Here is a 144,179-nt window from a genome sequence, read left to right as displayed (position 1 = left end):
AGGATATAAACTTATTATGTTTGCTAATCTTAAGTTGTACTGGAACTTATTTTTATTATATTGGAATTTGACAAATCTTTAAAAAAATATTTTAATTTTGAAATTATATTATATTTATGGTTCCAATTTACTTGTTTTAGTGATATTCTTGTTATTTCACATTGCATGTTGTTCATTTTTTAGTTAGAATTCCACTACTAGAAATCCGAAAAAAAGCGACCACAAAAAGCGACCAACTTTGGTCGCTTATAGGTCAAAAAGCGACCAAAAAACGACCAAACATGCCTGGTCGATATTAAGCTGGTCCCTTTACCTTAGGGACCAAAGTTGGTCGCTAATTAGCGACCAACTTTGGTCTCTAAAGTAAAAGGACCAAATATTCCGGGTAAAGAAAATAGCGACCAACTTTGGTCGCTTTAGTATTTTAATAATATAATTTTGGCGACCAAAGTTGGTCTCCACATGTAAATTACATTTTTTTTTAATTTATTATTAATCATAAAAAAGCGACCAACTTTGGTCTGTAAAGAAAATATTATATTTTAAAATCTGGAAAACAGAGACCAAAGTTGGTCGCTTTTATTATTAATTTTTTAATTTTTTTTAAAAATAAGCGACCACAGTTGGTCGCTAACTTCAAGAATTAAACTTTTTTTTAATAATAAGCGACCAACTTTGGTCGCTATATTTCCTTTATTTTTTAAATAGAATAGCGACCAAAGTTGGTCGCTTTTTGAGAAATCTGGGTTAGTTTGCGACCAAGGTTGGTCGCTATTGCCCAGAAAATTGTTTTTTTAAGGGAAAAGCGACCAACTAGCGATTAAAGTTGGTCGCTTTTCTTGGTATATTTTTGGCAGAAACTGCCTGTTTTGGCAGCTGCACCACCTGCCAGCTTACCGAAATTCCTAAACAGGCATTTTATGCCAACAACAACAACAACAATAAACAACAACAACAACAACAACAATAAAAAGCAACAACAACAACAACAATAAACAACAACAACAACAACATTAAAACCAACAAACTATAAAGTTCAATAGAACTAACACATTAAGCTAACCAAACATAGTGTATTACGAGCCCATTCGAAAACCGATTGTATTTGTCTAGTTGAAAGTGTATAAAAGTCAAGGATTATTTTGTACATCATTATCATCACCGTCTGATGAACTTTCATCACCGAGAAGGTATCCAGAAGGGTGTACTTGTCGAGGACGGGAAGAATGATCACGGGGAGGACGGGAGGAACGAGTACGGGGAAGACGAGCCTCTGGCGATGACTCACGAGACCGGGGAATCGAAAAACTGCCAGAAGCTAGGAGAGATTTGATCTGCTCTTGCATGACAATGTACTGAGCATCTCTAAGCTTTTCTCTTTCCTTGCCGCCTTCTAGCTCGGATGTGAGCTTTGTCACAGTCTCCCGCATAGAGGAGAGGCTCTCCCCATCAAGTTGCTCGGCTTGCGAGGAAGTCCCTATTCCTTGCATTCCACACTTATAGCGATGGAATTTCTAAGTAGGAAGCCCGTATACCTTCCCCATTTTGGACCGCCAGCAGCTTGCATCCACATTCTTTCAGCATCCTCGTCCGAAGGTTGGATTGGCTAGCTCGACTCATTAGGTGGCCGACTGCGTATGAATTCCTCCACTTCAGCTGTGAAGCGACCCTATAAGAAAAATTACATTGAATTAGTATTTTAAAATTTATATAAAAGTAAATCAAAATACTTAATGAAAAGTGAAAACTTACATGTACAGTCGAGGCTCGGCCCTCGACCCACCTTTCTTGATCCATCTCTTTCTTCTTCTTTATAATATGAGTCTCCTTGAATAGCTCATCTTGGTTCATCGGACGCCCCAACTTCTTTTAGTGAAAACTCATAAATTTTAGTTAATAAACAGAATAGATATACTTTGAAAATTAAAATAAATTAAGCAATTACGTACCATTCTTATCTTTATTGTCCCTAGGCTGATCGCACCTCCAGTGTGCAAGGATCCTCCCTTCTTAGATGCACTAGCTTTCTTTCCTTTTTTGCTCTTCTCTAAGAACTCTGTGGTAAGCCATTGCCTTTGCAAATCCTCCCATAAATTCTGAAGCAACCAGCCAGGCTTCTGGTTCAACTTTCTAGCTTTGGAGAAACAATGCGACAACCGCTTCCGAGCTTTGAGATGAAAATTTGCAGCCACATCCGCGCTATAGCGGTGTTCCCATACACACTTGCTTTGTATTTCAAAAGTTAAGTATTATATGGAAATATCATAAAAGGTATATTCGATATATAATACTTAGCTTTTATTAGCTAATAATTATTCAAAAGTTAAGTGCATTAGCTGCTTATAATATAGTATATAGTATATTAGTGCATTAGCTTATATATATATATATCTATATATATATATATATATATATATATATATATACACACACACACACACACACACACACACACTATGCACTAAGTATTAGTGCATTAGCTAATATTATATCGAATATAATATTAGCTAATAAAAGCTAAGTATTAATGCACTTAACATTTGAATAATTATGTATTAATGCATTAAGCTTTTATCGAATATATATAAAGGCTATATTCGATATATATAAGTTATATTCGATATAATATTAGCTAACGCGCTAATACTTAGTGCATAGTATAGTGTAAGTATATATATATATATAAGCTATATTCGATATAATATTAGCTAATTCACTAATACTTAATGCATAGTATAGTGTAAGTATATATCTATATCTATATCTATATCTATATCTATATCTATATATATATATATATATATATATATATATATATATATATATATATATTCTATAATACATATTTAGATGGAAATATCATAAATTTAAATAATTGTACTGCTTAAAAGAACATTTATATCTTAAATTGATTGAAAATTTGTTCCTTCAGCGAGAATGGGAATTCACTCCAAGTCGCATAAGGGCCATCATAAAGCTTTCTGGTAGCTTTGGTGATTATCCTTGTAGTAATATTACTAGGGATGAACCTGCAATTTAATAAAAAAATACATTAATATCTTAGTAAAACTGTACAAAACAATAAACGTAAAAATAACAAATAACTCTTATCCATCACCCTCAGGGACTACGATGATCCTGCCATATTGATCATAATGTACCTCCTCGTCATCATCAGCATCACCGTCCGAACCATCTATATCAGAGGCATGTGTGGAAGGTGTAGGGGGTCAGAGCTAGTATCTCGCAGGCGAAGGCCTGAAATAGATGGAGTCCCAGATGAAGATGGTTGCGAGCCCTGTGACTGCGACATAGCTGTATAGGCCACAAGTGGATGTGACACTGATAGCTGTGACCTGAGTGGTTGTGACCCGAGTGGCTGTGACACTGATGGCTGTGATCCATGTGGATGTGACATGGATCGATGCGATCCATGGAATGAAGATGGCTGCGATCCACGTGGTCGTGCGGCAGCTGGACTATATGTCGGACGTACAGTCCTATGGCCCTGTGACGAAAGACCTGGTGTCTGCACGAAGGTGTAGGGCTGGTGATGCTGTGGCAGCTCAGAATAGCCCTGGGTGGAGGCAAAGACATAGGCATAGGCATAGGCATCTCTGAAGAGGCAGGAAAAGATTGAGCATTATCTTCTACCCTCCTCTTTGGTTTCCTAGCCTTTTCTCGACCCCGAGAACCAGTAGGATCATTGTTACCTCGACCCTTGCCTGTCATCTGCATAATATAATACATATTTAGATTGAAACATATAAAGGAACTAGCTATAAACGAGAGTTATTAAAGAAACCAACTTTTTACAGCTCATCGACGTATAGTTCCTCGTCCGAGAATTCTTCTTCCTCACTAGTTTGAGCTTCATCAGTTGATACTTCTACCTCGTTTTCTATAATTCTTACTTCATTTATATCAACTTCTTCCAATATGTGTTCAGGATGTTCCAAATCATTTTCTAAAACTTCCTCCACTATTTGGTGAACACTGGAGATATCGTTTTGATATGCAACATCTAACACATTCTCGACTTCCACCCTACCCACAGGCTTAGTTTTTATTACAACCCACCAATCGGACTTATTCCGCCGCAATAGATAAGGAGTTGTCACGACCCGGATTTCCCACACTCAGGAGTCGTGATGGCGCCTACTAATGGGAGCTAGGCAAGCCAAATTTAATTACTTTTTCATTAATAACATAATTCCTTTTAACAATTATCGACAATAATACAAAAGCAACGAAATTAAATAATAAGCGGAAGTCTCAATATTATAGAAAACTGAATAGAATTGCGGAAAAATTTCAACCAAGGCCTCTACCCAAGACTGGTGTCACAGTTTCACAGACGGTCTAAGAATACTACACATAAAGGTCTGAAAGAAATAAACTCGACACTGTCTCCAGAATTACATGAAAGAAACAGGAATATAGATGAAGGGAGACGCCAGGGCCTGCGAACGCCTGCAAGGCTACCTCGGGTCTCCCTGGACTGGAAGCCTGCTCCCACTCTATTGCTGCTACTGTCTGAAGCCTGGGATCTGTGCAAAATAGCACAGAGTGTAGTATCAGCACAACTGACCCCATGTGCTGGTAAGTGCCTAGACTAAACCCGGCGAAGTAAGGACGAGGCTAGGACCAGACCACCAAATAAACCTGTGCAGATATATATACAAGTACAACGGAAAAGTAACAAGAAAATAACAATTTAAGCTGGGGAAGGGAGCATGCTTCAGGGGCAACAGTTAGAAATAGAATTTCAGGAATAATAAAGCGTATATCTACAATTTAACTTCTAGCAGTAAATGAAGAGATAAGGCAACTTTCATATTCAACTCATCTTGTTGCAGGCGTGCAACCCGATCCCAATTCTCAATATCTTGTGGTAGGTGTACCACCCGCTCCCATTTCAATATCACTCGTGGTAGGCGTACCACCCGCTCCCATTTCAATAAATCAACAGTTACTCTAAAAGAAAATTTACTCTAACAAACGCAACAATTAATACGAGTTCATAAGACAACAAGTACACAAAATTTATGATTTACTAAGAAAAACAAATAATGACAAATAGCAATTAATTATGGATTATAAGGGGGCAATTAGGCCATTTAGTAATTTATATGTTGAATGTCACGTAGCAATTAGGTCACATAATCATGTAGCAATTAAGGCATAAATTCAAGACACAACGCTGCGCAACGACACCTTGGTTCAATAATAACAAGTAACACGATAAAGGGAAATGTCAACGTAGAGAATCACAGAAATAATGGAATAAGACAAGTAATGCACTTGAACTGATAACAACAAGAAAATCAATAAATAGAAGTAAAGGACAACATAACTCAATTATCAGCAAAGAAATCAGGAAAATCAAAGACAAATGCACGGCATCACCCTTCGTGCTTTTACTCTCATCCTCACCAAGCAATTAGAATAACAAAATGTGCACGACATCACCCTTCATGCTTTTACTCTCTTTCCTCACATATAATCAATAGAATTGGCACGGAATGGTACATCGTGCGGCACGACATCACCCTTCGTGCTTTACACTCTTTCCTCACAATAGCAAACAATGCACGACATCACCCTTCGTGCTTTACACTCTTTCCTCACAATAAACAAACAATGCACGACATCACCCTTCGTGCTTTACTCTCTTCCTCACCCAAACAACAATCACAAACAAGGGCAAGGGAATAAACAAAATAATAATAGAAATCCCGGCAAGGGAACACAATAAAACAATTAAATCCCGGCAAGGGTACAATATCAATAATGTCAACGTCCCGGCAAGGGAAAATATTCAATAATCAACAACGTCCCGGCAAGGGAATAGATCAATAACTCTTTCTCTTTCTTTCACTTTTATCACATAGTTCACATTATCACTCGAGCCAATGCTCCAAAGATTTACTTATCTCATATACCTTCACAATTTGTATTTCAACTCGAACCAACGCTCCACGAAGTTCAAAGATCACAATATCTTTCACAAGATCTTTACAATATGTAGAAGTCATCAATTAAACATGGAAAATATAACAAAATCCCAACTATTCGCAAAATAAGGACTCACGGTCATGCTAGACACCAATGTATAGATACTCGTCACCATGCCTATACATCGTACCCGACAATTAGCAAGTAGCAAATAAGACTCAACTCCTACTCCCTCAAGCTAAGGTTAAACCAAACACTTACCTCGATGCTTTGAACTCAACTCAAGCCCTAACTATAGCTTTACCCCGTGATTCCACCTCCAATCCGCTCGAATCTAGTCACAAGTCACTTATAAATTACTTTAATAAACACTAAATGAATCAATTTGAATGCATAAAAATGAATTTCCCAAAGTTTTTCCCAAAAAATCCAAAAATTGCGAACTATATCTCGCATTTGCGACCATAAGTGGAAAAAGGGGAGGTTCGCATTTGCGAGCAAAAGAGTCGCATTTGCGACCTGCTCGACTTCACATTTGCGGACCATTTGGTCGCATTTGCGACCCCAGGTGCTGACTCCCTCTTCTCGCATTTGCGATGCTAGGCTCGCATTTGCGAGTTCACATTTGCGAAACCTGCTTCGCAAATGCGAAAGTTGCAGAACTGAAAACACCAGATTTTTCAAAAATGCAAAAATGCAATCCGACACCTATCCAAAACTCACCCGAGCCCTCGGGGCTCCATACCAAATATGCGCACAATCTCAAAAACATCCTACGGACTTATCTGTGCGATCAAATCGCCAAAATAACATCAAAATAATGAATCAAACCTCAAAATCACTAGTTTTTCTTCAAATTTCATCAACTTTCAAATTTAGAGTTTTAAGTCCGAAACACGTCAAACGACGTCCGTTTTCAACCAAACTTTACAGAAAGTGCTTAAACCACATATAAGACCTGTGCTGGGCGCCGGAACCAAAATACGGGCCCGATACCATAGTCTTTTAATCAAATTTCATTTCCAATTTCCTTAATTATTTCCAGAAAACAATTTCACACAAAAATTCATTTCTCAGGCTTGGGACCTCGGAATTCGATTCCGGGCATACGCCCAAGTCCCATATTTTCCTACGAACCCTCCGGGACCGTCAAATCATGGGTTCGGGTCCGTTTACCCAAAATGTTGACCGAAGGCAAATTTATTCATATTAATATCAAAAATTAGCATTTTTCACACAGAATTCATATTTAAGCTTTCCGGCTACGCGCTCGGACTGCGCACGCGAATCGAGGCAATCCTAAATGAGGTTTTCAAGGCCTCGGAAGTACAGAATGGGTAAGGAAACAGGTGATGACCCTTTGGGTCGTCACATTAACAACCGTTCGTCCTCGAACGGACAGAAGAAAGAAGTACCTGAGTCGGGGAAAAGATGAGGATAGCGACTCCGCATATCAGACTCGGACTCCCAGGTCGATCCCTCAGGGGGCTGACCTCTCCACTGAACACGCACAGAAGGAAAACTCTTGGATCTCAACTAACGAACCTGCCAGTCCAAAATAGCTACCGGCTCCTCCTCGTATGACAAGTCCTTGTCCAGCTGGACAGTGCTGAAGTCTAACATGTGGGCTGGATCGCCGTGATACCTCCGAAGCATGGATACATGAAAAACTGGATGCACGGCTGATAAGCTGGGCGGCAATGCAAGATTATAAGCCACCTCTCCCACTCGGTCGAGAATCTCAAATGGACCAATGAACCTTGGGCTAAGCTTGCCCTTCTTCCCAAACCTCATCACGCCCTTCATAGGCGACACTCGGAGCAATACCCGCTCGCCAACCATAAATGCCACATCTCGAACCTTGTGGTCTGCATAACTCTTTTGCCTAGACTGAGCTGAACGAAGCCTATCCTGAATGATCTTGACCTTGTCCAAGGCCTCCTGAACCAAATCTGTACCCAACAACCGAGCCTCTCCCGGCTCAAACCATCCAACCGGAGACCGACACCGTCTACCATATAAAGCCTCATAAGGAGCCATCTGGATGCTCGACTGGTAGCTGTTGTTGTAGGCAAACTCCGCCAAAGGCAAAAACTGATCCCACGAACCTCCAAAGTCAATAACACAAGCTCGAAGCATATCCTCCAAAATCTGAATAGTCCGCTCGGACTGCCCGTCCATCTGGAGATGAAATGCTATGCTCAACTCAACCCGTGTGCCCAACTGTCGCTGAAATGCTCTCCAAAAGTGCGAGGTAAACTGCGTACCCCGGTCCGAAATGATAGATACCGGCACACCATGAAGGCGAACAATCTCCCGGATATAGATCTCAGCTAACCTCTCGGATGAATAGGAGACTGCCACCGGAATGAAATGCGCTGACTTGGTCAGCCTATCAACAATAACCCATATCGAGTCGAACTTCTTCCGAGTCAACGGAAGTCCAGTAACAAAATCCATGGTAATCCTCTCCCACTTCCACTCGGGAAGCTCAATCCTCTGAAACAAACCACCAGGCCTCTGATGCTCATACTTAACCTGCTGACAGTTCAAACATCGAGCCACATATGCAACAATATCTTTCTTCATCCTACGCCACCAATAATGTTGCCGCAAGTCCTGATACATCTTCACGGCGCCCGGGTGAATAGAATACCGAGAACTATGGGCCTCCGCTAAGATCAACTCTCGAATCCCATCGACATTGGGCACACAAACTCGCCCTTGCAATCTCAGAACACCATCATCATCTAAGGTCACCTTCGTGGCACCTCCACGCTGCACCGTGTCTCTCAGGACACACAAATGGGGATCATCAAACTGCCGATCATGGATACGCTCCAATAATGAAGGGCGAGCGACCGTGCAAGCTAACACTCCGCTAGGCTCAGTAATATCCAACCTCGCAAATCGATTGGCCAAGGCCTGAATATCCAAAGCAAGCGGTCTCTGGCTGACCGGAATATAAGCAAGACTACCCATGCTGGCGGACTTTCTACTCAATGCATCGGCCACCACATTGGCTCTCCCCGGGTGATACAAAATAGTAACATCATAATCTTTCAATAACTCCAACCATCTCCTCTGCCGCAAGTTCAACTCCTTCTACTTGAACTAGTACTGAAGACTCTTGTGATCAGTGTACACCTCACATGCCACGCCATCCAAATAGTGCCTCCAAATCTTCAAAGCATGAACGATGGATGCCAACTCTAGATCATGAACCGGATAATTCTTCTTGTGGATCTTCAACTGCCTCGAAGCATAAGCTATGACTTGCCATCCTGCATCAATACTGCACCAAGCCCAATACGGGAAGCATCACTATAGACTGTATAAAGCCCTGAACTTGTGGGCAAAACCAATACCGGTGCCGTAGTTAGAGCTGCCTTGAGCTTCTAAAAGCTCGCCTCACACTCATCTGACCATCTGAACTGCACACCCTTCTGGGTCAATCTGGTCATCGGGGCTGCAATAGATGAAAGCCCCTCCATGAACCGACGATAGTAGCCCGCTAACCCCAAGAAACTCCGAATCTCTGTAGCTGATGCTGGTCGAGGCCAGTTCTTGACCGCCTCTATCTTCTTCGGGTCCACCTGAATACCCTCTGCTGATATAACGTGACCTAGAAATGCAACCGAACTCAACCAGAACTCACACTTGGAGAACTTAGCATATAACTGACTATCCCTCAGAGTCTGAAAAACCACTCTAAGGTGCTGCTCGTGCTCCTCCTGGCTGCGGGAGTACACCAAAATATCATCAATAAAGACTATCACGAACATGTCCAAATATGGCCTGAACACTCGGTTCATCAACTCCATAAATGCTGTTGGGGCATTGGTCAACCCAAATGACATGACCAAAAACTCATAATGCCCATAACGAGTGCAGAATGCCGTCTTAGGGACATCGGATTCCCTAATCCTCAGCTGGTGGTAGCCAGATCTCAAGTCTATCTTTGAAAATACTTTTGCACCCTGAAGTTGGTCAAACAAATCATCAATCCTCGGCAGTGGATACTTGTTCTTTATCGTCACTTTGTTCAATTGCCGGTAATCAATGCACATCCTCATCGATCCATCCTTTTACTTCACAAATAACACCGGCGCACCCCAAGGAGAAATACTAGGCCTGATAAAACCCTTCTCTAGCAAATCTTGTAACTGGTCCTTTAACTCCTTCAACTCTGGCGAGGCCATGCGATACGGCGGAATAGAAATGGGTTGTGTGCCTGGGGCCAGATCAATACAAAAATCAATATCCCTGTCGGGCGGCATACCCGACAGGTCTGAAGGGAAAACCTCGGGGAACTCCCGAACAATAGGAACATAATCGATAGAAGGGACCTCTGCGCTGGAATCGCGAACATACGCCAGATAAGCTAAATACCCCTTCTCGACCATACGTCGAGCTTTCACATATGAAATAACACTGCGGGTGGCATGACCTGGGGTCCCTCGCCACTCCAAACAGGGCAAATCTGGTAAAGCCAAGGTCACGGTCTTGGCATGGCAATCCAAGATAGCATGATACGGGGACGACCAATCCATCCCTAATATAACATAAAAATCCACCATGTCTAAGAGCAATAAATCCACACGGGTCTCAAAACCCTCAAATACTACCACACAGGAACGATGAACTCGGTCGACCACTATGGAATTACCCACCGGTGTAGATACATAAACAGGGACACCCAAAGCATCACTAGGCATAGCCAGGTAGGGTGCAAAATAGGACGACACATATGAATACGTAGACCCAGGGTCAAATAGCACTGAAGCATCCCTATCACAGACAAGAATAGTACCTGTAATAACAGCATCTGAAGACTCAGCCTCTGGCCTGGCTGGCAAAGCATAACACCGGGGCTGGGGCCCACCTCCCTGAACCATGTCTCTGGGACGATCGGCTACTGGCTGACCCCTACCTCTGTCGGTCCGAGCTCCACCTCTACGGTCTCTACCTCCACCTCTATGATCCCTACCCCTGCCTCTAGCTGGTTGGGCAAGCTGTGGATCGCCTGGTGCCTGAATCATGAGGCAAGGACCCTGCTGCTGAGAACTACCCGAGGCTCGAGGACAAAATCTGACAATGTGACTCGGGTCACCACAACCATAACAAGCCCTCGGCTGCTGAGACTGCTGGCCCTGTCGACCTGGATGTCCTCCCCGGAAGCTCTGAAGTGGCAGTGCACTGATGGGTTTCTGATCAGAATAATGCTGCTGAGCACCACCACCGCCTGGAGTACCATGAGAGACCTGAAGTGCTGACTGAAAGGGTCTCGGTGAATGGCCTCTACCATAAGAATCCCTACCTCCAGACGAGGTACCACTGAACCTACCCGAATGACGAGGCCTCTTATTCGACACATGACCACCTCCCCGTGCAAGGGCCATCTCAACTCTGCGGGCCGCATTGGCCGCCTCCTGAAAAGAAATCTCACTACTGGCTCCCATAGCCATCTGGAGACGGATCGGCTGAATCAATCCATCAATAAACCTCCGCACCCTCTCTCGCTCTGTAGGAAGTATAACAATAGCATGGCGTGCCAAATCAATGAACCGAGTCTCATACTGCGTAACTGTCATAGAGCCCTGCTGGAGGCGCTCGAACTGCCTGCGAAGTGCCTCTCGCTGGGTAAGTGGGAGAAACTTCTCCAAAAACGACTCTGCAAACTGATCCCATGTCAATGATGGTGACCCTGCTGGTCTGGATAAACAATAGTCCCTCCACCAAGTCTTGGCGGATCCTGCAAGTCGAAAGGTGGCGAAGTCGACCCCATTGGTCTCCACAATACCCATAGTCCGAAGGATCTCATGGCAGCTGAATAAGAAATCGTGTGGATCCTCTGAAGAAGCACCGCTGAATGTGGTGGTGAAGAGCTTGGAGAACCTATCAAGTCTCCACAAAGCATCCGAAGACATAGCCGCTCCATCGCCGGCCTGGGTCACAATACCTGGCTGTGCTGCCACAGCTGGGTGAACCACTGGAACATGAGCCTGGGGAGCTACCTGCTCCGGAGTACGTGTAGTAGGAGTCTGAACTCCTCCTCCAGCCTGAGAAGTGGCTGGTGCTACTGGAAGCAAACCCGCTCTAGTGACGCTCTCCACAAAGCCTACCAATCTGACCAGAGCGTCTTGAAGAACTGGGGTGGCTATGAACCCCTCTGGGACCTGAGCTGGGCCCACCGGAGCTGCTGGGACTGGAGCCTCCTCATCATAATCAACATGAGGCTCCACCTCTGGGACTGCTGCTCGGGGCTGAGCTCTGCCCCGGCCTCGGCCTCTGGCAAGGCCTCGGCCTCGCCCTCTGCCCCTCGTAGGAGCTGCTGCTGGGGGCTCGGGCTGCTGTGCGGTAGAAGAGGAAGCACGTGTTCTCGCCATCTACGAAAGAACAAAGTAGAACGACAATCAGTATTTGAGAAACAGAATCGCACGGCAAGAAAGAACAAAAGTGAAGTTTTCCTAACTCCGTAGCCTCTGGGGGATAAATACAGACGTCTCCGTACCGATCCCTCAGACTCTACTAAGTTTGTCCGTGAGTAGCGAGACCTATGTAACCTAGTGCTCTGATACCAACTTGTCACGACCCGAATATCCCACCATCGGGGGTCGTGATGGCGCCTACTATCGGAGCTAGGCAAGCCAAGCATTTCAACATTTTCTGATAACATCCCAACAATAATAATAATAATACGAGTCATTTAAATGAAAGCGGAAGTCTTTAAAATATGGATAACTGAAAACCCAAAATGCGGAAGTTTAACATTTCTCTACCCAAGACTGGTGTCGCTAACTCACGAACTACTAAAGAGTGCTAAAAACAAGTCTGAAATGAAGTACATCAATGTTTGTCTCGGTACAAGGAAAACCAACTATCACATAGAAGGGACTCCGGCCTGCGGACGTCAGCTAGGATACCTCGAAAGTCCCTGGACTGAAGTCAGCTCCCGATCAATAACCTACTGCTGTGGCCCAAAAGTTGCTCCGGTACCGTGATCTGTGCAAAAGAGCACAGAAGTGTAGCATCAGCACAACCGACCCCATGTGCTGGTAAGTGCCTGGCCTAACCCCGGCGAAGTAGTGACGAGGCTAGACAGGACTACCAAATCAACCTGTGCAGTTCAAGGTATATATATGCAATAAAAGGAAAGAATACAGAAATTAAACAGTTAAGAGGGAGGGGAGCATACTATGGGGGAGGTACAGTCCGGATATAAGGTCAACAATTTAAGTAAGAAACAGGGCAATAACAATAATTAATGAGAGCAGGAAAATTAACAGTTGCACGGCATCAACCTTCGTGCTTTAACTCTCATTCTCACCAAAAGCAATCAAATAGAGTGCACGGCATCAACTTTCGTGCTTTCCCTCACATAACTCTCATATCATGGCACGGAATGATCCTTCGTGCAATTGTAATCAAATCAGAGCACGGAATGTTCCTTCGTGCATAAATCATCAAAATATGGCACGGAATGACCCTTCATGCAAATATAATCAAACATGGCATGGATTGACCCTTCGTGCAAATATAATCAAACATGGCACTGATACCAACTTGTCACGACCCCAGTTCACCCTCCATGAAACATGTCGTGATGGCACCTAGTTCCTACAACTAGGTAAGCCTAACAGTGCGGAATAACAAATTAACATTTGCGGAATAATAAATTAAAACTGAACATATGGAAATAACAACTGTATATAAGGCCACTCAGCCTATACAACTCAAAATATGCGAAGTCTGCAACTAAATCCCAAAACCCGGAAACTCACGGGGAACACAGGCTAATAGAATGTATTACACTGCTCTACACCAGAATGTCTAAACAACATGAAAGGAAAGAAAGGGAACTATCTGCTAAAGCCGGAATAGAGTAGAGACTCCTGGTCTGCGAACGTAGCAGATATACCTCAAGTCTCAGCTAGGACTCTCCACCACGAGGATGATACGTCTGGGAGGAAGTACCTGGATCTGCACATGAAAAACATGCGTAGGAAGGGCATGAGTGCACCACAGCGGTACTCAGTAAGTGCCAAGCCTAACCTCGGTTGGGTAGTGACGAGGAAGGTCAGGGCCCTACTGAGGTAACATAATAAATAATGAGATAACAGAAATAGTTTAAATAAAGTCTACAAAGAGAATCTAAACCAGGTAAATAAGGAAGAACAGTAATAGAAAGCAAAGGTAACAATACACGGAAAACTGCCCTCACAAGGAATAGTAGCCGGGGGATCTCTTGGTATCTCGAGGATCTCTTGGTATCCTCATCGTCAACACTGGGGATCTCTCGGTATCCCGAGGATCTCTTAGTATCCTCAATAAGTAAGTCGGGGATCTCTTAGTATCCCGAGGATCTCTTGGTATCCTCAATAAGTAAACCGGGGATCTCTTGGTATCCCAATATATATATAGAAACACATGTGCCAGGGATCTCTTAGTATCCCGCACCCTCAGTCCAGAATATCTCAAGTACAGAGGGATCTCCCGGGAAGCCGTCCCGTAGTCCCAAATTAAACACACAACAACAACGATTCCTAAATCTCGGAACAATGCTAAAAAAATCAGGACACGAAGTAATAAATTATAGCCTAACATGCTTCACAGAGTACAAATAGCACAGTTAAAGCAAATAAGCAGGTAAGCCAGCTAAACATGAGTCTCTAAGCTAGCACAGGTACAAACTTACAGTTAAAATGAACAAGTAAACAAGAAAGCTCAATTTAAATACTCCAAGTAGAAACGGATTTACAATAATTAGCTCAAGTACGCGCTCGTCACCTCACGTACGGGGCATTCAAATATTCAAGATCATATCCTAAGGGAAAAGGTCCCCCACACAAAGTTAGACAAGCGACTTACCTCGAACCGGCTCAGTATCAACTAGAAATCACGCTCTTGCCACGAGTATCCGACTCCAAATGGCTCAAATCTATTCAATTCAATTACACATCGTAAATAACATCGCAAGCACCTGGTTTTGCTAATAAATTCAAAGCTACGACGTAAAATTAGGTGAAATGACCAAAATGCCCTCCAGTCCGACGCCCCGGAATCGAATAATTTTCACATTTTTAGAACCCTCGTACTCTCACGAGTCTAACCATATAGAAATCTCCCAAATCGGAGGTCAAATGCTCACTCAAAACTCCATAATTTAGCCAATGAAGTTTTACCCCAAATTATCCAATTTTGATCCTAAATTCGAATTCCAATGATAAACTATATAATGATGAAATATAACTAGAAGGGATTAAGGAAACGTTACCCAATAGTCTTCTTTTCAAAACCCACTCAAAATTGCCCTTACCCGAGTTCTCAATTGATTTTTGTAACTTATGAACTCAAACCCTCGAAATTTCTATTTCTGCCCAGGGATTTCCGCTTCTGCGGACAAGGGAACGCTTTTGCGGTCCCGCGTATGCGGAAAAACAACCACTTCTGCGGTTTTCACTTAATGGACCAGAGTCCGCTTCTGCGGACACATAACGCTCCTGCGGTTCCGCTCCTGCGGTTCCGCTTCTGCGGAATGGCGACCGCTTCTGCGGTTCCTGAGAGGGAGGGCTAATCTCGCTTCTGCGACGACCAAGGCCGCTTCTGCGGTTCCCAAGCCGCAGAAGCGGAAAGATACCAGAAGCAGCAGTGCTGCTATTTCTCAACTTCCAAAACTCTTTCGTTAACCACCTGAAATCATCCCGAGGCCCCGGGGACCTCAACCAAAAGTACCAATACCACCTAATACCTTATTCAAACTTGTACCAATCTTGAAAACACCTAAACAACGCCGGAAACCCGAATTAATCAAAGATTCAAGCCTAAGAACTTCAAATTCCAACCAAACACGCTTTCGATCAAAAACCTACCCGAACCTCGTCCGAATGACCTGAAATTTTGCACACACATCCGAAATGACATGACGGAACTACTGCAACTTCCGGAATTCCAATACGACCCTCGGATCAAAAACTCACTATCGGACCGGAAACTTCAAAAATTCAAACTTCGGCATTTCAAGCCTAAATGAGCTACGAGCCTCCAAAATACATTACGAACATGCTCCCAACCCCAAAATCACCTAACGGAGCAAACGGAACCATCAGATTTCCATTCCGAGGTCGTCTTCACACTGTTCTGATTACGGACCATTTTTCAACTCTTAAGCTCTCATTTAGGGACTAAGTGTCCCAAAACTCTCCAAAACTTAACACCGAACGTCCCGGCATACCAAAATAGCAGAAATGAACTTAGGGGAAGCAGTTAATGGGGGATCGGGGCGTAAATTGCAAAAACAACCGGCCGGGTCGTTACAGGTGATCTTTCATCCGCCGTAGATATTCAGAGTCGGCAAGGCAGTTGCATGGTGATCGCAACCTTGCTCTTCTCCCTCTTATCTTCCTTAGATTATATTTGTGCTTTCCGGACTGTAATAGTCTTAGTTGTTATCAGATAGTCCTTAGTAGATGCTCGTGACTTGTGACACCCCGATGTCGGGCCTTTGTTCTTTCCGCACTTATTATTTAGACTTATGCTGTGAAATTTTATTAATTAATAGCTTAAAACATCTTTACTATGAAATATCGATTTGTTTTGGGATTGTGTCTGGTGGCCTAATTTCATGATAGGCGCCATCACGGTCGGGTTGGTTTTTGGGTCGTGACAGTATCGTGTGCCCTAATATAGTGCTCGTATTTGTAATGCAGTGCCCTTTTAGCGTTGTAAAACATAGTGTCCTTTAGCGTAGTATCCTTGTAGTTATGAAAATTAATCATTTAAGTATCTCTTATACCCAAAAGTACGTCAAAAAGCTGACAGTTCAAACACAAACTATCTCCAATTCTAGTCAACAAACGTAAGAAAATAACATGAGAAAACAACAATATTTGTCGAACTAAGTATTGTTATATGAATATTTAATAATTAAATCTTGTATAGTTATGAAAATTAATTATTTTATTTTATTATAGTAAAAAATAAGTGAGTAATAAACAAGCATTTAAAATATTAAAACTAACATAAAATAATAAGACTAACATATAACGTAATAAACTAACATATACAATAATAAACTGACATATAAAATAACAGACCTGTTGAATGATAAATCGGGAAAATTTTCTCATCATGAACATAAGTGTTAGTTTGTATGAGTCAACCAAATAGTAGAGTACCTGGTCCTCTACGTTATTCTGCTGAGAGTGTTAATAAAACTGTAAGTAAATGACACAAGGGATTTTTTACGTGGAAAGTTCCCACACAAGGGAACAAAAACCACGGCCTACACCTGTAGGCTTTCAACTTTACTAACTTGTAAAATACCTATTACAAGCCACTTTGTAATGACTCCATTACAAAGAATTCAACTCAACTAACTTGTGGTACTCTTACCACACCACTTTGTGACTCCCTAGTTACAAAGACTTTCACTAACTTGTGATGCTCTCACCACAAGCCACTTTGTCACTCTACAGTTACAAAGGCTTTTGCTTATGACTAAACCTAGTCACAACATAAACTCAAAAGAGTTTACGGATTTTACAAAAGGATTCCTAATCAACGCTTCTAGCTAAGCAATTTAGGAGATACAATAAGTTAAGGGTGTTAAACGGGCCGGGTCAGCCCGGTTCCGGACCGGCCCAGATCGGTTAAAACCGGAACCGGCCCCGACCGGTTAAAGGGGGCTGGGTTGGGCTGGGTTAGGGGGGTCGCGCGGGTTGCTCCGTTTAAGTTTGAAATACCGGTTACCCGGACCGGTCCAACCCATTAAGTGAACAGTGATCGTGACCGGTTAACCGGCCCGGACCGGTATAACGGTAAAAAAAAAATTTAATTTTTTTTATATGGGCCAGAACTAACGGCTTGACGTATATAGGAGATTGAAGCAAACAACAAAAATATTTATATTCAAGTAGATAACTGGATGCCCTTTAACGCCCTTTCTCCTCCTCAAAATTTGGTAGGAACATGATAGTTAATAGATTTAAGGAACAAAAGATTTATATATGCTATTCTTTTTCTTGTATTTGGTTACCACAAAAAATTTTCAAGAACAAAAATGCTTTTCTCACTTATGAACGGAAATAATTTTCCTTACGGCTCTCCTAATTTTTTTAACTTTATATGTATTAATCATTAAGATTATCACTCGGATATATTTATTAATCTGTAGTACTAAAAAAATTCATTAAAATACTCTCCTGTTTCGTTAATATTATTATCTATTTTTAGTATATAGATTTTTCTCATACTTGTCATTCACCAATCAAATAATTTTTTTTATAAAAATAATTTTTATCATACCAAACAAACACGAATAAAGGGCAGCCGGTGCGGCAGTAGTGCAAATGTAAGTGCCAATACTTTGTATTAATATAACTTACAATAGTTATACAAAATATAAAAAATAATTAAAAAATACACTAAACCCGGCCCGGCCTGGCCCCCTCAACCCGTAACCCGTACGGTTTAATTTTTACCCGGATGAACCCGAACCCATTAAACCCGGTAAGCCCCAACCCGTAACCGGCCCGGACCATAACCCGTACGGGTCCCAAAAATCCCAACCCAGCCGGGCCTGGCCCACCCGTTTAACACCCTTACAGTAAGTACAATCACAAAGTTACAATACAACTAAGGACAACAAAATACTGACTTTAGGAACTGGTCCGTAGTAGCGTTCAACTTTGTTCTTCAAGCTCGTGAGAATTGATTTCTCTGTTTTTGCAAAGGCTTGAATGAGGGACTGAAACATTCAAGTGATGTTTCAATATAAACTCATTGTTGGTACACCTTGATCACATCAGTTGAAATGATGTGAGCACTTTAGTTGGTCAAGGAATGAGTGGGCGCTGCAAACAGTGCAGTGCGGCAGAAACAGTGCAGGCGGTCACTTCATTTCCAGCTGTGTCCAATTGACTTTGTACTGCTATGAGGGAACAACAGGGGTATCAGGTCCTTGTTTGAATTCCTAGCTCCTGAAGCTGTAGCAGTTCACATTTAGCTAGGATCTGTTANAATTTAGTAACATTGATAACATGGATTTAGAGCAAAGAGAACCAGATTAAGTAACAGTAGAACACAAGAGTTCCCCCTGACTTTATGCCCGGTCTTGTTTACCATTACCATTGCCATTTTCTCCCTTTTGGCATCATTAAAAAGACACAAACAGATGAATAGCACAAAGATGTCTAGCCAAGCTCACTCATGTCATATATGTGCATACAAACATGATGGAGAGTAGAGACATAGAATAGAAGCAATGATATAATGAAAGAGAATAGAAGTTATATTGATAAAACTTTAATATGCCTTTGCTTAAAAAGTAGAAGGCAACATTGGACTGTTAAAACAGGAGAAGTAGTGTTTCATCCCAACCACATAAAAAAAAAGAAAACAAAACATCTGCCAAAACAAAAAAAACTTAAAGAACATTTCCAGAAATGTCACTAAAGCGGTACTTAGGGGGCACTAGAAGTAGAAGGCTTGGAAGTTGCAGCGAGTGTTTGGAGAACAAGGTCTATTCTGGCATTGGCCGACTTTTGCTCATTGAGCAGTTCTGCTTTCAGGGTCTCTACTTGCGCCCTGAAATCAGCATTCTCCTTTGGCGAACGAGCTACTTCATCATTTGACGCCGGAACCCCTTGGGCTTGCTGACCTTCCAGGATAGCATCCTAGCCTTTAATCGACGAATCTCCTCAATTGCAATATTCTGAGTATTAATCAGCTGTGAGACAGCCGATGTACTTCCCACTCCCCCATTCTTCTCTAGGCACTCGCATTCTTCCAATGTCGTCTGTGAGAAGGTTTGCTTCTTTGTCCCCACCTTGCCTTGCCCCAATGGCACTTCAAAGAATTTGAACACTCTTGTAAGCAGAACCCCGTAGGGAAGGCCATGATTTCCATCTTTGAAGGTGGCTACCTTTTGCATGTGCTTAATCATAATAGCAAGCATGCTTACAGGTTTAAAGCTATCCAGTTGCTCCATCAAGAACAGGTCTGACTTAGAGGTTACGGACCTCTTCTCAGCTCGAGGCAATAGAACTTTGTTGACCAATTCAAAAAGTAGCTGATAGACAGGGAGTAACGCCTTCTTATGGATCTGGTCCCCCTTCTAATTTGCGTTGTCCTTTACTACGGCATTTCTATAATTGAACTGACAAACATCCCTTACACTGGACACACCGGCTGTAGGAACTTTAAGAATCTCACCAAGAAACTTTACATCAAACACGATATCAACTCCATTTACCAACGAACAGATGTGGTCAGTCTCAACGGGAAAAAGGCTAGCAAAGAAGCTTTGCACCTCATCCTTATAAGCTTTAGGGCCATCTATTTGAAATAGATGCCCCCACCGTTGAAACTCAACCATTTCAAGAATTTGGCGCATACCAGCCATCTCAGAGATTGCGGGGTCAAACATACGACCCAACAGAACCTTTTGGTGCCTCAAGCGTCCTGAGCCAAGACTGACTTTGCTCTTATCCTCTTCACAGAACCAGGGTCCTGAATAATTTCAGACTTGCGTTTTCCAGACTTTTCACCACTTAATTTCCCTTTTCCCTTGGATTTGACTAGCACATCCTCATTAGACATCGAGAACTCACTCACAACCGCCTTCAATTTGGAGCTAGAGGTTAACCCCTTTTCTATTGAAGCAGACTGCTTCTTTTTCTGAGACCGTCTAACCAGTGAACCAGGTTTATCTGGTGTTTGTTCTTCCACCTCTACCACAGGGATCGCCTTATCACTTACGGGTACACTGTCTTTCACCAACTTCCTCCTTTTCTTCTTACTGCTTTTCCTGCTCTTCTGAAGGGCAGAGTCATAGGCCACCTTAGCTTGCAGCCTGGTAGTAGGTCGTTTGGTTGAAGATTCAGGAGTGGACACAACCCTCCGCTTAACTATGAACCCATCAAGAGCTATGTTATCTTGATCCTCCTCATCACTGGACTTCATCTCAGGGGCTTGAATGTCCAGAGGCACAACATTGAATGCAGGGATAGAACTGTCCTGGGAGTGAGAGCCCTAATCTGGGTCCTCCGGAGAGGGATCAAGTTCCTCATGTGAAAGCCCAGTCGTCTCTGCCAGTGCAGCGTTCTCAACTGTCACTATAGCTCTCTTTTCCCCCCATACCCTGTATCTCGTTTTCCTGAGTAATTATCTCTTGAAGAACACCGTCAACAGAATACAAGAAGATAAATACAACATTTTCTTTCTCAATCGGCACTACTGCCACCACGGAATCTGTAGTAACAATGGCGGAGCCCTCTGCACACTCATGACTTTGTTCTTCACTTATTCCTTGATTAGTAGGCATCTCAGAGGATAGAAAGGATGAATCAGCACTTTTAGGGATTTCTGAAATGGAAAGAGACGGAGAAATTGGGTGAGGTGTGATTTCAGTAGGGAGAGTAGGAGTGGTTATACAAGACTCAGAAGGAACGGAGGACTCCATAGACTTTTCAGTGACAGGTACGACCGAGGTAGGGTGGTCGGAGGTTGTATCAGCCATGGAAAGATAAAGCGAAGGTACTTTGGGAGATTTTGAGGAAGGACTTATGGTTTGTGGAGAACAGAGGGGATTTATTTAAGAGCGAATAATTATGAAGAGAGAGATAGGGACCGATTCTGATACGGCGGTTGAGCGTGGAGAAGTGCAACGTTTCAGAGGGAGATGGAATGATTTGAAGTGAAGAGACATGACAGCAGAGTCTAAAAAGTTGGATGACATGGCAGTTGTGTTTTGTACCCTTTTTAAGACGTGTATTAAAGGATGCACAGAACTACTAACCTTTGGTACAAGAACCAGGTTCTTGACCTTTTATTTGAAAGTATCAATCCTCTTTTATCATTCATGCACTGCATCTACACCTTCCATACTCATTATGTGTGTTTACCTGCAACGGTATTAAAGTGAGTTAGACATGGCCAGAAAACACTTTTAGCCAGTTATTTCTTGAAGGTGATTTTCATAGCCAGATAAAGAGGAATCAGGTTCTCAATTGGGCTTAAAAAGCCCCAACTTCACTCTGTTTCTTTCAAATTGTTCCCTACTTAATGCCTTGGTGAATATGTCTGTAACTTGGTCTTCTGTGCTGCAGAACTTCATACATATCAGCCCTTTCTCCACATTGTCCCTTAGAAAGTGATGCCTCACATCAATATGCTTTGTCCTTTTGTGTTGAACTGGATTCTTTGCCATGTTGAGTGCACTGGTGTTACCACATAGAAGAGGCACACTCTCAGTGAGTACCCCAAAGTCCTCCAGTTGCTGCTTAATCCATAAAAGTTGAGCACAGTAGGATGTTGCGGCTACATATTCTGCTTCAGCTGTTGAAAGAGCCACTAAGTTTTGCTTCCTTGTGCCCCAAGAGATAAGACATGAACCTAGGAAGTGAGCCATTCCAGAAGTGTTTTTCCTGTCCACACGATAACCTGCATAGTCTGCATCTATATAGCCAATGAGATCAAAATTGTCACCTGAGGGATAATACAGAACCAGGTTCTGTGTTCCTTTAAGATATCTCAGTATTCTTTTGGCAGCCTTGAAATGAGATTCCTTGGGATTTGATTGAAACCTTGCACATAGACCCACACTAAAGACAATATCAGGTCTGCTGGCAGTGAGATAGAGAAGAGACCCAATAATGCCTCTATACATGGTTTGATTCACAGGAGACCCAGTTTCATCTTCACCTGGATTTTCTTCACAAAGGCCACAAACACCTCAATGGTTTCATCTTTAGTTCTAAGAAACAGAGTGCATGTGAATCTAGAGTAATCATCCACTATCACAAAAATGTATCTTTTTCCTCATCTACTTTGCACTCTCACAGGGCCACATAGATCCATATGCAGAAGCTCTAGTGGCTTTGAGGTGCTCACATTTCTTTTAGACTTAAAGGAGGACTTCACATGTTTTCCTCTAGCACAGGCATCACAGACCTTTTGCACCTTGAATTTTGACATGGGCAGACCATGGACCAGGTCCTTCTGAATTAGTTTGTTTAGAAGAGAAAACTTGCGTGGCCCAGTCTTCTGTGCCATAGTTCAGCATCATCATCAACAGCTTTCAGACAACTTAGATCACCACTTTGTAATGACTCGAAATCAGCAACATAGATGTTCTTGTATCTTTTGGCCACAAATATAACTTACCCAGTTACCAGATCAGTGACTGTACATACTTTGGACAAGAATTCCACCTTGTTTCCTTTATCACAGATTTGAGAGACACTCAAGAGACTGTACTTAAGGCCATTGACATAGTACACATTTTCAATAGAATGAGTGAGTGACTTCCCGACTTTTCCAACTCCAAGAATGTACCCTTTTTCCCATTCCCAAAGGATACACTCCCTCGTTGCAGGGCTTTTAGTGAAAGAAAGTCCAGGGTGTTCCCAGTCATGTGCTTTGAACACCCACTATCCATGAAGCATTGTTGACCGCTTCCTTTCACTGTTCCCTGGACAAAGAGATTAGGAGTTAGTTTTAGGAACCCAAGCAAGTTTGGGTCCCTTGTAGTAGGCAAGAGGATGAATAAGAGCTCTCTTAGTCCATGCAGGTAATGTGCGTTTTTTGGGAGTAGAACCTGGTCCCCTTTTGGGAGTAGAACCTGGTCCCCTTTTTGTAGTCACTTTTTTAGCAAACACTTTGTTTTTCTGAACAGATTGATCCCTAGCCTGGCAATTTTCTTTGAAGTGCCCATTGTTCCCACATTGGGTACAAAGCCAGTTATCAGAGACAGTGACGTACTTGCTGTGAGGGTTGTAAGGAGTTTTCTCCCTTTGGAACCCTATTCCCTGCCTGTTGCCATCATTATTAGTGTGCATGGCAGTGATAGCTTCTGAGGACCAAGTCCACTTTAGGGACTTTTCAAGATCATTCTTTACTCTTTCCAGATCAGTTTGAAGGTGCTTGTTTTTCTCAATTTCAACACACATCCTAGTTCACATAGCTTTCACTTCATTTTCAAGCCTAATGTGTTCCTCACTGGCTATCTCCTTTCCCTTTCCAGAATTTTCAAGTTTTGACTTAGTCCCTGGTCTCGCTATTGTTACCCTTAGGTCTGCAATTACTGCCAAAAGATCATTTTTTTTCTTTTATGAAGATTTCAATGGTTTCCTTATGGTCAATAACTACAGCCACTAAGTCGTCTCTAATTTGTTCAGATTCTCCTAATTCTAAGGTCAAGGAATCCCCATCCTCCACAAGACTATGATAGGCATCAATTAATATATTAGCTAAATATATGAGTTTTTTTGGAGAATAGGATTTCAGATTTCTCTAAACATCCCTGAAATTTACCTCTTTGTTGCTATCGTCTTCATCATCATCTGATTGGGCCATCAAAGCAAAAGTTGAGTCATACTCAATTTCCTCGCCTTCTACTGCCATCATGGAACTATCACCCGCATCAGGTTCATCTTCAGACTCACTAGAGGATTTCCCCCATGCTGCAAGAGCTTGTTACACCATATTATCACCAGATCTTTTTCTTTTGAAGTCCTTTAAAGGAACCGGGTTCCTCTTAGCTGCTTTCTCATGATAGTTCTCGGAGAATTCTCGCTTCAAGAGAGGGCAGTCTTTCATGAAGTGTCCAGGCTTCCCACACTTATGACAAAGATTATAGTTTTTGGTTTGTTAGAGCTGCCCCTTTTTAGTATTTCTCCATTTCTTCTGACCATCTTCTGAAATCTTTTGGTTAAGTAAGCCATGTCACTAGCTTCCTCACTTGAGTCATTGTTAACAACTTTAAGTACCAGGTTCTTTTCCTTCTTTGGTTCTCTTCTTTCACTATCTATCTTGCTCTTCATCTCGTAGGTCTTCAAATTTTCGACCAGCTCTTCTATGGTCAGCTCCTGTAAGTCTTTTGATTCAGTGATAGCATTCACCTTGCTTTCCCAAGGGCTAGGCAGAATGCTGAGGATCTTCCTCACTAGCTTGTTTCTAGGAATAGTTTCACCAAGTGAGTGTAACTCATTTATGATGGAAGTGAATCTTGTGTGCATTTCTTGAATGGATCCATCGTCCTTCATTTTGAAGAGTTCATACTCGGTAGTGAGCATATCGATCATAGATTGTTTTACTTGTGTGGTTCCCTCATGAGCTGTTTGCAAATCTTCCCATATCTCCTTGGCAATGTCGCGGGTGGAGATTATATTATATTCTTCAGGTCCTATTCCACATACTAGAATCTTCTTGGCACAAAAATTCTTCTCCACAGCTTTCTTGTCTACGTCAGTGTATTCTTTACTGGTTTTTGTCATTGAAAATGGAAGTTCTTCCAGTACCTTTGTTGGAACATAAGGATCATCGCATATGATATCCCACAACTCAGAATCCTCAGCCATGATAAAATCATGCATTCTTATTTTCCACCACCCATAGTATTGTCCATTGAACCTGGGTGGTCGGTATGTAGATTGACCTTCTTCATAATTTGGTGGAGCAGCCATAAGGATCCTTCCTAGGTGTTAGCCTGATAGGAGGAACCCGCTCTGATACCAATTGTTAGTTTGTATGAGTCCACCAAACAGTAGAGTGCCTGGTCCTTTACGTTATTCTGCTGAGAGTGTTAATAAAACTGTAAGTAAATGACACAAGGGATTTTTTACGTGGAAAAATCCCACACAAGGGGACAAAAATCACGACCTACACCTGTAGGCTTTCAACTTCACTAACTTGTAAAATACCTATTACAAGCCACTTTGTAATGACTCCATTACAAGGAATTCAACTCAACTAACTTGTGGTACTCTTACCACAAGCCACTTTGTGACTCCCTAGTTACAAAGACTTTCACTAACTTGTGATGCTCTCACCGCAAGCCACTTTGTCACTCTATAGTTACAAAGGCTTTTGCTTATGACTAAACCTAGTCACAACATAAACTCAAAAGAGTTTACGGATTTTACAAGAGGATTCCTAATCAACGCTTCTAGCTAAGCAATTTAGGAGATACAATAAGTACAATCACAAAGTTACAACTCAACTAAGGACAACAAAATACTGACTTTAGGAACTGGTCCGTAGTAGCGTTCAACTTTGTTCTTCAAGCTCGTGAGAATTGATTTATCTGTTTTTGCAAAGGCTTGAATGAGAAACTGAAACATTCAAGTGATGTTTCAATATAAACTCATTATTGGTACACCTTGATCACATCACTTGAAATGATGTGAGCACTTTAGTTGGTCAAGGAATGAGTGGGCGCTGCAAACAGTGCAGTGCGGCAGAAACAGTGCAGGCGGTCACTTCGTTTTCAGCTGTGTCCAATTGACTTTGTACTGCTATGAGGGAACCACAAGGGTATCAGGTCCTTGTTTGATTTCCTAGCTCCTGAAGCTGTAGCAGTTCACATTTAGCTGGAATCTGTTAAATGCAGTGTAGTCTAAGTGAGTCAGGTTCCCTATTTAGTCCTTGACATTAAGTTTGTTAGATCATCAAAACATAAGGCAAAGACATTTGAGAACCTATCAATAAGAATTTAGGATACCTTGGTGCTACTGGGCCTCAAATATCGTGTCCCGAACCAAAATGTGAATATTGAATAATTAAATCTTGTATAATTTTAAAAATTAATTATTAATTTTATTATAGTCGAAAATAGGTGAGTAACAAACAAACATATAAAATAATAAAACTAACATATTAAAGTAACATATAAAATATAAAATTATAATATTGAAAATGTATCAACCTAATTAACAATATAGTAAAAATATCGAATAAAATTTAATATTAAAGGTATTGCAATATATTTAAGCAATGAAAAAGAAAAATAATGTAATTAATATTGTCCAATTTACAGTAGTCGTCATGGAGGTTCCGCCTTTGCATCTCTGACCTGCCTCGCTAGAGCTATTATTGCTACAGGCCGAGCATAGGTCTTCCTACATATGGGAGGGGCAGTTATTGGCCCAGACATTCCGCGCCAGAAGAGTAGACGATATGTGAGACTTTCTTAGGGGCCCCATCTCCATCCCCTTATATTCAGGCGCCTCCAAGGTACGGGTTTTTATAGGAGATCGGCCGGCTGCAGCTGGATTTGTCGTTGATCACGGCTTTGATTGAGCGATGGCGATCGGAGACGCACATATTCCATTTGCCCATTGGTGAGGCCACTATCATGCTGCAGGACGTGGAGGTTCTGTATGGGCTGTCAGTTGATGGATATCCCATTGCTTTGCCGCATGCCATGAGAAAGTATACGGGAGATCAGTACCTGGAGATGTTGCAGCGGCTCACCGGTTTCCTGCCAGCGGATGAGGGTGCATTGATGTTTCCTCATTTTTATCATCTTCAATTGGATGGGAGAAGGCACTGATTCCTGTAATTGCTGTTTGCTGGTTTCTTTGAACTTGCTGCTTCAAAGGCTCACAGGGAGATTGGCTGCTTTGAGCATGTTCATTTCCCGTTCTTCAGAGAAATGCCAACATTTCTTCGCACTACTCAAAAAGAACAACAACTTTGAATAGACCTCGGAATGCCAGCAAGCTTTGAGGGATGTGAAAAGGTACTTGTCAAGCCCTCCATTACTATCAAAGCCGGAGGAAGATGAAAAATTGTTAATCTATCTAGCAGTCTCGGCATTAGCGGTAAGCGTCATTTTAGTTTGTGAGGACGAATGTACGCAATCTCCCACTTATTATGTTAGCAGAATATTAACGGGTAGAAACTCGCTACTCGCATTTGGAGAAGCTAGCCTTAGCTCTCGTAGTTGCCGCTCGAAAGCTAAGGCCTTACTTCCAATGCCACCCAATAGCTATTGTGACCATATTTCCCCTGAGGAATATCCTTCATAAGCCCGAACTCTCGGGTAGGATGGAAAAATGGGACTGTCAAAATGACTGAATTTGACATAGAATATTAACCTAGGACTACGATTAAGTCACAAGTTTCAGCCGACTTTGTGGCCGATTTCAGTCTAGGATTGCTGCCTCTGGCAACCAAAGAAGTAGTGATGGTGTCAGAATCGACATCAGGAGTTTGGACCCTATTTACGGACGGTGCCTCCAACGTAAAAGTGTTCGGGCTTGGCATAGAATTAATCATGCCTTTGGTAGAAACCTTAAGGCAGGCCATAAGAATGGTTCATTTAACTAACAATGAAGCAGAGTATGAAGCATTAATAGCAGGACTTGAATTGGCCCGCGGATTAGACTCCAAGGTCATAGAAATCAAATGTGACTCTTAGCTGGTGGTGAATTAGGTCTACGGGATCTTCGAAGCCAAAGAGGAACGTATGCAAAAATACGTATCGAAGGTTCAGGCTCTGCTTGCTCAGTTCCGGGAGTGGTCGATTACACATATCCCAAGGGAGGAAAATGAAAAGGCAGACGCATTAGCTAACCTTGCCTCTTCAACGGGAATGAAAGGATCGGATCTGGTACGATCATACATCTTATGCACTCGGTTCTGGACGAAGAGAACTATTACAAGGTAACCCGACTAATTTGTTCTGAGACTAGAGGAATGAGATCATTGATTACACCGAGCACGGAATTTTGCCTGAAGATCCTAAGGCATCGCGGGCGCAGTGCACCAAAGAGGCTTCAAAGGAGGCCAATTGTACAGGAAATCTTTCCAAGGCCTGCTGGACTGATGCTTGGGAGCCTCCGAAGCAATCTATGTTATGCGAGAAGTCCACGAAGGAATCTGTGGAAATCATTCGGACGCAGATTCCTTGGTCTAACATTGGCAAGGGCAGGATATTACGGTCCTTAAATGGAGCAAGACGTTAAAGCTTTTGCTAAAAAATGAGATAAGTGTCAACGCTACGCACCATTGGTACATCAACCAGGAAAACCATTACAGTCGATTTTGTCTCCATGGCCAATCATGAAGTGGGGAATGGATATTGTCAGACCACTACCACCTACCCCTAGAAATGTAAGGTTTCTTTTGATTTTAACTGACTATTTTTCTAAGTGGTTGACGCAGGTCCTTATCAGAAGATCGGTGAACGTGAAGTGGTGGATTATTGTGGGAGAACATAATTTGCAGATTTGGGATACCAAAAGAGATAGCCTACAACATCGAGCCACAATTTATAGGCGCAAAAATCACGAAGTTCCTTGAAGAAATCAAAAGGATCATATCTTCGCCCTATCATCCTAGAGCAAATGGTCAAGCGGAGTCAACGAACAAAGTGATTACAAAATCTAAAGAAGATATTAGAAGCAGCTAAAGGCAGGTAGCCCGAAAAACTGCCCGGAGTACTATGGGCGTACCGAACAACAACCAAATCGAGCACAGGAGAGACTCCTTTTTCCCTTGTGTATGGAGCGAAAGCCCTGATCCCCAAAGAAGTTGGGGAACCTACCCTGATATACTTTCAGGCGAATGAAGAAGCAAACAACGGAGCGATGTTGGTCAATTTGGAACTGCTCGATGAACGCAGAGACTTGGCGCATGGAAGCTAGGTCCAACATGGGAAGGCCTCTACTGGGTTTCAGCTGCCACCGGGAAAGGTTCATACGAGTTGGAGAATCAGGATGGAGAAAAGTTGTCAAGCAACTGGAACGTGGTGCATCTAAGAGATACTATTGCTGATGAACATCACATATACTGAAAGTATATGCTGCACTCTTTTTCCCTTCGTCCAGTTTTTGTCCCAATTGGGTTTTTCTGGAAAAGTTTTTAACGAGGCAGCAACGGAAAGCATACCACGGAGAAAGTTCCAATAGCATCAATAAGACCTTTTAATAGCAAGGCACACAAGCAAAGAACCACTCTGGAGCGATTAGATAATCTTTTACTTGGTAGCAAAGTTCCCACCGGGAAATTATGTTTGCTACCAAACAAAGGTTACCTGACCGTTCACGAGTGCAAGCTGTTAGGGAATTGTTAGATAGTCTTTGGCTCGATAGCATAAATTCCTAAGGGGAAGAGAAGTTTGTTACCGCACTGAAGATTATCTAGCAATTCATTAGTGGAATCCTCGAAGGTGCAAAACTTCCAGTGTTCAAATTCATATTCTTCGCATTCGAACACTGGGGGAATGATATAAGGATATGGCAACAACGACTGCCACTTCGGCCGAAATACGAAAACAGGAAACACAGTTGTATCATCGGGACCGAGGACCCGGCCAACCCCGTAGAAACAAGTTGCATTAGCTACAAGAAATAATAATATCTTTTTAGCATAACGAATGTTTACGTACTTTTTGAAAATGGAAGGAATAAAGTAAAGTCCTTTTATTTCTATCTTTTTCTTGTCTGAACGATGAATTGATTTTGTCATTTGAAAGTTAAACAAGTACTTCAAATGCTAGTGTCGTAATGAATAGGAGACGTCCTCTTTAAGAGCAATGTAAACATAAGAGGGCCCTCTCTTATAAAAACTCTCATGATAAAGGGTTGATTTTGGCAAAACTTGTGCCCAAAATCCAAATGTTTTCGAGGGAAAATACACCCAAAGCCTTGCATAATGAGACGCAAACGGTAAAACTTCTACTAAACACTTAAGCAATAAAGAAGGCAAAGACTAAACTTGCATAAATGTTCAAACAAAAGAACGAAGAAAGACTCATGCAATACTTGAGCAAAAGGTGTTTTATTTTCAACAAGTGTGCCAAAATGGCACAAGTACAAAAGTTGGGAAAATAAGTGAAAAGTTAAGTTGCTGCTTCTCCGGAACCCGGAGGAAGAGAAACATCTGCGCCCCCAGGGGAAGGTGGTAGATCTGCCACCGGCTCGACATCTTGGCCTTCATCATTTTGGCCTTCAATATCTTCGCCTTCCCATTCCTCTTCAGTTCCCGAGGATTCTAAACCGGAACCAGAGGAACTAGGAGCATTAGGCCTGGCCGGAAGACCCCTTTTAGCAGCTTATTCCAGCTCATGGGCTTTAGCAATTTCGACATCAAAGTCAAGGACACCCCCTTTAACCTCTTCCAAGGTTTTTCTCCTCATGATATACATAACATATGTTTTTTAAACAATGAGGTAAGCCGCTCGGTGCTGAAGTTCTCCTTTAAGCTGAGTTATCTTATCAGAGAGGTCGTCTCGCACGAATCTCATGGATTGGAGGTTGGCTTCAAAATCTCGGATAGTGGAGCCATAAATCTTATCACGCTCTAAGGCTTTCATATATTTCTCTTCCAAACGGGCAAGCTTTTCCTCGACAACAGCAAGTTCTTTAGCCTTAGAGCTTAAGGCTACATCCAATTTTGCAATCTTTCAGCAGAGCCAGCCTCACGATCGGATGCAGAAAGGGCAACATTATAAACTTCAACCCATTTGGCCTTAGTTTCTTCATATTGCGCCCTTAATGGAACAACCTCTTGGCTAAGAGTCATTGTTTCCTGTTCACTTTGCTACAACCAAGCCTCCAATTCAAAAACCTCAGCAGCTCGAGTTTCCAGTTCTGAGAGGCGAGCAACAATTTGGCCCCTCTCGGCCGAGAGTTGATCCCGCCCGGAGGTAAGTTCCTCCTTATCATGAATCAACCTTTGAAGACCCTTGAAAGCAAGGAAATTAGCCTCCAAAACAAGAAAGGCAAACTCAATATACTACTAAATCAAAGATAGAAGAAATGACAAAGGAAATAAAGAATATACTGCTGCGGCATTGTGCATAGCATTGTTCAACAAGCACTCTCCCGAGAGAGCCTATATCTTTTCCCAATCTTTTTGTGAAGCCAAAGGCTTTAGATAGTTAGCAAGTTCCACTGGCCAGGACAACAAATTGCACTTGGTAGAGACTTAGAGAGAAACACTCCTCCTCCTTTGTGGATATTCTGATGGGGGGCGTAGTTTGCCCCAAATTCCCATGAATTGGGACTGGGGGAGGGAAACATCCTCTTCTCGAACAGATGTGGCGCGGCGGAGATGGTGTAGCAGTTGCTGGTGGAAGAGTTGGTGAAGAAGGAGATGAAGCTGATGGCGTTGAAGGGTGAGAAGCAGCTATAGCAAACACAGTGCTGGTTGGTGGTTGCTTGTCAACCGAAGATGGTAGGGAACCGATACTTAGCATCACAGCACCGGGCGCCGTGACTGGGATCCGAAAATGGGAGTTGGCATTTTCCACCATCTCAAACTAACCCTAGAGCACGAGGCATCATCCTCATTTGGTGTAACGAACTCAACAGATTGTGCAGTCTGTTGAGCTTAGGAAGATCGTCATCTTCTGTGTAGGGAAGCCCCTTCCTTGCTGGCTTTTTCATCATTATCAATTATCACGGTATCTATGGCCGGCCCGAGCGGGAGGCTCGTTACCACAACTTTCAGAGACGACTCAGGGGCAGCGTTCTTCGCCCTCTTATTCTTCCCCCCTCCCCGGGCCGCGGAGGAACGCATTCTTTTTGGTTGCTTATTCTCCGGCTGGGGACTCCGGGAAGGAGCACTCACACCAGAAGCAGGACCGGAGACGCCTGTCTATGTAAAAGCCTTCTGTAGCAACCTCGACGCATCAGCAGAACCAGCCAAAATGTCTTCCTCGGGGACAACAACCGAGCCCTGGGGTAGACCTGAATTCAGCAAAGAGAGAAAGGATTAATCATTTCCTCACACATAAAGCATAGATAAGATGAGTCTATGTTACCATGATTTTTGGCCTTTAACCTGTATTTAAGGGCCAACTCATTCCACGTGTGGATTTCGGGCGTAATGACGTCCAAGATTTTTTGGACCCACCGGTCCAAGCCTTCAACCCTAGGTGGTACCCATCGAATTGCTGAAATAGGCGAAAGAAGGAGGGTCAATAATGATATGAGATTATCTCTAATGAAAGAAAGATTAAACAAGGAACTTATGAGTGCGGTTCCATGATTCCGGAAATGATGAAGCCGCTGCCGGAATGATATCATTGGTGGCACTGCAACGAACCGTTCCATCTACCCATGGTCGTTATCATCATCCATGCTAGATTGTAGAGCATAATGGCCACATTTGCTGAAATTTACCATTCCCCCGCGGAAGATCTTGGGGGAATAGAGGTTCCTCACATGAGCTAGGGATAGATCTTCTCCTGTTTCTTGGCACAAGCATCGAAGACAAGCTATCGTCCTCCACACGGAAGGACTTACTTGTGCCAAACACACCTAGTAGTGGAGGAAGAACTCCATAATGATGGAGTCAAGCTCTCCACTCAGAGAAAACGCCCCCAAAGTAAAGGGATATGTATAAAAATACGTAAAACCCTTGTTGGGTAAGGTAACCCGCTCCGCCAGATCAGGAGCGATAATTTCTAAATCTTGGTAATTGTAATCTTTCTTCACAGTAGGAATCCTGGAAGCACGAATGGAAGAAGGGTATAATCCAATGGTCCATGTACGAGGGTTAGCAGAAGGAAACTTCTCTTCGAAATCTTTGGTGGTAATCAGGTTCTTTTGGACGATGGTACCCACTCTATGGGGAGCAGCAACATCAGCTTTGCCTTTATTCTTTGAAGAACTAGGTTTTCTTGATGAATAGACCATTTTTTATTAGAAGAAGGGATTTTTCTCTCAAAGAAGGAAGCTAAAGAAAGGTTAAAGTCGAAGGATGAGTTGAGTAAAGAAAGTCATAGAAATATTAGAGTATTATGAAGTGTAAATGAGGGAAGTTGATGCGTATAAGTGAAGGTATAGGCGGCTAAACTCGTGGCCATAATTACCTCGGTAACTGCCAAAAGTTATGCTAAATCGTGGGATGACACGTGTTCGGGGCATTAAATACGAAGAGACATGCGTCTAATCAACCATCAGAAACTTTTCAAAGGGAGTCGGTAAATTTCCCGCCAAAATGAATGTTTCTACCAACTCCCTGGTGACAAAAAGTTATGCCACCAGAAAGCAGGAGGACTATCTGTATGGGGAAAAATACATTATATTAAATGATCGCATGAGAAAGTGACACGTGGAGTCGAAGATAGAGGATGGCTGAAACCAAAGACAACTATTTTATCCGTTACCGGAAAGAATGATACTCATAAAAGGTGAAATAAATGCATGTCGCCCGGTAACACTTAATGAAGAATATTCTACAATATTTAGTACATTGCCCATTACAAAAGAATATGACATTCATGCCCGCTGTTACACATTCTTCAATGGCTCTCATAATTGACATTAATGAAGGGCTTGATCCTAGGACCTCGTTCCATAGATGCAGCTATAAATAGTGATCTCTATTATCACTGTAAGGGACACAAATTTTCTGAAAAGCATACGCTACACTCTATTCAAAGCTTAATATAATCTTATCTTCTTGCTTTTTGATTTCATTAGCCTTGTGCGCGGAAGCCCTGCTTCAGGAACTATTATTTCTGCTATTTCGTCTCCATCTCAAGACTATGTATCACATATTTATATAATTCATCTATTATTTCAGGATCAAATTAATTCACTTGTCTAGAAATCACGTATAAATTCAACTAACCGTATTACGATAAACAAGAAGGTAGTTTCTTCTCTCCATTAAAATTAAAAAATTATGACTCCACAAGTCATGTGGGAAATAGCAAGGATCTCGAATATCCCTATGCTAAGGAAAGAAAGCCCCTCAAACCCCTTTCATTGGTCGAGTCCGGAACGAAAATGTGGTTCTTTTGCACTCAAAGAACCGAAATGTGTGGAAAAACCATGGTGACCATTTTATATATAACGCCATTTTAAAGGGCGCTATACCTTAATGGACGTTTTCCCAGTTAAGTATAACGCCCTTTTAAAAGGCGCTATATAATATATATATATATATATATATATATATATATATAAAACTCTCTTCCTTACCACGCTATACCTATTTTGTGGGCCCACCAATAGTTGTTCTGGGCTTAACTAACATAACAATAATTCAAATGGGTATAACACCCTTATTTAAGGTGCTATACCTCAAAAAAATCGACCCTCCAGATTGGTTTTTGCCTTATTTAAAGACGTTAAGGATTTTGTAAAAATCCATTCAGAAATATTCTCAAGTCTTGTTAAGTTGTTTTGCATTTTGTCATAATGTCTGAAGAGTGAAGAATTAGGGTTTCACTATATTGGGGGGGGGAGGTAAGGTTGTGGTGGCGAATAACTCAGTAAGCTATAGTTTATCTCCAAAGTGTCATGTTAAGTTTCCACTTACAATGGAGTACAAAACATTGGTATCGTTGTTATGTAAAAAAATGAGTGTGAGCAATTGTTCGGTGAATATTAAAGTAACCGGAAGATATCCGTATTCTGTGACTCCGCAAGGGGTCGCTTGTTATGTGAGTTTAACATGAATACCGAGAATTTATTATGATAAAATTGTTTGAAATGTACATCAAAGATGAAGACGTTCGCAATAATGAGGTTGCGCAACGTAGGGATATCCCTCAATCATCGGTTTGAGCAGTTTTAGCCGAACAGGTTCCGGCTGAAATAGTTTGGCCTGATCTAAACTTATCTCCACGGGCGAATGAGGAGCGAGGAAATAATTTCTCCCCTAGTTTATATAATCCACAAGCCGAGTGGTAAACTTCAATTTTCCTTTGTGTTACGATGTATATTTTTGCGTATTGAATTTGTATTAACACTCATATATTCCATAAGGGGTACCGACCAGATATGAATTTTACAAGTTATGAACCAACGACCAGTTGGAATATGCCTAGTTTTGGTATGTTGGATCATGGAGTGAAAACGAGCATCATGGGATATCAACACATTATGATTTGTAAGTGAATATATAAAGTTATATGTAAAGTTTGGACCAATTTGAGTAACTCGTTATTTTGTTGGTTGTGCAGTGAAAACGAGCAACTTGATGGTCCTATCCTTACTCAATTTCCCAAAGACGATATATTTAATCAGGATCTGGCAGATGCGCAGAGTCAGGAAGAGAATAGTGATTATGACAACAATGCTGATGAGTCTGGAGATGGCACACCCTTACCTGACGAGGGTGATGAGGAGGAGGAAGAGAATGTTGAACCTGATTTGACGAGGGAGCCATGCTCTACCTCCAGTTAGACCAAGAGCGTACGAGTCCTATGTGCCGTTTAATTCAAGGGAAATTCCCTACCTTGATCATTTTCCAAGTATGCCGGATGCGGATGACCTCACAAGGTATATTGACAAAATTTGGACAACAAAGTGGGATGAATCTAGGCCAACAGTGTTGTCAAAGGGCATGCTTTTTCCTTATAAAGCGCGCCTAAGCAGGGCGGTGAAAATGTACAGCATAAAAGAGTGTCGTGAGATGGTGGTATGGGAGTCATCTCTGGATGTATACAAGGTTATTTGTCGTAGATGGTTTACGGGTTGTAATTGGATGCTTCGTGCGAGGAAGAAGAAAACAAATATGTGGGTTGTGGGTAAATACATTGGCACCCACAATTGTGAAATGGACATATTCAGTGGGAATCACCTTAACTTGGAAGTTAACTTGATTTCTCTTGTCATGATTCCACATATTGAAGCGTCCATAAGGTACAAGATCAAAGAGTGTATTACATATGTCCACCAGGAATATGGGTGTACCATTACCAAAAGAAAGGCATTTCTCGGGCGCAAATGTGCGTTTGAAATATTTTATGGTAACTGGGATAAGTCATTTGCATCTCTACCCAGGTACTTGGCCGCATTGCAACACTTTAACCCCAGGACTGTTGTTGAATGGAAGCTTGAGCGGAGTCCGGGAAAACCAAAATATATATTTAGATATGTGTTCTGGGCATTTAAACCAGCAATTGCTGATTTTGTGCATTGCCGGACGGTGATATCCATACATGGCACTCATGTTTATGGTAAGTATGATATTAAATTGTTGATCGTCATCGCAGTAGATGCTAATGGAAGTCTACTTCCCCTAGCCTTTGCTATTAGTGCCAATGAAAAACAAGAGACGTGGACGCTATTTTTTAACCACTTGAAGGAGCACATTGTCAGACAACTTTCAGGTATTTGTCTAATATCTAATCGGTTTGAGGGTATTTTTTGTTCTGTACAGCATTTGTCTGCATGGCAGGAACCGTATGCATACCACCGTTTCTCTGTGAGGCACCTGAAGGCCAATTTCCAGAAGGCATATCCCAACAAGGACTTTCATGATTTAATGTGGATGGCTATAACAAATCACCAAGAGTGCAAATTCAGGAGGCGCATGAAATTGATCAGGCGGGAAGACGAAGGAGCCTATTGTTGGTTGATGCGACATGAGCTTGACAAGTGGACATTGAATGCGGATGGTGGCAGATGATGGGTGTTACACCCCGTGTTTTCGTACGTAAGAGTACATCATAAGTCAATTAATGTAAGCTCAGAAAGGGAATCATCTTTTAAAAGCTTACAAAGTTAGTTCATCATATTAACGTGGAGGTTACAAATATTTAAGATCATTAGTACCAAGTAGCAAGAGGGTTTGAAGGCTTAGAAGCTAAACGAATTGAAGAAAATAAGTTTCGTCGAAAGTCGACAAGTTGGAATATTTTACCATGTACTTTTGGGGTGATACTAGGTTTATTAACATTATAAGGAGATTATATTATGAGTTATTTTAGTCGTACGATAGTTGGTGTTATGTTTTGAAGTCAAGCGAGTTGTGGAACAAAAGTTGGAAAAGGTCATCACAAGTTCCATTTATAATATGCTGAAATTTAGGTCAAATGTAGATGCACTTTTCTCCCAATATACTTGGAATCAATGGATGATCTACATATCAAATTGAAGATCTACGAGTCTAGTTTCCAACGCATTAAACCGTTCGTCGATACGATATTGGAGTAGAGAGATATTTGCATTTTCGCGAGACAGCGCAGACTGGTAGGTGACAAGTAGGTGCATCACCTACTTGCCAAAATGAGAGGACTTAATTAAAAGCCCCAAAGTCGGCCAAGAGGGGTCTTTTAAGGGAATACAAACTGAGTTATTTCACCTGTATTTCAGACCAAGAAAACCTAATTGAACCCCTGCAACTCCTCCCCCAAAATCCCACACAAACCCTAGGGTATTCCGGGTGTTACGACGCGATTCTAGTGCTGAAAAGTCCGGACAGCATGCTAGTTTCTCTTTCTCCTTCTTGTATCCGTGTTGAGGAACTTATTTTTGATGAAAAAGGACCAGGTTTCGTGGGTGATACTCAGTACAAGGTAAGTTTATGCTTCTCCTTCCATTATCTATGCGTTTGCGAGTTGTAACTCGATCGTAAAGAATAGACCTAGCTAGTTTCGGAAGAATGGTATGTTGTTTGATCTTGTGCAATGGTTGGCTGGTTGTGAACTTATTTTTAAGTTAAATTCATGGCTGGTTTATTGTATAAGAGGTGTAATGATGTACTTTTGGTTGTATTTCTCAATTTGAAAGAAAAGACAAGTCGAAACGTGTTTAAGTAAACCGAAAAATTATGTTTGAGTTGATGAACTTGTGGGACTGTTTTTGGGCTGTTTCGTGTTGGTATTGGGTTGTCTCTTTTACTACTGTTTTTATGGAATTGAGAGGAGGAAGGGTGTGGAGAAACACCACATAATGGCAAGGTTGTTTGTTGGTCGTTCATCGTAACATTTCGGATTGTTTGACACTATTATGGTTGTCGTGTTGTGTATGAAGTGATAGGGGTATGTTGGGCTGTTTGTGATTGTTTTGACTAGTGTGAAGTCATATATATGGGGGAGGTGCTGTCCATTTCATTGTAAAATATATTGTGGTTGATACATAATAGTTACGACGCTTAACGATAACGAGAGTGTCATTTCTCTTATTATAGACTAAGGAGCCGTGAAATTGCATAGCTTGAGGTTGGGAAGAATATACAAGGTATGTTAAGGCTCTTCCTTCATTCTTTTGGCATGATCTAAAGTGAAACGAACATAAACGATACGCTATTTCATAATGAATCTACTCCTAGCAAGTAAGGTTGTCCATGTTATTCTTTCCTTACAAAGTTATTCCAAGAAAGTGTATATGATCCTTAAGTCCTAGTGAAGTTCATATTGATGGTATGATGTCCATAATGTTAATCGATGGTGCAATGACCTTATGTCACTCCAAAAGGTTTAGAACGTGACTCCATGAGTCCAGCATACATTATATATGTATCTATTTTACTCTACCGAGCCGCGCTATAGTCAGCCGGGTATGGCACCTATTGTGCAACCACTGATCAGTTGGGTTTACCGAGCTCCACGTGGCCGGGTACGTTTTTACCGAGTCCTCTTTGAGGCCGGGTATGATATGATGATGATGATGCCCACAGAGGCGTATGTTTTTAAAAGTTTATGTATATATATGTATTATGCATTTCATGTCAGTAGCTCCCAGAGGCACTCAGATGTTACAGGTTGTATCTCCTCTATCTCTCTTTACGTTACTGATCTTTATGCTTTCCTGCCTTACATACTCGGTACTTTATTCGTACTGACGTCCCTTTTGCCTGGGGACGCTGCGTTTCATGCCCGCAGGTCCCGATAGACAGGTTGACATTCCTCCTAATAGGCTATCAGCTCAGCGAAGGTGTTGGTGTACTCCACTTGCTCCGGAGTTGCCTATTTGGTCAGTATGCTTTGGATATGTATTGATTGGTATGGCGGGGCCCTGTCCCGACCTTTATGATTTTATGTACTCTTAGAGGCTTGTAGACAGATGTCAGGTGTATGGATACTTGTATGGCCTTGTCGGCCTATGTCTTGAGTTTACAAATGGTCATGTCGGCCTTATAGGCCCGTATGTCACATGTATAAGTTTGCATATCATGGTGGGTCGTCATATGTTGAGTATTCTCCTACGTTTCATTCTTGTTATCTCGTGACGAGTTTTCTAGCTCATTTACCATGATAGTATGATAAGAAAGATATGTTATGTTGGTACTCGGTTGAGTAAGGCACCGGGTGCTCGTCGCGGCCCATCCGGTTTGGGTCGTGACAATGGGGAATTCTGACAACAAAGGTGTCAAAGCCTTTCAATGGGTTATTCAAGTCTGCACGTGGATTGCCTGTCACTGCCATGGTGTGGATGTCATTCAAATAGATAGTGAAGAGGTTTGTTGAAAGGGCTAGAGGTGCATCGTCGTTGATGGAGAGGGGTCTTGAATTTATGCCAATACCAATAAAATTTTTTGAGAAATACAGTAGGCGAGCACATTGGCATTCATATTTAAAGTATTTCAGCGAGCGAAATATTTCTGAAGTTTGCACCGCTATCCATCAAAACCAGGGGAATATTACACACACCATAAAGGAAGCCAGAAGGTTATGCTCTTGTGGGAAATGGTCCATCTACCACATGCCGTGCTCGCATGCCATGAAGTGCTTTCGACATACAAGTTTCGCGGCAACCAGCTACGTTGATAAGGAATATAGTGTTGCTACTTACTTAAACACCTATAGTGGACAGTTGCAGCCAGTGGGTGCTGATCATTATTGGCCGCCGGAACCATTTAAAATGGTGTGTAACAAGGAGTATTTGCGTCAGCAATAAGTGCAAAAAAGAACGCGTATACGGAACCAAATGGATGTTGGTGATACCGTTTATGCGCGTAAATGTGGCATATGCTCGCAAATAGGACACAACCGTCGTAAATGTCCTGCAGCGAGTTTGGTTAGCGGTGGTAATTCAACTCTCGGTGGAAGTTCATCCAATGTGCCCAATTATCAAGGATACCCATAGTGTTTTTTTCCAGTAATTTGTTATAATGAGTGTATTTACATGTTCATCTTGCAGAATGTATGAAATAAAATTATATTCCCATTGGTGTTAAGTCTTGTTGATATTTATCATTAATGCTTCAGCACAACAATTTAACATACACCCCAAGAAAAAAAAAACAATTGTCATTCTCCATTATCGTCGCTGTCTAGCACTATTTCATTGTCACTGTCTTCAACTTCTTCGTCAAGATTGTGTATGTACCCTTCGGGCCCGACGGCATCGTAATCTAGGCCTCAGTTGACACACATTTCTTGCATTTCATCGCTATCATAAAAAAGACCACTTGCTTGATTTCTACAACAATATGGGGCACCTACGTCCAATGTTTGTGGTAGAAACTTAGGTAGTCCCTCCCACTCGACAACTGTTAGAAAAATAGGATAATCATAGTCTCTATGCAATTTACCATTTTCTAATAAATTCCAGTACTGATCATCTGTTCCTCCCAAGAAGTTAAGATCATCCATTGCATGATGAACAGCTAGTGCCTTTTCCATCTCTAGAATCTCCTTCATCAGATGCCTAATCACTTCTGGTTCATCTTTGTGTGTGATTGTTTGGAAGGCTGCAGACAATGTTTGTGGCACAACAATCCCATGCCAGCTACATAGTACTTCGTAATCACTCCGTTTTGAGTAAAGGGGAACCCATTGTAGTTTTTCACCCCAAATTTGCATACCTTCTGGATTTGTAGAATGCGCTTCGCCCTCAATAATGTGCCCTGCAACTTTGAGATCAGTGTGTATATTGATAGGCTGATTTTCCAAGGTACGCAGAACACCATACCTCTTGTCATCACTCAAGTCAGTGTAGCAACCTAGCACATTTTTTTCAAGGTAGGGATGGATAGTGTTAAGACGTGATACATGGGTATCTGTTGAACTACCTTCACCCTTTTGCCTCTTTTTGAACCACTTGTTAAATGTTAGTGGCATATTTTTAGTGGATGGTGTAATATTTATTGAAAAGTTCTTTGAAATACATATGACTTGGTTCAGTTTAAGAAGCTTTCTTATACCCGAACGAATCATTATCACGCAAAGCATAGCACGGTGAAATACCACGTTTTGTGTATTGTCCAGTTGACCTGAAAAAGCTGTCGTTCTGGAAAAGCTGTCTTCTGGAAAATCTGTATTGTACCCTAAAGAATCATTAGCACGCGAAGCATAGCGCGGTAAAATACCACGTTATGTGTATTATCTTGTCGACCTTAAAAAGCTGCCATTCTAGAAAAGTTGTATTTTACCCTAAAAGATCCTTGTCACGCGAAGCATAGCGCGATGTAATACCGCATTATGTGTTTTTTCTGGCCTATAAAAGAAGAGTGCATTTAGTTATTATTTGCATCAAGTAGAAAAAACTTTCCATTAATTTAGCATTTGTCTTGCATTAAGAAATGTCTGGACGCAATGACGTACGTATTTGTTATTGTGGCAAACTTGCAATTTTGAAGCCATGTTAGTCAAATGGTAATGTGGGGTGCAGACGCTGGATATGTCAACAACCTGTAAGTTATTGTTTTGCAAAAATATTTGTTAATACTTTTTATATAGCATGTTAATTAATATTGTTGTGTTATAATTCCGATTTGTAGGACGAAAATCAATGTAGGTTTGAAGAATGGTATGATGAACCAATTTAGCAGAAATACTACAAACATTATTTGCAATACGTTTGGAATATGGCCGGTGAATACGAACTCTAGATCATTAAGATGCAATGACAACTTGCGGTAGTGGAAATTTAAGTGTTGAAGCAGAGAATAATGGGCGATAGTGACTAAACAAACACATGTATGTGTTGAGTGTAGTATTTTATCTTTATGTTTTCCGTATCATGTATTTTCATTAGTTGTACCGAATTTAAATTATGTTAAGTTGCTATGTTTTATTTTTGTGTTGTAGTATCACAATAACAAAGAACCCGAGAAATAAAAACATAAAGCGCATATAATGTAAACCATAAATAATGTTGCTATTGTTTACTGAATGTCATATGTACATAAAATAAAAATAAAATCAATGTGTCCCACACCCTTTATGCTTTAAAGCAGCCGCTGGCCTGAGGCGCATCCCATCCTACCCGGCTACACTATCAGGATCATCCTCATCACGTCGCCTCTTATCGGAGGATGCGCTGCAGCATGATCATTAGTTAGGCTGGCAGGCTCGGTAGAAGGGGTCGTCGGTCCAGCAGTAACCTACAGAATAATAAGATATTTTAGTATATGAAATATATATTAGTAATGTACGTGTTAGCAAAAAAAATTAAAATATCTTACCATGGTCTCAACGGGCTCCTGAATGTAATCATCCGTCTCAAGCATGTCAGTGTCGCACAAAGTGGCATCCGTGACGGGCGAGGCTGATGGCTTCAAAAAAAAATAGGCTTTAGATATTTATGACTAATCAATGAGATAAACACAAATATAAATAATAACAATACAAACTAACCAAATCCTATGAAAGATCCTCAGGATCCCTCCCTGATGAGCCATAACTCAGTCGGCGCCCACTATCTACATCTCGTACCGGCCGATCATCAGCAATCGTTGATGCCTCTGGAGGGTCAGGAAAATACTCATCCCAGTCATGTGAGGTAATGGTCGTGCCCGCGATCAACAATGGAGCTGACGGGGTCACCTGCGAAGTCCTTGGAGTAAGCCCCGGGCTAAATGAGGGCATATCACTAGGAGCATGGTCTGGCTCAGGGTGGTCAACCGTTTGATCAACTCCAACATCCTCAACAGGTGCCTCAACACCCCCTTGTTGGGGACCACCTCCTTGCCAACCCCCACGACCTCGTGGGACACCTCTACCTCTCTAGGCATGCTTGCCACGTCGAACACGTTCAGGCTGCACTATTGGCCCACGATGGTACTTTTCTAGCGCTATATAATCAGCCTCGTATCCGAAGCGCTCATCATCTCGGGCTCGCTGGAATGTCCGGGCAGCCAGATCTATAACCTGCCGGCCATACTCGTGCAAAGCGGCCGCTCCCTCGCCAGTATGCTGCTGCATCTGCAGTCCCAACTGGTAGAACAGATGTAGGCCAATAGCCTGCACAACATGTAAAATATTAATTACAGAATACTAGGTTAACATTATAACTAAGTATACCAAATAACATACCAGCTCCTTATGCCTCCCGACATATGGAACGAACCGACCGCCAGCGCGAAGAACGGGATTCCTGACTAAAAGTCGGGTAATGCTGCGGTACCAGCCTATATACTTATGCTCACCATTCATACGCTCAGGTGGAGGGGGTGGCGGAATCAGGTCATGCCGCTGGTCCCAAATCTCGATCTGCAACTCTAGCCATGCCTCATATGCTTGGTCAACCCATGAACGATCATCCCGCTGGTAATGTATCCTAATCAAAGCGGGCGGTGGAGGTACAAGCTGCGGTCGACCAAACTGGCGAAGGAATCGCTCGGTGGCATGGTGCTCGACAATATCGAGACACATCAACGGGATGGAAGAGCTCCACATAAGTCGTCCAGTCGAGCAATAATCGAGCAAACCGGCTATTAGCTCGTAGTTATATGGTCTCCAAATGAACTATTACGTAAAAACAGGAATCGTGAGTACACGCAACACATATAAATCCAGGCCATGTAAACTTAAGTATGCAATTACCTATGTGGCCTCCAGTAAATCCAACAAATCCCTGCAATAGGGGAGATTATGTCGAGCCTCGTACCCGCGTCCGTATCCTCGCCTATCAACCCACCTCCTAGCTAAAGGGAGAAACGGTGGAGATGGTACACCTAGAGAGATGAGTGGTAGAGGTGGATGTAACTACAGGAACAGCTCCTAGAACCAAACCTAATATACAATTTGGATGTAAAATTAAAGGTATATTTTTATGATGTATGTTATAATGAGGAGAGTATTTGACTATGTTTTCACCTGCAGCAGCGGCAAAAATCCTGCAATGTCTTGCTGGGTGCCCATGCTCGCCCGGCACATCTGCCTGTACAAGTAACCAAGAACAGCAGCACCCCAGCTGTAATCATGTAAATCATCTAATAGCTCAAGATGATGAAGAAATCTCAAGCTGCCTAGGTTTCCCGAAGTGTTCGGGAACAATACCCCTCCAAACATAAGCAGCAGCAACCTCGTGTATCGGTTAATATGAAGATCCGGTGTATCATCCTTTACGCTTCATAGCTGGTCCAGGATGTCTTCAATGACTTTGATTTTATCGGGGTTTACCTGAATCCCCCTTTCTGACACTAGAAATCCTAGGTACTTGCCGGGGTTGACCCCGAACTCGCATTTCTCGGGGTTAAGCTTCATGTTATGCTTCCTTATGATGTTAAATTTTTTTTGCAAGTGTTTAAGATGATCACCTACGTTCAAAGACTTAACAAGCATATCGTCTATATAAACTTCCATGGTTTTCCCTATATGTTTTTCAAACATCTTGTTTACGAGCCGCTGATAAGTGGCTCCGACGTTCTTTAGCCCGAAGGGCATCACATTATAGCAATATGTGCCAAAATTTGTTATGAATGAAGTTTTTTCCTGATCCTCCGGGTTCATCATAATTTGGTTGTACCCGGAGTAAGCATCCAGTAAAATCATTAACTCATGCCCGACCGTTGTAACGATCATTTGATCAATGTTTGGTAATGAGAAGCAGTCCTTTGGGGATGCCTTATTCAAGTCCTTATAGTCTACGCACATACAAAATTTATTATTCTTCTTTGGAACCACCACTACGTTAGCTAGCCAGCCTGGATACTTTACTTCTCGGATTGAATCGATATCAAGTAGGTGAGTTACCCCCTCTTTGACGAATTTGTTTCTAGCCTCGGCAATAGGATGTTTTTTCTGTCTTACTGGAGGAATGTTGGGATCCAAGCTTAGCTTGTGCATGGCCACTTCTGTCGAAATGCCTGTCATATCCACATACGACCACGCAAAACAATCGACATTAAATTTAAGAAATTCAATAAACCCAGACCTGAGCTCAGGGTGCAGTCATGTCCCCAAGAGGAATTTCCTCTCCAAGAACTTTTCAAATAATGCAACTTGCTCAAGTTCTTCCACTATGGACTTCGTTGCATCTGTCTCTTCTGGTACCTGGAAATACCTTGGCACTTGATAGATTCCGACGCCTCTTCCCCTGGTTGACTTCGCTTGATTCGGGAGCAGGCGCTGGTTCCTATAATTGCTATACCGTGTGCTCTTTCCCTTTGCTACTGGAGATGAAATTGCATTCGTCTCCCTCATTGCCGGTTGGTCGCCCCTTATTTGCTTGATTCCCTCGAGGGTTGGAATTTAAGCAACTGGTGATATGTCAATGGCACAACTTTCATCTCGTGCAACCATGGTCTTCCTAGGATAATTTTGTAGCCCATATCACCATCCACCACCTCGAAAAGGGTCATCTTCATACTCCTTCGGCATTCGCGGGCAGCAGAATCTCTCCTCGGGTTGTCATGCTTGCTAGGTTGAACCTGGCGATGAGTTTTGTGGTCGAAATAATGCTTTCGGTAAGTTTGGCTTGCTCCAATACCCTCAATTGTATAATATTGGCCGAACGCCCTAGATCTACCGGAACACATTTGATTTTAAAATCGAATACATTTAAACAAATTACCAATGCGTTGTTGTGCGGTAGCAACAATCCGTGTGCATCTTCCGTCGTAAAAGTGATATCGTCTTCAGCGATTTCCCGGAGCGTCTTGTTGTGGGTTACTAATCCCTTCATCTTTTTTTCTGCCAAGAAGGTAAACCCGTTAATCTCGTTCCCCCCCAAAAATTATGTTGATCATTAGGCGCGAGGGATCTTCTCCTGCTTTTGAGGGCTTCGTGTTATCACGATTGCGACCTTAATTGTTCTTGGATCACGAACTTAATAATTCCTTGAGACGGCCATTTTTCAGTAGTGTTGCCACCTCTTCATGCAGATAACGGCAGTCCCCAGTCCTGTGACCGTTCGTCCCGTGGTATTTGCACCACAAATTAGGATCCCTTTGGCTGGGGTCTGACTTCATCGGCTTCGGGAACCGTGCTTCTTTTATGTTTGACGTTGAAGTTGTATTCTGAAAGTCTGGGGTAGGAAGAATCTCGAGAACCCAAAATTTCCTTGTCCTATAACGACCTGCTACTCCGGCCATGATCAGTTCTTATATCGACCACAAACTTATCTGCCAACCGGAAACCTCTACCGCGACCTTCGGTCCGTTTATATGGCAAAAACTGGCTCCTCGAAGACCGTCAATCTGTGTCGAAATCATCTTTTGATTTCTCTTTATTCTTCTCTCGACCCTTAATCGACGTCGGGAAGCTGAACTGATCATCCTTAATCCTTATCTTTGACTCGTACCAGTTGTGGACATCCGCCCAAGTCGTTGTTTGGAACTCAATCAGACTTTCCTTGAATTTCCGGGAAGCATCGAAACTTTTCGCATTCAAACCCTTGGTGAATGCTTTAGCCGCCCATTCATCCGGAACAGCCGGGAGCAACATCTTTTCCTTCTGAAACCAGGTTATAAATTCCTGCAGCAACTCGAACTCTCCTTGTGCAATTCTGAATATATTAGCTTTCCGGGCTTGTACTTTTCTAGCCCCGGCATGGGCCTTAATGAAAGAGTCCGCGAGCATCTCAAAGGAATCAATGTAATGCTCGGGAAACAATGAATACCACGTAAAGGCTCCCCTCGTGAGAGTCTCTCCAAATTTTTTCAGCAAAATTGATTCAATCTCGTGGGGAGCTAAATTGTTCCCCTTCACCGCCGTTGTATAGGTGGTGATATGCTCTTGAGGGTCTGAATTCCCATCATATTTCGGCACGTCGAGGCATTTTAAACCACTTCGGGATCAATTCTGGTGCCGCTCTCTATTTGTATGGCAATTGAGTGTACTTCTTTGAGTCGGGTCCTTTCAGCCCCGGTGGTGCACCCGAGATTTGGTCCAAGTGGGCATTCACTTCCCTCATAAACCGTATGAGTTCGCTATTGAAGGAATCGCTCTCGTTCTTGTGACTGGATCCGCTCCCCCAGGTCCCATCAAAGATGACTTTGGCCCTCTAGGGGTTATTGTCAACCCTCTGCGTCGTTTGATTTGCGGGAGCACCGAGAGGATTTGGACCTCGTCCGTTCACATTATTGGAAGCATTTAGTTCTGTCAAAACCTTATCCTGCCATGTGAGATGACCTACAATGACCTCTTGCTGCTCCTGCAAGACCCTTATCTTCAACAACTTGCTCCTCTTCAGCATCATCAAGAGTCGCCTCCCGAACATGTCGCGGGTACTGCTTGCCGTGGACTAGCGTGGCATCGTTCCCCTCATTACGGGTATCACTAATTGAATTCTCGTGCTGAGGTTGGTTTCCTTGGGCCTTAAGATTGTGTGTGTTGTTAACACCATTATCTGCCATTTTCTATGATTCTTTGTTAAGAACAAATAATCAAAACACGTTAGTAAAAGAGGCAAGGACCAATTTAATTACACAACTGTCTAGGACCGTCAGTGGGCGCCAAACTGTTTACCCATAAAACGGTACAGTTGAATTTATACGTGGTTTCTAGACAAGTGAATTAATTTGATCCTGAAATATAGATGATTTATATAAATATACGATACTTAGCCTTGAGATGGAGACGAAATAGCATAAAAAATAGTTCCGGAGCAAGGCTTTCGGGCACAATGGTAATGAAATCAAAAAGCAAGAAGATAAGATTATACTGAGATTTGGATAGAGTGTAGCGTATGTTCTTCAGAAAATCCGTGTCCCTTACAATGATTGTCACGACCCAACCCCGGTCGTGATGGCGCCCAACATACTACTAGGCAAGCCCGACCATTTAGACAACCTTAACCTATTAACCACAGTGGATAAATAAGTTTTCACAACTAAAATACCAAGTTAAATGCGGGAAAATCCTGAAATAAATTCTAACATCCGGAAAGCCCAAAATATAATATACTATTCAGCCCATAGAATTTGGTGTCACAAGTCTGAGCCTCTAATGCATGAGTATTAACCTGCTACATAATGTTTCTCTAAAAATGTGGAAAAACAAATAAATAAAATAGAAGGAAGATCAGGACTGCGAACGCCAATTTGCAGCTACCTTGAATCTCCCGAATGTGATGCTAGGCAGAGAAAGATCTCACTCAGCCTCAGTGGGTGCGCCTGAATCTGCACACAAGGTGCAGGGAGTAATGTGAGTACTTCCAACCCAGAAAGTAATAAACATAAATACAGTCTGAGAATAAGAAATCCTAAATAGGCACAAAGTGAAGCTATAAACACAGCAACATGAACCAGTAGCATAATATAGTAAAACAGTGAAAACAATTATAGAATTATCACATCAGAATAAATAATAAATGACAATTAAATCTGCAATGCAACACATAAACCGGTACTCTCCAGTACCCGCTGCGGCGTGCAACCCGCTCCATTTATTTATCGTCGACGGTGCTCACTGGGGGTGCGCAGACTCCGGGAGGGGCCCCTTACGGCCCTAGCGCAATAATAAGCCATCTCGTGGCATCAAACAGGCCCTTGTCCTCATATCAATATCATTATCATACCACTGCGGCGTGCAATCCGATCCCATACTCAGTCCAAAATCACATAAGCCTCTCGGCACAATAGTATAAAAATATTAAGCCCAAACTTCATTTAAAAATATTAATTTAGTTTCTAATTTAAGAAAAATGGCTGAGTTTACAACACAGTATTAAATACCAGGACCGAGTTCAATATTATAATTATGGTAAGAAACCAGAAAGAATAATCCCTGAAGGATTCAAGTAGTTGGCACAAAGCCCAATTATGACAATTAATCCATTTTTATAAGGATGTTACTAATCTACAATCAATTAGGTACTAGTTTTATTAAGCGGGACAATCCCCGACGGTGCTCTACCCCACGCCCGTTATCCGGCGTGCAAGTCACCTCACATAGCACTACATTGTGCAAATTCGGGGTTTCAAACCCTCAACACAGCATTTACATTTATTACTAACCTCAAGCCGACCAAAGTCCTAGCTTGCTATGCCTTTGCCTTTCGAATTAACCTCCTCGCGTACCGAATCTGATCAAAACCACAACGAATACATCACAATATGCTAATGGGACAATACCCAATCGAAAACAATCGAAAATAGTGAAATTCCCGAAATTAGCAAAAACCCGAGCCCCGGGCCCACTTCTAGAAAATCAGTAAATTTACCATCAACGGATTCCTTATCTCGCCACGGAGTCCAATGACCCCTCAAATTTCCCATTTTGCTCTCTTAGGTTTCAAGGCCCTAACCTCCATTTTTTACCTTTAATTCCTTGATTTTTCAGTCTACATTCATGTATTTTCATCATAAAATCGTGTTCTAAGACCAAGAATTCTTACCTGATTGAAGTCCTTGAAACCCTCTTCAAAATCGCCCAAAAGCTCTCCAAGTCCGAAGTGAAAATATGAACTCTTTTGAAATTTCCCGAAGGAATTAAAACTCCTTTCTGATCAGTTGTTTCCGCATCTGCAGTACAGTTGTCGCTTCTGCGACTTCCGCTCCTGCGGCCTTCTTCCGCTTCTGCGGAATCTCCCAAAGTCCTAAGGTCCGCTTCTGCGACCTCATTCCCGCATCTGCGGCTTCGCAGATGCGGCTCCTCCAACCGCTTCTGCGGAAACAACACCCAAGCCAAATATCGCTTCTGTGATCCTCCCTTCGCTTCTGCGTGACCGCACCTGCGGTCCCACAACCGCAGGTGCGAAAATACCAGATACCAGCAGACCTTAACCATGCAAAATTCCGAAACTCTCCGTTTAACCATCCGAACTCAACCCGAGGCCCCCGGGACCTCAACCAAAAACACAAACATGATCCAATGCCTTATTCAAACTTGCTCCAATCATCAAAACACCTCAAACAACACTAAAACCATCATTTCTCATCGAATTCAAGCCTAAGTTCTTCCAAAACTTTCGAAACACGCATTTGATCAAAAACCCAACCAAAACACCTCCGAATGACATGAAATTTTGCACACACATCCCAAATCACCTATCGACCGGAATTCGCCAAAATTCTAACTTTGCCAATTCAAGCCTAATTCTACTCTGGACCTCCAAAATCACTTTTGATCACACTCCTAAGTCACAAATCATCCCCCGAAGCTAACCAAATTATCGGAATTCATATCCGAGCCCTCTAACACGTAAGTCAACGCCCGGTTAACTTTTCCAAAACAACCTTCCTTAAGGAGACTAAGTGTCTCATTTCCTTCTAGAACCACTCCAAATCAACTCGTTCACACCCAACACTGATAATGAAGCATAAAGAAATAGAAAATAGGGAAAACGGGGAGGTAACTCACGTGACGACGGGTTGGGTCGTCACAATGATAATAGAGCTTACTATTTATAGCTTCACCTAGGGAACAAGGTCTTAGGCTCAAACCCCTCTTTAATGTGAATTATGAGGGCCATTGAAGAATGTGTAACGGCAGGCATGAATGACATATTCTTATGTAACGGACAATGTACTAAATATTATAGAATATTCTTCCACAAGTGTTACTGGGAGAAAAGCATTTATTTCACCTTTATGAGTATCATTCTTTCCGGTAACAGACAAAATAATTGTCTTTGGTTTCAGCCATCCTCTATCTTCGACTCCACATATCTGACATGCGATCATTTAATATAACGTATTTTCCCCATACACTGCTATGGATTAATTTGGCAAACCTAATAATTGAGATATCTTAGTGTAACGACCCGACCGGTCGTTTTGAGAATTTGCACTTCGCTCGGTTGTTTGAAGGAATGAGTAGCTCCGGATGATGTATTATGACTTATGTGAATCATCGGTTTTGGTTTTCAGGGTATTCGGAATTTATTTAGAAGAATGATTCCTAGCTAGAAGGTTTAAGTTGGAAAAGTTGACCGGATATTGACTTATGTGTAAATGATCTCGGATTTGAATTTTGATGGTTCTGTTAGCTTCGTTAGGTGATTTTGGACTTGGGAGCGCATTCAGAATGTGATTTGGAGGTCCGTGGTAGAATTAGGCTTGAATTGGCGAAAGTTAGAATTTTGGCGATTTTGGTTGGCAGTGGAAATTTTGATAGCGGGGTCAGAATAGAATTTCAGAAGTTGGAATAGGTTCGTGGTGTCATTTGTGACGTGTGTGCAAAATTTGAGGTCATTCGGAGGTGATTTGATAGGTTTCGATATCGTTTGCGGAATTCGGAAGTTAAGGAGTTCTTAGGCTTGAATCCGAGTGTAATTTGGTGTTTTGATGTTGTTTTGAGTGATTCAAAGGCTCGACTAAGTTTGAATGATGTTATGGGATGTGTTGGTATGTTTGGTTGAGGTCACGAGGGCCTCGGGTGAGTTTCGGGTGGTTAACGGATCAAGTTTGAAGTTTGGAGAATGGCTGAAGTTTGGGTCTCAGCTGTCATAACCGCACCTGCGGACCACACCTGCGGAGAGGGAGTCGCATGTGCGAGCCACAAAAGCGTGAGTTTGATCGCAGGAGCGATAGGAGGAGGAGTTGGCAGAGTCCGCAAGTGCGTGGGGTTAGCCGCATCTGCGATGGTCGCAGAAGCGGAAGAGAGGGTGCACGTGCAAGGCTGAGCCGCAGGAGCGTGAGGATTTCCTTACCTGCGTAAGCGCAGATGCGGTCTCGAGGCCGCAGGACCGAGGTCCAAATTTTAAGTAAAGTTCTGCACTTGCGATGGTTTTTCCGCAGGTGCGGCGTCGCAAAAGCGATAATTGGACCGTAGATGCGGTTTTGCTTGGCAGAACCTATAAATTGGAGACTTCGCGAATTTTGCTCATTTTCACCATTTTTGAAGACGGGTTTTGGAGCTTTTGGAGTGATTTTGAAGGGCGATTCAAGGGGTTTTCAGTGAGGTAATTTGCTTGAGCTCTAGTACTCTTATCTATGGTATTTTCCCGTTGTTTTATCAATTAATTAGTGGAAATTAGGGGTGAAAATGAGGGGTTAGGGCTTGAGATTTTGGAGAGTTTGATTTGAGGATTTGAGGGTCAAATGGATTCGGGTTTTGATAAATTTGGTATGTATGAACTCGCGAGTGAATGGGCTTTCTAGTTTTGTGACTTTCGTCAGATTCCGAGACGTGGGCCGGGGGGCGGGTTTGAGTGGATTTCAGGATTTGTGTCCAATTAAGTAATTTTTCTTCTGGAATTGGTTCCTTGGTCTATATTGATTGCATTGTATTGCTTTTGGCTAGATTCGGGACGTTTGGAGGCCAGTTCGAGAGGCAAGGGCGTCGGGGAATAGGATTTTGGCTTGATTGAGGTAAGTAACGTTTCCAAACTTGGTTCTAAGGGCTCGAAACCCCGAATATGTTATGTGATTAGTATTGAGGTGACACACATGCTAAGTGACGGGCGTGCGGGCGTGCGGGCATGCACCGTGAATATTATGGCCTGGATGATTCCATGGCACCGCTTGGTGACTCTATCCTGTTAATATCCATGTTCCATCATGTAATGAAGTAGTTGAACTGTAAACCATGCTAGATATCATGTTCAGGCTTTGTGCCGGTATTGATGGGACCCTTAGCGGTCGTTTATTGCTGTTACCTCATTAGTTCATTTAATATTCCATACTCAGTCATGATCATGCATCTTTATATCATATCTTAGTCTCAGTCATTTATTGATTCGACATATCATTGTTCCGGGTTATTTTCATGACATTGTGAGCCCTTGGTTAGACTGGAGAGGTTGATGACTGAGTGAGGCCGAGAGCCTGTTATGAGTGACAGTTATGGGATTGGGATGCACGCCGCAGCGGTTATATTGATGATTATGTTAGCACTTGAGCTGTAGGAGCCCCTTCGGAGTCTGTAACACAACCCCAGTGAGCGCAGTTGATATTATTGAGGGATGGATCTTCCCTGGACATGGATCTTCTCCACAGGGCTGGAATGGCGTTCCTCGGCACTGAGTGACTGTTATCAGTTATGTGTATATATTCCGGGATGGATTTTTCCTGGTCCGTGTGAGCCATATACAGTACCGAGTGGTTGTGAGGTTATTATCATTATTTGGAGATGGATCTTCTCCATAGGGCTGGATTGGCCTTCCTCAGTACTCAGTGACTGCTGTCAGAGATGTATATATTCCAGGATGGATCTTCCTTGGGCCGTGTGAGCCATATACAGTATTGAGTGGATGAGCATTTGAGAGTGGGAGCACATTGTGCATTTCATACAGTTGATGCATTAGCATGTAGAAGAAGTTGATTATATATCTTAAATTGTTCAGATTTGTATTTACCTTATCACTTTGAGCTGTCTATTTAACTGAAAGCATGCCTACGTTCCTGTACATTGATTCTATTATATTTGTTGAGGTGGAGTTCGTCACTACCTATCAGTCCGTAGTTTGGACTTGTTACTTACTGAGTTAGTGTACTCACGTTACCCCCTGCACTTTGTGTGCAGATCCAGGTATCTCTGGGCACGATAGCGGCTGCTGATATTTATTCAGTTGCAGATTCATGGGAGTTAGCAAGGTAGCTGCCCCGCGATCGTAACCCTGCTTTTCTCCTTCTTTATCTTCCCTCTAGTGTATTTTTGGTTATTCTCAGACTATGTTAGTTTTGCTATTTTCAGAACAGTTTGTAGTAGTTGCTCATGACTCAGTGACACCCCGATATCGGGCTATTTTCCGCATTTTCTTATTTTGAGTTTAACTCTTTTATGAAATTTCTATTATGGAAAGCTTCGACTTAATTTTTATGAAATATCGAAGTGTTTTTGAGAAGTGTCGGCTTGCCTAGTACCACAATAGGCGCCATCACGACAGGGTTAATCTTTGGGTCGTGACACTCAGGAAAGGACTAGAGGTTAAGTGCACCGGTAGCCACTTTTAGAGTTGCCGCTTAGAATATAGTAATGAACATTTATTATGTATTTAAAACTTGCCAAGAATTATGTTGACATTCAATTCTTTTTGTTCAAACTTCAGTTTACGTACTGAAGTTCAAACTGCAATTTTGTGATAAATCAAAAAATGCAATGCAACAATAATATTTTTTTTTTTGGCCATGGTAATTCAAGTTTTTACATTGTTTTGATTAAGGCATGCAGTTCAAGATATGATGTTATGAAATTTATAAGGTATTTATAAAGTTTTGCATTTCGCTTACAAGTCAGTACTTAGTATACATCAGTTCTATGTAAAGAGGAAGATGACAACAAAAGGGCTAAAATTTAAATACAATTGTACTGTGACTACATTTTGAAGAAAAAGAACATTGGCTAAAATTTAAATATATTGCAAACAGTGACACCATTAAAAGAAGCTATGTGGTGTTATTTCTGCAAAATGACTATGCACTTGAAGAGAGTGTTTGTGTGGTTGTTCCAATTCTTCATTACCTAATTAAGCTTTACTCTGGCTCTCCGTGAAGCTATACTACTATGATTAAGACTTTAAACCTAAGCTGAAAAGCTTTGTCTGTTTGTAATTAGGAGTTGATTCTAGAAGAATTAGTTATATGATTGATCACGTTTGTGCAAGATTAGATGTAATTTGAAGAAAAAAACTATTTTGGAAAACGGGTATATCCGAGTGTGATGGATTACTTTATTATTGAAGCCTAAAAAACACTTGTAGACAATGCATTATAAAAAATCATGAAACTTTATAAAATATCTTTGTTTGCTACTATTCAACTTATTTCTAAATAGATGAAGTAGTCCAATTTCTAAAAAAGTTCTCTCTTTAGGGAAGGCCTGATTAATTTGCTCACTCTTACACAATATACTTTCAATGTTTACGATTTAATTAGATCCATGATTAGCTGAGCTTTAGCATATTTACTCAGTCAAAATACATTAAATTACTACTCCATTTAAATACTAATATCATGGTTGAATTAGTTTTTCTAGCTTTGTTACCTTTAAAAGTAGTTGGAAAAAGAAAAAAAAACTAAAAAAATATTATTATTATATATAAATGAAATATATCTAAGAGTTTAAATTTTATGTATTGATAATATAAAAAATATCTGTACAATCATATCACTCAGATAAATGAATATTTCAGTTGGTCTCCTTGGTGGGCATATCTTTCACTAACTAGTTTAGACAAATGATTTTTTCAGTAGAAAGGTACTCTCTCTATTTCATAAAAGAACCCCTAACTTTGGACGTAAAATTAAATAGGTACAATGATATATTTGCTGGCAACAGTACATTTGAAATGTGGGTGTGGCAAACAGTGAATTATATGTAGCACGTAAAGAGAGTGTCCTTTCACAATTGAGTATATATGCTTGTCCTTTATAACTTGGGGCCTAGTACAATTTTGAGCACCAGGTAAAAGTAGGAAATTTTGTGGAAATGAGAGCGGGATAGTTTATTTTTATTCTTTTGTATGGAAGATATTTAGCCGGCATTGGACATAAAAATTATAGTTTTTGAAGAAAAAAATAGTATTTGGAGTTGAGTTGAAAAATAATATTTGGAATTTAAAATTATGTTTTAATATGTATTTCACTTAAAAAAAATGATGCAGCTTTTGTGAGTGGGGAAACAAAAATTTCTGAAAAATTTTGAAAAAAATAGTCAAAACCACTTTCTGGTTTTTGAAAAACTCCTTTTCGAAAATTCCAAGAACTTACAAAATTTCATGGATAGACATATTTTCGAAAAAAAATCTTAAAAAAGGAAAAATATTTATGGACAAACGGGTCCTTAGTTTTTGGTAAGAACTATTTCCTCAAATTCTATTTTTTTTTTTAAGAGTGGAATATGAAAAGTGAGCTCTCTCTCTGTCCACAAAAACATACTATACTATAATAACGTCGCAGTCCCAAAAAAATTGGGATCAGCTATATTATTCTTCACTAACCAATTTTTTATTTGAATTCATCTCATAGGACTAACATTATGCAGAATAATAAAAAAAATAAAGAGTATTAAAAGTTTTTTGTATTTTGTAGTAGCATAAAATTTTCTGATATGGCTAGCTAAAACACTTTTTGCATCTTTTCCTCTCTTTTGAATTGTGTTTGTGTTATATTTTACCGAAAAACCTAAATTAGGAAAGAATTTAAAATACCTTTTAGTAAAAGGAAAAGGCAAGAAAAGTGAAAGATATAGGGAGAGAGATTTATATTCTTATGGAGGGAAAGTTATAGTACTCCCAAATGAAAAATTATTTTTTTCTTTTTTAAACTACCTTTTTGAAAAGTTAGAAGTGCAAAGTTTATTTCGGTTAATTTTCCAATCTTAGTTATCATACGAAGGTATGTTTGAAGGTTTTCCAGCAACTAAAAGTAAAATTCCCAAAAGCATTCTTTTTCATTTTGGCTTCTTCCAAAGGCCAAAGCATAAAACCAAACTGGAAACCCTAATGGAATTTGCTTAGTTGAGATCAATTCCCCCGTGACTACTTTTTAATCTAGTGACAAATAAAAAATAAAAAATAAAAAATAAAAAGAAAAAAGAAAAAAAAAATCTAGTGACAATTCAACTAGACCCAACCCATGACAATGGTGAGCTACCTTTATTTAGTACGACTTGTTTCTTTTAGTCCTGACTTCATGTTAACTCTTTTGTTTGGATTCTGTTCTGACCATATTGTGTGATTTCTTGGTGTCATTTTACTTTTAATCTGTAACTCTCAGCAAGTAATAGCGACAAAGTAAAATTTAACGTTTGACAAACCTGTAACATTCTTTGCAAGAGAAATTCATCATTCTAGGGTTTTAATGATTAGTAAACAGTTGCGAAAGAACCAGCTCTTTTGAAGTCCGTTGATTAGAAGTTAAGAGTTGTTTCTTAGTGCAAGTTGCTTTGAGAGTTGAAAGTCAATTCTTGTTGATAGTCGGCTTTTCTGAAGAATTAATTCGCGGGCTACAAGGAGTATATATTAGTTGGAGGATTCGTTTTCAATAAAGATATCTGTGTACGGGTAAACTCGGGAATATAGTTATCCTCAATTTTTCGTTGAAGAAACAAGAAACTGTTATGTTGAGGAAGAGGCAAACCCGAAAATAAAGAAGATAAAGAACACCAAATTTTAACGTGAAAAACCCTTCAAATCGAAGGTAAAAACCACGGGATCACAAAGATCCAAAAAGATCCACTATAACAATAAGAGGGTTACAAAAGTTCTCCAAATTGGCTACACAACAAGGGCCAAACACGGAGCAACAATAGCAACAAGAGCAACAACTAATCAATTGAAGAAAGAGTATAATCCACAAAACGAAGCTGCTATTTGAGGCTCGAAATCAGATGCTACGAGCCTCCGAATCCGATCTCAACCGTTCAAATCCAAGAACATGATGTTACGAACACTCAGTCAAAATTTCAGCCCGATCCAACGGTTAACGAATCGGAAAACGTGATTTGAAGTTGGCTGGTCGGAATAAAAATCTGCAGCAAAACAAATACTTTTTTTCTCTCTTCTCTCTTGATGAAAGCTCTCTCAAAACCCACTCTTATGTGCTTAAGTCTTTCAAAGACTTGTATCAATCAGCATAGAATAATTCTCCAAGGTTGTCCTATTTATAGATCATGAGTGGTGCTTTCTCTTAAAGCCAAAACCCACTCAAAATAGGAATAAACCGAATCCAAAAGAGAATAGGATTAAGCCATTGGGCCTTTGGCTGGACAACATGGGCATGTGCCCAACAAACTCCCCCTCCAGCCAAGGGGCCAAATGTGTCTTCAAGTCGAAGAACTATTGACAGGCTTCATGCCTGCCAATTTTCTACAAAATTCATGTTTATCTGCAACCACCGCCTTTGTCAGCATATCCGAAGGATTTTTATCAGTGTGTATCTTCTCAACCTCAACTAATTTCTCTTCCACGGCCATTCTTATCCAATGATACTTTCTATTTATATGTTTGGTCTTAGAATGAAAAGTGGAGTGCTTGGTGAGACAGATAGCACTCTGATTATCACAAAATAAGATGTAACGTGGCTGCTCAAAGCCAAGATCATTAATAAACTCCTTCATCCATAATAGTTCTTTGGCACCTTCTGTGACAGCAATATATTCGGCTTCTGTGGTGGATAGAGCTATGCACTTCTGTAGTCTAGATTGCCAAGAAACAGCTCCCCCTGCAAAAGTGATCAAATAACCGGAAGTGGATCTTGAATTATCAAGATTGCCTCCTAAATCAGAGTCTGTGTAACAAACAAGTTCAGGCTTGCCATTGCCAAAGCACAGCTTCAAATCTGTAGTACCTTTTAAATACCTTAATATCCATTTTACTGCATCCTAATGTTCTTTTCCAGGATTGGAAATGAATCTGCTAACAGTGCCAACGGCATGTGCAATATCTGGTCTAGTGCAAACCATAGCATACATCAAGCTACCAACGACAGAAGAGTATGGAATACGAGACATCTCCTTTTTCTCTTCATCAGTAGATGGACTCTGACTAATACTCAATTTGAAGTGTTTAGCAAGAGGAGTACTAACCACTTTTGCATCTGTCATATTGAACCTCTTGAGTACCTTCTCAATGTATTGCTTTTGGGACAGAAATAACTCATTTCTATCTCTGTGTCGGTGGATTTGAATGCCCAAGATTTTCTTTGCTGACCCCAAGTCCTTCATCGCAAACGATTTGCTCAACTGCTTCTTAAGGACTGCAATTCTGGATTTATTCTTTCCAACAATAAGCATGTCATCCACATAAAGCAATAAAATAATAAAATCATCATCAGAGAACTTCTGGAAGAATACACAGTGGTCTGAAGAAGTTTTCTTGTACCCTTGTTCTTCAATGACAGATTCAAACTTCAAATACCATTGCCTTGGAGCTTGTTTCAATCCATACAGGCTCTTTTTCAATTTGCAGACATAATTTTCTTTTCCCTTAGTTACAAAACCCTCAGGTTGCTCCATATAAATCTCCTCATCTAAATCACCATGAAGAAAAGCAGTCTTGACATCCATCTGCTCAACCTCTAAATCTAGACTTGCGGCTAAGCCTAGAACCACACGAATAGAAGACATCTTCACAACAGGGGAGAAAATTTCATCAAAGTCAACTCCCTTCTTCTGGCCAAAACCTTTAACAACTAACCTCGCCTTGTATCTAGGCGCAGAGGTATGGTTATCTTGCTTTATTCTGAATATCCATTTGTTAGATAAAGCTCTCTTACCTTTCGGCAATTTCACTAACTCATATGTGCCATTCTCATGGAGTGACTTCATCTCATCTTCCATCGCTTCGATCCAATGATCTTTGTGATTATCTTGCATGGCTTCATCATAATTCTCAGGTTCTCCCATGTCAGTCAAAAGTACATACTCATCAGGAGGATAGCGCATGGATTTTTGCTTCTCCCTTGTAGATCTTCTAAGAGAGGTTTCAGGAGCATTCGTAGTAGTTACCTGTGCAGGAATTGGTTGCTGATCAACCACAACTTCATCAACTGGAGCATCCATAACATCTACACCATGATGATCATTTTGATCTTGATCACTATCTCCATCATTGTCTTGGGTTCCTTCATGTGCAATAGGTGCCTTAGCAATTGAAACTGGATCAATATCAACTAAGCTCTCATTACTCTGAGAATCTATCTTCTCAGCTTTGTCAATATCTTCAATAGTTTGGTCTTCAAAGAATATTGCATCACGACTTCTAATAAGTTTATTATCAATTGGATCATAAAAACGATACCCAAACTCATCTTGACCATAACCGATAAAGATGCACTGCTTAGTTTTGACATCCAGTTTCGATCTCTCATCTTTAGGAATATGCACACAAGCTTTACACCCAAAAACTCTCAGGTGATCATAAGAAACATCTTTGGCAAACCAAACTCTGTCTGGGACATCACCATCCAAAGCAACAGCAGGAGACAAATTGATAACATAGGCAACAGTGTTAAGTGCTTCCGCCCAAAATGTATTTGGAAGTTTAGCCTCTGAAAGTAAGCATCTAACTCTCTCAACTAGAGTTCTATTCATCCTCTCTGCCAAACCGTTCAATTGAGGCGTCTTGGGCGGAGTTTTCTGATGACGAATTCCTTGTTCCTTGCAATAGTTATCAAAGGGACCACAATATTCACCACCATTGTCAGTGCGAATACATTTTAATTTCTTCCCCGTCTGTCTCTCAGCTAAGGCCTGAAATTCCTTAAACACACCAAGTGCTTGATCTTTAGATTTCAAAGGATACACCCAGAGCTTACGAGAATGATCATCAATGAAGGTCACAAAGTAAAGTGCACCACCTTTTGACTTTACTTTAAAAGGACCACACAAATCAGAGTGTACTAGCTCTAATAAATCGGGCTTTCTTGAGGGAGGATGGCTATGAAAGGAAACCCTTTTCTGTTTGCCAGCTAAACAATGTATGCACCTTTGCAGCTTTGCTTGTTTTACTCCATAAAGCAAACTTTTCTTAGCCAAACACGTAATCCCTCTCTCACTCATATGACTCAATCTTCGATGCCACAATTCTGACAAACTATCACTTTCCACCAGATTTATCGAGTCATTAAGAATAGAGCCTTGTGTCACATATAATTGACCAGACTTGACTCCTCGAGCCACTACTAACGAGCCCTTGGTGAGCTTCCATTGGCCGTTAAAGAGAGCATTATGGTAACCTTCATCGTCTAATCTTCCTGCGGAGATCAAATTGAAAGGAAACTCTGGAGCATGCTTCACATCTTGAAGAACTAACGTTGAACCATTATTAGTTTTCAAACAAACTGTGCCAACACCAAACACCTTAACTTCACTGGCATTGCCCATCTTTAACACTCCAGAATCAACATGCGTATAAGATGAGAAAAAATCTTTTCTTGGTGTGACATATGAGGTAGCTCCAGAATCTACTATCCAGCTCGTCTCATGGGATACCAAATTGATGACGTTTTCATCATAAGCAAAAAGAAGGTCATCTTGAACAATAGCAGCAACATTGTTCTCGTTATTTTCAACTTTCTTTCCTTCTTTAGTGTCTTGATTCAACTTGCGGCAAAACCTTTTGATGTGTCCTTTCTTGCCACAGTGGTTGCATTTAACATTATAGTATTTGGACCTTGACTTACTTCTACTTTTACCTCTATTCCTTGAGCCTCTTGTTCTATCTCTCCCCCGGTCTTCTGTAACCAAGATATCTGCTTGTGAGGATGAACCCTGCGATTTTCTCCTTACTTCCTTGTTCAACACACCACTCTTGGCATATTCCATGGTCACCTTACCTCCAGGAGCTGAATTTGTCAAAGAAACACGAAGAGTTTCCCAAGAGTCTGGCAGAGTATTAAGAAGCCAAAGTCCTTGTATCTCATCATCAAAATTAACCCCCATTCCAGATAGCTAATCAAGGACGCCCTGAAAATCATTTATGTGATCAAGGATAGGGCTGCCTTCCTTGTATTTAAAGGTCATCAATTGCTTTAGCAGAAACAATTTGTTGTTCCCGATTTTTGAAGCATAAAGAGTCTCTAGCTTTTCCCACAATGATCTCGCATGTATCTCGTTCACAATATGGTTGCGAACATTATCTTCAACCCTTGCCGTATATATCCACATACTTGTTGGTGCTCGAAATCCCAATCTTCATCGGATATACTCTCGGGTTTATGAGCTGAAAAAACGGGTAGATGCATCTTTTTCACGAACAACAAGTCTTTCATCTTGCTTCTCCAAACATTATAATTTCTCCCATTTAAACATACCATCTTGCTCATATTCGCCTCCATTCCGTAATAACCCGGATAAATAACCAAGGCTCTGATACCACTGTTATATTGAGGAAGAGGCAAACCCGAAAATAAAGAAGATAAAGAACATCAAATTTTAACGTGGAAAACCCTTCAAATCGAAGGTAAAAACCACGGGATCACAAAGATCCAAAAAGATCCACTATAACAATAAGAGGGTTACAAAAGTTCTCCAAATTGGCTACACAACAAGGGCCAAACACGGAGCAACAATAGCAACAAGAGCAACAACTAATCAATTGAAGAAAGAGTATAATCCACAAAATGAAGCTGCTGTTTGAGGCTCGAAATCAGATGCTACGAGCCTCCAAATCCGATCTCCACCGTTCAAATCCAAGACCAAGATGTTACGAACACTCAGTCAAAATTTCAGCCCGATCCAACAGTTAACGAATCGGAAAACGTGATTTGAAGTTGGCTGGTCGGAATAAAAATCTGCAGCAAAACAAATACTTTTTTTCTCTCTTCTCTCTTGATGAAAGCTCTCTCAAAACCCACTCTTATGTGCTTAAGTCTTTCAAAGACTTGTATCAATCAGCATAGAATTATTCTCCAAGGTTGTCCTATTTATAGATCATGAGTGGTATTTTCTCTTAAAGCCAAAACCCACTCAAAATAGGAATAAACTAAATCCAATTCCAAATAGGATTGGAAACCAAAAGAGAATAGGATTAGGCCATTGGGCCTTTGGCTGGACAACATGGGCATGTGCCCAACAGAAACAACGTTATTCATCACTAGCTTGAATGAGGCCAAAGGTGCCCACAGATCGAGACCGGGAGTGGATGAATGACACGTCGGAAATCGAGCATGACCGAACATGGGAAGAATCAAGATCGAGTGGAACGAAGGATCGAGGTTAAAGGAAAGACGATTAAAGAGGACAAACAGGGAGCCGAAATATCCGCCATCAGCCGGATATCGCGGCACGAATCATGCCCGGTATTAACTGCGGATCATGTTTTCTTGGAAAAAAACGAAAGGGAAGGATTTTTACCTATTTTAGACTTGTATTAGAGTTAAAACTCCTCTACTATATAAAGAGGGGACCCTTTATATTATTGGGTCACTGTTGACATGCATATCAAAGCAAAAACATATATATTTGGCTTATAGCAATTGTACTATTGGCATGCATATCAAAGCAACAACAAAATTTTTTGGCTTATAGCAATTGTTCAAGTGTTCTTCAGATGTTCATCTATTTAATTGCAACCGAGCTCTATTTCGAGGGCGCGATTGGAATCGATCTTTAGCATTCGAACCAGGCTTAATTACCTCGCCGCATTTGGTTGATCATTTTATCTCCTATTTATTCAATTGTTTATTGTTTTTTGATCTTTTGTGTTAAATTAAACCACGTATCCTTTTAACCGCGAATAAAGTCAATTGTTATCCATTTTCAGGGTAAACAATTAGACTCCCACAGTGGGGCTAAAGATAATAGTGGTGATTTAATAAGAATTTTTATAACACACTCTCTTTTAAACTTGTTCATTGAAGTTGATTTCAGGATTACATTCCTAATCTGCTCACGTAGGTGCTGACGCTGAGTCAGGCCACCATGGTAAAAATAACAACGTGGTGCCAAGCAACAACGTACCCGCTGTCGACTCTAATGGCGCTCCGATCGCTGACCCTGTCGATACCAATTCACAGGTTGCTATCAACATCATCCTACCAACTGATCCCGATAACAACATTCACGGAGCACCCCATACATCGGCTCACAAGGCACCAGCAGGGGGAGGTGATGGAGTTAGCTTACTTTTGATTTTTAGATGTTGAAAGCTCAACAAGTTGCAATAGCACAACTACAGAGTCAAACTCATGCACGCAATGCGGCCGAACCCAAGTGGGTTGGAGAAGACACTCGGAGAGAATAACCAATTGTCATAGAACCCGACCATTTCGGACCCGGGAAAACTTCTGAGGTGATGAAAATGCTCGAAGTATTGACAAAACGGGTGGAACCCGGGGAAAGGAAGATAGAGGTGAACGACAAGAAAGTTTAAACTTACAATTCGAGGGTCGATCAGATCCCGGGAGCGCCTCCGATATTGAAGGGACCAGATTCCAAAACGTTCATTCAGAAGCCTTTCCCCCCGAGCGCGGAACCAAAGCCATATATTATCCCTTCCCTTCCCTTCCCTTCTCTTATCGTCTTTTCCGTCTTCTTGAGCCGAGGGTCTTTCGGAAGCAGCCTCTCTACTAGGGTAAGGTCTGTGTATACTTTACACTCCCCAGACTCCACTTGTAGAATTTTACTAGGTTGTTGTTGTTGTAATTAATTTGATATAAAGTATGTATTTATATGTTAGTTTTAAGGATTTTACGACTAAAATTCGGCAGTCTTATTTGTACTGTCGACTTTTTATCATTTTTATTCATCGTTATAAGAATACTAAATATTTAATGTGTTTAACTTATCGAGATAATTTTAAATATTTTTAATAATTATTTGTATATAAAGTTTTATTAATTATTTATTTCATTCGTGATGATTTATATGTTAATTTGTTACCTTTTACAAAAAAAATACGGTAGGGTCTCTTTTATATACTGTCAATTTTATATCAATTTTATTCGTCATTAAAATAATACTAAATATTTAATTTGTTTAACTTATGGATATAATATTCAAAGTTTTAATAATTATTTTTATTTTAATGTATTATTAATTATTTATTTCATTCGTAATAATTTATATGTAATTTGTTATCTTTTACACAAAAATCCGACAGAGTCTCTTTTATGCTGACAACTAATTATTTTATTATTCATCAGCCAAAAGCCACTAAACATAACTTGTCGTGTTTTATTTGATTCATATATGATAATACTTTTACTATGCTATTAATAATTGATTAATATCTGCTCCATAATTGATTACTCTAACCGGCTACGTTAGTGACGATACATAGTTATTGTTCTACAATAAAGGAAACTAAAGAGCACTAAAGGCACATATTTATTATTCAACTATTATAAAAATATTCAACAACTAACATAAATTATAATGTATTTACTGTTTTACTACACTAAAAGCCATCAATAATGGTCACTAAATAACACTAAAGGCACATATTTATTATGAACAATTATAAAAATATTCAACAACTAACGCAAAAATATTAACTGTATAACAATGGCATAATAAATAATTTTCAAAAAAATTTGCTAAAAATTTATTAAATTCGGGTAAACACAAAAAAAGCAAAATAACAAAAAATGCATAAAATCATGCAATACATTACTACGAACTAATTACACAAATATATATATATATATATATATATATATATATATATATATATATATATATATATATATATATATATATATATATATTATACTAAAAGAGTGTTTCGAAATACCTATTTTTGAACTTTTATTGATCGGAGAAAATTTGTCGCTTTTTTAACCGAATCGAGCACAAATCGCGATCAACTCCACGAGGCAGCCTTGGATCGTGTCTTTTATCGATAAATTAAGAACGACAACAGATTTCAGGGATCAAAGTTGGATCCAATTGATTTCTTGTAAAAAACAATGGGGGTGACTGTTTTTAAAGCTTCTGTCGGGGAAGAGAGGCTGTGATATAGTTATATAAGTATAGCGCATGTAATTATCTGACCGACTTTTCACGTTCAGGTATATCGCATGTAATATATGCATTATACTGAGTGTTTCAAAATAGTAAGCATAGCGCAGGTATTTCATGCGCTATACATTAACGGGGTAACTGGCCATTAAGGTATAGCGCATTAAAAACATGCGTCATATACAAAAGTTTTATCAATAATTTTTTTCTACCTAGTTTCGTCTCTTAAGTCCAAAATAACAACATTTTGGTTTCGGACTCTGAAATTGTTTGGATAAACTTTTGATTATATGAGAATCTTTCGATTTATCGGTGGGTCTAGTAAACATTAACTATACCTATAAATCAAGTGCTTAAAAAATAAAATTAACTATATGATATATTTTAACTTATGACTACTTTTAATGTGGTCAAAACTTTTACTATCTAGCTCTAATTTGTATTGTAATCCCTGAAATATACTTTTGAGAATTAAAACCTTGTCTTTCTATTCGTTCCATTTTTGTCATTCCATTTTTTTTATTTAACATTAAGGGCATTGCAGTCTTTTGAACGGAACAAATGTTTATCATCATTTTTTGTACCAAATATATCCACTACTTTTTGCAATCAATATAATCCAAACACGTAATGTTTAATTACTTATGAAATCAACTACACAACTTTAAGAAGTATTTTTCAACATATTGAACCCTCGTATTACTTAAACTATTGAGTCATACCGTGAAATTCTAGGGGAGAGTGGTAAAGCGTAGACTTAGAATACGACAAGACTGACAGAGAATTAGTTTAGATTCATGCCCGGTAGATCTACAACAAAGGCTATATTTTTACTAAGAAGTTCGATGGAAAATTTATTGTGAATGGAAAAAAGATCTACACATTATATTTATTTACCTAGAGAAAGCATATGATAGAGTACCACAGAAGGTCCTTTGGTAGGTGATGGAGAGAAAAGTAATTTCACAATAAATACTATAAATGTCATAAAGGACATATATGAAGGAGATGTCACTAGTGTAAAAATAATAGATATCTAAAAATAATAATAGAAATACAAGGAGTTTCCCGTAGCAGTGGGTTAACACTAGTGTTCTCCATTAAGCCCCTACATATTTACCCTAATTATGGATAAGATAACCAAGGCAATACAACATAAGATCTCATGGTATATTGTATTTGATGATGATATTGTGCTAATTGATGAAATTAGCAAAGGTGTTAACCAAAATCTTGATCTACAGAGAAGCACCTTAGAGCATAGGAATTTTAAGATAAGTAGAAGTAAGACTTAGTACATGTACTATAAAGTTAGTCCGCATAAGAAGAGCGAAGTTGAGGTAATTAAGACTAGATGGAACTGTGATGCCGAAATGCAAACAATTTAGACATCTAGACTCGTTGTTTCAAGAGAATAAAATATAGAATAAGATGTTAGTCATACAATTAGAACGAAAGGGCTAAAATGAAGAAGTGCTATCGGGGTGCTACATGATAAAAGGATGTCTACCAAGGCGAAAGGTAAGTTCTACTTGTTATGTCGAGGAAGAGGCAAATCCGAAAATAAAGAAGATAAAGAACACCAAATTTTAACGTGGAAAACCCTTTAAATCGAAGGTAAAAACCACGGGATCACAAGGATCCAAAAAGCTCCACTATAATTAACAATAAGAGTCTTACAAAAGTTCTTCAAATTGGCTACACAACAAGTGCCAAACAGGGAGCAACAATAGCAACAAGAGCAACAACTAATCAATTGAAGAAAGAGGAGAATCTACAAAAACAAAGTTGTTGTTCGAGGCTCGAAATCAGATGCTAAGAGCCTCTAAATCCGATCTCCACCGTTCAAATCAAAGACCAAGATGTTACGAACACTCAGTCAAAATTTCAGCCCGATCCAACAGTTAACGAATTAAAAAATGTGATTTGAAGTTGTCTGGTCGGAATAAAAATCTACAGCAAAACAAATACTTTTCCTCTCTCTTCTCTCTTGATGAAAGCTCTCTCAAAAATCACTCATATGTGCTGAAGTCTTTCAAAGACTTGTATCAATGAGCATGGAATATTTCTTCAAGTATGTCTTATTTATAGATCATGGTGGTGCTTTCTCTTAAAGCCAAAACCCACTCAAAATAGGAATAAACACCGAATCCAATTCCGAATAGGAATGGTAACCAAAAGAGAATAGGATTAGGCCATTGGACCTTTGGCTGGACAACATGGGCATGTTCCCAACAAACTCCCCCTCCAGCCAAGGGGCCAAATGTGTCTTCAAGTAGAGGAACTATTGACAGGCTTCATGCCTGCCAATTTTTTGCAATACGCATGCTTATCTACAAAGTTCTCACGCTGCTCCATATAAATCTACTCATTTAAATCACCATGAAGAAAAGCAGTTTTGACATCCATCTGCTCAACCTCTAAATCTAGACTTGCAGCTAAGCCTAGAACCATACGAATAGAAGACAACTTCACAACAAGGGAGAAAATTTTATCAAAGTCAACTCTCAACTTCTGGCCAAAACCTTTAACAACTACCTTACCTCGTATCTAGGCGCAGGGGTATGGTTATCTTGCTTTATTCTGAATATCCATTTGTTAGATAAAGCTCTCTTACCTTTCAGCAATTTCACTAACTCATATGTGCCATTCTCACGGAGTGAATTTATCTCATCTTCCATGGCTTCAATCCACTGATCTTTATGAGTATCTTGCATGGCTTCATCATAATTCTCAGGTTCTCCCATGTCAGTCAAAAGTACATACTCATCAGGAGGATAGCGCATGGATTTTTGCTTCTCCCTTGTAGATCTTCTAAGAGAAGTTTCATGAGCATTCGGAGAAGTTACCTAAGTAGGAACTGGTTGTTGATCAACCACAACTTCATCAACTGGAGCATCCATAACATCTACTCCATGATGATCATTTTAATCTTGATCACTATCTCCATCATTGTCTTGGGTTTCTTCATGTGCAATAGGTGCATTAGCAATTGAAACTGGATCAATATCAACTAAGCTCTCATTACTCTGAGAATGTATCTTCTCAGCTTTGTCAATATCTTCAATAGTCTGGTCTTCACAGAATATTGCATCACGACTTATAATAAGTTTATTGTCAACTGGATCATAAAAACGATACCCAAACTCATTTTGACCATAACCGATAAAGAAGCACTGCTTAGTTTTGACATCCAGTTTCGATCTCTCATCTTTAGGAACATGCACACAAACTTTACACCCAAAAACTCTCAGGTGATCATAAAAACATCTTTGGCAAACCAAACTCTGTCTGGAACATCACCATCCAAAGCAACAACAGGAGACAAATTGATAACATAGGCAACAGTGTTAAGTGCTTCCGCCCAAAATGAATTTGGAAGTTTAGCCTCTGAAAGTAAGCATCTAACTCTCTCAACTAGAGTTATATTCGTCCTCTCTGCCAAACCATTCAATTGAGGCGTCTTGGGCTGAGTTTTCTGATGATGAATTCCTTGTTCCTTAGAATAGTTATCAAAGGGACCACAATATTCACCACCATTGTCAGTGCGAATACATTTTAATTTCTTCCCCGTCTGTCTCTCAGCTAAGGCCTGAAATTACTTAAACACGCCAAGTGCTTGATCTTTAGATTCAAAGGATACACCCAGAGCTTACGAGAATGGTCATCAATGAAGGTCACAAAGTTAATTGCACCACCTTTTGACTTTACTTTAAAAAGACCACACGAATCAGAGTGTACTAGCTCCAATAAATCGGGCTTTCTTGAGGGAGGATGGCTATGAAAGGAAATCCTTTTCTGTTTGCCAGCTAAACAATGGATGCACCTTTTCAGCTTTGCTTGTTTCACTCCAGAAAGCGAACTTTTATTAGCCAAACACGTAATCCCCCTCTCACTCATATGACTCAATCTTCGGTGCTACGATTTTGATAAAGTATCACTTTCCACCAGATTTATTGAGTCATTAAGAATAGAGTCCTGTGTCACATATAAATAACCAGACTTGACTCTGCGAGCCCTTAGTTAGCTTCCATTGGCCATTAAAGAGGGCATTATGGTAACCTTCATCGTCTAATCTTCCTACGGAGATCAAATTGAAAGGAAATTCTGGAGCATACTTGACATCTTGAAGAACTAACGTTGAACCATTATTAGTTTTCAAATAAACTCTGCCAACACCAAACACCTTAACTTCACTGGCATTGCCCATCTTTAACACTCCAAAATCAACAGGAGTATAAGATGAGAAAAAATCTTTTCTTGGTGTGACATGTGAGGTAGATCCAGAATCTACTATCCAGCTCGTCTCATGGGATACCAAATTGATGACGTCCTCATCATAAGCAAAAAGAAGGTCATCTCGAACAATAGCAGCAACATTGTTCTCGTTATTTTCAACTTTCTTTCCTTCTCTAATGTCTTGCAACAACTTGCGGCAAAACCTTTTGATATGTCCCTTCTTGCCACAAAGGTTGCATGTAATATTATGGTTTTTGGACCTTGACTTACTTCTACTTTTACCTCTATTCCACGAGCCTCTTGTTCTATCACTCCCCCGGTCTTCTGTAACCAAGATATCTACTTTTGAGGACGAACCCTGAGATTTTCTCTTTACTTCCTCGTTCAACACACCACTTTTGGCATATTTCATGGTCACCTTACCTCCAGGAGCTGAATTTGTCAAAGAAACACGAAGAGTTTCCCAAGAGTCTGGTAAAGTATTAAGAAGCCAAAGTCCTTGTATCTCATCATCAAAATTAACTCCCATTCCAGACAGCTGATCAAGGACGCCCTGAAAATCATTTATGTGATCAAGGATAGGGCTGCCTTCCTTGTATTTGAAGGTCATCAATTGCTTTAGTAGAAACAATTTTTTGTTCCCGATTTTTGAAGCATAAAGAGTCTCTAACTTTTCCCACAATGATCTCACATGTATCTCGTTCACAATATGGTTGCGAATATTATCTTCAACCCATTGTCGTATATATCCACATACTTAGGTGTTTGTCCAGATTTTCTTACCATAATTAGTTTTCCTATTTCATGAAGGAAAGGACAACATATTTACCATAATTGGGTTTTCTTTTCCTAGAAGGAAAATATAATTCTTCCATATTTGGCTTGTCCCTTTTCTTGTAGGGAAAGGTTTGGACTTCTATAAATTTAGGATCCTTCCTTCACATTCAGTAGCATCCACAATGTAGCCATAGGGGGCTTGAGAGTCTTGTTTAGGGGGAGAACTTTACGGGACAAGTGCTAGTGTGTCACTTGTGTTTGCCTCTTCGTGAGGTTGTTCTCTCGATATTTTGTACTCTCTTTTATTATAGTGGATTGCTCATCTCCGCCGTGGACGTAGGTCAGTTGACCGAACCACGTTAAATGTTTGTGCCTCTTTTGGTATTCTCTTTTGTTGTGTGATTTATCGTCGTTCAAGGTTTGCTTTTCTAGCTTCCGCATGACATCTAACTTTTTTTCGGTCCTAACAAGTGGTATCAGAGCGAGGTTCAAGACATGTTCATCTTGGCGGGTTCAGTTCTAGCCGCAACATATTTGACGATAATCATGTTTTTTTACTAAGAAATCTGACCGGAGTGCTATGCACGTTGAGACAAACTTTGTGGTGGAGATTTGGAGATGCGACCTGTTGAAGGTTATGTGAAGAAGGTGGATCAAGTTTATTTTGTAAGAAAATTCAGGCCAAGGGGGAGAATTGTTATGTGTTTGTCCAGATTTTTTTACCATAATTAGTTTTCCTATTTCATGAAGGAAAGGACAACATATTTACCATAATTGGGTTTTCTTTTCCTAGAAGGAAAATATAATTCTTCCATAATTGGCTTGTCCCTTTTCTTGTAGGAAAAGGTTTGGACTTCTATAAATTGAGGATCCTTTCTTCACATTCAGTAGCATCCACAATGTAGCCATAGGGGGCTTGAGAGTCTTGTTTAGGGGGAGAACTTTATGGGACAAGTGTTAGTGTGTCACTTGCGTTTTCCTCTTCGTGAGGTTGTTCTTTCGATATTTTGTACTCTCTTTTATTATAGTGGATTGCTCATCTCCGCCGTGGACGTAGATCAGTTGACCGAACCACGTTAAATGTTTGTGTCTCTTTTGGTATATTTCTCTTTTGTTGTGTGATTTATCGTCGTTCAAGGTTTGCTTTTCTAGCTTCCGCATGACACCTGACTTTTTTCGGTCCTAGCACTACTGAACACCCCGATAGAAGTACTATCGGGGTGTTACATGTGCTTAATGAAAGGATGGGGATTCATATCCCCAACCCCAACTCGTTTGGGATTGAGGCGACGCTTTTGTTGTTATTGTTAATGATGCTTACTTTTAATCAACTAACTTGTCAACTAGGGTCACTAGTATAAATAATTTTTATGTTACGAAACTAAAATTACATGTTGTAAGTAATCATAATCTGATATAGTAAAAATATTGTACAGTTACAATATATATACAGAATTGAACTCGAAAAGAAAAAGACCAATAAAGGAGGAAGACCTTTCTTTTTCTTGCTGTAGATGTGGAACTAGAATAGGAAAATGCATGGGGGAAGAGGAAGAGGACCTCACGGGGCATATACATTGCATACCTACTGCTACAAAATAACCCCCGATTTTGCCGTCGCTCGATTCAACGGAGGTTCAGTATTTACTTTACTTTTGCAGTGTTTCAGTCATTTCCAGCTTTTTCTTTCTACTTTCATCAACAGGCGTTCAGCAAAACTAGTAATCTTGTAAGTATATAGGCACTTCATGAGATGGAGTCATGGAGATAACTCCAAATTAGCAACATTACCCCATTTGCATGCCCAGACCTCAGCTTTTTTGAGAAAATGATTCAATAATAATTTAGTACAATTTAAACAAGAAAAAATTCGACTTGAAAAATAATTTGTATTTTATTTTAAGATCTCTTATGTGCAGGGCCAGCTCTATACGTGTATGGGGTAAGGCAAGTGCCTTAGGGCATCTCCAACCTTTACTCCAATTTTGGTCTCCAAAATAGGGATTTCCTCATTTCGGGGACAACTTACTCCAACCATTCCCGCATTTTTTCCCAAACTTTTTTATATTCTTCTCTCTTCTATATTATATTATTATCTTTCATTTCAATTTTACTTTTTAATTTCCATTAAACAAATTTCATCTTTTATTTTTATTAATTTGTAATTTTCATTTAAACAATTCCATAAAATTTCAAATAATATGATTGTAAGTAATTATTATAGATTAGCTAATAATTCAAATAAAAGTGATATCATTGCGATACAAGATTAATTAAATACATATTACATAACGATAAAATTCATTCGAAATACTACATAAATATTCAACTTCAACCTCTAGTAAAATTAACTTACAATTTTACATAAAAATAATAAATGCACGAAAATTAATTTATCAAAATTATACACCAAAGTTAAGATGTAAAATTAATATTATAAAGATATTACATAAACATAATTAGGTATATATAAAGAGATAAATTAAAAGATTAAATAATAAAATAATAATAAAAAATACATAAATAGTAATGGGGGAGATGAATAGTATACCCCCATATTTGAGGGAACACTATTCATCCCCCATTCTGGGGAAAAAAATGGGGGAGGGTTCATTACCCCAAAAATTGCCCCCATTACAGGAAAATAGGGTAAGGTTGGAGATGGCCTTAGGCCCCCAATTTTGGGAGGCCCCATTTTTTAGGAATACTATATATTTTATAGGTTTATAGCTTTTTCTTTTTTTTAAAATAAATAATATATATAGTAGTATTTTTTTACTTTTCATATATAAAAAGAGAAAAACTTTTAATATATTAATAAAGTAAAGCTTAAAATAGTACTAAAAAAATAGTTATCACTTGCATTTGATTTGACAACTCTACTTTGTGCTCTTCTTCCCAAATAATTCCAAGACTCAATCCAACATTTCAATTTCATATAATGGGACATACCTTCTTCCTTCCTTTTTGTTCATGCTCATCTTCTTTCTACTGGATTTCTTTCTTTCTCCAAGACTTCAACAAGCCAACAACTAGATATTTTGGAATCAAAGTCTTCAAACTTCTTGAATCAATTAGTCGGGTAGTATCATTCTAACTTTGTAGTATTATTTTCATTTGTTATTTATTATTTTATTAATTTTACTATGTACATATTGTTTAGTTTATTTTTTAGAATATAAACATGTCTACAAGAAAATATGCATCCGGATATTCAAAAACCCAAAAGAGAAGAAAAGTTGAAAATTTAATAAAATCTCAAAAAAGGAGCACTTGAGAATTTTTTGACAAATAATGAAAAAACTAAATCGTAAAATGTAGGAGAATATTCTGTAGATAAACAAGTCATTAACTTTGAGTCAAATGATAACAAGATTCAAATTGAAGAAGAGGTTTCTGAGAAATCTGACGAAGATACAAACTTTGGCCTTAGGCCCTTATTAAACTTTGGCCTTAGGCCCCGCCATATGAGCTTGAGCCGCCCCTGCTTATGTGTAAGTGTAAAAGTAATGATTTTCGAACATTTTGATATAAAGCAGGATTGAGGCGAGCTCACTTGGAAAGCTTCCTGCCTTCCTCGGTTAGGATGGAAGGTCCAAATCCAATCAGTACCAGGGTATCCCCTTCGCTTCTAAATTTTTTAAATAAGGATAAAAAAAACTAATTTTTTTTGGTTATAAGTCACAAAATTAATTGACTTTTTTATCTAACCGATAAACTATATGCAGACATGCGCTTCAATTAAAATGAACTTGCTAGCTATGATATTCCGTTTGGCACATGCTAAGAGCCCGTAATTTTTCCTTTTTTTCAATTTTTTTTTTTCAAAACAATGTTTGGTTATTCAGATCTTACCAGTTTTTCTAATTTCACTTGAAAATATATTTTCAAATTTGAAAAATTGGTTCTTACCATTTTTTCAATTGAAAATAGGAATTTGCTAGTTTTTAATTTTACAAATTTACGCTATACTTTTAAAATATATAAAATGACCCCATCAATTATTAACCTACAACTATCTACTTGTTTTCCCTTGACGATCAGATGAAGCTACTGCAGCGGATAATGAACCCTTTTCTTGTGACGACTACCCTATTGGTACTGGGCCTATGAATATGAATACAAGTACTGGTAATAGCAGTGGGAAACGGACTATGATAGAAAATGTGATATTGATTTTGCATCTTCTGTGTATTGCAGTAAATCAGAATATGATAACAGTTAAACAATAGCATGTTTAATTATTTATTTCAAGTAGGATAATCAAATTGGGGTGGTTTTGATATTCTTTACAAGTTGTGGGGTATAAATCATGTTTCATGATTTTGAAAAAAAGACATCTAAATATATTGCAAAAATTATAACCAAACACAACTTCTTCTTCAATTAAAATTGTAGTGAAATTCCAAATTTAAAAATTTATTTTGGAATTCATGTCCAAACGCCTACTAAAGCGGAAAGCAAGGAGGAATTCCATTTATAACTTCATCCTTTAGGCCTAATTTGAAATTCAATTAACTCAATTAATTAAAGGAAATTCGATACATGAACAAATTAAATGAACTTGCTACGAATTTCACTTTTTTCAAGGATAAAAACTTAAGTAATAACCAACCACTTAGATGGACTCATTAATCATTATGCTTGACCCCAAGGTATACCTCACTAGTGTTTGACCCAAAATTTAGATCTAGCTTTAAATAATTAGATTTTTTAATAAAATAAAGTTAATATTAGCCAATATCAATATCCAAAAGATTATTTAACTAGTACCGTGGCAAATGTCTTATAATCTGTAGGAATAGCGGTAAATATGTAATAATAAACATTATTTAATGGCCCAAATACAAAGTGAATAGCATTAAATAGCAATAAATGGTATATAATGACATTATTGTAAATAAATGCAAGAGAGATGACCAAAAATGGAGGAAATCGTGTGAAATTCCCTCTGACAATGACAAATGATTGATGAGTCTTTGAATATTCGGATTCTCCTTGGATCGTGGGAGAAAGTTAGTTCAGAATCTCAAGAAAATATGTCTTTTATATGTATGTATTAAAACAAGAATCTTTAGAGAAAGTCAAAATGTTGTGCTTTTACAAATAAGTGTCCAATCCCGCTATAACTATGTTTCTTTCTATTTATAATAGGACTATATCACAAAACCCTAATAGTACAGATTTCGGGAATATTCACTGAAATATTCTCTTTAAAGTCAAATCCTCAAAATTGTCGTTACTGCTTCATTAAGAAGGGTACTCATCCTCGACCTCGATCTCTGTTGACTCCTCGACCTAGCCCTTATATTTCTTCAATTCATTTCAATCTTGAATCCATCTTTTGTTGAAATCATACTGACGACACGTGACAGCCTTCGAAGCTCTTTTAGTGTTGACGTGGCCTAAATATAACTAGGATAATTTTTAGCCTATACAGTTAGTCCCTCCGCTCGTTGAGGTCGCCTTCGTGGGTGAGCTCAATGAGCGGATAATATCGCTCAGGGCCGTCTTTGTGGTCGAGCTCGCTGAACAGATAACATTGGTCGTGGTCGTTGTAACGATCAGGCGACGTGGCTCTTTGTAGGCTGCGTATTTCAAATCCCTTAAATTTTTCGGGTGATTTGTTGGAATTATCTAGTCCAAGATAGGGTGTGACGTCATGATGATGCTAGTTCCAGATGCATTGCATCGATTTGCGCGTAACCTCTGATTGGATCTTCCATTTCGATTGTGATGCCAATTTTGATGAGCTGTTTCGGGCTTGGTGCCCATTATGACAAACCGTATCGGATTTGGTGCCTCGATCTCTATAAATAGGGATGGTCAAACTTGAATTTGAACCTTTCATTCTTCCAAACTTTAGGCTCTAAACTTCCTCTCTGAACTTCCCTTTTCTGTTTCGTTGCTCTATACCGCATTCTAAACTTTCTTCCCAGTATTCTTCTTCGCTTTTCACGTCCCATCTAACGTCGATGAAGAGAGTCACGTTGCTCCGCTGGTGGTTGTGTTCCCTGCTCACGGGGAGAGTGCAGTTGCCACCGTAGAGGATGAAACTCTTCCATCGGTCGAGGAGATCATCCCCCGCAACCCTAAGGCCAGGTTCGATTTCCAACGATCGCCAGACCTGGCGCGGGGAAAATTTCTATTAACAATAGCGCCCAAATAATTAGCTGAATTTATAGTCAAGTTCGGCCTCCCCAACCACATCGGACTGATCCCTGCTGAGGAGGACGAAGTACACGTTTATCGTCTCGGGTACTACGCTCTATATGCCTACCTGTTCACTATCGGCTATTCATTTCCTCTTCTCCTGCTGGTGGAGGAGTTCTGCCGCCACTATGGCGTTTGCCCCGCTTAGCTCGTCCCCTATGTTTACAAGGTCATCAAGATGCTGGCCAAATTTTTTGAGCTTGCCGGAGTCGAGGTGACAGTACGGTATTTGGTGCACCTGCTCGCACCTGGCTTCTATAGAGGGACGATGTTGAACCGTCATCACCGTGTAGGCAAGTGCTTGGTGGTGGATGACAAGGCCAGCTGCCAATTCCGGCTTGACTTCTTTTACATCAAAACTGCGGTCCTCGTGACTAATGTCGACGGCTTCCCTGAGGCTTGGAATCATACACGTAAGTGTTCAGGTTTCTTTCATTTTTACCCTTTGCATCTCTTGGCCTATTTAAAGCTAGTTAAGTAATTCTTCCTTTCTTGTAGCCAACAATCTTCCTCCCTCTCTATACGTATGCATCGCCAACTGGGTCAGGCAGATTCTCCCTCACGCCGTAGGGATTCTCGACTGGCCGAGCTTCTTTCAGAAGTTTAGACCGGCTCTCCCTTCCGCAGGTAACTTCTCTTTGTGGCTGTGATTATTGTTTTTCTTTATTGTATGTTTGCTTGCCTCATTGTAAAATTCTATGTTTCTTCCTTTCCCAGGTTGATTTGGGGGATCTTCTCGAAGAAGCATGGCACATGTGCCCTCTTTTAGGAGAAGGGCTGCTACGCTTTTGGTTTTTGCCCCCATCGTGGCTACAACGCCTTTTGCACCCACGCCCATCCTGACTATTGCGGCCTCCAAATCTACCCTCATCCCAACTGTTGCGGTCTTCGAGTCTACCCCATCCTAATTTCTGCGTACGGTCCTCAGTTATTCTCGCTGGTCAATAAGGACGATGAAATCTCCCCTCGTGATGGGGACCTAAGGCCTCACAAGAGGAAAGCCGTGGACTCCGGGGGGGGGGGGGGTAATCCCCGTGGCTGTTGGACTCGATAGGCGATGACTTTGTTCTTCGAGAGACAACAATGATACATATTGGAGAGGGTATTGGGGTGAGCTCCGAATCCCCACAACTAGAAGAGGCAGACATGGATGTGCTGGTGCATCCCGAGTGGGAGATGATCGTGGATGGGGAACTTGATGGCGGCCCTGCACTTTAGAGGCAAGAGGAGGCTTCATCCTCCAGGGCGACAACAGATGTTTCTTTGTCTGTCGGTGACAGAGGGAAATCCATCGCTTAGGAGGATGATAAGTCGGGTTTCGACATGGACCTAGATGATCTAAGAATGATCAACAAGGGACTCATCCAACTCGAGGTGAGGATAGAGTGAGGTTCTAGGACCATCACGATCACAATGGATCGGGATTTGCTTGTAAATACCAAGGAGGTAGTCCCTACTCTAGGTCCTCTCCTTTCTGACACTGAGGGCAAGAGCCTCAAAAAGATAACCGACTGTACTTTGTCGAAGAATATAGCCGGTCTTGCTCTTAGGGTAAGTACGACTGCTATCTGCCCTTTTTCTTATGCCTTAGCTTATTTTAAGTTCTAACTTCTTTTCGATGATTTGTAGACGGTCATTCTGAAAATTGAGAGTGCTCATAGGAAGAAAAGACATAAAAAAATTTACATGAAGTTGCAGGGAAAGTATACAGTGTACCGTGGGAAGTACTGGATTTTCGAAGGCGGCTTCGTGAGGGAAGCGATATGATGGCCTTAAGAGAAGATTTGAAGAACAAGGATGAGGAGTTGATGGGAGCCGTCGAAATGTTCAACGTCCTCGATAGAACATTGTAGAGCAAGGAAGAGCAGATTGAGCTCATTAAGGGCTTGGAAGCCCAATGTAGCGATATTAATACTCAAGTAGCCCAACTGCAAAGCAATTTAGATGAGTGCCAAGTCCAAATTGAGGCTCTCAGGGGTGAGATTTCTAAGAAGCAGGAGGAGCTCGAGTAGGCGGAGTATTCTCGGTTGGATGCTCGGAGGAAGGTAGACATCCTCAAGCTAACAAAAAAAACTCTCGTTCTGGGCAGGAAAATGATCAGTTGGCGATAAGGGCTAAGGAGGACCGTCTTGAGGAGAGGATCGGGGAGCTGGACAAGGAAAACTCCGAGCTGCATGACTGAGTTGCTGCTTTGGATGCTAAGAAGGTCCAATTGCTTGCGCGGCTCACTTCGTCGAATGCTTCCAAGTATCCAAACATTCCTCGGGAGCTGTACGATGAGTGGATCCATGCTTAGGCTCAGATGAACGTGCTCCGCGACCTGTGTGCGGCGGGTGCTATTCTATCTCTCGAGGATGCTCGATATAAGGCTCTCTTGGCTCAGCTCATTTGCAATTATGATCCTGCTATGCCTCAACCTGCTGATGAGGATGAGGAAGACGGCGTAGATCGGATCAAGGATAATACCTGGTATGATTCTGCTTACCCTCAGGGTGACGATGGAAGAGACACTGGAGGCCGATATAGTGATGTACATTAGCTTTTGTTTCAACTTGTTGTGTTATTTGTTGATGTCTTAAAACATTTTTGTAAAGAACTCTTCCCATGAATATGAATTTCCGAGTTAAATTCTTATTTTACATGTGTCTTTTTCATTTTGTCGTTTCGTTTTTGTACTCTTGTTTTGCTTCTGTACTTGTGAATTCATCCTTTAGGCGGGCTATGTTCCTTAGGCCAAATAACGGTGGGCCGTATAGGCCTTTTGTTTACACAAGTCGAATATGTCTCTTAGCCGAGATGTGGCCGACGACCGATAGGTGTTGTTCGATCTTCGTCGCACTTGACCATTTATTGAGTCGTGGCCGAGGGCCGATAGATGTTGTTAGATTTTGGTCGAACTTAACTATTTGTTGGGTACTAGCCAAGGGCCGATAGATGTCGTTTGAACTTGGCCGAACTTATCCTTTTATTAGATTACGATGAACATTAATTTCTATCACTTTGACGTCGTTTCTCTGATTATATTTTTTTCCCTTGGGAAATTTTGGAGAACGTTACAAGTTTTTTGCGTTGGATGGTGTTCTAGTGCCAGTTCCAGTATATATCGTCCCTTCATTGTTCGACTTGGAGAACCTTGAGGAGTCGAGCCATGAGAAATTGGTCTGACCTCATATACTTCAACTTGAAATTTCTAACTCATTGCCTCGTTAAATACCTCCTTGAGAAAACCCTACCGGACAAATCTCAAGTGAGGAGAAAAGAGTATAACTTATAGGGCGCTTCTTGTTTCTTAGAAATTGAAGTATTTGAGGTGGCTTATATTCCAATTGTTTGGTAGCAGCTTCCCTTCCATGGTTTCCAATCAGAACGAGTCTTTGTCTACTTTGCCTATAATCTAGTACGGACCATCCCAGTTAGTTCTCAATTTGCCTTCTCGTGGATCCCTGTTTTCTTGGGTTTTGGCTTTGAGCATGTAGTCTCCGACCTTGATTAATCAAACCTTTGCTTTTTTGTTGTAGTAAAGTTCAGTTTGTTGTTTCTGAGCGACCATCCTTATGTATTCCATGTCTCATTGCTCCTCGATCTCGTCGAGATCTTGTGTCCTACTCTCATTGTTGTTGGTGTCGCTTTCATGGGAGTACCTTAGGTTGGGATATTCGACTTCGAAAGGTATGACTAATTATGTTCCGTAGATGAGGTAGTAAGGTTTATCTCCTGTTCTCGTCTTCGGGGTAGTTATGTGTGCCCATAATTTTTTTGAGAGTATTTCCGGGCACAGTCCCTTGGCATCTTCACGTTTCTTCTTCATGGTATGGACTTATTGGAGGATTCTGCCTGCCCGTTGCCTGCTGGGTGATAAGGAGTTGAATGTATCCTCTTAATGTGCCATTTCTCGAAGAATCGATGGTTTTCCTTCCCATGAACTGGGACCCGTTGTCACAACTTATCTCTTTGGGTAGGCCAAATCAGTATATGATATTTTTCCATATGAAGGCGATTACCGCTTGTTCATGCACTTGGGAGAACACTCTTACTTTCACTCATTTAGGGAAATAGTCAGTTAAAACAAAAAGAAAACGTACATTACCACGCCCCAACGGGAGTGGACCCACGATGTCCATTCCCCACTTGGTAAATGGCCATGAAGAGGTGACCGAATGAAGGTGTTCGCTTGCTTGGTGGATTATTGGGGCGTATTTCTGACATTGCTCCCATTTCTTCACGAACTCTGAGGCATCTTTCTTCATGGTGGGCCAGTAGTACCTGGCCCATACGAGGCACCTGATGAGTGTTCGATCATCAGAAGGAGACTTCCGCGAGAACGCATCAGGCTTGGTTTGGGACTAAACATTTTGCCAAAGAACCGACATACGTTCTCTTGTATAAGTCGTTATGAAGGAGGTTATTTCTGGCCACTTGCATTCTTAGTTTTTTAGCTTCCTTTTTGTTTTTTGGGAGGGTGCCATCCTGCAAATACGTAATAATACAATTGCGCCCAAGTTAAACTTACAGATTATACCTCGATTTGGTCTAGTGATGAGTTGAGGAGACAGACAACGCTTTGGTCCCCGACCGTGATGCTTTTGGTGGCGGTGGCCAGTTTGGTGAGGCCATCTGCTTCGATATTCTGAGTCCGGGGGATCTGGTCAAGCTGGTATTCGCTGAAATTGGCAGCAACTTACAAATCTCATCTTGATATTTTTGCAACCTTTATTCTTTGATTTGGAAATTCCCTATGACTTGGTTGACTATGAGCTGAGAATTACAGCGGAGTGTCAGCCGCTTCGCCCCATATTGGAGTTCTAGCCTCAACCCTATAATTACGACCTCATACTCGACCTCGTTATTAGTTAAATCTGGACATCTTATGGACCGGTCAATTACTTCGCTGTTGGGGACCTCGAGTACGAGTTCCAGTCCCGATCCGGAGGCATTAGATGCACCATCGGTGTACAGGACGCAAAGGTCTTGTGTTTGAAGAGAAGCTTGAACTGCTTCATTCTTGGCCTCAGACATTACTTTTGCGCTAAAGTCTGCGAGCCCTTGCGACTTTATTGATGTTCGAGGTTGGTATGTGATGTTGTGCTTACTTAGCTCGATGGCCCATTTGGCCAGCCTCCCCGACAACTCAAACTTATTTAAAATGCTTCTTAAAGGGAAAATGGTAACGACCAAGATAGGATGGCACTTGAAATAGGGTCTAAGCTTTCTTGAAGCTATGACCAAGGCCAGGGCCGATTTCTCGAGGTGTGGGTACGTCGTCTTATTGGCGACAAGTGTTTTACTGATGTAATAAATAGGAGATTGCGTACATTTGCTTTGTCAAACCAACACCGCAGTTACTGCTACTTCGTAGACAATGAGTCAACGAGAGGTAGACAAGGAGGTGTGCCCCAGGTTCAGGCTTCGAGAGTAAAGGTGGCAATGAAAAAATACACTGCAGCTCTCGCAGTTCTTGCACGCACTCGGGGATATACTCGAGGCCTTTATCTTTTTTTAGTACGCTGAAAAACTTGTGATATCTATTGGATGACCGCGAGATAAATATCGATAGGGCGGTGATTCGACCAGTCAATCTTTGGACTTGCTTCTTAGTAGTAAATTGCTCATGTATCCCGTTGGTAGACTTGATTTGATCTGGGTTGAATTCAATTACTTGCTACGATACTAAAAAGCACAAAAATTTTCCCGAGGTTACGCCAAATGCGCATTTCTCGGGGTTTAGCTTCATTTCGTACTGTCTTAGTACGTCGAAAGCTTCCTTCAAGTGGTCGATGGGATCCTCTGCATTCACGAATTTTACAAACATGTTGTCGATATATACCTCCATGGTTTTTTCTGAGTTGGTCTTTGAACATTTTTGTGACCAGCCTTTGATAGGTAGCCCCCGCGTTCTTTAACCCAAACGGCATGACCATAGAACAATATGTTCCCCTTGGGTGATGAACATGGTTTTTTCTTTGTCTTCTTCTTCCATGAGTATCTAGTTGTAACCCGAATATGCATCTAGGAAACTCAGCAGATCATGTCCGTCCGTTGCGTCAATGAGTTAGTCGATGTGTGGTAACGAGAATGAATATTTTGTGCATGCTTTGTTTAGGTCTGTGAAGTCCACACACATCCTCCATTTCCCATTTTTCGTTTTGACCATCACCACGTTGGCTATCCATTTGGGGTACTTTTATTCCCTGATGGAGTCGTTCGCTAGTAGCTTTTCTACTTCCTTGGACAACATCATTGATGGTGGGGTTGAACTTTTGTCGAACCTGCCTTACCGGTGGATAGAAAGGGTCGACGTTCAGTTTGTGGTGGCGATATCTTTGGGGATGCCCGGGATATCTGCATAGCTGAAGGCAATCAAATCTGGGTTACTTATTAAGAACTGACTAAGTTTACCTAGTTCTTGAAGTTTGCAACCGATGTAGGCCTTTTTACTGAGGTCGCTATGGTCTAATTGAATGGCGTCTAGGTCTTCTACGGTTGATTCTGCAACTTCGACCATTTCGGGATCCATAATGACTTCCCTAGCTTCTTCTTGTGGTGACCTCGACCCTGCTGATTACTATGCTTTTTTTCCTTATCTTTCTTTTCTTGAGTTATCGTGCTGTCTATGGCGATTCGATAACATTCCCGGGACATGTGATGTTCCCCTTATTTTCTGAATATTCCCCACGGTGTTGGGAACTTGATCACTTAGTATAAGCTGGACGGGACGGCTCTCATAGGATGTATCCATGGTCATCCCACTATAGCATTGTATGCGGTGGCCTGGTCTATGATATGGAACATTGTCTCCGGAGTTACTCCAATAGAGAGAACGGGGAGTGTAATTTCTCTCGAAGTCCGTTCAACCGCATTGTTAAAATCGGTTAGTGTGATACAATGTGGCACTATATTATCCTCGAGTCTCATCTGGGCAAGGACTCGGGGATGGATGATGTATTCTCCACTTCCATCATCTACTATGATACGTTTAACATCGGTATCTAAAATTCATAAAGTAATGACTAGGCATCATTGTGAGGGAAAGTTAAATCGTTGGTATCTGACTCGTTGAAGATGATACTTTCTTCGAGTCCGTCATACCGTTCGTGGGTGATCGATCTTTTAAGCTTGTGGGTGGCAGTGAACTTGATGTTGTTGATGGAAGTGTCGTCGCTGCCACCAATAATCATATTGATGGTACGAGCTGGTGTGGGTGGCTTCGGCGGGCCTTGGCGTTCTCGACCCCTGGCTAAAGTGTTGCTTCCTTTGTTACTAGGAAGCTCTTTGAGGCGCCCTTGCTATAACATGTCCGCTACCTCTTGGCTTACGGCGATGCAATCTTTTGTTTTCTGTCCACGTTCCTCGTGGAATTCGCAGAGGGCGTTGGATTTCTTAGTGATAGGATCAAACGTCATCATTGGCGGCCACTTTACCTTTGTTCCAAACTTCTCAAGGGCATAGACCACCTCTGTAGGTGAAACACAAAACTTGTGAGCAGATAACAAATGCGTCATACCTATCTCGTTCCTATGAGTCCCCGACCTCGGCCTAGACGGGCCATCATCATGTCAAAAAGAGGGAGGGGCAGGTGCCCTGACATAGGGCGGATGTCGTTCCCTATTTCGTGAGACTGAGTGATCCCTCCTTATGTTATCTCTTCATTCTTTCTTGGGCTCGGTTTGTACCAAGATGAGTCGTCGAATTGCTACATTGAGGTCTTCATCATCTGCTTGGACCTCGGCACAGTAGGCATTATGGATTTTATCCCAAGTGGTTGGAGGATACTTCATTAATCGGTTTAGAAGCTTTCTTGTCGCTCTTGAACCCTCTCTACTCAACCCGTTCGGAAAGGCTACGACTGCCATCCCTTCAGACACATTTAGGTCATCCTTACCCTGTTGTATCGGGCGAGGAAGCCCCTCAGTCCTCTCCTAGGGATTGGTTGATGACGAAGATTTCGTTTACTCTCGTTTCAGCTCTCTTGGCCCCGACATATGCCATCACGAACTTGTCGGCCATTTCTTCAAACGTTTCTATGGAGCAGGCTGGCAGTTGTGAATACCATGTTAATGCTCCTCCAGTGAGGGTTTCACCAAATTTCTTTAACAAAACGGAGGACACCTGTTCCTTGGTAAGGGCATTGCCCTTTATAGTGGTGACGTAATGAGTCACATGGTCTTCGGGGTCGGTTGTCCCATAGTATATTTTGAGAAGTGCATTTTGAATGTCTTTTGTATGGCATGTGGGGACATTTCCTCACTATACGGCTGTTCTACGAACCTACCGACGTCCCTTTTTGGCAGTAATTTAGGGCACAAGGTATCTTGTTTACTCGTTCCTGGTGTTCTCTTATTTGGTCTCTAAGCATCTTGTTCTCATTCTCCATTTCTTCCATTCTTTTCAAAACGGCTGCGAGGACACTGCCACATGTACTGTCAATAACATTGTGAGTTTTACTTGGAGCTTGGGGGTCTGGTTGAACGCCCTGTTCATCCCCTCGCTGTACCGAGTAGACTCTTGTGGTTTCTGTGGTCGTGCATGGAGCGTATTTGTTGAGCACGCTTATTAGGGTATTGGTTAGCCATGTTTCGAGGAGCTTTTTCATAGCAGGTGGAGTCTCTTCTCTTGTAGACATGGGAGCTCCTTTCCCATTTGGTTTCGTTGTGCTGCAAAAAGGGGCAGGCGACCTCTCTCGATTGGGGGAGCCAGATGGCGTCACTTCCTCGCCTTGTGTTTCATAGCTTTCATTGATGGCATTCATGAGGTTATGGGGAATGTAATCTATTGCCCAAGTCCCATTTTCTTGGTTACCTGCCAAGGAGATTTTTGTACGTGCAGAGAGGAGAGATAAATATTGTGGTTTGTTAGGTTAGCAAGTCACATAAGTTTTAGATCTATTGGAAACTAAAAGGCTAGCTACCAAAATTTCCACGGACGGTGCCAAACTATTTGACCCAAAATTTAAATCTAGGTTTAAGCAATTAGATTTTCTAATGAAATTAGGTTAATATTAGCCAATATTAATATCTAAAAGATTATTTAACTAGTACCGTGGCAAAATGTCATATAGTTCGTAGGAATAGCGGTAAATATGTAACAATAAACAACATTTAATGGCCCAAATACAAAGCGAATAACATTAAATAAACAATAAATGGTATATAATGGCATTATTCTAAATAAATGCAAGAGAGATGACCGAAAATGGATGAAATCGTGTGATATACCCTCTGACAATGATAAATAATTGATGAGCCTTTGAATGTTCGGATTCTCCTTGGATCGTGGGAGAAAGTTAGATCGAAATCTCAAAAAAATGTATCTTTTGTATGTATGTACTAAAGCAAGAATATTTAGAGAATGTCAAAGTGTTGTTCTTTTACAAATAAGTGTCCAATCCCCTCTATAACTATGTCCCATTCTATTTATAAGAGGGCATGTGTTACAAAACCTTAATAGTAAAGATTTTGGGAATATTCACTAGAATATTCTCTTTAAAGTCAGATCCCCAAAACTAGTGGTTACTGCTCCGTTAAGGAGGGTATTCTTCCTCGACCTCGATCTTTGTTGACTCCTCGACCTAGCCCTTGTCTCTCGTCAGATCATTTCGACCTTGAATCCGTCTTTTGTTGAAATCATGTTGATGACACGCGGCAGCTTTCTAAGGCTCTCTTGGTGCCGATGTAGCCTAAATATAACTAGAATAATTTTTGGCCTATATAATTAGGAAGATAGATAGCAAAAAAGAATTAAAAATAATATTTGACAATATTTTTCATGAAATACTTTCCAAAAAAATATTTCCAGGAAACTTCAAAGACTTCAAACACCTTCAAAATCAAGTCGAATATGTTGCAAGGTATAATATAGAATTTCCCTAATATATATAAATACTCTTTTTGAACAACTTAATTTGCATATGAATTACTACTGTAATATTTTTGTTTATATATTCGCAAATCGCAACACAGAAGGTAGCCATCTTTTGACCAACAAGTAATTATTCCTAAAGTTTGACTGCATACATGCATTTATATTGTTAACGGGGATTATATGAAGTATTCGACTTGAATATACAAAATGGAAAAATGTCACAAAAACTCTATCCGTGTATTACTTATGCCAAATAGAAAAGTCCATCCTTTTTTTGCTTTGTTTTTAAATAATGATCGTGTTCGGATGGATTTGCGTACTTCAATTATAACAAATATAAATACTAAACAATTTTGTCCATCAAAGTATAGGCAGAGAATCAGTGATGTCCATCCTCAATATTAATTTATTAATAATGCACCAATATAGCAGTATAATCATAGACGAATTCAGAATCTAAACTTTATGGGTTCAACCTTTAAGATTTAGTATTGCACTCTTAAAGTTATGGGTTCATATATACTATTATTGTAATTTTAGTAGATTTTTATACATAAATTTATGGTCCGCATCAAAAGTTGTGAATTCAATTAAACTCATCACTTACATGTTATATACGACCCAGTGTACACTTGTTATTTTATGATGCACCTAGACACAAGAGGAGGGTGAATTCTGTCTTGCCTAATTTTTGTGTGCCAAAGAACTTCATTTTTTGACTTTACTATTCTGACACAAAACTAAATCGAAGTGCGGAAATTGATGTACCCAATCAATTTTGCATGAAAAATCTCTTTGCTAAAGGAAATAAAACCCCGAGCAACCCTTGTAGGACTTGTCTCAAAATTTCACTAACTACAAAGGGCGATTTTAGACTACAATGCAATAACCAAAAGGACTAACTCTACTACCTTAACCCCATAATCAACTTAATTGTAGCTCTATATCCCTTTCCAGACAATAAACTCTAGCGTAGAAAACTAAAAAAAAACTCTTCAGATTTGTTGACCTAACAATACACTTCTCAATGAGCACTATAGGTTACAATTAAAGAACAAGTAGCGTAACCTAAACAACTAAAGAAATTTAATAACTTCACCTCCGGGACCTAGTTCTCAGTTGAGCAGCTTGAATCCTTGAAAGTACCTTCTTGTTAGGATGTCTATTTGCCAAGAGCAATTTCAGTGTATGTGAAAAACAATTGTAAATATCAATAGCAACAATATGATGCTTTATATAGTAGTGAGATTGGCCGAATCCTTTTTCAAATTTAGCTCCAAGACCAAATATTATTCAGTTACCTAGTAAGGAAAATAAATCCTAATAGAATTCTATTTTATTTACTTAACAAACTTCTTTATGCGTTTTCCTTTCCATTGCAAGCATTTTTATAATTGAAATTGTTTACCCTGAAAATGAATAATAATTGAATTTATACGTGATTTAATTTAACACAAACGATCGAAAAATAGTAAGAAATTAAATTAACGAGAGATAAAACAATCAAACCAAATATGGCGAGGTAGTTAAGCTTGGCATTAGATTCGAATGCCAAATAGATGAACAGCTGAAGAACACTTGAACAAGCTATAACCCAAAGATAAATTTGTTTGCTTTGATATGCGTGCCAACAGTGACCCAAAAATGAAAAGGTTCCCCTATTTATATAGTAGATAATTTTTAACCCTAATACAAGTCTAAAATAGGTAAAAATCCTTCCCTTCTTTTTTTTTCCCTATAAAATATTATGCGCATTTAATACTAGGTGTGATTGGCGCCGCGATATCCGGCTGATGGCGGATATTTCGGCTCCCCGTTTGTCCTCTTTAACCGACTTTCCTTTAACCTCGATTCTTCATCCCGCTCGAGCTTGATTCTTCCCATTTTCGGCCATGCTCGATTCCCGACGTGTCATTCATCCACCCCCCGTATCGATCCGTGGGCACCTTCGGTCTCATTCAAGCTAGTGACGAATAACGTTATTCCTCATTCAACCCGACCGGTCATTTTTAGAATTCACGCCCCGATCCCCCATTAATTGTTTCCCCTAAGTTCATTTCTGCTATTTTGGTTTGCCGGGACGTTCGGTGTTGAGTTTTGGAGAGTTTTGGGACACTTAGTCCCTAAATGAGAGCTTAAGAGTTGAAAAATGGTCCGTAATCAGAACAATGTGAAGACGACCTCGGAATGGAAATCCGATGGTTCCGTTAGCTCCGTTAGGTGATTTCGAGGTTGGGAGTGTGTTCGGAATGTATTTTGGAGGCTCGTAGCTCATTTAGGCTTGAAATGCCGAAGTTTGAATTTTTGAAGTTTCTGGTCCGATAGTGAGTTTTTGATCCGAGGGTCGGATTGGAATTCCGAAAGTTGCAATAGTTCTGTCATGTCATTTGAGATGTGTGTGCAAAATTTCAGGTCATTCAGACGAGGTTCGGGTAGGTTTTTGATCGAAAGCATGTTTGGTTGGAATTTGAAGTTCTTAGGCTTGAATCATTGATTAATTCGGGTTTCCGGCGTTCTTTAGGTGTTTTCAAGATTGATACAAGTTTGAATAAGGTATTTGGTGGTATTGGTACTTTTGGTTGAGGTCCCGGGGGCCTCGGGATGATTTCGGGTGGTTAATGGAAGAGTTTTTGGAAGTTGAGAAATAGCAGCACTGCTGCTTCTGGTATCTTTCCGCTTCTGCGGCTTGGGAACCGCAGAAGCGGCCTTGGTCGTCGCAGAAGCGAGATTAGCCCTCCCTCTCAGGAACCGCAGAAGCGGTCGCCATTCCGCAGAAGCGGAACCGTAGGAGCGTTATGTGTCCGCAGAAGCGGACTCTGGTCCATTAAGTGAAAACCAGAAGCGGTTGTTTTTTCGCATATGCGGAACCGCAGAAGCGGTCCCTTGTCCGCAGAAGCGGAAATCCCTGGGCAGAAATAGAAATGTCGAGGGTTTGAGTTCATAAGTTACAAAATCAATTGAGAGCTCGGGAGAGGGCGATTTTGAGTGGGTTTTGAAGAGAAGATTTATTGGGTAACGTTTCTTAATCCCTTCTAGTTATATTTCATTATTTTGTAGTTAAATCCATCATTTAAAATTCGAATTTGGGACTAACATTGGAGGAATCCTGTTAGAACTTCTTAGGCCAAACTTTGGGATTTTGAGTGAGCATTTGACCTCTGATTTGGGAGATTTTTATATGGTTAGACTCGTGAGAATACGAGGGTTCTGAAAATGTAAAAAGTTATTTGATTCCGAGGCGTTGGCCTGAAGGGCAATTTGGTCATTTCACCTAATTTCACGCCGTAGCTTTGAATTAAATAGTAGAATCAGTTGCTTGAGATGTTATTTATAATGTGTGATTTAATTGAATAGATTTGGGCCATTTGGAGTCGAGTACTCGTGGCAAGAACGTGGTTGCTAGTTGATTTTAGCCGGTTCGAGGTAAGTATCTTGCCTAACCTTGTGTGGGGGACTTTCCCTTAGGATTTGAGTCTTCTTTGTTGATTGTATTCCTTGTACGCGAGGTGACGAGTGCGTGCTAGGATTTATTTGTGGAAAATTGTCCCTTTTAGGCTCTTAGATCCTTGTAGTCACCGAATATAAAGTTGTGCTTGATACGATTGAGTTCCCTGTTATTAGCTTCACCTTTACATGTCTTACTTGGAATTTATTTGCCCCTTTTTGGCTTATTCTTGTTGCCTAATTGACTTTTACTTGTTTCACTGTAGACATTACCCTTCTATAGTCACATTATCATTCCTAACTGCTTGTCTTTATTTGGAAAGCATTACTTCTATCTCTCGTGTAATTAATTGGTCTTAATTGGAAAGAAGTTAAATATCCTATATTCAGTTGATACTTCCTTAATTGTAATTATTTGATTCATGTTAACTTCCTTGTTGTTGAACTTAGTATTATGGAATCGTTGTTTCATATTATTTCTCCCTTGTTGAGTTGTTCTTATTGCGCTTAGTATTTCTCTGTTACGGTTATTCCTTGTGAGTTAGTTGTACCGTCTTTTGGTGAACGGAAATACCTGAGTTGATTCTCTTGCCTTGATCCTATATATATTGTCGTTGTTGTGTTGTACTTGAGATTGTGACGCACGAGGTTTCTGCCGTGCGGTTGTTGATACTGTGATGCACGAGGTTTCTACCGTGCGATTGTGAATATTGTGATGCACGAGGTTTCTGTCATGCGGTTATTGATACTGTGATGCACGAGGTTTCTGCCGTGCGATTGTGAATATTGTGATGCACGAGGTCTTTGCCATGCTGTTGTTGTTATTGATGTTTTTTGCACATGCGGCGTAATAAGGCGGGATATGCTATATGCTTATATGTGGGTTGCGCATGTGGCGGAATAAGGAGGGAACATTGTGATGCACGTGTGGCGAAATAAGGCGGTACCTATTATCTTATTATTTGCACACGTGGCGAAATAAGGTGGGCTATGTCAGGGGATGATTGTAGAGAATTGTGACGGCCTGTGGAGGCATTCCTATTTGTTTAATAATGTGATTGTGGTTGCTTACCAGTATGAGCTTTATCGCTTGGAAGTTGTGAGGAAACATCGTACGTGCGGTCCGTCCCCTTTTCGTGTTTACTAGCTGGTAGAATTTTGTTAGAAACATTTGCAGAAGCATACACGTAAGCTGAACACCCCTATTAGAGGTGAATTCCTCCTGATTTTGCTAAGAGCATAGGTACGCCCTCGTTTATCCATTATGTTAGTGAGAGTGGCCCTAGTTAGCCAGTTAGTTGTCGGTATGACCATAAGATTGATGGGGCACAGGATGCCAATTGTTAGATTTCAGATGCTGGGTCTTCGCGAGTTGTGGTTTGTCCGAGACTTGGTGAAATTGTGGAAAGAGTTGGATAAGACCTTTGTGAACATCATTGTAGGATATGAGTTATTGACTTGTTTTCCCATTGCTGTGTTGTGACCTTAGGATTTGGATTGTGATTCTGCCGTCATTTCCTATCCTCATTTATTAAATCCTCGTTGTTACTTGTTGTATTTTTTCCCCTTATTGCGAATTGTAGCATTCTTGGTCATTCATGCAGTCTATACATATTTATATGTCATTTCCATTGTTCCTATGATTATACTGTTTACTGACCGGTAGGTGCCTTGACTGTTCCTCGTCACTACTCCACCGAGGTTAGTCTTGATACTTACTGGGCACTGCCGTGGTGTGCTCATGCTACTCTTCTGCACATTTTTGTTGTGCAGATACAGGTACTCCCACTCAATTGTGTCAGCCTTGGAAGGAGGCGTATCGGTAGAGACTTCGAGGTATATCTGCTACGTCCGCAGACTGAGGAGTCCCTTTCCAGTTTTCTGTAATAAGTATAGTTCTTTCAGCATTTCTCCTTTGTATAGATATTCTTGAGTTAGAGCCTCTTATGTATCCCTTAGCTTGTGATTTGTGAGTTTCCGGGTTTTGAGAATTGTTTTAGACTTGTGATATTGAGTTGTACTTGCCATGCGGCATTCAGTACAGTTTCCTTTAGATATTTGATTTGATTTTTCTCTATTTTTCCGCAATTATTATATTTCCGCAAATGTTAGGCTTACCTGGTCATGGGGACCAGGTGCCGTCATGACATGTTCACGGTTGGTGAACTAGGGTCGTGACACTGAGATCGAGATAGCCGAAGCCGAATTATAACGAAGGTTGAGTATGTGAAATGGCTATCTCGAGGGAGACTCTCGAGGATGTCCAAGCCCCGAGGGTCAACTTAACGGTCGAGATTGAAGAGTTCAAGAGGTTCAAAGCCGAGACCAAGGTGATGTACCAGCTCGTTCGGATAGCGAGCTGGGCTTAGATGAAGACTAGGCAGGAAATGCCTTAGCTTATTTTTGTCTTTTTTGTATTTTGTATTCGTATATTTTACGCTTTGGGGCCATTTTTTCGTGCCTATGTAAATACCTTTTGGTTAATATATATATATATATATGTATACACACACACACACACACAGTCATTATGTCCTTTAATATTTCTGCATCTGCTTATGTTTTGGACTTAGGATATACAAATTGTGTGTCAGATTTAATATATCATCGATGCCTTAGCATAAAATTTGACATTTCTTAAATTGTTCAACTTCTAAAGCCTAAATAGGGCCTGGGTCAAGTAACGACTCCGAGTTGCTTTGACTTCAGAGGGTCCAATAGAAAATGAAATGAAGTCTCTATTAAAATATTCGAATGATTAATTCAGACACAGTTAAATTTTGCCAAAGGTGGCTCTTTTCATGGCCGTAATTCGAGACCGATTGACTTGATCATATCGCACCTAATCCTTTGTGGATTCAAAATGTGTAAGGACCTTAGTTTTTATGTGTACGAACTCAGACGTCTCCGAGTCATTTATACATCGTGATCGAAGCTCCAATGCCTTCGTATCTTAAGTCGGTCGTGGCTTTTGGTATTTAAGCCCTGCCTTGGAGGCTCGATGCCCTCGGGGTTTAGTAGACCAATTTTCCTGACCTTACTATTGGGAAGCAGTCCCTGGTTCGAAGTGACCCATAGGCTTAGAGGTCTTTAGATGATTGGGCACGGTCTCGTTGACTCTTACTGCCTTTAGTTTCATGCCTTCGATAAAGGTTGGCCCGATGGCTTAGAACCCAATTTTATTCTAAGTCACTCAAAGATAACATTGCTCATGTAAGGTGAATTTTCTCACTTTATTACTTCAAATATAGTGTAAATATTCGAAGATACAAATATTATCTACCATGGCGAGAACGAACTATCCGGGCAAGATTCACTTGATAGTTTGGCCCTTACAATGAATCCTACTATTCAGGCCTTGGATTTTGATGTCTAGTAGAATTGTCGTCGAAATTTCTAAACATAGATCTTCGATTCTTGACTCAGGGTATGAAGTCCCCTGGTATTCGAGATCGAATTTTGTGGACTCGAGTACTATTGATCCGATACAGACAATCCTTAGTCCCTCATCCTAGACCGGTCTTTAAAAATGGAGTAGCACGCTTACTATTGCCTCGTTAAAAACCTTGTGGTAAAACCCTCTTCAAGAAAAAACGATCGAAGAGAAAAAAAAAGTGCAACACGTGCTTTCAGACCTAATTCTTGGACTTGACTTCGGTTGTATACCTGCACGGGTTAGTTCGAAGGATAATAAACCTTAAAGTAATTTAGGTATTCACACCTCAGTAGTAGTATCACTTCAAGTGTGCCACATTCCAGTTGTTTTGCAGTTGTATGACATTTTCGGACTCAAGCTGGTACGAGCCTTTTCCGGTTATACCGGTGACTTTGTACGTCCCTTCTCAGTTCGGGCCTAGTTTCTCGTCATTCGGGTTCTTGGTATGTAGTGTGACTTTCCTCAATACCAAGTCCCCGACTTGGAAATGCCGAAGGTTTGCCCTTGGGTTGTAATATCTTACCATTCGCTGCTTTTGAGCTGCTAAACGGACCAGTGCGGCTTTCGGCCTTTCGGCCGTTAAATTTAAACTTGTGGCCATGGCCTCGTCGTTCGATGTCTTTGTAACATATCGGAACCTTAAACTCAGTTCTTCCACTTCTACCAGAATCAAAGCCTCTGCGTCTTAGATTAGAGAGAACTCGACCTTGAAGTTGTTCGATATGCCCATATGACCTCGGGCAGAATTTCATTTCACTTTTGTTTTGAGTCGATCAACCTTTTCTTCAGGTTCTACAGTATGGTTTTGTTTGTGGACTCCGCTTGGCCGTTCGCGCTCGGGTGTTAAAGGTCGATAAAATATTTATGATTTTGTGATCTTCGAAGAACTTATTGACCTTGCTGCCGATGAATTGTCTGCTATTGTCACACGTGATTTTGGTCGGTATCCCCAACCTGCATATGATATGATCTCAGATGATGTTGATAACTTCCTTTTCTCTATCTTTCTCAAACGCATGTGCTTTAACCCACTTGGAGAAGTAATCGGTCATGAGCAAGATGTACAGGGCCTTACTGGGTGCCCATGGTAAAGGGCCTACGATGTCCATTCCCCACTTCATGAACGGCCAAGGGGAAAGAACCGGGTGAAGCAGCTCCCCCAGTTGATAGATCATTGGGCATTCCTTTATCATTCGTCACATTTTTGTACGAAGTCCTTTGAATCCTTCTCCATTTTGTTCCAATAATACCCAGCTCTGATCAATTTCAGAACCAGCGATTCCGCTCCTGAATGGGCTTCGTAGGTCCTCTTGTGGATTTCCCTCATCACGTAATTGATCTCCCCGTGCCCCAAGCATCTTGCTAACGGTCAGAAAAATGACCTTAGGTATAGGGTGCCTGATAAGTGGGGATTTTGACTACTTATTAGCGCCTTTTAGCTTTTGTTGTAGTCTAAAAGCATTGAATTGTGTTCCCGAAATTAAGGAAATTGTGCAAAATTGCAGGAATGATGGAAGTTGATCTCCCAAGATAAAATCCGACTAAAAAAGGAGTAGTCCGAGACACAAGGCAATAAAGGGCGCAGAAGCACAATTGTACGGTCCACAGAAGAAATTCTGCGGCCGCAGAAGAAATTGCGGACCGTAGAATTACATTGCAGCCGCGAACCAAGAGGAAATATTTAACAGACATTTGCGCAAAGTGCGGACTGCACATGAATTGTGCGGCCGCAAAACTGAGCTAATAGTTAAAGACCAGAGAGTATGTAAAAAGGCCAAGTCCTGGAGCCTCTGTGAATTGCAGACCACACAAGAATTGTGCGCCGCAGAAGAGTTGCCTTGCGGCCGCAGACCTAATTGTGCGGACTGCAGAAGATTGCCTCATGGTTGTTGTTCAGAAATGTGCGGTCGTAGAACCCACTCACAAAATCCGATAAGCCATTCAATTACGAGTTCAACCATACAAGTTTCATTTGAATCCGACTCCGAATTGATGTTCAAAACTCAAAATTTCACTCTATGAAACTTTAGACAAAATCCTCAATTTTTCTCTTTAAAATTCACAATCCAATTACCAAAAAACGAAGATAGATTCACGAAATATAACCAAAACCAAGTAGAGAACACTTATCCTAATCCATATGGTGAAAATCTCTTCCAAAATCGCCTCAATCCGAGCTCCATAGTTCCAAATATGATAAAATAACCCTAACCCTCGAAATGGGATTTAATAGTCTGCCCACTTATTACACTTCGCGAATGCGGACAATTCCACATGTTCGCATAGAACAAATGCTCACCAACTAAATTTCCTCATTCGTGAACGCAGCACCCCAGACGCAAGCGCGATATTCAAATCTCCTAGAGCTACATGATCGCATTCCACTCTTCGCAATCGCGAAGAACAAACACCTAACATCCTTAGGCTCTCCTTCCTTCTATGCGAACGCATCACTATACATGCAAACGTACTGAACAAATGCCTCAACTTCCGCGAACGCGACACTGGCCTCGCGAACGCGATGAACAATCTTCCCTAGCCATCAAACAACTCTACACGATCGCTTTCCATTATCCACGATCGCGAATAAGAAAACCAGATGCCAAGAACTCAGCAGAACCAGCAATGCAAAAATGAAGGAAAATGGTCTGAAATCAATCAGAAACACACCCGAGCCCCTCGGGACCCCTTCTGGACATACCAACAAGTCCCATAACCTAGCACAGACCTACTCAAGGCCTCAAATCACGTATAATAATGCACTTTGAACTTTTCAACTTCCAAAACTCGTGCCGAAACATATCAAATCAACTCGGAATGAGCTCACATTTTTCACACAAGTCCCAAATGACATAACGAAACTATTCTAATTCCCGGAACCACAATCCGAATCTGATAACCTCAAAGTCAACTATCAGTCAAACTTATGAATTTTCCAAATCTTCAAATTTTCAACTTTCGCCAATTAGAACCGAAACCTTCTAGAAATATCCAAATGCAAATCCGGGAACACGCCCGAGTCCAAAATCACCACCCGGACCTAACGAAACTATCAAAACTCCAAACCGAGGTCCAATACTAAAAAGTCAATCTTGATCAACTCTTCCAACTCTAAAGCTTCAATCATGAACTTCATTCTTCCAAATCAATTCAAAATAACCTGAAAACCAAAATCGACGATTCACACAAGTCATAATACATCATACGATGCTTCTCAAGACTTCAAATAGCTGAGCGAAATGCAAACGCTCAAAACGACCGGCTGGGTCATTACATTCTCGCCCACTTAAACATACGTTCATCCTCAAACATGACAAGAGTCATTCCAAAGCCATCAAATCACTGTACCACCTTACCATGCACATACCCGGGGTGATCCCACATCACCCCGATCCATGTAAGCCTTACCACACATCATAACTGAAGATCATTACTTTAACCTTAACCCATAAACCTTGGAGCCCAATTTCCAACATTTGAAATTCCTTACAAGATCCGAATCTCGCATTTTACACACTGTATGAGTATGAACAAGTTGTATCAAGCCATAACCAAAGCCCAAGATGCAATCACATGATATACCACATATCTCAGATGCTCACAGCCATAACTTTTGACCACAGTAGCTGCTTAAAACAAACATGATACCGGTAATAAACCTCATCTCAAATAAAACCTTTGTACACTGCCGATGATGAAAGAAACATGCAGAAACTCTTAACCACGCACCTGATCAACAAGTCATGGAGCTCTCTCTCGTCCGACAAGAACCAAAGCCAAATCCTATGCCAACTTCTAATATTATTCTTGCAAACATACCGTAATCAAATCTGATAGTACCCATTCTAGGTCCAATGACTCCATTCCATCAAGTACAAGCTACTCTACTAACACGCCATGCCAATACTACCTAGAACCACAAACTGTGCAATCCGTGCACCAATAACCAAGAGTTCAAATGTAGTCAAACATGGAAGATGACTCAAATGAGAGAACCGCCCACAAGCTCAACAAGTACCACCATAACACAATGCTAAGAACCCACCACACACAGTTGAACCAAAATACATGAATTTAACACAACGGATCAAATCCGAACATAACTCAGCTGCAATGCTGACCCCATCCAAACATTAGTCCTATGAAATACCTCAAGCCACAAAGCTCAAAATCAACAACCACACGCAATTCGACATCAAGTACACGAAGTTCATGACCATAACCATGGAGAAGAAAATAACACAATATACCAAAACCTGGAAAGACCATAACCAAGGCACAATCAATCATTCCACACCCCAATCACCATCTCGCTTGAATTTCGCTACAAGGACAAAACAGAACCCCACCATGTGTGCATATAACCAACAAATCACAACCTCTCGTAGCTTAGAAGAGTAACACATAGAACATATCGGATACACATAAGATCAATTCTTACCGAATGACACACCTTTATGCAATAACGGTGCCGAGTTAAGAAGTCTGACATGGTGTAGCATACACATCCTCATTAGGCCTACCAATGAGCCCCCAAATCAACCCCTAGTCATCCAGAAATAGATAAATAACCCTCCGAAAGTCCACAATGACCTATCCATAACACATAATATTAGATGGCTAGCTTTAGCCACATCTTCACAGTACACAACCACGAAACAATCTGCTTCTGAGAACTCCTAGTCTCTAAATTCATAGAACACATGAATCACCATAGCTGACCCCAACTCCAGTACTCGAGTGCCTAACACCTCTCTCATGTACGATCATCCCACGAGACGTACTTCTATAATTCTTCCGTGCCACATAGCAAAAATCTGAATATTAGCAGTCGATCAACCAGGCGAGTACCGCAATAACGAAGCATTCGTAAGTCAAAACTTAGTGCATTTTCCGAATGTACACTCTTCTCAGGCAATACCAAATAGTGCCAACATTTGAAATCATTTGTGTTGCATAAACTCATGTCCTTCCTTTTGAAACTAAATCGTATACTTGCACATGCAAATCCCGATATCACACCATGCGCCACCTCTATTAGGCCATCGTATGAAAAGCACGAGAATCTCATAATCAACTTTGAGTCACCAGCAGAATATATACCCGATTAGTCAAAAATCTTCCATTTAATCATATCTAGGAGAAAATCACGATACGCAACATGCTCCTCTCGCCAGTAGGAAATATCCATCTCAAACCATGGTAGAAACCATCGATAACTCTCTGAAATCCACTTGCACAAAACCAACCCATCAGAATTGAATCTCTCCAACTCAACCAAGCCACGCTGGTCGCCAAACCTAAGAGTACTGCCACTAAACACCTGTAGCGACTCACCACATCATAAGTACCCAAAGAACCAATCATATCCGTTACCGTGTTGATCCAACCTACTACCAAGTTGTCCTATTTCTCCAAGTTCCTTCTGAGTTACCCTCAAGTTGACACTTCCCCCTGCCAGAACACCACGATTCTCAACCAAAACTCACCACATGAGACCCTAGCATAAAACCACACCGCCCTAAGGCCCATAAGCTGATGTATTCCCTCTTAGCACCCTAAAGTACCACAATCAAGACACCCACTCTGAAGAGACCCATGTGAACCTAAAATTATTTTCTTTACCTTCCTGATACTAAAATGTAGAATCCATAGTGATATAGAAGTACCGCGAGTATCGACATCATCGGATGCAAATCCTAGATCTTAGCCATATACAAATCCAAAAAATTCTCAATTTCCATATGTGAATCCTGAATCCATTAGAACCTTCTCAAAAGTCCTCCTCTCTCCTCAAATCTCAATTGCACCGCCCAAATGGGCCGAACGACATGTTCCCTCATTAGCACGACAACACCTAAAGAAGTAATCCACACCTCTAAGCAACTGAGTGAATCCTACTCCATGCGCACTACATCCTTCACTAGTAATAACTCAATCATTCCATGATTCCCATATACCTATAAAGTGTAATACACCATGCATCTAGAAATTTCCTTGCTTAAGTCATCCTCAAAATTAGCCTCTACAAGACATAACCGATGAACAAGTATGCCTCAGACTAAAACCACTACAGCACATAATCGTGAATTCGACTCGTCGATAGCAGACTCCCCCACTTGGCTCAACGCCATGGAATAAAACATCTGATAACTTACAATAATCATACCCCATTACTGCCATTATACCACAGTGAGATTTAATAAAATCCTTCATAAGCTCATGTAACACAAACCATCTAGTACCTAAAATCATCTGCAAATCTCGCATTCATCCTCGTTCGATCAGGTCAACTATTACAACCGATCAAAACTCAAATCGCTCAAATAAGACCCATTGGTAAGAAAGCCTCCACACAACATCATAAGGATCACACATCCATTGATTACCCCGCAAGTGATAACCCACCTACTTAGTCTCAAACTGGCATCTCTCTATACCCTTTCACATCCACAACTAATACGCAGTCCCTTAATCTTCTAGTCTAAACTCATCAACAAGACATGAAAATCTACTTCACCCCATGAATGAACAACATGAAACTTCCCTCAACAAGCTCATAACTCGAGATTGTACAACACATTAAGACAGAAATCAAGCACCCAATAGTCCTTTTTATATCCTATGAAAACTCTTCTCGTCGTATTCAAACCATCTGAACACATCCCGCAGTCACATCATACTCATCATATAGCCATCCAACCACTCATCAAGCCACAAATCCCACTCATAGGGACACTATCGGACATATAAGTCCGAAAGCATGTACTCACACAACTGAAACTACCGAGCCTAAGCTGCAGTCTGAACCTGGCCTCAAGTCCCACAGACTAGCCCATCACCAAAACATCGAAAACACATCTCGTACCTCATCCATAGAATCACAAGCCGTCGACGTACAGCTAATATCGAGCGCTCACATGCACATACGAGTGTGTGGAAGGAATTCAAAGAGTTACGCTTCAAGCTGAATCAATGTTGCACAGTAAGGAAAGAAAGATGGGAAGTTTATTTTAAATGCCCTGTAGCCTCTTGAAGATAGGTATGGACGTTATCATACCTATCCGCAAGACTCTACTAGAAACTTTCTCATGACTCGTAGAATCTATGAACCTAGAGCTCTTATACCAACTTGTCACGATCCAAAATCCTACTAGTCATGATGGCACGTAACCCAACCCGTTAGGTAAGCCAATTAACAACTATCCAATTCGTTGAGATTTAATGAGAAAATATATGAAGAAATAACTGAACTTTTATACATTTCCCAAGGACTGGTAGTACAAATAATGAGCTTCTAAGATTTAGAATTTACAAAGCTAGTATGAAATAAAGTACATCATCTATTTGAAATATACATGAACAGATTGAAATTCTAAAGCTACCAAGATCAAGAGGCAGTTGTGACCGGAACGCAGGTGCATCTTCAAATCTAGCTCCCGCTGTACACAACAACATCAACATCCAACATCTACACGCAAGGTGCAGAAGTGTAGTATGAGTACACCCGACCCCATGTACTCAATAAGTAACAAAACTAACCTTAGGTTAAAAGTAGTGACAAACTCGAACAAAGGTAGGAGTCCAGCACTAATAGCCAATAGCAGTTGATAACAACATAATGAAAATGCAGTGATTTAATGCTCAGCTCATTCACAGTTCCGAAAACCCAAATCTTTTACCGAAATCACCAAAGTATGAGTAAGTTTATAAAACTGTGATTCTTCCCAAAACTTTCAACAGGTAAATGTTTCATTTTCAAATGGCATGGGGAAAAATACATCTCTATGCCTACATGTCAAGGCGTATGTAAAGTCATGAATGACGCAATACCGTACAACATGAGAAAAAATGCATCTCTATGCATGTATGTCAAGTGTGCATGTCGTATGCGGTGCAACTCAGTGATAAAACCATATGCATACTCTCAGAGTATCAATTCAACTCAGTCTTCCCAAATCACTCACTCCTCACATTCACTCAGTCCTTACAGTCACTCAGTCCTCCCAATCACTCGACACTCACTCTCGGCACTTGCGCTCGGCACTCTCACTCGCATTTAGTAGGTACCTGTGCTCACTGTGCATGTGCAGAATCTGGAGGGGCATATAACCCAAGCGCTATAATAAGCCAATCATGGCATGAATCAATAAAATAGATGCAGCGTGCAGCCCGACCACATAAATATCATTCACAAACGGGCCCTCGACCTCACTCCATCATCAATCTTTCCAGTCTCTCGGGCTCACAATGTCATGAAAATCAACCCAAAATAATAGTATAATGAATCGATAAATGGTAAGAGAGACTGAGATATGATATGCAAATGAATGCGCATGACTGATTATGTAATTGCAATGTCAGCAAATATCTCAACCGCAGAAATGACCTCAGTGGGCCGCAACAGGATAAGCATATAGCCTAGACATGGTTTCTAACATGGATCACAACTCAATTACTCTAGCACGTAGAGATTTCATAGATACAACTAAGATTAGGTAACTACACAGTACCATAGGAATAACCGAGTCACAATTCACACGGTGCACACCCACACGCCCGTCACCTAGCATGTGTGTTACCTCAACATCAAACACATAACACGTATATTCAGGGGTTCATACCCTCAACACCAAGTTTAGAAGTGATACTTACCTCGAACAAGCTAAATCCAATACCGAGCAAGCCAAGCGATTCCCCAAAAATGCTATCCCGCGCGTACCGATCTCCGAACGGCTCGAAACTAGTCAAAAGAAACTCAAATACATCAAATAATGCCTAAAGAAACAATTCCAAATGATAACGGTCGAATATTTAATCAAAAGCCCAAAGTCAGCTAAAAAGTCAAACTTGGGCCCGCGCTCGGAACTCGACAAAACTCACAAATTTCGACAACCCATTCAATTACGAGTTCAACCATAAAAGTTTCACTCAAATTCGACTCTAAATTGATATTCAAAACTCGAAATTTTACTCAATGAAACTTTAGACAAAATCCCAAAATTTTTCCTTTTAAATTCACAATCCAATTTCCAAAAACGAAGATAGACTCATGAAATATAATCAAAACCAAGTAGAGAAAACTTACCCGATCCATATGGTGAAAATCGCTTCAATTCGAGCTCCATAGCTCTAATATGATAAAATGACTCTAACCCTCGAAATGGAATCTAATAGAGTCCGCCCAGTTATTACACTTCGCGAACGCGGACAATTCCATGCGTTCGCATAGAACAAATGCTCACTAGCTGAAATTCCTCTTTTGCGAACGCAACACCCCAGAGGCGAACGCGATGTACAAATCTCCAAGAGCTACCCGATCGCGAAGAACAAATGCTTGACATCCTCAAGCCCTCCTTTCTTCTACGTGAACGCATCACTATACATGCGAACGCATCACTACACACGCGAATGCATCACTATACACGCGAACACACAGAACAAATGCCACAACTTCTGCGAATGCGACTCTGGACTCGGGTGAACATTTTTCCCTAGCCATTAAAAACTCTACACGATCGTGCTCCATTCTCCGTGATCGCGAATAAGAAAACCTGATGCCCACAACTCAGCATAACCAGCAATGCAAAAATGAAGGAAAATGGTCTGAAATCAATTTGAACACACCCGATCCCCTTAGGACCCCATTTGAACATACCAACAAGTTCCATAACCTAACACGGAATTACTAGAGGCCTCAAATCATGTATAATAACATCGAAACGATGAATCACACCTCAAATCGAACTTAATGAAGTTTGAACTTTTCAACTTCCAAAACTCGTGCCGAATCAATCCGGAATGAGCTCAAATTTTGCACAAAATCCCAAATGACATAGCGAAGCTATTCCAATTCGCGGAACCACATCTGAATCCGATAACCTCAAAGTCAATTCTCGGTTAAACTTATGAATTTTCGAAACCTTCAAATTTCCAACTTTCGTCAATTAGTGCCGAAAACTTCTAGAAAAATCCAAATGTAAATCCGGGCATACGCTCGAGTCCAAAAATCACCATCCTGACCTAACACAACCATCAAAACTCCGAACCGAGGTCAAATACTAAAAAGTCAAACTTGGTCAACTCTTCCAACTTTATAGCTTCAATCATGAACTTCATTCTTCCAAATCAATTCTGAATAACCTAAAAACCAAAACCGACGATTCAGCATGTAGTGATATATTATACGATATTGCTCAAGACTTCAAATAGCTAAACAGAATACAAATGCTCAAAACGACTGGCCGGTGTCGCGCCCCCTTTTTCCTTGCAGAGTCCGGGTTTCGACATTCTGGGACAACTGCTTTTCCTTTTGGGAATTGGAATTTGAAGAGTCTCCACCTAACGAATTTAAGGTGCGTTAGGGCAACTAAAGCAAGTAACTCATAAAACCGGTTTGCATTACCAGAGACTTGGGTAAGGGTTCGAAATAACCTTGAGGGGAAGGTGTTAGGCACCCCTAGCAGTCCACAATGGTGGGTCCCGACCGAACTCAAATTATGTGAATTAGTCATTTAATAGATCGGCAGTCTAAGCACATATATAAGACTAATGAGATTTAACAGATAAGCAGTCTAGGCACACATATGTAAATAAGATGAGGGAAGTCCTAGGTTTGTTAGCCTATAGGATCACATCTGTACAATACCCGGTAGGCCTTTCTCAAATAGAGGGGTTACACGTGGCACTAACGCACAGATCATCATATCCTTTACTACCCAATTACCCTCCCTTTTTTCATGGCCTAAAGCGTTCTAGCAAACTTAAGATATATCCTATGCGTGCACTACCCGTCCCTTTTACTTATATAGTCCCGGGGGTATTTAGGACTTCTAGTTAGGGTGGATCTAGACTCTCCTACAGTAATTAAAAGGAGAAAACTCTAGGCGACAATCAAAAAATATAGGACTGGACCAACGATAGAACAGTTAAAAGGCTCACATTTTACCTCCCAGAATAGAGCAAGCAAGTACATGTCTCAAACAGCAGATTCCAGATATTTCAGAGAGGTCCTAGAACAGGATATCTAGGTGAGCATGACAAGCAGAGAATATGCAGTGTTGAGTTAAGGCAAAGCGTTAAAGACCTAATCAGTTTGCCTACTGATTTTAGAACCTGTTGAATCTGGGCAATCACAAATAATCAAGGCATAGTTCCACGCTTTTATTAGAACTTGATTACCTATAGGCTTGCCTAGGCATAGATCTGTAATACCCTATAAATATGTTATCTAAATGCAATCAGAATTCTGGTAATCAGTTTAAAGCAAATTGAATTTATTAAGTCCTATCGGCATGCTGGTCTAGGTGCTGAGTATTACATTACAGAACTGGTTTATACACACTTATCTCTATGACATCTAAGTGTTGTCTAAGAATGGACGTTTTTATTAGGCAGAATTATAGCATTAACTTAATAATAGGATTCCTAGATGATCATGATTATGCAGAAATAGAATTTGTAACAAATGAGGTAGTGAGCCTAAAACATGTTGTCTAGTATGCCAAGTGATCCTAAGAGCATAGTTTCTGATGCAGGTAAACATAGTGTAAACATAAAGCATGATTTCTAATGCAGGCAAGCGTAGTATAGACCTAAAGCATGATTTCTAATGCAAGTAAGCATAATGTAGACCTAGAGGCATGATTTCTACCCGATTTCCCCACAAATAATCATATAAGAATCCTTCCCTTTTACTAATTTTCCCAATATCTGTTTACAAAGATTATTATTATAGACCAACATTAATAAAGAATTACAGAAGTGAAATTGCTACAACTATAGGGAGCCTGAATATAGGCCCAAAGGATAAACCTGGCAAACCAGGCCTTTAACCAGTCAAAAATGCCATAACCTCATAGTGCACCCAGTGGTATCCTGGTGTGTCAAAGTTTTCAAGGGCCTCAGGGACCCCGGGCAATGCTCACACCAGAAAAACTTTCAAAGTAACCCTTTGTGAGCAAGTTTGGAAAGCCAACTCCAGTGTATCAAAGTTCAGAGGAGCCTCATGGACCCCTAAGCAATGGTTACACTAGAGGGGCAAGACCCTAGGTGTTCTAAGAATAGAGGTTTAAAATAGGAGGTAGTTTCTAAGAAAATAGTTTTGGATGCTCAGGAAGTAAGGAACAAACAATGTCATTCAATCACTGTAACTCAAAAAAAAGTCCCAGCAGTCAAATAATATACAGAAACAGGGTAACTTAGAGTTTCAAATTAGCATACTAGCTGTCACTGGGTGAGCATTCAATCACATACAGAGGGATAGTAGGGCTGGGGAGTCATATTGGTCAGAGGTGAACATAAGATGCTGGTGAAGAAGAAATAAGCATGAGTCTGGTTCATATGGAAACACAGAAATCTAACTAAAGCAAGAATAAACATATTGAGAGTAGGACACACATGGGTTCAATCAGATAGAAGTAGACATGTTATTACAGTCAACATAGAAGTAAACATGTTATTGCAGTAGACACATAGGTTCGATTAAGACAGAAGTAGGCATGTTATTATAAGGAAGCATATAGGTTAAGTTAAATAGCAGGAAGCATGTAGTCTAATTGAATGGCAGTACACATACTGACTAGGAATAATGAGCATGAATCACATAGGTCTAGTTAAAGATAAACAGGCTGATATAAAGATCCTACTGATTTAGCAACATAAAATGGACATGCTGGGAATAGGAAGTACACAGATCAAATCATACAGAGGTTTGCATGATAGTAAAGTGAGAGCATACCAGTTAAAGAAGCAGAAGTAGAAAGTACAGTAGGCAGGATTCTACAGTCTAGTCCTGGCTTTTAGGCGACTAGACAAACAATGAACACCAATAGTAGAGAGATAAGAGCAAAGTTTGTATGTGAGTGTATTTTTTGTAACTTGTTGTTCGTGTTTGAAGAATCAGAATGAGAGTGTATATATAGGAGTCGAATAGTGTAAGTAAATAAGGGAAGGCAGGTAAATATTGTAAATAAGGTAAGGGAAGAAATCAAATAATCAATCAAACTTGATAGGGACAGAAAATTAGGGGAATAGACCCATAAATAACTCTGATTGAGTTTCAAATAAGGCAAGAAGTGGGTTTAACAGCCAATTAGAGTTAGAACCCTCAAATCAAGCAATCAATCACACGAATAAGGCAATCATAGGTAATTAGAGACCAATCAAGGGTCAATCAACCCATAAATAGGCAAGAGACGCCAATTAGGAACCTCTGGATTAAGGAAAGCAAGCAGAAATCAGTAAATTATTTCAGCAAACAATGAAACCCTAGATAATTTAGTTGATCAGTCAATTATTCAAACAATAACGGACAAAAATGTTGAAGTCAAACAATGAAAAGTCAAGCAATTGAACCAGGGTCATAACCATGCGAGAAAGATTAAACAAAACATAAGAATCTCAGAAAACCTTTTGCAGCAGTAGAACCCTAAATTTTTAAAAAAAAAATACTTAGGGTTGATTTATAGTAGGAAGATCAGGAGAATCTTAAAGAAACGGTCATGGAAACTCGAAACTACTTCAAACACAGAGGTCCTACCAACAAATAACGAGAAAATCGAACTCTAATATAACAAAGTGCTTTGAAAATCGATTAACAGTAGAGAAATAAAAGAAATTTTAAAACAAAGTTGTTAACGGACTCAGAATCGCTTCAGATCTACAAAGATCTGGATGGATTCATGTCCAAAATTAGGTTTTGAAGAAAACGAAAGGGGTAAAGAGAATCTGGCCTTGAACTAGAGATTTGAACCACAAACATCGAGATAGTAACACTCACAGACCATAGGCGGACCCTCGAAGGGTCTCGAACAAGACCTGGCTAGATCTCTTCGAGATCTTTCCATGAAATAACAAAATTGGGCAACCATGAGAAGTAGGAGACCAGTAGAAGTCTCAAACAGCCATGGAAATCCATGGAACGGGTAGGAATCGAAGATATTAGGGCTAGTTTTGGGTGGCGGCGGCTAGGGTTAGGGGTTGGGTCTCAGAGAGACGGAGAGGTTAGGGAATTTAGGGCGGCTGTTTTGTGTAAAATGAACTAGCGTTAGGGGTATTTGGAAATTAAAAAAGGAAAGGAATGATACAGACAGTTGATCTTAGAGATCAACGGTCAAGATAGATCCTGGAGTTGGGGCGGCTTGAATTTGATTGGTTTGGACTGGTTTTAATTGAATTGGGATTGGGTGAAATGAAATTGGGCTGGTTTAATAGGCTAGGTCCGAAAAATAGTCAAATACCCATTTAATTGATAAAAACAATTTTTAAAAAATATAATTAACAAATTATAAAATGATTTTCATGCCTAAGAAAGTTTTGAAACAATTACTTAGTATTTTAAAAATACAAAAATCTATTTTCTGGTAAAATAATGTACTTAAGCATGCATGGGCTATAATTGCAAAGTTATTATAATTATAACCCCAAAAATGCAAATATGCCTATTTGTAAAATAATTAAAACTTAGTACAAATGTAAATGATAAAATTAAATCACAAAATTATTATAAAACTATTTGTGATGCAATCAGTAATTATTTATATAAATAAAAATACCGGGATAAATTAATTAAAACCCTTAAAAATGCATAAATTATGAAAAAATATTAATTGATGCTAATGCATAGTTTTGGAGGTATATATGCATTTTGAAAAAATATTATCGGGAAAAATTGGATATCAAAAGCTGCCCCTCTTTACCCGGGAAGGATGAAATAATTTTCGGGTAAAGAAATGATGACCAATTTTGACCGAATGGGATGTATTGAAAAGTAGAGGCCGAACCCTGGTCTTTGAGCTGCCTACATATCCCTGGTTTTACAGGAATCAAGCCATGTGTAGTTCTGGACCCAACGGTGAATGAAGTCGATGGAGTTTTTATAGGAATGGTACCAGTCTCAACAAAGGTTCTTTTGCGAAGGATGATGTCGGACGGAGTTATGGTTGTGAGTCTGGAGTGTAACGGATGTATTATAGGGCAGATAGCTAGATATCACAGAGTAAGGTGGGTAATTGATGGGAATCGGTTATATTGGCTAAGTAAAAATGGTATGAGCGGAAACCGGAGCGAAAGGCTGCTCCTGTTCGAAGAACGGTTACTTCCTGGATTACCTGTAAAACTTAAAGCACAATGCATGCGAGTATATAGATGATGCAAATTCCCTTTAGACCATGAAAGATTGTCTTTAGACGGTTGAGGATGACGTCCTTAGACCATGATGTGCTGGGCCATGATTTGNGGCCGACGTGATTTGTTCGGTTAGGGGAGTTCGTCAGCCCATGAAATGATGTTCTCGGGCCATGAAAATGGTGCCTCCAAATCATGACGCCTTTGAATAATGATATACAAATTTGAGAGATCCTCAGGTCATGGCATGATGTCTTCTGGCTATGAGGATGATGCCTTTAGACAATGACGCCTTTGGACAAATTGGCGATATTTCAGCCTATGAGATGCAATAATATGATGCTAAAATCAACAATACAAGGCTTAGTCTTGTGAGGTTGAGGGTAGAGCTTAGCCCGAAAGAGGAGCAAATAGATAGTGCCGGAGAGACAGTGCTTAGTCTCAGCAAATAAAGGCGATGATTGGCCTTATGCAAATAGGAGGCAGAGCTTAGCCTCATGCAAGATTCGGGATAGGGCTTAGTCCTGTGGAAATGGAAGGCAGAGCTTAGCCTTATGCAGGTGTGGAGGCAGGTCTTAGCCTCATGCAGATGGAGACAGAGCTTAGTCTCATGCAAGATTCGGGACAGGGCTTAGTCCCATGCAAATGGAAGGCAATGCTTAGCCTTATGCAGGTATGGAGGCAGGGCTTAGCCATGCAGATGGAGACAGAGCTTAGTCTCATGCAAGATTCGGGACAGGGCTTAGTCCCATGCAAATGGAAGGCAGAGCTTAGCCTTATGCAGATATGGAGGCAGGGCTTAGCCTCATGCAGATGGAGACAGAGCTTAGTCTCATGCAAGATTCAGGACAGGGCTTAGTCCCATGCAAATGGAAGGCAGAGCATAGCCTTATGCAATATGGAGGCAGGGCTTAGCCTCATGCAGATATGGAGGCAGGGCTTAGACTCATGCAGATGGAGACAGAGCTTAGTCTCATGCAGGATTTGGGACAGGGCTTAGTCCCATGCAAATGGCAGGCAGAGCTTAGCCTTATGCAGATATGGAGGCAGAGCTTAGTCTCATGCAAGATTCGGGACAGGGCTTAGTCCCATGCAAATGGAAGGCAGTGCTTAGCCTTATGCAAAATGGAGGCATGGCTTAGCCTCATGTAGATATGGAAGCTGGGCTTAGCCTCATACAGATGGAGACAGAGCTTAGTCTCATCCACGATTCGGGACAGGGCTTAGTCCCACGCAAATGGAAGGCAGAGCTTAGCCTTATGCAGATATGGAGGCAGGGCTTAGCCTCATGCAGATGGAGACAAAGCTTAGTCTCATGCAAGATTCGGACAGGGCTTAGTCCCATGCAAACGGAAGGCAGAGCTTAGCCTATGCAAAATGGAGGCAGGGCTTAGCCTCATGCAGGGTTTGGGATAGGGCTTAGTCCCATGCAAAAATAGAATAAATAGCAGAGTTTTAGTAGCTGATAATAGATTTTAGTATCACGGTTGTTATGAAGATTGTTACTGGGAGGCATGTATATTCTTTGCTCCTGCATCCATAGAAAAATCGTGAGTTCTGTAAAAGGGGAGGTCGGTTCGTGCCTCCGTTGGCTTGCTTGGCTTGCTTTGCTTGGTCCGCAGGTCCTGTTCAAATCATTTGGAGGTAGCGTTGGCTAAACAGAGTCATTTCACAAGCAAGCATGCATAGTTTCAAAGACGTAATAAAAATATATTATATTAGAAATTGGTTAGATGAACCAGTGACTGTGACACGATCCGAGACATCGCAACCTCTCATGCTATAGAATTTTGAGGGTCCTCCTCAAAATTCTGCCCCAGTTAGATGGACACGTCTGACTGCTGCACATGCTGCGATCGGCTGAAATTGCTTCGGAATTTTGAGGGTCCTCCTCAAAATTCTGCCCCAGTTTCTAATTGTGGGGAACAATAGGATTTTTACTAAATTGTGACCGAACTCAAAGGGTTGCCTACGTATCCCCTCTTAAACGGGAATCAGGTCGAGCGTAGTTCAATTTACATCATTTTCTAAAAACATAAATAGCTACACATAGTATCATTTGACTGCATCTGAGTTGATCGGTTTTGGCCAGACTTCTCCGTCCATTTCTGCAAGTATGAGGGCTCCTCCTTTCAATACTCTGTGAACCATGTAAGGGCCTTGCCAATTGGGAGAGAATTTCCCTTTGGCTTCATCCTGATGCGGAAAGATCTTGTTTAACACAAGCTGCCCCGGTGTGAACTGTCTCTGCTTGACTCTTTTGTTGAAGGCTCTGGAAATTCTGTTCTGATAGAGCTGCCCATGACACACTGCATTCATCCTTTTCCGTCGATGAGGGCTAGCTGCTCATAATGGCTCCTTATCCATTCTACATCGCTGAGCTCAGCTTCTTGTATGATTCTCAAAGAAGGAATCTCCACTTCAGCAAGAATAACAGCTTCAGTACCATAAACCAGTAAGTAGGGAGTTGCCCCCGGTGATGTGCGGACTGTGGTACGGTACCCTGATAAAGCAAATGGCAGCTTCTCGTGCCATTGTTTGTGATTTTCTACCATCTTTCTCAGTATCTTCTTGATATTCTTGTTAGCAGCTTCTACAGCTCCGTTCATCTGAGGTCTATAGGCTGTGGAATTCTTGTGCTTGATTTTGAAAGTCTCACACATGGTCTTCATCAGATCACTGTTGTTGAGATTGGAGGCATTGTCAGTGATGATTGATTCTGGAACTCCGAACCGGCAAACGAGCTGGTCGCGGACAAAATCTGTTACGACCTTCTTAGTTACTGTGTTGTAAGATGCTGCTTCGACCCATTTGGTGAAGTAATCAATAGCTACCAAGATGAACCGATGCCCATTTGAGGCGGTGGGCTCGATTGGACCAATTACATCCATTCCCCAGGCAGTGAATGACCAAGGCGAGCTTGTTGCATTGAGCTCATTTGATGGCACTTTTATCGTATCGGCATGTACTTGACATTGGTAGCATTTTCGGACATACTGGACGCAATCTGTCTCCATGGTCATCCAGAAATAACCGGCCCTAAGTATCTTCTTGGCCAAGACAAAGCCGTTCATATGCGGGCTGCAGGTCCCAGCATGTATCTCCTCAAGTAGCTTAGAAGCTTCTTTTACATCAACACACCTTAGCAATCCCAAATCAGGAGTTCTTCTGTACAAGGTTCATCTGCTGTGGAAGAAATTGTTGGATAACCTCTGAAGCGTATGTTTCTGAGTATGATTTGCATGCTCCGGATATTCTCCTTTTTCCAAATATTCTTTGATATCGTGAAACCAAGGCTTCCCGTCTGTTTCTTCTTCAACATGGGCACAATACGCCGGCTGGTTATGGATCCTCACTGGGATGGGATCGATGAAGTTCTTGTCGGGATGCTGTATCATGGATGACAAGTGTTGATACCCAATTTTTCCCTATAATATTTTTAAAGTGCATATATACCTTCAAAACTATGCATTAGCATCAATTGATATTTTTCCATAATTTCTATATTTTTGAATTAATTTATTATAGTATTTTATTTATATAAATAATTACAAAATTGCATCACAAATGGCTCTATAACATTTTATTGATTTAATTTTGCTATTTATAGCCATATTAAGTTCAAATTATTTCACAAATGGCCAGATTTACACCATTTGGTTACAATTGTAATAATTTGGCAATTATAGCCCATACGTACATCACTGCATTATTTTACCAGAAATTGGTCCATTATATTTTTAAAATATTGAATAATCATTTTAAAGCACCTCTATGCATGAAAATTATTTTTTCTTATTGTTAATCATTTCATAAAATAATTTCTATTCAATTACTTGAGTATTTAATAAATAGCCCTCTTATTTTTAGATCTAACCCTTTTAAAACCAGCCCAAATAACCCCTCTAAATTAGCCAATTCCCTTAGACCCAAATCCAAACCTGCCCGACCCAATACCCCATCTAATCTGGACCGTTGATCGTTTTGATCAACGGTCCACAACCCTCCTTCCATAATTAACATGAAACGACCCCCCCCCCCCAAACCATTCATTTTCTCACCTCACACGCCGTCAGCTCTTCGCTCTTCTCTCAAAATCTCTCCACCTAACCCTAATTCTAAGCGCCGTCACCGGCGTAAACCTTCACCTTATGACGCTCCTATGGCTTCTCCGGCCAGTCCTAGCCTTCTACGCACCATGGCTCCTCGACTTCTTAGATCCTTGAGGGGAACTCAAAGAACCTAGTTGGTTCTGGTTTGAAACTCTACTGGTTAGCCTGCCTCAGGCCATTTTACCGACTGTGAGTGAGAACTCCTCTTTATTTTGTTACGAATCCATGGTTTCTAAACTTATGCTCTCATCTCTGTTATATTTCCAAAAATCCTAGTCTATTACCTTCGATTATCTGCAGATCTGTATAGATCTGAGGCGAATCGAGCACTATTACATGTTTTTCTCTGAACTTTTTTGGTTTTAATCGTTTGTTCTTGCTTTTCCCTAAAACTAGGGTTCATTACGAGTTGTTTTTCAAAGGCTTTCTGACTTCTAGATGTTTAATCGTTTCTATTTTTCATCTTCTTGACCGATTTTTGCAAGAGTATTCGAACCCTAATCGAATCTATGTAATATACTGATCTTTTCAATTCTTGCTTCGATTTTGGATCTTTCCGTGTTACCAATCGTATTAATTTGCTCTATATCTTCTGCCTTGCATGTTTTCCTTCGTCAAATCCAGTATTCTTTAATTTTACCCTAATTGAGCCCTGTTAGGGTTCTAATCTGGTTTTCGGCTAATTTTTATATTTTTGTGAAGCCTTTATTTAATTTATTTTTCTATTTATGGGAGTTGATATATTCTTTCCAGAAATCATTGTTACTTTGAAATTTGGTCGACTGATTTGCTCTGTTAAAGATTTGTATGCCTAAGTCTTGCCTGTTTCCCCGTTTACGACCTTAATTAGTCATTCTTGCCTCATTTGATTACCTGTATATTTACTGATTCCTTTACGTGATTCTTCCCTTAGTTAGACCCCTGATTATTTTATTCTGAACTCCTTTATTTGGTTTGATTTGAACTTCTTTCCTTAATTAGACTCCTATTATTACCGTTTGGCTAATTGCCCCTAATTAAAGGAATCTATTCCGAACTCCTTATGTGATTGGATTCTGATTGCCCTTAATTGCTGATTTCTGATTCTTTTACCTTATTGGCTCTACTCTTGAACTGTTATATAAGCACTCTCATTCTGCTCCTTCAACACACGAACACACTGTTCAGAATACACACACATACATTCAAATCCTCTCTTGTTTCTTTGCTACTTGTGCTAACTGTTGGTCTAGCCGGTTGAAAGCCAAGGCTAGATAGTGGAATTACACCTGTTTTTTTACATTCTACATTTTCTTCTTTAACTGGTATGTCTCTAGTTAAATTTTGAAACTCAACTTTATGTTTTCCATGTCTATACATCCATGCTTGTTCCTGTACTAGTTATTCAATTTGTTTCTCTGTTTGCTATTATTAAGCATGTCTAGATTCTTCCTTATGTGTAATTAACATGTCTGACTTCACTTAGTTCTTTGATACTTGTCTAGCATGTTTACTTAGTTCCCTTACCCCCCCCCCCCTTAACTGGTATGACCATGTAGTTACTTAGTCTTCTAGTGCATTCGATTGGCCCTAATTGCATGTCAAATTTTGTTCAACAAACTCTTGTCTTCAACATGATCATGCTGCATTCTTTCTCAATGTTTTAACTGTCTATTACCATGACTAACTTGTTCAGTAGACTTCTAGTTGTTCTGTACACTTGTGTATCAAATGTTCCCCTGTTTATGTGGTTTCAACCCTATATATTCCCAATCCCCTTCACCCCCTATTTGTAAGTCTGCTTGTTAAGTAAATCTGGGTATTCTATGATTAATTGGGTTGCTTGCTGAGTATGCTTTCCTCAAAGAATGATTTCAAAACTGTTGCTCCTACTCTTAGCATTCTTCTCATAACTGGTCACTCCTAGCATCTTTTTAAAAAAAAAAACCTATTTTCCATTTCTGAATCTTTTCTCTAAACTCTTTTACTAAGTCTTTCAACACTATGTCAAGCACTCTCACCCTACGCATAGCCCCTCTGGTGTGTGTACTGCTTAGGGATCCTTGAGATCTCTTAACTCTGGCATACCAGGGCTGGCCCTTCCACACTGCACATAACCAATCCCTATCTGAGAAAGGTCTTGGTATAAGCACTGCCCGGAATCCTTGAGGTCCTTAGGGAACTCTGACACACCAAGACATACATCATTGGCTGTGAGACCTTTGGCTTCTGAGACTCTATTGAAGGCCTGGCATTCCTAGGTTTACTTTGGGCCTGATTTAGGCTCCCTATAGTATAGTTTCATTTACTTATATAATTCATTTGATCCTGGTCTGTAATGATATTATTTGTAAACAGATATTGGGGTAATTAGTAAAAAGGGGAGGGTTCCTATATGATTTTTGTGGGGAAACCGGGTAGAAATCCTGCTTTAGATTTATATTATGACAGAAATCATGTTTTAGGACTATGATGTGCTTATCTGCAAATTGGAATCATGCCTTACGTTTTTGTTGTTGCATTAGAAATCTTGCCTTAGGGCACTCACGCTTATATTTTGCATATTAGAAAACATGTTATAAGTTCATCACTTCTTTCTCTAATTCTGCATAAGTTGTTATCACCTGGAAATCATGTCATTAAACTGCTGCTACAATCATGCTTAATAAAATGACCATTTCACTCTGTGCATTAGAAATCTTGATTTAGGAATTTGTTTGCATTGGCTCTAAATCATGTATATGTCGCTTAAATGAATAACTGTCTATAAAAAGGGTTTAAAAATAGTCCAACACATAGACATCATGTTTTAGTATAAACATGCATGAAATCAGTTCTGTATCAGTAATCGCCTAGATCAGTATGCCTCTAGGATAGGATGCCTTCAAGTTGTCTTAACCAATTCCCAGAATTATGATTACATACAGACCCACGCCTAGGCAATCCTTAGGTAATTAATGGTCTTATAACTGTGAAATCAGGTTCTGTTTACATGTGAAATTGTCCAAGTTTTAACAGGCTATAAAATCAATAGGCAAGCTGATTACGGTTCTGCCACTTCGCTTTAAAACAAATGTTGCATATTCTGTATTTGTGATATTCATCTAGATATCATGTTCTAGGGATTTCTAAATTTCTTTAAAATCAGTTGTTTGAGACGTGCTACGTATCTGTTTACGTGTGGAGGTAAAACATGAGCCCCTAATTGCTTCCCTATTTGACAGTCCTATGTGTTCTTTGTTGTCGCTTAGATTTTTCCTTTTAAATACCTTAGGAGTGTCTAAAACTGTCTAAGTATAGAGGTCCTAACACCTTCCCCTCAAGGTTATTTCGAGCCCTTACCCTAATCTGTGGTAATGCAAACTGGTTACATGAGTTAATTGCTCTAGGTGCCCTAACGCACCATAATTCATTAGGTGGCGACTCTTTAAATACCCAAAAGAAAATGAGTTGTTCCCAATGAATGTCGAAACCCGAACTCTGCTAAAGGAAAAAATGGGCGCGACAACAAGGTGGCCAATTCATCAGTAAACTCGTTCTGAATCCTGGGTACATGCCGAAACTCTATCTTCGCGAACCTCTTTCTCAATTCCTGCACATGGTGCAGATATGGCAATATCCTGGAACTCTTGGTGGCCCATTCTCCTTGTACCTGGTGCACAAGCAAATCTAAATCACCGATTACCAGCAGCTCCTGAATATTCATGTCGATGGCCATGTTGAGCCCTAGTATGCAGGCTTCATACTCTGCCATGTTGTTGGTGCAGGGAAATCTGAGTTTACCAGATACCGGATAATGTTGGCCAGTTTCTGATACCAAGACGGCTCCAATGCCGACTCCCTTGAAATTGGCCGCTCCGTCAAAGAACATTCTCCAACCATCATAGGACTCAGCACCTCTTCATCGGGATAATACATTTTCAAGGGTTCGTATTCTCCTTGCACTGGGTTCTCAGCAAGATGATCTGCCAGTGCCTGTCCCTTGACTGCTTTCTGTGTCACATAAACAATGTCGAACTCCCTCAACAGGATTTGCCACTTAGCCAGCTTGCTAGTGGGCATGGGTTTTTGGAAGATATATTTCAAGGGATCAATTCTTGATATGAGGTATGTTGTGTAGGCACAGAAGTAATGCCTCAGCTTCTAAGCTATCCAAGTCAGGGCGTAGCAGGTACGTTCCAATAGAGAGTACCACACTTCATATGGAGTGAACTTCCTACTTAGGTAATAGATAGCTTGTTCCTTTCTCCCTGTCTCGTCGTGCTGCCCCAGAACGCAGCCGAAGGCTCTATCTAATACTGCAAGGTAGAGTAGCAAGGGTCTACCTGGCTCTGGCGGGACCAAGACTGGCGGCATCGATAAGTACTCCTTGATCTTGTTGAAAGCCTTTTGACAATCATCGGTCCAACTAGTTGCAGCATCTTTCTTCAACATCTTGAAAATAGGCTCACATATAACTGTGGACTGGGCTATGAACCGGCCGATGTAGTTTAGCCGTCCTACAAAACTCATTACATCTTTCTTATTCTTCGGAGCGGTAGCTCCTGGATGGCTTTGACTTTTGACGGATCCAGTTCTATCCCTCGGCGGCTGACAATGAACCCAAGTAACTTTCCGGCAGGAACCCCGAAAGTGCATTTTGCGGGGTTTAGTTTCAGGTTGTATTTCTGTAGTCTGTTTAAAAACTTCCTCAAATCGGCTATATGATTTGTGGCTTTCTTGGATTTGATGATGACGTCGTCCACATATACCTCGATCTCCATAAGTATCATGTCATGAAAAATGGTAGTCATAGCCCTCATATAGGTGGCCCCGGCATTCTTTAGACCGAATGGCATCATCTTATAACAGTATACTCCCCATGGTGTAATGAAAGCCATTTTCTCAGCGTCCTCTTCGTCCATCCAGATCTGATTGTAACCGGCAAAACAATCCAAAAACGATTGGAATTCATGCTTGGCACAATTGTCGATTAGGATGTGTATGTTTGGAAGCGGGAAATCATCCTTTGGGCTGGCCCTATTGATATCCCGATAATCAACACAGACCCTGACCTTCCTATCCTTCTTTGGAACTGGCACGATGTTGGCTAGCCAAGTTGGGTATTCGACCACCCTGAGGACCTTGGCCTTGATCTGCTTAGTAACCTCCTCCTTGATTTTAAGACTCATGTCAGGCTTCAATTTCCTAAGTTTCTATTTTACTGGTGGACACGCTGGGTTTGTGGGCAACTTGTGAGCCACAGTGGATGTACTTAACCCGGTCATATCATCGTATGACCATGCAAAAATGTCCTCATACCCTTTCAAGAACTGTGTACTCTTCTTTTTTTGATGGCGACAAGTGGATGCTGATGCGGGTTTCCTAGACAGTTTCAGAGTCTCCCAAGTTGATTATTTTTGTTTCATCCAGATTGGACTTAGGCTTGTTCTCAAAGTCTTCTACTTCTCTGACAATTTCCTGGGGTATGACATCTTCTTCTTCCGAATCACTATCCTTTTGTTGCATTGTCTCATTACATGTCACAGTTGTTGGTTTATCGAGACAGGAAATGGTAATGCTGTATAGATAAAGATATGAGAGAAAAATGGTAATAATAAATATTGATTCATTGAAGCATAAAAGCGATTTTCAATAATTTAAACAACGTTTTCGGAACATTGGAAATATTATTTAAAACAAAATTCCAAAAAGGGAAATCATTTATCTTAAAAAATAAATAAAACAATGTTGTTCAGCCTTGCTACCCCGGGACTCGTCGGGCCCTGGATGGTCTGACAATCCAATTCTTGAGGAATGATCCTTTCTCCACTGCCCGGATGGTAGGGCCTTCCTCCTCCTCCTCCTCAACAATTACACAACAGTCCATGTCCTCATCCTCCAACAACAGGTTCCGTAACGCTGCCAGTGCTGCTTCCTCCTCTGATCCCCATATGATGTCGGCCTATTGGAAGGTCTGACTCAAGTGCGGTATGGGCTGCTCCAATGGATAGTACGGACCTCGCCATGGTGGTGACCAATCATTGTATTATTGCCAGGTGCATTGATATCCAGCCCAAAAGTGGTACCATGGCACTTTGGCTGTATTGGCTCGGTGATGCCCTAAAGATTTTTGCCAAGACCTTTGCCAGGCTCATGCCCTCTCTAGTTCATCATGCTTGCTATCATGCTATCCCACCAATTATCTTTGTCGATTGCATTGACCCGCTGGATATGATGATAAGTTTCTCCACCTAGCTTTCTCCCATTCTCGACGATCGGAATAGTCTGACGGGTGTAAATGGGGTTGCTCCCATCTCCATGGATAATCACCTCCTGATGGTTCCACTCAAAGTTCACTGCCTGATGCAAAGTTGATGCCACAGCCCCAACGGCGTGTATCCATGGTCGTCCCAACAACAAATTGTAGGATGCAGATATGTCCAGCACCTGAAACTCGACATCAAACCACGTAGACCCCATCTGCAGACAGAGATTAATTTCCCCGATGCTAGCTCTCTGAGACCCATCAAATGCCTTCACGTTCATGGTCCCTTCTCGTATCTCGTATAGGCCTTTGCCCAACCTCTTCAGTGTTGTCGGTGGGCAAATATTGAGACTGGATCCTCCATCGATCAGGACCCTAGTAATAAAGTAGTCTTCGCATTGCACTGTGATATGCAGCGCCTTATTGTGACTCAAACCCTCAGGCGGCACAACTCATCCTCGTGGAAAGTGATTTTGTGACTTTCCAGTACCTATCCCACCATGTTAGCCATTTCTCCGCTTGTGATGTTATTGGGTATGTATGCTTCGTCCAGTACTTTCATCAGAGTATTCCTGTGTGCTTCTAAATTCTGTAGCAGCGACTGGATAGATATTTGAGCAGGAGTCATGTTCAGATGATCGATGACTAAATACTCCCTTGCTTGTACTTTCCTTCAGAGGTCATCTGGACCTGTTTCAATAACAGGAGGTTTGTTAGAGGCCTGTTTACTGGACTCCCCTAAATGCTTGGGTGTATAGACCCTTCCAGTCCTAGTCATCCCTTGTACAGTACCAGATTCTCCTATTTTGGTTTTTCCTTTTCTTCTAGCTTCGGCCACATAATCACATGGTACAGCCTCGGTGCTGAAAGGAGGTGTGGTTGATACTGTCACTGTAAATGGTGTGGCTACTTTTACCACAAATAGAATAGGTGCAACTGCAGGGGGTGCTACCTCAACTTCAAATGGGACTGATGTTGTTACGTCGACCTCCACTGGCGGCTGTATCTGCACGATAATGGGATTGAGTGTGACTACGGGTTTCTTGGGGTCGTCACCCTCTTTGATAAGTCCGATTGATCCCTTCGGATCCCATTCTTCATCCATTTCTATCACATTGATACCTTCACCCCTATGATCTGGGAGGGGGTTATTGCGGACATTAGGCGTAGCCTCCTTCGCCTGGATGATCTTGTTGTCAATCAAAGCCTGGATTTTGTCCTTCAATGTACGGCACTCATTGATAGTGTGCCTTTTCATGCCCGAATGGTATGCACAGGTCTTATTTGGGTTAATCCATTGGGATGAGTTCTCCATGGCCACGGCAGGAATGGGAGTGACGTAACCAGCTGCCTTCAACCTTTCATATAGTTGGTCGATGGGTTCAACGATGGCAGTGTATTGTTTGGGTGGTCTGCGGTCAAAATTAGGTCGCGGTCTTGGGTAATTTTGACGAGTTGGAGGTGAATGAAAATGAGATGGTTGGAAATTATAGGTGTGATAGGCAGTGTCTGGTTGGGAATATCTGGGGGATGAGGGTTGATATGTAGGTAGAGGTGATGGTTGATATGTGGGTGGAAGTGCTTGATATGTGGGTGGAGGTGCCTGATATGCAAGTGGGGAGGTTCGGTATACGAATGGGGTTTTGGGTCCTTGGGCGACCATTACTGCTCCCACGTCCTTCTTCTTAGATATACCCCCTGACTGTAATGCTTTATTAGTGGCCTTCAATGCCTCAAAGTTTATTACCATCCCGCTCTTGATGCCTTCTTCGATCCTTTCACCAAGTTTGATGATATCATAGAACTTATGGTTTTCAATAACCATCAAACTTTCATAGTATTGCGGATCATGTGCTCTGACAAAGAACTTGTTCATCTGTTCCTCGTCCAATGCTGGCCTGACTTTGGCCGCTTCTGAGATCCAACGAGTAGCATACTCGCGGAAATTCTCGGGTGGGCTTCTTCTTAAGGTTGTGAATGTAGAAGACATCTGGTGCATTCTCTGTGTTGAACCTGAATCGGTCCATGAAATTAGATGCTATACTCACCTAGTTGGGCCATTTCTTAGGATCCTAGCTGATGTACCAGGACAAGGCATCTCCCGTGAGACTCCTCATAAAAAGCTTCATTCGGATCTTTTCATCTTTTCCGACCCCGACAAGCTTGTCACAATAAGTCCTTAGATGAACCCTAGGATCACCCGTACCGTTAAACATCTCGAACTTGGGAGGTTTGTAACCCTCTGGCAGTTCTACATCCGACTGTATGCATAGGTCTTCACAGTCCAAACCTTCTATCCCCTTGCCTCCTTCTACGCCTTGAACTCCGCTGGTCAACTTCTTGAGCTCCTCGGCCAGGTTCTTAATGAGCATGTCCTTCTCAATAGATTCTGGTGCATAGGAGATGGGTTGAGTAGAGTGAGGTAGGGTCTCCACATATATAGGGTTGTTTTGGTGACCTGGAGTCTGAGTATAGTGGTGATCATTGGTGGAATTCTGGGGTTCGGGAATGACTGGTGGAGTATTTTGTGGAGTATGGTAGGTTTTTGGCTGGTACTATGGTGGGATGGTTTGAATTTGTAGTGAAGTCGTATAATGTTGAGGCATGGAAGGATTTTGTGGGCGCTTGTTGGATGTGTTTTGAGGTGGTACAGGGTTCTGAGTGTTTCGATGACTGATGTCTGGGATGCTGAGTGAGAAGGATAGGTTTGCCACATTTCGGACATGCTCAAGCTCACCCTGGAGTTCCAGTATTTTCTGTTCGAGCCGTGAAACTACTTCATTTGGGGCCTGAGTACCCCGACCATCAAAAGTTTTTGCATGTTCAACCTGTTTGTTGTTTTCCTTTCTGGTACCGTTCAAATCTTCCATTTTTTCTATTCCCTTACCTTTTGGTGGACTAAGAGGTGGAGAAGGTGGAGGGCCCCTGGATCTTGTGTGGTAAACTAACGATGCCAGTATGCACGAACCAACCTTTGGGGAATGGGAAAATCAAAAGAAAGAAAGAAAAACAAAAGGTAGCCAAGTCAGTAATAATTCTGAAATGTTTGCAGTATTTAAACACATATTGCTGGAATGTAAATTCGCGTCCTAATTTGGGAGCCTCGTTGTGCCCGAGGTAGGCCTAGCGATAAATAGATTTGGAGAAATTTAGTGCCAATAATTGCCTCATTTTATTAATGTAAAAATAGACGACCCAAAACGATACTAAATAAGATAATGTCACTAATGGCACTTGGCCTTATTACATTTGAAAAGCAAGTAAACCTAATCTATTTGGTCTCAGAAGGACCCTCTCCAGACTGGATGCTCTTGTCGATCAGTTCCCCCAGTTCGCTCAGGTTCAACAGTAAGAATGCCCTTGCCCAATGCCCTCCTTCATTTCCCTCAGCGTTCTGGCAATCGGTGACTCTCTTCCTCATTTTCCCCTCCAATTCCATTAGACTGTACTCTAGATATTCCAGCCTTTCATTGGATTTAACAGCCCTTTCCTTCCACTCATTGATCATTTCCACGTCGGCCTTATGGTGCTCCATATGCTCAGCTTCGGACTTGCGAATTCTTTTGCGCAATTTGTTGTATTTCGCTTGTGCTTCGGCAACTTCATCTATGACCCTGTTTCCTGGACCAACCCTTGGCTCGAAAATCCCTGCTATGTTATCATCCAACCATAAGGGGTAAAAGTATATATGACCCGCATGATATCATCCGGCTCGATGGTATCTTTTTCCACGATAATCTTCAAGTGCCACATGTGTTGTGCTTCATTTTTATATGGGATGGCGTCGCCCAGAAAATCGGCTATGAAGTGACTCATTTTAGCGACTCGCGATATGACCTGTCTCCTGCTTGCCTATCTCATAACCCTGAGGGGAGCATAAGGGTATATGCCCCTTAACCCAATCAGTACCAAGTGAGGAACATCCTTGGATCTGATGATGAACTCGTCGGTAGGGAACCACTCAAACATCTATTGAACGTGGTCCTCAGTCAAATTGTTGAAAAACTGCACCCATCCTACAGCATCCTTAGGTTGAGCAAACATGTCTGGGATATAGGTCATTCTCTTAGGATGATGGAAGGCTATGTGATCATTCCACGACCTTCTTGGAAATTTCTGACGGTATTGACCCTTTTGGAGATGCTCTAGCAGCCAAACTTGCAGCAGCAAATTGCAACCCTCGAAGAATCTGAACCCCTTCTGACAGCGTTCCAAGGCCCAGTACATACTTTCAATGATCATAAGGACAATGGTGTATGTCTGCCCCTCGATCCCGTCGATCAAAGTTTTGGTCACTATGGCCAGCCTGGTGTGGATTCTGTCCCCTTGGATCGGGAACACTAGCATGCCCAAGAAACACACAATGAACACAAAGACCCTATGATGAATCCAACCCAAGGAGGTGATGGAGAATTCATCATCAAAAATACGGTAAGAGCTGTTGTGACCGTATCGTTCATAGAGGGAGTCAAAAGGTATGTAGGAGTTTTTCAGGCACTCCAAGCCATCATTCTTCTTTAACCCCGTCATCTTCAAAAATCCCTTTGTAACGACCCGGCCAGTTGTTTTGAGAATTTAAGCTCCATTCAGAGCCGTAGGGTCTGGACAGCTTCATAATGCGAGTATCGGCTTGCGTGCATGGTTGAATTCAGTTAACGGATGATTCAGAGTCAAATTGGAAGAAGGAATCTAGTTTTGGAAGCTTGAACGGTGAGAATTTGACCGGAACTGGACTTTTGAGTAAACGGCCCCGGAATAAATTTTTGATGATTCCAACAGCTTCATATGATGACTTTGGACTTAGGCGCGCGTTCGGACTTAGATTTGGAGGTCCGTAGGGTAAATTGAGGCATTTCGGAGAAGTGCATCTTAGAGTATCAGTTTGTCGTCTTTGAGGTAAGTATCTTGCCTAACCTTGTTTGGGGGACTTTCCCTTAGGATTTGAGTCTGCTCTGTTGATTGTAGTTTCTGTACGTGAGGTGACGAGTGCGTGCTCGGACTTATTTGTGGAAAAATTGGCCTTAGGGTTCTTAGGTCCTTATATTCACTGTGTATGAATGTATACTTGATATGCTTGAGTTTTTCAGTTACTAGTTTCACCTCTACATGCTCTAATTTGAATTTATTTACTCATAGTTCATTCTTAATGCCTAATTGACTCTTATTTTCCTTAACTGAATATTTTTACCTCTTCTATTGTCATGCTATCTTTCATAACTGCTCGTCTTTATTGGAAATCATTATTATCTTCCCTGTAATTGTTTGGTGTTGATTGAGGTGATGATTATCTTCCCGCTGCTCATTCTTAATTGAAATCGTTGTTTAATCTTCGTAAATTGCCCAACCTTAAAAGAAGTTTAGATAATCTATATTTAGTTGACATTCCCTTATTTGGAATTCTTTGATTCGTGTTAGCTTCCTTGTTGTTAAATTACATATTGTGGGATCGTTGCTTCATATTATTCTCTCTCTTGTTGAGTTGTTCTTATCACGCTTAGTATTTCTCTATTGTGGTTATTCCTTGTGAGCTAGTTTTACCGTCTCCTTGTGATCGAAAGTTCTTGAGTTAAATTACTCGGTGTGTTCTTGTGTATGTTGTCATTGTTGTTATTGTACTTGTTGTGGTGGTGCACGAGGTTTCTGCTGTGCGGTTGTTGATATTGTGATGCACGAGGTTTCTGTCGTGCAGCTATTATTATGGGGTTGCACGAGGTTTCTGTCGTGCTATTGCTACTATTGATATATTGCACATGCGGCGTTATAAGGCGGGATATTTATATATATGCTTATATGTGGGTTACGCATATGGCGAGACAAGGTGGGAACATTATGATGCACGTGTGGCGAAATAAGGCGGGCACTTAGTATGTAATTATTTGCACACGTGGCGAGACAAGGTGGTCTATGTCAGGGATTGATTGTGATTATTTGTGATGGCTTGGGGGCATTCTTATTGTTTAATATTGTGTTGTGGTACGCTTACCTGTATGAGCTTTATCTCGTGGAAATTTTGAGGAAACATCTTACGTGTTGTCCGTTCTTTTCCTTACGCTTATTAGCTGGTAGGAACTATGTTAAAGCACTTGCACAAGCATACACGTAGTTGAACACTCTTATTAGATGTGAAGTCCTCCTGATTTTGCTGAGTATAGATGTACACCCTCATTTACTTGTTATATATATGAGAGTGGCTCTAGTTAGCAAGTGAGTTGTCAGCATGACCATGAGGTTGATGGGGGCACAGGATGCCAAGTGTTAGATTTCAGGTACTGGGGGCATCGTGAGCTGTAAATTGTCCGAGATTTGGTGCTTCATGGAAATTGTTGGATAAGACCTAATCTGAACACTGTCGTAGGACCTGAGTTATTACTTACATTTACTGTATTATGAATTTAGGATTCGGGTTTGTATTTTCATTCGCTCTTCTATATCATTATTTTGGTATTTCTGTTGTTACTTGCTGTTTTTCTTCCCTTATTGTGATTGTAGTATTGTTAACAATCTCGTGTTGTCTTTATATATACATCATGTTTCGTTGTTCCTATATTTGTACAGTTTATTGGACCGGTAGGTGTCTTGACTGTTCCTCGTCACTACCCCATCGAGGTTAGTCCTGATACTTACTGGGCACCGCTGTGGTGTGCTCATGCTACTCTTCTGCACATTTTTGTTGTGCAGATCCAGGTACTTCCACTCCGTCTTATCATCCTTGAGGCGAGGCGCTTCGGTAGAGACTTCGAGGTATATCTGCCACGTCCGCAGACCGAGAAGTCCCTTTCTATCTTTCTGTAATAAGTATAGCCCTTCAGAAATTTTCCTTTGTTTAGAGATTTCCGGAGTTAGAGCTTCTTATGTATCTCTTAGCTTGTGATTCATGAGATTTCGGGTTTTGGGAATTGTTGTTAGCTTCGCGAGTTGTTATTGTATGTTCCGAGCGGCACCTTAAACACTGTTTCATTTTACTATTTCGGGTTTTAATTAATTCTTCCGCAATTATTGCTTATATTTCGCATTGTTAGGCTTACCTAGTCGTAGAGACTAGTTGCCGTCACGATGGTTCATGGAGGGCGAACCGGGGTCGTGACAAGTTGGTATGGATTGGTACGGAGACGTCTGTACTTATCTGCGAGAGGCTATGTAACCGTTAGGAAAATTCCACTTCATTTGATTTCCCAGTCGTGCGAGATTTTTGACATCACAATCCTAAACCTCTGTCTTCTATTCTCTCATAGATGGTGAGGACACGTGCTACCCGAGATGATCAGGCACCCGCGCCCCCTACTGCAGCCGTCAGAGGTCGGGGCTGGGGTTGAGGCCGAGGATGCGCACGTGGTGCAGCCAGAGCACCTGCATGAGCTGCCACCGAGGTATCGCCAGCAAATCTTACCGGAGACCAGGCACCTGATACGCCTACTGCTACTACTACTCCAGCTCTTCAGGAGACTCTTGCGCAGTTCTTGAGCATGTGCACCACTTGTGCTCAGGCGGGGTTGCTTCCCCTTGCTGCAGCCACATCTCAGGCCGGGGGAGGAGCACAGACTCCCGCCGCCCGCACACCTGAGCAACGAGTGCATGTTGAGCAGGTCCCTGAGATTATTCCTGTGCCGCCTGCAGTGCCAGTTCAGCCCAAGGACAGGGCAGCGGCTTCCGAGGATGAGCAGTTGAGGCTTGAGAGGTTCAAAAAGTACAAGCCTCCTGTATTCAGTGGTTTAGCATCAGATGATGCCTTGGGATTTCTGGAGGAGTGTCACTGTATCCTACGCACTATGGGTATATCAGAATCGAGTGAGGTTTCTTTCATCGCCTTCCAGCTTCGAGGAGCCGCCTATGAGTGGTGGCACACTTATGAGTTAGACAGTTCGGATGAGGCAGCTTCACTGACTTGGACTCAGTTTTCAGATATGTTCCTGAGAGAGTTTGTCCCTCAGAGCCTCAGGGATGCATGGCGCGCAGAGTTTGAGCATTTGCGCCAGGCTACTATGACTGTCTCGGAGTATGCTGTCTGTTACACCAGCTTGGCTAGACATGCCCCAGCCTTGGTTTCTACTGTTCGCGAGAGGGTTCGCCGGTTTATTGAGGGGCTTATTCCCAGCATCAGGTCTAGCATGGCTCATGAGTTGGAGATGGATATTTCTTATCAGTAGGTGGTGAGCATTGCTAGGAGGATAGAGGGTATGCATGCTAGGGAGAGAGAGGACAGGCGGTGCCATGAGAGAGAGGGTAGACGAGATCAAGAGAGAGAGTTTGAGGAGGCGAGGAGGCCTCGTAGATCGGGGAGATCTACTGGTCCTTATTTTGGAGGCAGGGTGCGACATGGTAGAGGTTTTGTGGGTCAGCTAGTTCAGTTCGCGCTTCAGGCTTTGCATAGTGACTCAGGTTTTCATGGGTCTCGGGGTACCCGTACCGCACAGTTCCCACAGCCTCGTCAGCAGAGAGGTTGTTTCGAGTGTGGAGATACTAGCCATATGGTGAGAGATTGTCCCAGACTTCGGGCCGATGTGCCACAGCGAGGTATTCAGATGAGTAGAGGGCGCCCAAGAGGGGGAGGCCTGGCTCGTTGATGTGTTTCATGTAGTAGGCTTAAGGCCGCTACGCCAGCTAAATTCCATTCAGGTATGATTTCGGTTTGCTATAGAGGAGCACCATCCGTAGTTCATTACAGTTCTGCTTATCATGGCGAGTTCCCTTATTTGTTGCTCCATTTATGGGTGCGTTTCATGATTAGCACTCTGTTTATGTGATTTCCCTGTTGGGAGGTTCTATGAGTGATAGCCGTACCTATCGTCTGTTTCTAGCCACTGTCGAGAGTTATGAGACTAGTAGTAAATTCTCGTTGTCCATTTCGGTAGGTTTGATGTGATTTCGGAGTATTTTTGGGTACGAGCTGTGATTTTTAACCGTACTTGTGATTTAGAGTGGAGGGCGGGACCCTCGTGATTTCATGTGTTTTGATGTGTTGAGACCGGGCTGTGTACCGCGGTGGAAGTTATATCAGTATGAGACCCTTGTGATTCTTTTATATGCTTTAATTCTTTCTTGTTAGATTATTTTGTAGATTAGTATTGATAGAAAATTTGTGCTTGTCTGGCTTGTTTGATAGTTCCCTTATGTGTTTCCCTTCCCATATTCAGTCATTTTCGTTCTGTGCTTCTTGAGTTTTAGCTTGTGGGGCGTGTGCCCATTGGTATTAGCTGAGGTTTGGTGATTCGGGTGTTTAGTTATGTGGTTTTCGTGTTTATTGTATCATCGCCGGTGTTGTGGAGGTTTGACACGGGTTCCTATTGAATATGAGGCTTATGGTCGGTGCTAAATTTGATTTTGAGCGAATATTGTGATCAGAAATATTACTGTGGGCTTATATGTGATGTGTCTTGTTGTAAGGTTGTACTATATAGGCGTTGGTATGAATTGATGCAGCTGGTTGAGACTGATACTGGGTGTAGATTAGAATCGGGTCTTTTGGAAATGGATGGAAGGTGAGAATTCTGGTTCTAAAGCTTATTGGTATTGCTAGAAAGGCTAAATTTCTGTTGAGATGGTGTCGTCAGGCTTATGTGAATTGGGGTGACGTGGGATCACCCGCGGGTGTATGTTGGAAGTGTGCATTCAGTGACTTGAGGACTTCGAGGCAAATCTTGGCACGTTCGAGGAAGAACGTTGGTTTTAAGAGGGGGAGGATGTAACGACCTGGCCGGTCGTTTTGAGAATTTAAGCTCCATTCAGCGGCGTAGGGTCTGGACAGCTTCATAATGCGAGAATCGACTTGCGTGCATGGTTGAATTCAGTTAATGGATGATTCAGAGTCAAATTGGAAGAAGGAATCTAGTTTTGGAAGCTTGAACGGTGAGAATTTGACCGGAACTGGACTTTTGAGTAAACGACCCTGGAATGAATTTTTGATGATTCCAACAGCTTCATATGATGACTTTGGACTTAGGCGCGCGTCCGGATTTAGATTTGGAGGTCCGTAGGGTAAATTGAGGCATTTCGGAGAAAGTTGGAAAATGGAGAAGTTTGACCCATAGTTGACTTTTGTGATATCGGGGTCGGAATGCGATTCCGAGAGTTGGAGCAGCTATGTTATGTCATTTTGGACTTGTCTGCAAAATTTGGCGTCTTTCCGAGTTGATTTGATTGGTTTCGGCACAATGTTTCGAATTTGGAAGAATTTGAAGTTCATAGTTCGATTCATGGTATGATTCGGGTTGATTCATTGTTTGGTGTGATTTGAGACCTCGAGCGAGTCTGTGTTAGGTTATGTGACTTGTTTATGTGTTTGGACGGGGGTCCCGGGGGCCTCGAGTGTTTTCCGGGTGGGCTACGGGTCATTTTCCCCTTGTTTTGAACTGTTGTTTCTGCTTCTGGTATTCCTCTTTCGCGATCGCTAACCTCATGTCGCGTTTGTGATGTGTTGTTGCTGGTCGCCTCTTTTCCCTTCACTGCGTTCACACAGAAGCTCTCGCGATCGTGAAGGTCTATTATTCTCTACCTCGCGATCGCATCTGTATTCCCGCGTTCGCATTATAGAAATTAGGAGTTGGGGGCGGTTGGCAAGTTTCTCTTCGCGTTCGCATGAATTACCCTGCGATCGCCTAAGCCCTGCCTATGGTTCACCGCGTTCGCGTTCGCGTCCTTTTTCCCGCGATCGCGAAGCGTATTTCTTGACATCTTTGAATCTCTTTCACGCGATCGCATCTCTTCTCCCGCGATCGCGATGCACAAAAACCTGGGCAGACAGAATATATTCCAAAATCGAGGGTTTCACCATTTTTATCACATTTTGACTTCTAAAGTTCGGTTCTTGGCGATTTTTGGTGGGGTTTTCACAAAATTCGATTGGGTAAGTGTTCTTCAACTATAATTAAATATATTCCATGAATTTGTCTTTATTTTCATCATTTAAATTGTGTTTTGGGTTGGGGAAGGAGTTGGTTTTGAAGAAAGGTTCTAAAATGAAAAATCGTGATTTGAGGGACCAAATAGTATCGGAAATTGATAAATTTTGTATTGTTGAACTCGTATCGGAATGGGTAATTAGTTTTTGTAAAAATTTGTCGGGTTCCGAGGTGCGGGCCCGGGGGTCGACTTTTGGGCCAATTTTTAGAATTTGATCAAGATTGAGACTTTATGATCCGGAATAGTCTCTTATGTGTTTTATTTGTACTTTGACGTTAGTTTGGTTAGATTTGAGCCGTCCGGAGGGCTTTTCACCCGAGAAGTGCATCTTAGAGTATCAGTTTGTCGTCTTTGAGGTAAGTATCTTGCCTAACCTTGTGTGGGGGACTTTCCCTTAGGATTTGAGTCTGCTCTGTTGATTGTAGTTCGTGTACGCGAGGTGATGAGTGCGTGCTCAGACTTATTTGTGGAAAAATTGGCCTTTTAGGGTTCTTAGGTCCTTATATTCACTGTGTATGAATGAGTACTTGATATGCTTGAGTTTTCCAGTTAGTAGTTTCACCTCTACATGCTCTAATTGGAATTTATTTGCTCATAATTCATTCTTAATGCCTAATTGCCTCTTATTTTGCTTAACTGAATATTTTTACCTCTTCTATTGTCATGCTATCTTTCATTATTGCTCGTCTTTATTGGAAATCATTATTATCTCCCCTGTAATTGTTTGGTGTTGATTGAGGTGATGATTATCTTCCCGAAGCTCATCCTTAATTGAAATCATTGTATAATCTTCGTAAATTGCCCAACCTTAAAAGAAGTTTAGATAATCTATATTTAGTTGACATTTCCTTATTTGGAATTATTTGATTCGTGTTAGCTTCCTTGTTGTTAAATTACATATTGTGGGATCATTGCTTCATATTATTCTCTCTCTTGTTGATATGTTCTTATCACGCTTAGTATTTCTCTATTGTGGTTATTCCTTGTGAACCAGTTTTACCGTCTCCTTGTGATCGAAAGTTCTTGAGTTGAATTACTCGTCGTGTTCTTGTGTATGTTGTTATTGTACTTGTTGTGGTGGTGCAAGAGGTTTCTGCCGTGCGGTTGTTGATATTGTGATGCACGAGGTTTCTGTCGTGCGGCTGTTATTATGGGGTTGCACGAGGTTTCTGCCGTGCTATTGCTACTATTGATATATTTCACATGCGGCGTGATAAGGCGAGATATGTATATATATGCTTATATGTGGGTTGCGCATGTGGCGAGACAAGGTGGGAACATTATGATGCATGTGTGGCAAAATAAGGCGGGCACTTAGTACGTTATTATTTGCACACGTGGCGAGACAAGGTGGGCTATGTCAGGGATTGATTGTGATGATTTGTGATGGCCTGGGGGCATTCTTATTGTTTAATATTGTGTTGTGGTACGCTGACCTGTATGAGCTTTATCTTGTGGAAATTTGAGGAAACATCTTACGTGTTGTCCGGTCTTTTCCTTACACTTATTAGCTGGTAGGAACTATGTTAAAGCACTTGCACAAGCATACAGGTAGTTGAACACTCTTATTAGATGTGAAGTCCTCATGATTTTGCTGAGCATAGATGTACACCCTCGTTTACTTGTTATATATGTTAGAGTGGCTCTAGTTAGCAAGTGAGTTGTCAGCATGACCATGAGGTTGATGGGGGCACAGGATGCCAAGTGTTAGATTTCAGGTACTGGGGGCATCGTAAGCTGTAAATTGTCCGAGATTTTGTGCTTCATGGAAATTGTTGGATAAGACCTGATGTGAACACTGTCGTAGGACCTGAGTTATTGCTTACATTTACTATATTGTGAATTTAGGATTCGGGTTTGTGTTTTTATTCGCTCTTCTATATCATTATTTTGGTATTTCCACTGTTACTTGTTGTTTTTCTTCCCCTATTGTGATTGTAGTATTGTTAACCATCTCATGTAGTCTTTAGATATATACATTATGTTCCGTTGTTCCTATATTTGTACAGTTTATTGGACCGGTAGGTATCTTGACTGTTCGTCGTCACTACCCCACCGAGGTTAGTCCTGATAATTACTGGGCACCGCTGTGGTGTGCTCATGCTACTCTTCTGCACATTTTTGTTGCGCAGATCCAGGTACTTCCACTCCGTCTTATCATCCTTGAGGCGAGGCGCTTCTGTAGAGACTTCGAGGTATATCTGCCGCGTCCGCTGACCGAGGAGTCCCTTTCTATCTTTCTGTAATAAGTATAGCCCTTCAGAAATTTTCCTTTGTTTAGACATTTCCGGAGTTAGAGCTTCTTATGTATCTCTTAGCTTGTGATTCATGAGATTCCGGGTTTGGGAATTGTTGTTAGCTTCGAGAGTTGTTATTGTATGTGCCGAGCGGCACCTTAAACACTGTTTTATTTTACTATTTCGGGTTTTAATTAATTCTTCCGCAATTATTGTTTATATTCCGCATTGTTAGGCTTACCTAGTCGTGGAGATTAGGTGCCGTCACGATGGTTCACGGAGGGCGAACCGGGGTCGTGACACCCCTAGTGGTGCGATTTTCTGGTGCCAATAAACCAGGGCTATCCCAAGGTAGCCTAGCAAATTCCCCTGTTTCTTCCAAGAGAGGCGTCATTTCTATGTTTCCAAAGCGGAACACGGCCCTTTCTTTATCCCACAACATGGTAGCAGCCTTGATCAACGTTTTGTTTGGCCGAAGATCCAACAAAGAAGGCATATTTCCTAGGACTCATTTCACCTGATTCTGGTCACTTGAAGGAAGATCCCTCCACCAATCTAGCAAAAGTGAAGGTGTGCTACCGATCATGCCGAACCGGGGGACTTCATTCTGTGAAACAAAAGATGGTTAGGCCCCTTCCCCCTCCAGGTTTGTCTATTTATACAACAATGATTAGCATATTGGCACTTATATCTCCAAAATTAATGCACACAGTCGTGGTTGCGTCCTTTGGGATTATGGAAAACCCGATGGACTTTCGGGTGAGGCTTGTCTTAAAGGGTTATTATGTGGACAACATATTAACCCGGCTAGGTTTGACCATAATGCATGCACAATGGATCAGAGTAAGGTTGCTATAGGGGTCTAGACTGGGACCCTCAGGCGGACAACTTGAGGGGGAAAGGCACGGAACCGTCGAACGCACCGCTGATCGACTAGTTTTACCGTAAATATGCCTTTCCGAATTTAAAAGGGTGATATATAGGAAGAGCGCAAACACTCATCAAGCGTTGCTACAGGATTGATTACGCACGAGTGGTATATGATGTTGATCATGATTTATGCAACAATAAATAGCATGTTGTCAAGTATTTGCACGTTAAAAATGATAAATGCGGTATTTAAAAAATTGAAAGACAGTTACGAAAAGAGAAAACAAAGAGACAAGTCAATTTCAGGAAATAAAGGAGATCATAAATGCTTGAAAATAAGCAATTAAATCCAAATAAGGGGGAGGGTGCACAGGATAAAGCATGCTTAAAACTAATTCACAAAAACAAGTTCGTTATGGTAAGAGCCTAAAATATCCCGAGCAGAGTCGCCATGTTGTCGCGCCCCCTTTTTCCTCGCGGAGTCCGGGTTTCGACATCCTGGGATAACTCCTTCCTTTTGGGAATTGGGTATTTGAATTTGAAGAGTCGCCACCTAACGGATTTAAGGTGTGTTAGGGCACCTAAAGCAAGTAACTCATAAAACCGGTTTGCATTACCAGAGACTAGGGTAAGGGCTCGAAATAACCTTGAGGGGAAGGTGTTATCCACCCCTCGCGGTCCACAATGGTGGGTCCCGGCCGAAGTCAAATTATGTGAATTAGTCATTTAACAGATGTGCAGTCTAAGCAGACATATAAGATAAAGAAGATTTAACAGATAAGCAATCTAAGCACACATATGTAAATAAGATGAGGCAAGTCCTAGGTTTGTTAGCCTATAGGATCACATCTGTACAATACCCAGTAAGCCTTCCTCAAATAGAGGGGTTACACGTGGCATTAGCGCACAGATCATCATATCCTTTACTACCCAATTACCCTCACCTTGGTCATAGCCTAAAGCGTTCTAGCAAACTTAAGATATATCCTATGCGTGCACTACCCATCCCTTTTACTTATATAGTCCCGGAGGTATTTAGGACTTCTAGTTAGGGTGGATCTAGACTCTCCTACAATAATTAAAAGGAGAAAACTCTACGCGAAAAACAAAACACGTAGGACAGGACCAAGGATAGAACGGTTAAAAGGCTCAAATTTTACCTCCACAGATAGAGCAAGCAAGTGCAGGTCTCAAACAGTAGATTTCAGATATTTTAGAGTGGTCCTAGAACAGGATATCTAGGTGAGCATGACAAGCAGAGAATATGCAGTATTGTGTTAAGGCAAAGCGTTAAAGACCTAATCAGTTTGCCTACTGATTTTAGAACCTGTTGAATCTGGGCAGTCACAAATAAGCAAGGCATAGTTTCACAGTTTTATTAGACATTGATTACATATAAGCTTGCCTACACGTAGATCTGTAATACGCTATAAACATGTTGTCGAAATGCAATCAGAATTCTGGGAATCAGTTTGTAGCAAATTGAATTTATTAAGTCCTATATGCATGCTGGTCTAGGTGATGAGTATTACACTATAGAACTGGTTTATACACACTTATCTCTATGACATCTAAGTGTTGGGATTGTTTTTTAAACACTTTTTTATAAACGGGATAGTTATCGATTTAGGCGATGTAGACATGGTTTAAAGCGAACGCAAACACAGTCCTAAGGCAGGATCTCTAATGCACAAAGAATGGACGTTTTTATTAGGCGGAATTATAGCATTAACTTAATAACAGGATTCCTAGATGATCATGATTATGCAGAAACAGAATTTGTAACAAATGAATTAGTGAGCCTACAACATGTTGTCTAGTATGCCAAGTGATCCTAAGAGCATGGTTTCTGATGCAGGTAAACATAGTGTAAACATAAAGCATGATTTCTAATGCAGGCAAGCATAGTATAGACCTAATGCATGATTTCTAATGCAAGTAAGCATAATGTAGACCTAAAGGCATGATTTCTACCCAGTTTCCCATAAAAAATCATATAAGAATCCCTCCCTTTTACTAATTTCCCCAATATCTATTTACAAAGATTATTATTACAGACCAACATTAATAAAGAATTACATAAGTGAAATTGCTACAACTATAGGGAGCCTGAATATAGGCCCAAAGGATAAACTTGGCAAACCAAGCCTTCAACCAGTCAAAAATGCCATAACCTCATAGTGCACCCAATGGTATCCTGGTGTGTCAAAGTTCCCAAGGGCCTCGGGGACCCCGAGTAATGCTCACACTAGAAAAACTTTCAAAGTAACCCTTTGTGAGCAAATTTGGAAAGCCAACTCCAGTGTATCAAAGTTCAGAGGAGCCTCATGGACTCCTAAGCTATGCTTACACTAGAGGGGCAAGACCCTAGGTGTTCTAAGAATAGGGGTTTAAAACAGGAGGTAGTTTTTAAGAAAATAGTTTTGGATGCTCACGAAGTAAGGAACAAACAAGGTCATTCAATCACTGTAACTCATACAAAAGTCCCAGCAATCAAATAATAAACAGAAATAGGGTAACTTAGAGTTTCAAATTAGCATAATAGCTGTCACTAGGTGAGCATTCAATCACATACAGAGGGATAGTAGGGCTGGGGAGTCATATTGGTCAGAGGTGAACATAAGATGCTGGTGAAGAAGAAATAAGCATGAGTCTGGTTCATATGGAAACACAGAAGTCTAACTAAAGCAAGAATAAACAGATTGAGAGTAGGACACACATGGGTTCAATCAGACAGAAGTAGACATGTTATTACAGTCAACACAGAAGTAAACATGTTATTGCAGTAGACACATAGGTTCGATTAAGATAGAAGTAGGCATGTTATTATAAGGAAGCATATAGGTTAAGTTGAATAGCAAGAAGCATGTAGTCTAATTGAATGGTAGTACACATACTGACTAGGAATAATGAGCATGAATCACATAGGTCTAGTTAAAGATAAATAGGCTGATATATAGATCCTACTGATTTAGCAACATAAAATGGACATACTGGGAATAGGTAGTACACAGATCAAATCATACAGCGGTTTGCATGATAGTAAGGTGAGAGAATACCAGTTAAAGAAGCAGAAGCAGAAAGTAAAGGAGGCAGGATTCAACAGTCTAGTCCTGGCTTTCAGCCGACTAGACAAACAATGAACACCAGTAGTAGAGAGATGAGAGCAAAGTTTGTATGTGAGTGTGTTTTTTGTAAACTGTTGTTCGTGTTTGAAGAAACAGAATGAGAGTGTATATATAGGAGTTGAATAGTGTAAGTAAATAAGGCAAGGCAGGTAAATATGTTAAATAAGGTAAGGGAAGCAATCAAATAATCAATCAAACTTGATAGGGACAAAAAATTAGGGAATTAGACCCATAAATAACTCTGATTGAGTTTCAAATAAGTCAAGATGTGGGTTTAACAGCCAATTAGGGTCAGAACCCATAAATCAAGCAATCAATCACACAAATAAGGCAATCATAAGTAATTAGAGACCAATCAAGGGTATATCAACCCATAAATAGGCAAGAGACGCCAATTAGGGACCTCTGGATTAAGGAAAGCAAGCAAAAATCAGTAAATTACTTCAGCAAACAATGAAACCCTAGATAATTTAGTTAATCAGTCAATTATTCAAACAAATAACGGATAAAATTGTTGAAGTCAAACAATGAACAGTCAAGCAATTGAATCAGGGTCATAGCCATGCGAGAAAGATTAAACAAAACATAAGAATCTCAGAAAACCTTTTGCAGTAGTAGACCCCTAAATTTTTTAAAAAAAATACTTAGGGTTGATTAATAGTAGGAAGATCAGGAGAATCTTAAAGAAACGGTCATGGAAACTCGAAACTACTTCAAACACAGAGGTTCGACCAACAAATAACGAGAAAATCAAACCCTAATATAACAAAGTGCTTTGAAAATCGATTAACAGTAAAGAAATAAGAGAACTTTTAAAGAAAAGTTGTTGACGGACTCAAAATCGCTTCAGATCTACAAAGATCTGGATGGATTCATGTCCAAAATTAGGGTTTTGAAGAAAAGGAAAGGGGTAAAGAGAATCTGGCCTTGAACCAGAGATTTGAACCACAAACATAGAGATAGTAACACTCACAGACCATAGGCGGACCCTCGAAGGGTCTCGAACAAGACCTGGCTAGATCTATTTGAGATCTTTCCATGAAATAACAAAATCAGGCAACCAGGAGAAGTAGGAGACCAGTAGAAGTTTCAAACAGCCATGGAAATCCATGGAACGGGTAGGAATAAAAGATATTAGGGCTGGTTATGGGTAGCGGCGGCTAGGGTTAGAGGTTGGGTCTCAGAGAGAGACGGAGAGGTTAGGAAATTTAGGGCGGCTGTTTTGTGTAAAATGAACTAGGGTTAGGGGTATTTGGAAATTAAAAAAGGAAAGGAATGATACGGACCGTTGATCTTAGAGATCAACGGTCACGATTGATCCTGGAGTTGGGGCGGGTTGAATTTAATTGGTTTGGGCTGGTTTTAATTGAACTGGGATTGGGGGAAGTGTAATTAGGCTGGTTTAATAGGCTAGGTCCGAAAAATAAAAAGGGCTATTTGTTAAATACCCATTTAATTGATAAAAACAATTTTTTTAAAAATAATTAACAGATTATAAAATATTTTTCATGCCTAAAAATGTTTTAAAACAATTACTTAGTATCTTAAAAATACAAAATGCTATTTTCTGGTAAAATAATGTACTAATGCATGCATGGGCTATAATTGAAAAGTTATTGTAATTATAATCCCAAAAATGCAAATATGGCTATTTGTGAAATAATTAAAACTTAGTACAAATGTAAATGATAAAATTAAACCACAAAATTATTATAAAACTATTTGTGATGCAATTAGTAATTGTTTATATAAATAAAAATACTGGGATAAATTAATTAAAACCCTTAAAAATGCAGAAATTATGAAAAAAAATTAATTGATGCTAATGCATAGTTTTGGAGGTATATATGCATTTTGAAAAAATATTATAAGGAAAAATTGGGTATCAACAGCTGGGTCGAATACATTATCATATATCTGCTCCTCCCAGTTTGTATTCCACACATTATGAGCGGGATGATCGCAGTAGAGTTGACCATGCATACTTGGCCTGGCTAGAGGGCCAGATAGATGACTGGATCAGAGACTGTTCAGGATTTCGCCAGACCCTCCACATGACCGTATTGATAGTGAGCATGAGTAGATGGCTCGTGTTACTAGCACCCTGATCGGCAATTCCGATCATTCGGGAGGTGGTCGATACATTCCATATGCCGGGACGCATGAGGCACTGGTATGTTATTTTATATACTTATGTATCATGTTAGATTTCCTTTTCTTCCTTAATTAATATGTTATATTCTAAGCAGGCTATTGGCTTACACCGATTTTGCCAGATGGGTCTACAGATGCAGCAGCATGTAGGCGACGGAGCGTCATTTGTGCACCAATGGGTTCGTTAGGTTTCTCAGCTTGCTACTACCACATTTGTAGCTGCACGAGCAGATGCGCGATTAGGTTTTGATGTTGTGTATGTGCCGCCTGAGGATTACCATCATGGGCTAGGCATGCCCCCAGCACATTGTAGACGTGACAAGCGTGTCCAGAGAGGAAGGGGTGGTCCGCGTGCTCGGGGTGGTCAGCGAGGACGGGGTGGCCAGCATGGAGGAGATGAGGAACCCCTGGAGGATATTGGTGAGGATTTGTCGGGTGACTTTGGCAATGATATGACTACATTCAGACTATTGTCACCGGGGACATCACAGTTTACCCCAACAGCTCCAGTATGATCGTGCGCACCAACACTATGTCGTTTGATTGGGATCAGTATTATCCTGATGTTCCGAGCGCATCAAAGGTTGCAGAGGATCGTCCGGTGTGAGACGTGCGTAGTGGTAGACGTTTGAATTATGGCTCTACATCAAGAGATGCTGAGGATCCTCCAGGCACAACGAGGGAGACATCACATCCGATGGAGACGGCACAACCTTCATCTAGTCCAGTTCACCTTGGAGTTCCCCCAGAGCATTGTGTGCTCACTCAAACGCAGGTTTGTTCGTATTACCATTATTTTAAATTTATTTGACCTTAATTATCAGTCAATAATATCTATTTTGTTTATATTTATTTTAAGATTTCGCCATCACCTATTACGGAGACGACAGCGTGTGATATTCGATTGTCGGAGATGCAGGACCTTATTTAGGAGCTAGCTGAGACACCGGTTTGACTATAAATATTTTTAAGCTATTATATTACTATTCTATATATTATATACTAAAATTTGCTAATATTTTGTAGCTTACTACTGGCCTAACGGACACCTCTACTGATCCTGCTAGCCTTCAAGATGAGCATGCTACAATGCATCCTCAAATAAAGAGGCAAGGGAATGAGGATGATCCGAATAGCTTAGCAGGTCGGGATGGTATGCACCTCAGGCCAGCCAATGCACTAAAGCATATAGACTGTTGGACACATTGATATCTTTGTATATATTACATTAAATATTAGTTTTAATATTATTGATGATTTTACATTATAAGCTTTATGTTTTTAGTTTTATTGATTAGTTTAATACTAGAACACAAAGAATACGTCGAATTAACATACATTAAACTACGATTAATAAATTACATAATACATGAAATCTAAAACATAAAATAATAATACACTTAAAACAACCATGTGTTCGTTTAGTCATTATCTCTCATTATTCTCTGCTTCAACCACTGATATTTTTCTTGCAACCGATTATTTTCTTCTTCTGCCTCTTTCAGTTGCTCCTTCACTGCCGCAAGTTGTTCTTCGAGTTTCCAGATCTGTATTTCGTACTCCCCGGTACGTTTCCAAAGGTTAATCAAACATGATTTACAGTATTCATGATTAATGGGTTCATCGTACCATTCTTCAAAACCACATTGATTTTCGTCCTACAAATGGTGATGATAAGAAACGATTATTAACGAAGATGTTATAAATAATCTATTAACTAGCATAAATTTTAATGCTAATAACTCATGATGTATTTACACATCCAACGTCTGCGCCTTAGATTGCAACTTACCCAACATGGCTTCAAAATTGCATGTTTCCCGCAGTAACACCTTGGCACCTCATCGCGTCCAGACATATCGAATTGCTTGAACTTGAAAATTTATGAAAAATAGTTTTCTTTGTTTGGTTAAGTTGTAAGGGTTCGCAAAGAATAATGTAAAATGCGCGGGGTTATTATAGGTTAGAATGAGTGATTTTAGGTTGCATAACGCATATTGTTCATGAGCCATGTTTCACTAATAATGGAATCATTACGGTACAAGTGCATACATGCTTTTTCAGTTTGACAAGACAAGACGCATTAAATTTATACTGTTTTCTGAGCTGTTGTATAACACAAGTTGTTCATGCTCTATGTTTCACTTATAATGGATTCTTTATGGTACAAGTATGTGTGGGATTTTTCAGGTCGACAAGACAAGACACACATTAAATATGTACTGTTTTCTAAGCTTCAGTATAATGCATATTGTTCATGCGCCATATTTCACTTACAACGAAATCTTTTACGATACAAGTACGTATAGACTTTTCCAGGTACGCAAGACAAGGTAGCGCATATTGCACATGCATCATGTTGAACTACCTCTTATTTAGTTCTTCTTAACTTGAACCAAATTTTATTTTCCAGCTATTCATTTAGATAAGCATTTCAAAAATGCCACTTACATTTAATAAGTGGTTTAAGAAGAGGCAAAATGATGAAGGTAGTTCAAAAGATCCATATGGAACAAGTCAGAACACACTCGATCTGTTGCTTGAAATAAGTATGCTAGGTTGCTATACTGATTAGTGGATGACAGGTGGTATGGTGTGTTACGTCCCTTGAAAAATAAACCCATCAATATACATATAGATCTCAAAATGGCAGGGCGCATTATTGAGGGGGTAGCGTATTCTACAAAGTCTGAAGGTATGCGAATTTAGGGTGAGAACCTATAATGGGCTCCCTTATACACAAAAAGGTGTCATTATGAATTATTATGTTATTTGGATGGGCTAGTTGTACTACAAGCATTGTCTGCAACGCTCGAAACTAACACACACAAAGATGGACCAGAAGTTATTCGACATTTGATGAATGAGATTTTAGAGGTGGAAAAGGCACTACTCGTTCATCATGCACAGGATGATCATAACTACCTCCAAGGAATTGGTGATGAGCATTGGGCTTTATTAGATTATGAAAAATTGCATAGAGATCTTGATTATCATGTATTCCTAATAGTTGCAGAGTGGGAAGGACTACCAAATTTTTACCGCAGACGTTGGGCATAGGAATGTCATATTGTTATAGAAATCAAGCAAGTGATATCATTGATAATAGCAATGAAATACGAGAAATGCGTGTCAATTGAGGGCTAGAATATGATGCTCTGGGTCCGGGTGGATGCAAATAAGATGGCGACGAAGAAGTTGAAGAAAGTGGTAATAAAGAGACCGACGAAACTAACAATGAATTAGTGCCCGACAGTGATGATGATACGAATGAAAATCATTATTTATCTCCACAAGTTTTTTAAATATATTCAATTGAATTTTCAATTCTAAGTGTTAAATACCTATAATACTATTGAAAATATAATTATATTTTATTGGTAGTTCAAGCACACCATTATAGATACTTATTCCTACTAAATATACTGCTACAAAAAAATAATTTTATTCCTGAAAATTGTTAGTACTGGATGAACTACCACCAGGAGTTGAATTGTCACCGCGTCCTAATCTGACTATAGGATATTTACAGCGATCGTGTCCTGTTTGAGAACATAGACCACATTTACGCTCATATACGTTATCACTAACATCCATTTGATTCTGTATACGCATTTTATTTTTTTGCACTTGGGACACAAGAAATCCTTGTTACTTTGCAAATGGTTACGGCGGCCAATAATGCTCAGAACCAACTGGCTAGAAGTGACCACTATAGGTGTTTGTCATATGCAGCCACACTATACTCTCTATCAACATACCTCGTCACTACAAACACATTATGTTGAAAGCACTTCATGGCATATGAGCATGACAAGTGATAAATCGACAGTTTCCCACATGAATATAATCGCGTGCTCTCATTGATGGTGTGGGTATTACTACCACGGTTTTGATGCAAATCGGTGCGAACTTTAAAAATATTTCGGTTGTTGCAGTATTGCAAATATGTATAATGCCACTATGACCACTTCCTATAATGCATAAACCGTTTCATTGGTTGTGGTATAAATTGAACATCCCTTTCCAACAAGGACGATGTAGTCCAGAATCTATCAACAAACCTCTCCACCAGCTACTTGAATGACATTCGCACCATGGCAGTGACTGGAAATCCACGGGCAGACTTCAACAACTCATTGAAAGACTCTGACACATTTGTAGTCAAAATTCCACATCTTCTGTCGGTATCCTTATGCAAAGTCCACTTATCAAGCTCATGTTGCATCAACCAATGATAAGCTCATTCGTTTTCCTACCTAATCAATTTCATTTGCATCCTGAATTTATACTCTTGACGGTTTGTTGTATCCATCCATATTAAATCATGTAAGCTCTTGTTCGGATAAGCCCACTGGAAGTTGGCATTCAAGTGCCTAACACAGTGACAATGGTAGGCGTACGACTCCTTCCATGCATCCAAAGTATGCACATAACTTAAAACCGCACCGTGCTGATCATATGTTAGACAAATGCCTGAATGTTGTCTCACAACGTGCTCCTTCAAGTGGTTTAAAGATCACGTCCATGTCTCTTGGCTTTCATTAGCACACATAGCAAATGCAAAGGAAAATATGCTTCAATTAGCATCTATTGCAACGGAAATCAACATCTTTATATCATACTTTTCATATACATGTGTGCCACCTATGGAGATTACCGGCCGATAATGGACAAAACCATCAATGGATGGTTTAAATGCCCATAACACATATCTGAATATGTATTGTGGTAAGACGGGACTCCGATCATGCCTCCATTCAACATTTGTCTCGGGGTTAAAGTATTGCAAAGCAACCATGTACCTCAGTAGAGCCGCAAATGACTTATCCTAGTTTCCATAAACAATCTCAAACGCACGTTTATGCCCGAGAAATGCTTTTCTTTTGGTAATGGTACACCCGTATACCTGCGCAAGTGATGCTATTCACTTTTTCACCTTGTACCTTATGGACAATTCAATGTGTGGAATCAAGACAAGGGAAATCAAATCAAATCAAATCAACGCTCAAGTTAAAATGATTCTCATTGAATGTGTCCATATCACAAGTGTGCTTGCCAATGTATTTTCCCACGATCCACATATTAGTTTTCAACTTTCTCATACGCAACATCCACTTACAACCTTGGTCCCATCTACGAAAAAGCACCTTATATATTTGCTTAGATGACTCAACAATCTCGAACTGGCAGCCATTTTTTATGCTATAAATTTGCACCGCCCTGCTAAGGCTCGACTTGTCACCAAAAAAGCATATTCTAACGAAGCTCTGTTGGTCTATATTCATCCCACATTGCTGTATGAATGTCATCAAGATCCCTTGTGAGGGCATCCACATCCGATATTCTGGCAAGTGATCAAGGTAGGGAATCTTTCTTGAATGGAAAGGCACACGAGACTCATACATTGTGGATCTAATGGTAGCTGGAGTACGCATATACGTAGCATGCTCAGTTGTAGCATCATGCTTCCTCGTCAAATTGGGTTGCTCATTCTCAATCTCATCTTCGAAGTGCGGTTCCTCATCGTCGCTCTTATCAGGGAAGGGTGTATAATCTCCAGATTCATCAGC

The sequence above is a fragment of the Nicotiana attenuata genome, chromosome 7 (genome assembly GCF_001879085.1).
Source record: "Nicotiana attenuata strain UT chromosome 7, NIATTr2, whole genome shotgun sequence".
Classification (NCBI taxonomy): domain Eukaryota; kingdom Viridiplantae; phylum Streptophyta; class Magnoliopsida; order Solanales; family Solanaceae; genus Nicotiana; species Nicotiana attenuata.
This window is presented reverse-complemented; position numbering follows the sequence as displayed.